General features: G+C 31.9%; 16 protein-coding genes across 17 annotated transcripts; 10 read left to right on the top strand and 6 right to left on the bottom strand.

Moving 5' to 3' along the window:
* Positions 1–38333: 38333 nt before the first annotated feature.
* LOC109601738 (uncharacterized) lies at positions 38334–39713 on the bottom strand. The gene is made up of 3 exons (XM_049966742.1): positions 39589–39713; positions 38737–39110; positions 38334–38677 (listed from the first exon to the last, which is right to left on the bottom strand). Exons 1-3 carry the CDS (start codon positions 39711–39713, stop codon positions 38388–38390), a joined length of 789 nt encoding a protein of 262 aa, XP_049822699.1. The 3' UTR covers positions 38334–38387.
* Positions 39714–43074: 3361 nt separating this feature from the next.
* On the bottom strand, positions 43075–51025 carry LOC109601749 (glycerophosphocholine phosphodiesterase GPCPD1). Its single transcript, XM_020018021.2, has 5 exons — positions 50769–51025; positions 49335–50657; positions 48279–48511; positions 47988–48225; positions 43075–43969 (listed from the first exon to the last, which is right to left on the bottom strand). Exons 1-5 carry the CDS (start codon positions 50790–50792, stop codon positions 43607–43609), a joined length of 2181 nt encoding a protein of 726 aa, XP_019873580.1. The 5' UTR covers positions 50793–51025; the 3' UTR covers positions 43075–43606.
* Positions 51026–51372: 347 nt separating this feature from the next.
* Positions 51373–58694, bottom strand: LOC109607946 (serine/threonine-protein phosphatase 1 regulatory subunit 10). Its single transcript, XM_049966675.1, has 5 exons — positions 58353–58694; positions 58003–58100; positions 57642–57916; positions 56544–57566; positions 51373–53341 (listed from the first exon to the last, which is right to left on the bottom strand). The coding sequence occupies exons 1-5, from the start codon at positions 58476–58478 to the stop codon at positions 51942–51944; spliced, it is 2922 nt and encodes a 973-aa protein (XP_049822632.1). The 5' UTR covers positions 58479–58694; the 3' UTR covers positions 51373–51941.
* Positions 58695–59157: 463 nt separating this feature from the next.
* LOC109607947 (28S ribosomal protein S18b, mitochondrial) lies at positions 59158–59743 on the top strand. Its single transcript, XM_020024403.2, has one exon. The coding sequence runs from the start codon at positions 59198–59200 to the stop codon at positions 59741–59743; it is 546 nt and encodes a 181-aa protein (XP_019879962.1). The 5' UTR covers positions 59158–59197.
* On the top strand, positions 59743–61186 carry LOC109607945 (pyridine nucleotide-disulfide oxidoreductase domain-containing protein 1). The gene has a single exon (XM_020024401.2). It carries the CDS (start codon positions 59743–59745, stop codon positions 61132–61134), a length of 1392 nt encoding a protein of 463 aa, XP_019879960.2. The 3' UTR covers positions 61135–61186.
* Positions 61187–61619: 433 nt separating this feature from the next.
* On the top strand, positions 61620–64084 carry LOC109601751 (kinesin-like protein KIF14). The gene is made up of 2 exons (XM_020018023.2): positions 61620–62939; positions 63001–64084. Exons 1-2 carry the CDS (start codon positions 61785–61787, stop codon positions 63931–63933), a joined length of 2088 nt encoding a protein of 695 aa, XP_019873582.2. The 5' UTR covers positions 61620–61784; the 3' UTR covers positions 63934–64084.
* Positions 64085–64139: 55 nt separating this feature from the next.
* LOC109601740 (probable histone-lysine N-methyltransferase CG1716) lies at positions 64140–73194 on the bottom strand. Its single transcript, XM_049966955.1, has 12 exons — positions 73138–73194; positions 72472–73006; positions 70329–72357; positions 70147–70275; positions 69770–70069; positions 69404–69713; positions 68402–69347; positions 65937–66176; positions 65662–65880; positions 65206–65603; positions 64803–65153; positions 64140–64751 (listed from the first exon to the last, which is right to left on the bottom strand). Exons 1-12 carry the CDS (start codon positions 73159–73161, stop codon positions 64584–64586), a joined length of 5649 nt encoding a protein of 1882 aa, XP_049822912.1. The 5' UTR covers positions 73162–73194; the 3' UTR covers positions 64140–64583.
* A 412-nt stretch (positions 73195–73606) lies between these two features.
* On the top strand, positions 73607–75197 carry LOC109601744 (dnaJ homolog shv). Its single transcript, XM_020018016.2, has 3 exons — positions 73607–74539; positions 74598–74808; positions 74866–75197. Exons 1-3 carry the CDS (start codon positions 73751–73753, stop codon positions 74928–74930), a joined length of 1065 nt encoding a protein of 354 aa, XP_019873575.1. The 5' UTR covers positions 73607–73750; the 3' UTR covers positions 74931–75197.
* A 198-nt stretch (positions 75198–75395) lies between these two features.
* Positions 75396–76513, top strand: LOC109601747 (uncharacterized). The gene is made up of 5 exons (XM_020018018.2): positions 75396–75479; positions 75615–75755; positions 75806–75982; positions 76041–76244; positions 76300–76513. The coding sequence occupies exons 1-5, from the start codon at positions 75473–75475 to the stop codon at positions 76425–76427; spliced, it is 657 nt and encodes a 218-aa protein (XP_019873577.1). The 5' UTR covers positions 75396–75472; the 3' UTR covers positions 76428–76513.
* Positions 76514–77775: 1262 nt separating this feature from the next.
* On the top strand, positions 77776–79736 carry LOC109601742 (cytochrome c1-like). The gene is made up of 4 exons (XM_049966509.1): positions 77776–77941; positions 78455–78544; positions 78627–78741; positions 78800–79736. The coding sequence occupies exons 1-4, from the start codon at positions 77885–77887 to the stop codon at positions 79150–79152; spliced, it is 615 nt and encodes a 204-aa protein (XP_049822466.1). The 5' UTR covers positions 77776–77884; the 3' UTR covers positions 79153–79736.
* Positions 79737–116064: 36328 nt separating this feature from the next.
* On the top strand, positions 116065–117855 carry LOC109601743 (luciferin 4-monooxygenase-like). Its single transcript, XM_020018015.2, has one exon. It carries the CDS (start codon positions 116159–116161, stop codon positions 117824–117826), a length of 1668 nt encoding a protein of 555 aa, XP_019873574.1. The 5' UTR covers positions 116065–116158; the 3' UTR covers positions 117827–117855.
* A 54-nt stretch (positions 117856–117909) lies between these two features.
* LOC109602892 (luciferin 4-monooxygenase) lies at positions 117910–119556 on the top strand. The gene has a single exon (XM_049966741.1). It carries the CDS (start codon positions 117910–117912, stop codon positions 119554–119556), a length of 1647 nt encoding a protein of 548 aa, XP_049822698.1.
* Positions 119557–119714: 158 nt separating this feature from the next.
* LOC109602893 (luciferin 4-monooxygenase-like) lies at positions 119715–121422 on the top strand. Its single transcript, XM_020019337.2, has one exon. The coding sequence runs from the start codon at positions 119724–119726 to the stop codon at positions 121371–121373; it is 1650 nt and encodes a 549-aa protein (XP_019874896.1). The 5' UTR covers positions 119715–119723; the 3' UTR covers positions 121374–121422.
* A 482-nt stretch (positions 121423–121904) lies between these two features.
* On the bottom strand, positions 121905–124206 carry LOC109602895 (uncharacterized). Of its 2 annotated transcripts, none has more exons than XM_020019339.2 (3): positions 124094–124206; positions 122635–122879; positions 121905–122531 (listed from the first exon to the last, which is right to left on the bottom strand). In XM_020019339.2, the coding sequence occupies exons 2-3, from the start codon at positions 122875–122877 to the stop codon at positions 122139–122141; spliced, it is 636 nt and encodes a 211-aa protein (XP_019874898.1). In that variant the 5' UTR covers positions 122878–122879; positions 124094–124206; the 3' UTR covers positions 121905–122138. The 2 variants fall into 2 exon arrangements, with proteins under 2 accessions (XP_019874898.1, XP_049822240.1); XM_049966283.1 differs by lacking the exon at positions 124094–124206 and adding an exon at positions 123596–123710.
* Positions 124207–139192: 14986 nt separating this feature from the next.
* LOC109602891 (probable very-long-chain enoyl-CoA reductase art-1) lies at positions 139193–140095 on the bottom strand. Its single transcript, XM_020019334.2, has one exon. The coding sequence runs from the start codon at positions 140093–140095 to the stop codon at positions 139193–139195; it is 903 nt and encodes a 300-aa protein (XP_019874893.1).
* A 2861-nt stretch (positions 140096–142956) lies between these two features.
* Positions 142957–143508, top strand: LOC109602890 (uncharacterized). The gene is made up of 3 exons (XM_020019333.2): positions 142957–143094; positions 143152–143269; positions 143326–143508. The coding sequence occupies exons 1-3, from the start codon at positions 142979–142981 to the stop codon at positions 143461–143463; spliced, it is 372 nt and encodes a 123-aa protein (XP_019874892.1). The 5' UTR covers positions 142957–142978; the 3' UTR covers positions 143464–143508.
* Positions 143509–144179: the final 671 nt, after the last annotated feature.

The following is a 144179-nucleotide window of genomic DNA, read 5'->3' as shown; positions in this document are numbered from 1 at the left end:
TATTAAAAAAATTATAAAATTTTTAGCAATACTAAAAACAATATAAAAATATCTAAGAAATTAAAATATGCCTAAAATATTAATAATTTAAGAATGTCTTATCTTATATATCTATATATAAATTTTAATCAATTTTTCATTTAATTTTGGTACTTAAAAAAGTAAAAAAAATTAAGAATTTTAAAAGTAATTTAAAAAAATATGAATATTAAAAATTTTAAAATCCAAGAAATTTAAAATATGGCTAAAATATCATAAATATTAAACTTTAATATCTTAATAATTAATAATTTTTTTACTACTGGGAGTAATTATATTAATTTTGAACAATTTTCATATACAAAATATTTTTGACTTATTAAATATTATTTAAAAAATTAAAATGCCACTAAAATATTAAAAATATTAATAAACTTAATAATAACAAATATTTTTTTAAACTACTGAGAGTAATTATACAATTTTTTAATTAATTTTTATACTTTTTGAAGTTAATCAAAAAATATAAAACTTGATAGAAAGATACGAAAATTAAAAATTTTTATTAAAAACGATATAAAATACTATCCAAGAAATTTAAAATATGACTAAAATATTATAAATTAATGTTTTAATAATGACTTATCTCAATAATTAACATTTTTTTACTACTACGAGTAATTATATAAATTTTAAACAATTTTTCAAATAATTTTGGCACTTATAATAGTAAAAATATTTAAGAATTTTAATAATTACTCAAAATTATTAAATTATTATTATTAAAAATATATAAGTAATATAAAAGTATTACCTAAAAATTTAAAATATGACTAAAATATTATAAATATTAATATTTTAATAATGTCCTATCTTAATAATTAATATTTTTTATTACTGGGAATAATTATATTAATTTTGGACAATTTTTCAAATAATTTTCGTACTTTAGTATTAAAATAAAAATATTTAATTATGTTTAAAGTTAAACAAAAAATATGAAAATTAAAAACTGTAAGCAATATTAAAAACAATATAAAAATATTATCTAAGAAATTAAAATATGGCTAAAATATCAGAAACATTAATAATTCAATAATGATTTAATAATTAATATATTTTTTAAAGTAGTAGGTTTAATTATATAAATTTTGAACAAATTTTCAAATAATTTTGATATTTATAAAAGTGATGATGATCTAAGAAATTCAAAAGGTGACTAATATATTATTGATATTAATATTTTATTAATATCTTGTAGTAATATTATTAATAGTTAATATATATATATATATATATATATATATATATATATATATATTTAATTACTGATATTCCAAAAAATATACATTCTAACTATAAAAATTTAATATTTTAAAATGTGTATATAATCATTATTTACTCATAAAACAGTTAAATCGACAATTTTTATGTTTTAATAGAAGTATAATCATTTTATTGTATTTGATGCATGTTTAAAATTGCCTTGAAAAATTCAATTATCACCGAGACCTGTTTAGTGGCGGCTTTTTCTCGGTAGCAAAGTATTTATGTATATTTGTAATGGGAACTGAAAACCAAGTTACGCCGCTAAGGTAATAGCCAATAAAATACAACTACTTTATAAATACGCTTTTAACTTTACAACATCTTGAAGTTATTTACATATATATTGGGTTCCATGTGCATCATCTTAAAATTGAAACGAAGATTGATATTGGAATTTTAATACCGCAACTTGTACAACACAAAGAGTACAAAACCCCCGGCACCGCATTAATTATTCGCACGATCCAAACCCCCCGGAAACGTCGAAATAAAAAAAACACACGGAACAGATTAAAAGGCGAACAAAAATCTCGATTTAAAACCGATCTCGGAAATACCTGCAGCGGATTATATCGCGCAAAACCCAAATTAATCCTGTCAGCGGCAGGAAAAAGCGTCGGAAAAACCACCCCCCGAATCATGATTTTATTAATAGATGGCGCGTTTGTCGAACATGGTCGATTTGTAAACGTGCATCCTCCAGACCGTCAGTTCCAGTTCCTCTCAATTTTTAAACTCACTTCAATTATTTTCCCTCCCTCTCATATCGGGAAAACAAAAGGATCCTGCGGGCAATCTTCCTTTTAATCGCCCCACGTCACTGATTCGGATGTTTTTGCGAATTTAACGTTTGCCAAATTGAAGTGGGGGAGTTGTTCGATTACCTCCAGCCGGCTTACATCTATTTTACAATACTTACAGGCGATTTTAATACAGTCGAACTTCGATAAGTCGAAGTAAATTGTTTGGCAAGGCTTCTGCTTCAAGAAATTAATGCACCAGACCAATAATAATTGGTTATTATTAATATTTTTATTTATAATTGTTACAAAAAATCTTAAAAAATATTTGTTATATAATAAAATAAATTGAAAATTGACGAACAAACAAAAGTTTTATTTTATTTATCTATTATTATCCCCTTGTTTCCTGTAATAGAGGGTACGGCTTACACATACAATAGAGCCATCTAGTGATTAATAGAAATATTTGTTATCATATGGCTTTTTTGAAAACACAAAAATTTCTCATTTTGGAAATAAGATATAATGTAATTTAGCTTCCAGAAAAGTTTCAAATATATTGAAAATTGACAAACACAAACTTATAGAAACTTTATTTAATTTATCTATTATTTTTCTTTTGCTTTCTGACTTGTTCTAAGCAGACTGTAATAGATGGCACTGCTTACACACACAATAGAGCCATCTAGTGATTAATAGAATTATTTGTTATCATATAACTTTTTCTAAAACACAAACATTTCTCATTTTGAAAATAAAAATTCCATGTCTAGATATAATGTAATTTAGTTTCCAGAAAAATTTCAAATAAATTAAAAATTGACAAACACAAACTTATAACAACTTTATTTTATTTATCTATTATTTTCCTTTTGCTTCCTGACTTGTTCTAAGCAGCCTGTAATAGATGGCACTGCTTACTCACACAGTAGAGTCATCTAGTGATTAATAGAGATATTTGTTATCATATAACATTTTCGAAAACACAAAAATTTCTCATTTTGGAAATAAGATATAATGTAATTTAGCTTTCAGAAAAGTTTCAAATATATTGAAAATTGACAAACACAAACTTATAGAAACTTTATTTAATTTAAATATTATTTTCCTTTTGCTTTCTGACTTGTTCTAAGCAGACTGTAATAGATGGCACTGCTTACACACACTATAGAGCCATCTAGTGATTAACAGAAATATTTGTTATCATATAACATTTTAGAAAACACAAAAATTTCTCATTTTCAAAATGAAAATTATATGTATAGATATAATGTAATTTAATTTCCAGAAAAGTTTCAAATAAATTGAAAATTGACAAACACAAACTTATAAAAGCTTTATTTAATTTATCTATTATTTTCCTTTTGCTTCCTGACTTGTTCTAAGCAGACTGTAATAGATGGCACTGCTTACACACACAATAGAGCCATCTAGTGATTAATAGAAATATTTGTTATCATGTAACATTTTCGAAAATATAAAAATTTCTCATTTTCAAAATAAAAATTATATGTATAGATATAGTGTAATTTAGTTTCCAGAAAAGTTTCAAATAAATTGAAAATTAACAAACACAAACTTATAACAACTTTATTTAATTTATCTATTATTTTTCTTTTGCTTCCTGACTTGTTCTAAGCAGACTGTAATAGATGGCACTGCTTACTCACACAATAGAGCCGTCTAGCGATTAATAGAATTATTTGTTATCATATAACATTTTGGAAAACACAAAAATTTCTCATTTTCAAAATGAAAATTATATGTATAGATATAATGTAATTTAGCTTCCAGAAAAGTTTCAAATAAATTGAAAATTGACAAACACAAACTTATAAAAACTTTATTTTATTTATCTATTCTTTTCCTTTTGCTTTCTGACTTGTTCTAAGCAGTCTGTAATAGATGGTACTGCTTACTCACACAATAGAGCCATCTAGCGATTAATAGAAATATTTGTTATCATATAACACTTTCGAAAACACAAAATTTCTCATTTTGAAAATAAAATTTATATGTATAGATATAATGTAATTTAACTTCCAGAAAAGTTTCAAATAAATTGAAAATTGACAAACACAAACTTATAAAAACTTTATTTTATTTATCTATTATTTTCCTTTTGCTTCCTGACTTGTTCTAAGCAGCCTGTGATAGATAGCACTGCTTACACATACAATAGAGCCATCTAATGATTAATAGAAATATTTGAGATCATATAACATTTTTGAAAACACAAAAATTTCTCATTTTGAAAATAAAAATTATATGTATAGATTTAACTTTCAGAAATGTTTCAAATAAATTGAAAATATACAAACACAAACTTATAAAAACTAAAAATTTTTAATTAGGACTAACGTACAGCCGGAGTTTTGATGTGATGGATATTTAGAGAAACGAAGAGGCGTAGACGAAAGGGATGTAAAAGATAATGGTGCTTGTGTCAGGGAAGAATAATCGTGTATAATAAATATTGTGCTAACCCAACCTACGGAGGTTTGATAATAATATAAATCACCGACATATATAACACACAACTAATTATTTATATCATTTTTCAAGAAAAAAAAACAAAACACACCCCGGTTCCGGACCATTGTCCGGAAATTTATGTGCACAACGGAAAAAATAATTTATTTCGGCCGACTTGGCGTTGAAGCGAAGGAGCGTTTTGAAAACACCGGGCCCGACCCTGCCCATCATTGTAGCTGCACAGTGTCCAGCATCTTGGGCGAAGTTTTATCACGGAGCTCGGCGAAATCCGTGAAACTTTGTTGTTTAGTTCGTCGTTCGTGGCACCGTGGGGGGCGACGGGGGGTGCGCGCCCCCGAGGCCGGCGAGCTCGCGAGTTCGAGAGAAAGGTAAATAGAAAGCGGCCGGGCGGACGAGAGAAAGAAAGGCTTGCGGACGAGATTCGGGTGGGCCCCCCCAACGCCGGAATCCGGGAGGCGCACCACTTGTCCTCTTAAATAATCCAGACGCGGACGTACGCCGCATATTCGCCGGAATCTTGAGATTCACCTCCAAGATTTGTTGCACACAATATATATTTTTTTAATTTATTTATCTAAAATTATTTTGGTGAAGTGGTCTCTTCGTTTCCTAAATCTAAGTTCATTAAATAAACAAATTGTTAATTTTTATAAAATACATTATTTTTAAATATTTTATTTATTCACTGGATTATTCATTCATATTAAATATCATTTATTTAATAAACAAAATTTATGAAAAATATTATTTTTTTAAATAAAAAATTTCATAATTAGGGTAATTTGTAAAAATTATTAAAATTGGTTTTAATTATTAAATTAAATACAAAAATGAAACTAATTATTTATTTATTTATTAATTTATTTTATTTAATATATTTTCTATACAAAATTTCATTAATTTACTGGATTTAATTACTTCATACATTTAAAATTTTGAAATGTTTAATATCATTCGTTTAATAAACGAAATTAATGAAAAATATTATTCTTTAATTTCTAAAAAAAATTAATTATTTTTGCTTCATACATTTAAAATCTTAAAATATTAAAAATCAATCATTTAATAAACAAAATTTGTGAAAAATATTATTTTTTATATAAAATATTTCGAAATTAAGATAATTTTTAAAAAATATTAAAATTTTATTCAATTATCATATTAAATACAAAAATTGAAACCAGTATTTTGTCAATTATATATATTATCATATATAAAATATTTCAAAATTAAGGTTATTTATAAACATTATAAAATTTTGTTATAATTATTAAATGAAATACAAAAATGAAACCAATATTTTATCAATTTATTTTATTTAATATATTTTCTGTTCCAAATTTCATTGATTCAGTGGATTTAATTGCTCCATACATTTAATCTTGAAGTATTAAATATCATTTATTTAATACACAAAATTTATGAAAAATATTATTTTTTATATAAATATTTCAAAAATAAGCTAATTTTTAAAAAATATTAAAATCTGATTCAATTTTTAAATTTAATACCAAAATTGAAACCAATATTTCATCTATTTATTTCATTTAATATAATTTTTATTCAATATTTCATTATTTCACAGGATTTAATTCCTTCATACATTTAAAATCTTAAAATATTAAATATCATTTATTTAATAAACAAAATTTATGAAAATGTTTGTTTTTTATATAAAATATTTCAAAATTAAGATAATTTTTAAGAAATATTAAAATCTGATTCGATTATTAAACTAAATACATACAAAAATTGAAAATTTCTGTTTTTTATATATAAAAAATAATTTCGATTCAAAATTTGATTGTTTTACTGGATTTAATTCCTTCATATATCTTAAACTATTAAATATAATTTATTTAATAAACAAAATTAATGAAAAATATTATTTTTTAAATAAAATACTATTATTAATATTATTAATATTAAATTAAGCTAATTTTTAAAATTATTAAAATTTGTTTCTCTTATTAAATTAAATACAAAAATGGATACCAATATTTTATCAATTTATTTTATTTAATATAATTTCTATTCAAAATTTCATTAATTCACTGGATTTAATTCCTTCATGCATTTAAAATCTTAAAATATTAAATATTATTTAATAAACAAAATTTATGAAAACTATTATTTTTTATATAAAATATTTCAAAATTAATGTAAATTTTAAAAATTATTAAAATTTGTTTTAATTAATTCCTTCGTACATTTAAAATCAAAAACCATCATTTAATTAATAAACAAAATTTGTGAAATGTATTATTTTTATAAATAAAATATTTCAAAATTAAGCTTAAATACAAAAATTGAAAACAATATTTTATCAGTTTCTTTTATTTAATATAATTTCGATTCAAAATTTGATTGATTCACTCGATTTAATTTCTTCATACATTTGAAATCCTAAAATATTAAATATCATTTATTTAACAAACAAAAGTTATGAAAAATATTTTTTATGTAAAATATTTCAAAACTAAGCTAATTTTTAAAAAATCTGATTCAATTATTAAATTAAATACAAAAATTGAAACCAGTATTTTATGAATTTGTTAAATTTAATATTATTTTGATTCAAAATTTGATTGGTTCACTGGATTTAATTCCTTCATACATTTATTGTAGAATCCTAAAATATTAAATATCATTTATTCAATAAACAAAATTTGTGAAAAATATTATTTTTTATACAAAATATTTCAAAATTAAACTAATTTTTTAAAAAATATTAATATGTGATTCCATTATCAAAAGTTTTATTCGTTTATACATTTAAAATCCTAAAATAATAAATATTATTTCATAATAATCAAATGTTGAAAATTATGATTTTATAAACAAAATTTTTAATTATCAAATAAATATAATATTTTATTTATATTCAGAATTCCGTTTTTTTTTTCATTGAATTTAATTCCTATGGTTATTTAAAATTCTAAAATATTAAAAATCATTGAAATCATGAAATAAACAAAATTTATGAAAATTATTGTTTTTTATATAAAATATTTCTAAATTAAACAAATTAGCAATTAAAACTTTAAACATATAATTTAAGATTTTATCAATTTATTTTATCTAATGTTGTATTCATTTGAAATAATTCATAAAAATTATGATTTTTTTTATATTTCAAAATAAAGCCAATTTTGAGAAACTATTCAAATCTAATCCAATCCAATATTATGTAGATGTTACAGATGTTTAAATAAAGAAACAAATAGTATTAAATGTTCAAATAATTGTTTTACTAAAATTTGATAAATTTAAGAACAACATTAATAAAAACTGAAATAGAAATAGTGTAATAGTTCTGAAATACAAGCATTTACTGTAATTTTTTTAAATTTTGTTTAATGCAACTTCTGAAGCGGTTTATTTAAATTAAATAATTGCCAGATTAATAATAAAAGTGATTTTACATACTGGAAATAATATTTTTAATCTTTTCAGTAAATTTTGACAATTTTTCAATAAAATATAGTTGTATATAACGTATTCTTCAACAGCAGACAAAAATTGATGTGCAGCCATAAAAATCCGGCCCTGCCCGTGGAGCACCCCGGAGCACGAGCCGAACCAGGGGGGGCGGCCGCCCGGCTCCCGTTCTCCTCACACGCTGGCCATCAGCGCGCTAAATTGAAATCTTTCAGATGTGCCGGCGGGCCCCGGCGTCGCCCGACTCCCCCAAGTAAATATCGTTCCTCTTCCGTAATGAGGTCCGGCGCTGTCCGGCGCTGGGCGCGCGCGCATCCCGCGACTTCCAGACGCAAAAATTCAATATTAATATCAACGGCGAAGCGGCGAAGAGATGCCGACCCGGGGCGTGGAGAAGACCTCCGCAATGCGCCAGGCTCGCCAATCGCGCGGGCCGGCCTTCGCCCGCGAACTATGATTATGATAGATTTATGGATGTAATAAGCGGCCCGGTGGCCATTGGCCCGGCTGCGGACGCGTCTCAGATTCATCTCGCCCCCTTCGACGCGGCCGCCGACCGAACGACCGAACGACCGCGTGTGCCGGTGCTGTGCGGCACAGGCACGCTGCGACGCAACCCTTCGCTCCGGCAGGACGGCCGTCCCGACGCACGGGGCCCGTTATGATTTCACGTTGAGTGTGTGTGTGTACGGCTCTCCAGTCCGGAACGCCATTTTTATCACGTCACGTGAAATCTGCTTCTTTACGTCTAACGTGTCAAGATTGGATGGGGTCAATTTCATTCTTCAGAACTATATAAATTTGTTCCATCACTGTATAATAACATAAATAAAAAAATATATAAATTTAATATTTAATTATGGTGAATGCGCCGGTTAAAGCAGTCATAACATATGTTATTAAAAAGAATGGAATAATAAAATTAGAAATGCTTATCACTATAATCATAATAATTATTAATAATCAATATTATCATCACAATTACCATGATTTTTATTAATATATACTATATATACTACTATTATTATCAGTACTCATAATTATCTCATATCCCATAATTGTCAATTTAATTATAACTATTAAAACCATTATAATCATTATAGTCATTATAGTCATTAGAGTCATTGTAGTGATTAGTCATTTTAAGCAATATAACCACTAAAATAACATGAAAAAAAAAAGGATATTAATTAAAATATACAAAATTATTATCGTTATTATTATTATTGTAATTATTATCACTTTTACAATTTATTATTATTCATAATATTCATTGTAATTCATTGCTACAAACATCATTATTAACATTATAAACATCATAATAATTATTATTATCAATATTTTATTAATATCATTATTTACATTCCACTATTACAAATATTGTAGTCATTATAATTTTTATTATCCATTTAATCATTATTATCATTATAATCTTTACAATTATTATCACTAATGTCGGTTTTATGACTATTACCACTATAATCACTCATAATTATCATAAAATTCTAATTAGTAACTTTACCATTCATAATTTTATTATCCTTGTTATCATATTAATAATAATTAATAATCATTGTAATCATTATTTCAATTGTATCATTTAAGTTATAATTTACCGTTACATATTTCCACTGTTATCACTCCTATATTTGTTATTATTATGTCTTTTATTATCCTCATTATCTCAAAATAATCTCTATAATTCTTCCCACTATCATTTTATTCATTTTTATCATTATAACCATAATAATAATTATAAATATTGTTATTGTTATAGTTGGATTATTATCTCTATAATTACTATAATCATCATTATCGCTATTATAATTTTTATAATAATTACTCTAATATTATTTATTCATTTATGATTTTTTTAATCAATATCGTTATTATCATTATTATCATTATTATCATTATTATTAATAAATATCGTCATTATAATCGTCATTATTATCGTCATTATTATCGTCATTATTATCGTTATTATCATGGTCACTATTATCGACATTATAATCGTCATTATATCGTCATTATCATCGTCACTATTATCGTCATTATTATCGTGATTATTATCGTGATTATTATCGTCATTATTATAGTCATTATTATGGTCATTATTATGGTCATTACTATCGTTATTATTATGGTCATTATTATCGTCATTATTATCGTCATTATTATCGTCATGATTATCGTCATTATTATCGCCATTATTATCGACATTATTATGGTCATTATTATCGTCATTATTACGGTCATTATTATCGTTATTATCATGATCATTATTATCGTCATTATAATAGTCATTATAATCGTCATTATTATCGTCATTATCATCGTCATTATTATCGTCATTATTATGGTCATTATTATAATCGTCATTATTATCGTCATTATCATCATTATTATCGTTATTATTATGGTCATTATTATCGTCATTATTATCATCATTAAAATCGTCATTATTATCGTCATTATCACCGTCATTATTATCGTCATTATTATCGTCATTATTATCGTCATTATTATCGTCATTATTATCGTCATTATTATCGTCATTATTATGATCATTATTCTGGTCATTATTAGTTATTATCACGGTCATTATTATCGTTATTATTATGGTCATTATTATCGTTATTATTGTGGTCATTATTATCGTCATTATAATCGTCATTATTATCGTCATTATTATCGCCATTATTATGATCATTATTCTGGTCATTATTAGTTATTATTATGGTCATTATTACCGTCATTATAATCATCATTATTCTCGTCATTATCATCGTCATTATTATCGTCATTAATATAGTCATTATTATGGTCATTATTATCGTTATTATTATAGTCATTATTATCGTCATTATAATCGTCATTATTATCGTCATTATAATCGTCACTATTGTCGTCATTATCATCGTCATTATTATCGTCATTATTATCATCATTATTATCGTCATTTTATCGTCATTATTATGGTCATTATTATCGTTATTATTATGGTCATTATTAATTATCACAATACATTATTATCGTCATTATCCCTGTTAACATTATTTATATTATGATTATTATTATTATTATAATATATATATATATATATATATATATATATATATATATATATATATATATATACCTAACATTATGATTAATAATTAATATATATAGTAATTGCAATTATGGCGAATACGCCGGTTTATTATATCTGAAATTTCTGCATTATTATAATAGATGTCTTTAAATAAATTCACTGTTTACTTTTCCTATTGTATGCGCTAAAAATGTTCCGTAACTACAATATTAATTACACAATTATTTAATTTGTATATTCCGTTCAATTTTGACTTAAGACCTTTGCCCAATCGCAAATTACCCACTCACTCTCGAAACTAATCGCCTCACCCAGTCCGACGAGAAACTGCGAGAGTCTGCCGCGCGATTTGCATGCCACCGTCTCCACCTGCGGCACACCGCGGCCACTTGACGGCGTCGCCGTCCCCTGCCACGGTCAAAGACGCCGCGACGCTCGCCCGTCCGGAAGTAAGGAACTCTCCGAGGCTGCTCGTTTTCCGCTTCGTCCGGCTCTTTCGACGTCATCTACATAAAGGCGCACCGTTGCCCAAACGTCCAACCTTAATTTTAACTGGCACTTTTTCTGACTTAAAGGGTTGGTTTTCCCTTGTTAATTATTGTTTTTGTGGTGTTTCAGTAATGATTGTTACTGTGACTGTGAATCGTAAGATGGCAGGCTTGTTTTAGTAACTTAGAATGGTTTAAAAAATGAAGCAGTTAAAGGTTAAAACCTCTAAACGGGGTGGAAAATTTAAGGGTGAAAAGGAAATGGTGTTTTGTTGCAACGGTGCGCCGAAACGATCAGCATACCACCGGTCTCTTGACGTTCCCTTTAATCAGGTTACCGGCGCTCCAATTGATAAACTTATGCGGAATTAGTCGGCCGGACCCCTTCTGATTATCCCCTTTTACCATATATTTGCTGACCGACGGCCATCTTAAACGACGGACGATGAGATGTAAAACGCCTTGAATTAATTAGGGACAAGGCGCTCTTTATTAAATACCGGGACCCGAATTGTAATTCAATCTGGGCGAAAGTTATTCGAGGAAAGGGACGTCCGTCAATGGTGGGTGGACGGACGGTGGTGGGGCGTGTTTTTGTTTGCGGTCGATAAAAAATGTATTATTTGATAAAATACGTGAATTGTAATTTCACTTTCACGTCGATCCGAAACGGTGACCTATATTTAAACGTGTTGGCATTAAAACAATTGCAGTCTCGTTTTGTTTTTGTTTTGATTGTATCGTTAAAATTGATGGTTTTATTTTGATGACCAATTCCACGTTGATACTCAATGAAAATAAAATAACTATTACAAATTTATTCGTTCAGTGACTGCATTACAGATTTTACACATGTCATGTTATAAAATGCTAAATTGGGGATTTAACTGACAATATGTCACTGAAATTATCTGATCAAAATTTATTAATATCATTAGAGAATTATATGAAATTGTGTCATTATCATACTCATTTACAATGTTTTTAATGAAATGTATTAAAAACGAATATTTTAATTATAATACATCTATTATTTTTTATATCATGATTATCAACCCCATCCCCCCATATTTCATATTGAGATGTAACAAAAAAATATATATCATATAATAATAAATTCGAAATCTTTACCATTCTTATTTATAATAAAATATTATTACCACTGATTTTCTTTTTTCCAATATTTCTATAATGAAATACGGAAAACGTATTTAAATAACTAAAATTTATATAATATTTATATTACTATTATTATTACTATTAATTTTTCACATACTGCATTTCAAATTAATTTACAATAAATTTTTGTATTATATTGTTACCACTATTGTTTTATATCTTTAATATTCTCAATTTCAACATTTTAATAATATATACAAAATAAATATTTAAATCATAATATATTTATAATTTATATTATATTTTATTTCCTTGTCATTCTCATTTACAATATTTTTACAATAGAATGACATAGAGAAAACATATATACATGATAATAAATTTATCTAGTATATTATTATTATTTTTATATCTTATTTTATTATACTGTTATCAACATTTTTTCCTAAAAAAATTTTTTTATAATAAAATATAGAAAGATATTTAAATGATAATTTATCATTATTATCATTATCTTTTTATATATTTATCACTATATATCTAAAAATGAAATATAGAAAAATATTTAAAAAGTAATAAATTTATATAAGTAGTATTATTTTTTATATTTTTATTAATATATTAAATTTATATATTATGTTCTTTAATTTATTTTTTATAATGAATACAAAAAAAATAGTTAAATAATAGTAAATTTATATAATTATCTTTATTTTTTATATTTTTACCATTCTGTTTTAATTTTTTTATAAATATAAAAAAATATATTTAAATCTTAATAAATTTATATTTTATATTATTTCCATTATTTTTTATATTTTTATTATTCTAATTTAATTTTTTTGTAATGAAATATAGAAAAAATAATTGAATAATAATAAATTTTTTATAATTATCATATTTTATATTTTTAGCATTTTCATTTTTTTACTATATAATGAAAATTTATATAATTATAATTATTTTTTATATTTTTATAATTTTGATTAATTTTTTATAATAAAATATAGAAAACATTGTTAAATAGTAATAAATCTATATAATTATCATTATTTTTTATATTTTTATCATTTTGATTTAATTTTTTATAACAAAATGTAGAAAAAATATTTAAATGTTAATAAATTTATATGTTATATTATACCATTCTTTCTTTATATTTTTATTATTCTAATTAATTTTTTTAAAATGAAATAAACAAACAAATGTTAAATAGTAATAAGTTTATGTAATTATCATTTTATTATATTTTTATCATTCTATTTATTTTTTTTTTTATATTTTATTTTTATTATGAAATATAGAAACAATATGTAACTGGTAATAAATTTATATATTATATTATTACCATTATTTTTATTATTCTAATTTAATTTTTTAATTATGAAATATAGAAAAAAAGTTAAATAATAATAAATTTATATAATTATAATTATTTTATATATTTTTATCATTTTGAATAATTTTTTATAATGAAATATAGAAAACATTGTTATATAATAATAAATTTATGTAATTGTCATTTTATTCAATATTTATTTTTTATATAATGAAATATAGAAAAAATATTTAAATAGTAATATATATTATATTATTTCAATTATTTTTTGATATTTTTATTATTCTAATTTAATTTGTTTATAATGAAATATAGAAAAAATTATGGCAATAAATTTATATATTATATTATTATCATTATATTTTTATTATTTTAATTAATTTTTTTTATAATGCTATATAGAAAAAATATTTAAATGGTAATAAATTTATATAATTATCATTATTTTATACATTTTTATCATTTTGATTTAATTTGTTTATAAGTAAATATAGAAAAATTAATTGAATAATAATAAATTTACAAAATTATCATCATTTTTAATATTTTTATCACTTTATTATTTATTTTTTTTTAATAATAAATTTAATGAAATTCAGACTAAATATTTAAAAAAATAATTTTATAGTTTATATTATTATCATCATTATTTTTATATATTATCGTTCTCATTATTTTTCAAATAAAATATTGAAAATAATAATATTTTTTTTATTTTTTATATCTTTATTATTCGAATTTTTTATTATGAAATATAGAAAAAATATTCGAATAATACTAAATTTATATTCTATATTATTATCATAATATAGTTTTTATATCTTTATCATAAATAAGATTCTTTAATCCTGCATATTTTTTAAAACAAGATTTTGCGTTATTTAAAACGACATTTTATTTTAAAATATTTGTAGTTCACCTCCTTTTGACATTTTGGTGAATGCGCCAGATTTACTAGATAATTCAATCTTATGGAACAAAATGCCATTTACGAACAGACGAGCAGTATTCAATTTAAAACTATTTCAATTTCAAACTACTCCATTACGGCCCTGTCGGTCCGTCGACGTGGGCGAATTCTCCTGTTGCATTATAAAGAATGAGAAATGCAATATCAACATCCTATCCCGGAGTCCATCTCGCCAGACAATTCCTTTGACTGGACATCGCATCTAAAGCGGTCCATTTTTCTCAGCTTTGTCAGCCGCCCCCACCGCCAGCCCCTTGGGGAACGGAAGGTGCTACTCCACGGCTCCGGGATGATAAGTGCTTTCGGCGCGTCCGCCCCGCATTATTTATCGCCACGTCATCCGCGACAAAAGGACCAACGCGATATTTTTCACGTTCCGCTGCCGCCGTTTCAATTAAGATTATTAAGGCCCCGACCCCGCGTACAGGTAGGACCGATCCCGCCAACGCGGGACCCGTGCTTAAGTGGCACGAAACCCCGTAGGTCCGCAACGGGCAAGGTAAACACAAAAGGATATATTGACAGTGAGGAGTTAGTTCTGTCTAAGACATTCAGTTTGAAGTTTGTTTGCGGCCTGCGACCGTGGCCGGAGGGGCCGGCCCCGCAGTGGCCGCTGCGAAACTTCCAAGTCCGGTCCGGACCGTCCACCCCTCTGTCCCGTGTGTCCGGCCGCGGGCGGGCGGCGGGGCGGCGGGCCGGGCCGCCGTCCGCCGCCGCTCGCCCCGCACATCGCGGGGAGATGCGTGTGTGCAATGCCAAGTGTTTCCTCAAAGATGTTATTGATTTTCGGGGGCAAGTTTGTGCGGCCGAGCACATATACAATTCCTCACTGCCCTACGAGACAGCGTAGTTGTTGTTATTGCGATATTATGCCCTCCCCGCGGCTCACCCTGCCCACGTTCCGTGCCGAGGTGCGATGGAGATTGGCCTTGCCCGGGAATAGACCGGGCGGGTGGGATTCTACTCTGTTTCAATCAATTGTCACCGCTAAATATCCGACGCCGACACTCATATGTTACACTACGTTAGATTGGATCATATCGAAAGTAGTAATTTTTTAAGAAAAACTGGATTTTACACTGAAGACCGTATTTATCTCCTTATTTATTTGAAAATTATATTATTTATTGTTTCTAATCCATCATGTGATTGTGGGATTTCTACTCTGTTTCAATCAATTGTCACCGCTAAATATCCGACGCCGACACTCATATGTTACACTACGTTAGATTGCGTCATGTCGAAAGTAGTAATTTTTTAAGAAAAACTAGATTTTACACTGAAGACTGTAGTTATCTCCTTATTTATTTGACAATTATATTATTTATTGTTTCCAATCCATCATTTAATGAATTATTTCAAAAATGGTGACATATTTTTATAGTATTTCAGTATAAAATTAGAAAATTCATTAACTGACTAAAAAAAAAAACAAACATAATCTACAATCTACTAAAAATATTAATAATTTAATTCCCAGGATCAACATACTATATCATAAATCAACATTTACTTTAATTTATATTTGAAATTCCTCCATTTTCAATCACTTTTAATTTGATTTGTTCTATAATATAATAATTTTAACAAATATTGTTTCGATCACACAAAATGTTTCCAATCATATTGTTTATTATTTTAATATTAATGAAATGTTTTTAATGTAATATAAAAATAGAAAATCCACTTATTGGCTAAAAAAATTAAAAATAATCTACAAATCTATATAAAAATTAATGACTTTAATTTAATTAAGTTAATTCAATAACAGGTTTGACATATTACACCATTAATAACAAACCAAAATTTATTTTAATTTATAATTGAAATTCCTCCATTTTCAATCACTTTTAATTAGATTAGAATTAAATATTTTACTAAATTATAATATTTTCAGCAAATATTAACAATAATCTTGTTCCATCATATAATAATTCTAATAAATATTGATTTTGATAAAAATAATAGATGTTTCGATCAGACAAAAATTGTTCAATCATTCATATTGTTTATTACTTTAAAATTAATAAAATGTTTTTATAATAGGTTCAATTTAAAAATGAAAAAAGACTTATCGGCTAAAAAAATTTAATTTATGATTCAAATTCCTTCATTTTCAATCATTTTTAATTAGATTGGAGTTAAATATTTTAATAAATTATAATATTTTCAGTAAATATCAGCAATATTCTTGTTCTACCATATAATAATTTCAATAAATATTGATTTTAATAAAAATTATTGGTGTTTCAATCACACAAATATTTTTTCAATCAAACATATTGTTTATTACTTCAAAATTAATAAAATGTTTATATATCAGGTACAATGTAAATTTGAAAAATCCACTTACTGGTTAAAAAATCAAAAATAATCTACAAATCCTTATAAATACTAATAATTAATAATAATTTAATTAAGTTAATTCAATCACATGTTTGACATATTACACCAATAATAAAAAAACAAGATTTATTTTAATTTTTAATTGAAATTTCTCCATTTTCAATCACTTTTAATTAAATTGAAGTTAAATATTTTAATAAATTATAATATTTTCAACAAATATTAACAATATTCTTGTTCCATCATATAATAATGTTAATAATTATTAATTATTTTAATAAAAATAATAATTGTTTCGATCACATAAAAATTTTTCAATCAATCATATTGTTTATTCCTTCAAAATTAATAAAATGTATTTATAGATTGTTTTCTTTAGATTCTTTAGATTCTTTAGATTCTTTAGATTCTTTAGATTCTTTAGATTCTTTAGATTCTTTTGATTCTTTAGATTCTTTAGATTCTTTAGATTCTTTACATTCTTTACATTCTTTACATTCTTTACATTCTTTACATTCTTTACATTCTTTACATTCTTTACATTCTTTACATTCTTTACATTCTTTACATTCTTTACATTCTTTACATTCTTTACATTCTTTACATTCTTTACATTCTTTACATTCTTTACATTCTTTACATTCTTTAAATTCTTTACATTCTTTACATTCTTTACATTCTTTACATTCTTTACATTCTTTACATTCTTTAGATACTTTAAATTCTTAAGGTTCAATATAAAAATAAAAAAAAACACTTATCGTCTAAAAAATCAAAAATAATCTACAGATCTTCATAAATATTAATAAATAACAATTTAATTAAATTAATTAATTCACAGGTTCGACATATTGCACCAATAATAATAAACCAAGATTTACTTTAATTTATAATTGAAATTCCTTCAAACACCAAATTTTGTTTCAATCAACAATATTGTTTATTACTTCAACATTAATAAAAAAAATTATACTATATAGAATATATAAATCAATATAAAAATGAAAAATTCACTTACCGGCTAAAATAGTGAAACAAAAAATTTACAAATCTTTAGAAATATTGATAACTAATAATTTAATTAAGGTAATTCAATCACAGCTTCTACATATTATACCAATAATAAAAAACCAAGATTTATTTTAATTTTAATTGAAATTTCTCCATTTTCAATCACATCGAATTAGAATGGAGTTAAATATTTTAATAAGTATAATATTTTCAGCAAATATCAAGAATATTCTTGTTCTATCAAATAATAATTTCAATAAGTATTGATTTTAATAAAAATAATAGTTGATTCGATCATACAAATATTTTTGCAATCAATCATACAGTTTATTACTTTAAAATTAACAAAATGTTTTTATTGTAAGTTCAATATAAAAATGGAAAATCCACTTACGGGCTAACATATATATAAATATTAATAACTAATAATTTAATTAAGTTAATTCAATAACAGGTTCAACATATGGCACATTAACCAATATTTATATTAATTTATAATTGAAATAAATACCCCCATTTTCAATAATTTTAAATTAATCTGGAGTTATGGTAAATATTTCAATAAATTATAATATTTTCAAAAATATAAAAAATAATTTCAATAAATATTGAATAATTTAACAAAAATAATAGTTGTTTCGATGACAAAAATTTTTTTTTTCATTAAATGATTACTTCAAAATTTATAAATTTTTTATAACAGGCTCAATAAAAAATCCAGTTATTGACTAAAAAATTATTTACAAATCTTTGTAAAAATTAATAATAGTTCGACATATTACACCAGTAATAATAAACCAGTATTTACTTCAATTTATACTTCCCATTTTCAACCATTTTTAATTATACTTTAGTCTTTTTAATGGGTTTGAAGTGAAATATTTTAATAAATCCTAATAAGTACCAAAAGTGTACGTGACTTGAATTCTTAAATATTGATTATAATAAATTTTATAAAAACATTAAGAAATATGAGAGCAGGAAAACAAAGGTGAAAAAAGACGCCGACGCAGACCCGCGAGACGGGCACGTGAACCGTCGTGGAAACGCGATGGCGAAAATTATGAAAAGCGTCGCCTCGCCCCACCAATCATAACTTGCACTTATGAAATATCATAAGCCGGATGCGATTGGTCGCGTCGGTGACCCCCGCGACGCCGGCCAATGGAGACGCAAAATATGAAATAATATCGCGCCGGGGTTGGTCGACGGTCGTCGAGAGCGTCGGCCGACGTCGCGCCACCGCCGATCGATAACCACGTGAGGAGATATCATATTCTATATCGTCATTGGACGGCGCTCATAACGACAATATTCTGCCACTTACCGGGCGACGATGTCGTTCTCGGCTGGGGTCGCGGGGACGGCTCGATGGCGGTGGTGGCACACACGGAACTATCGTGGATGCCACGCGACATTAGCATGTGGTGGCGAATCGATAGCGGGTGCCGCTGGAGCGGCAGCAGGACTCGCACGATCTGTGACGGTGGTCAGGCACGGCGGTGCGCTGACGATGGCTCGAACTCTTCGGTGACGGTTGCCAGATCTTGTTTCAATCCAATTATCGTCACAGTATCAACGTAAAGCAGAGTTCTGGGTCTAAAGTTTTATTAATAATATAAATACTATATAGTATATAATATAAATTAATAAAAAAACTACTTTTTATTATTTTTTATAGTAAAATTTAAAAAGAAGTATTTTTTATCTTTTTAAGAGAAAAATAAGTTATGAATTATAATCAATAATTTATTTTCTCTTGTGACTAAACTAACATTAAATATTCTTTATGACAATAAATTACAAAATACTATAAATATACTGACTGACTGACATATATACATAAAAATATTTTTTATTTAATATTCATTATCTAATTATTTTGTTATAATCAATTTTTTCTGATGATTGAACCGAAATTAATTATTCGTTAAGTCAACAAAATACAATATATACTGATAATATTAAAATATAAGCATAAAAATCCTTTTTATTTAATTTTTTGATTTTTAAACATCTAATTATTTTATTATAAACTATTTTTTCTTAGGACTGAACCAAAATTAATTATTTATTTTGACGTTAAAATTAATATTTTTTCAAAAAATTATATAATAAATTATAATCAATAATTTAAAATTATAATTTATTTTCTCTTACGTATAAATCGTAATATATAATATCTAATTATTTTATGATAATCTACTTTCTCTGATGATTGAACCAAAATTATTTTATTGACAATATTAATATACAAGCATAAAAAATACTTTTTATTTAATGTTCTGTAAAATATTTATTTTATTATAATATATTTTCTCTCATAACTGAACCAAAATTACTTATTTATTTTGATAAAAAATCTGAATATAATGACAATATTAATTATATTCTTAAAAAATAATGTTTTATTAAATTTTCTGCAAGATATTTAATATCTAATAGATGGTTATGTTGTGTTTTACATTAAAATAATATGTTTGTATAATTTTATTCCTCGAAGGTTTCCTTTCAAAACGATAATGCATAATTTAATTCAAATCTAATTAGATTTTTAATAATTTTAATGAATCACTTCAAAAATGAGAACAAATTTTTTATTGCTTTAATTTTTTGACCAGGATAAAAAATCAAAATATAATGACAATATTAATTATATTCTTAAAATAATGTTTTATTAAATTTTCTGTAAAATATTTAATATAAATCATCTAATAAATGGTTATATTGTGCTTTACATTAAAATAATATGTTTGTATAGTTAGTATAGTTTACTATATAATACATAATTTGATTCAAATCTAATTAGATTTTTAATAATTTTACTAAATCACTTCTAAAAGAAGAATAAATTTTTTATTGTTTTAATATTTTGATTAAGATATTCTTAAAATAATATTTTATTAAATTTTCAGTAAAATATTTAATATAAAACATCTAATAATAGTTATCTTCTTTTTTACAGTAAAATAATATGTTTGTATAATTTTATTCCTCAAAAGTGTCCTTTCAAAATCATATAATACATAATAATAAATCACTTCAAAAAGAAGAATAAATTTTTTATTATTTTAATATTTTGATTAAGATATTCTTAAAAATAATATTTTATTAAATTTTCAGTAAAATATTTAATATAAAACATCTTGGTTATCTTGTGTTTTACAGTAAAATAATATGTTTATATATAAAGAAATAGAAAGTTTCCTTTTAAAACCATAATACATAATTTAATTCAAATATAATTGGATTTTTAATAATTTTAATAAATCACTTCAAAAAGAAGAACAAATTTTTTATTGTTTTAATTTTTTGATCAGGATAAAATATCAAAATATAATGAGAATATTAATTATATTCTTAAAAATAATGTTTTTATAAATTTCCTGTAAAATATTTAATATGAAACATCTAATAAATGGTTATCTCGTGTTTTATAGTAAAATAATATGTTTGTATAGTTTATTCATCTAAAGTTTCCTTTCAAAACCATAATACATAATTTAATGCCCTTCAAAAAAAAGAACAATTTTTTTTATTATTGTTTTAAATTTTTAATTTTGAAAAAAAATCATAATAAAATGATAATATTAATTAAATACATAAAGGCAATGTTGTATTTTATTTTATGTAAAATATTTAATATAAAATATTTATAAAATCGGTATTTTGTATTTACAATAAAGTAATTTCTGTTTTTATAGTTTTATTCCTTGAAAATTTCAGAATCATTATACATAATTTAATTCAAGACTAATTAGAAATTTAATAATAATATTAATATCACTTCAAAAAGAAGAAGAATTTTATTATTATTATTTTAAATATTTGATTTTGATAAAATAGTCAGAATATATTGACAATATACATTATATACTTAAAAATAATGTATTATTTAATTTTCTATATAATATTTAATATAAAACTTGTAAAAAATGGGTATTTTGTGTTTTAAATCAAAATAATTTCTATTGGTATAGTTTCATTTCTTCAAACTATCTTTTCGAAACCTTAATGCATAATTTAATAGGATATTTAATAATAAAATTAATAAACTATTTCTAAAAAAGACAATTTTGTTATTATTATTGTGAGCTCTTATGTTTTCTTGATTTAGTTTTTTCCTTTAAGAATATTAATGGAAACAGGTTTTAATACTAAAAATATGTATTACCATTTTACCAGTACCATTACACCATTGTCAAACTTATCTACGTCAGTATTTTTTCTTTTCGATTAACACTAACAAAATATTTATAAAATTAAAAACTCCAAAACAAATTCAAAAAGTTCAAACCCAAAACTCCTATAAAACTGGATGGGCTGGGTATTTTTGAGCCCCATAATAAATTGATGTTTGCCCAAACCGTTTGCTAAAAACTGGCAATCCAAATTTATAGTCCGGCTGAGTTATTAAGGAAAATCGATGAATAATAAATTTTCGGTCGGCATTAAAGAGGGAACGTGGCCACGCAGAACTGATCGATTGACACTTGTTTCTGACCCTGAATAATCCTGAGGGAATAAAAAATGTCGCACGGCACTAACGTTAGCGCGACGTTGATAACGTGTCCTTTAACTTTTAAATAAGGACGGGCTCATTTTTTATTTACGACGATAAGCAATAAAATTGTATTTTATATGGCCGGGGATGGAATTTCGCCAAATACATACATGTGTGCCGTTGCATTTTTTATGGGCATTTTTTGGTCAGACGCACTTTTTCAACAAAATGGGATCGATCCCCGGAGATGAAAAATGTATGTGACCTAAAAATTGATTGAAACACAATGGTCGGTTTGCATAATTCAGAAACTTTCGTTTTTATTCAATTTGTGTTATGTATGGGTTGTCCACTTTTCTATTAACTCTCTATTTTTATACGAGTAAAAATAGTTATTTAGTCATAGGTAATCAAACATACAATAATAGAAATTTATAACTCATTTATTTTATTATAAATTAATTTTTATGTGGAGTATTTCAAAATTAGTTGATTTCGTTAATGTCTAATATTTTCACAGCAATTTGATAAAAACATATCCAAATCTGGATGTAAATCTCCTTTTAATATGACTTTTACAAGTAACATTTTTTGTATTTTTACATATATCTCCTTACAATTTCTTGATAAGTGTAACTTTTTTAATTTAAAATTAACTGTTATAGTAAATTAAAATATTTCATATCTTAATAATTAATAATTTTTTTGAAAATAACAGTGTCACAAATTTTTATGTGTATTTGAATATAAAATGTTTCTGAGTTAACAGTTGCGCCCTCTCTGTTTCAGAGGCGGAAATATTAATTATCTCGTGTTTCACTAGAAATATTATTATATCTTTGTTATGGATAATTTATTTATCAAAAATTATATAGATTCAATTTTATGCTACACTTATAGACAAGCTTAACTATGGTTTTTATTAACGTTAATTAAAGTTGACAAATTATCTCAACATTTTAAAGAATGAAAGAAAAATAACAAAAATATACGACTTATTTAACATATAACATTACAACAATTGACTAAAATATCACGTTATTTAATCTTGATAATGATTAGTAATCATGTCACATTTTTTGGATGAGAGTGTGTGAATATAAAATTTGGTTTCTAGAAAAATAAATAAAATAAATTATCATATATTACTATTTCAGAGGCAAAAATATAAATTATTTCGAAATTTTTAAATATATCTTTATATTTATTATATCAAAAATTATATATTTTGAAGAAATATAAATAAAATAAATTCATATATTTCAGAGGCAAAAACATAATTATCTCGAAATTTACCAAAAATATCTTTAAATTTTGACTGAAAATTTATTATATCAAAAACTATATAGGAGAATTCAATACAAGAAAAACTATATAGGATAAGAAATATAAATTATCTCGAAATTTACCAAAAATATCTTTATATTTTAACTGAATATTTATTATATCTAAAAAAAAATATGTGTTTGCAGTTTTTTAGGTATTTTAAAGTTAAATATAATTATAGATTCAATACAAGAAAAATTCACCAATTATCTCAATTTAATGTCTATGAAACATGAGGAAAATACAAATTTTCATAGTCGACTATGCCAAAGGTACCAAATATAATCTATACATATAAATAAAATTGGAGTGTTTGTTTGTAATATTGAAATAACCGTTTTTAGTAATTTTTTGGGAATCCAGGAAGAATTAGAATGATTTATTTTTACTTTTTTAATGATTTCAGGAAATTACTATAGTAAAAAAATAAAAATCCATAAAGTTATTAAAGTGAAACTATGTAATTTAATGAGTATGAATTTAATCGTATGGATTTTAATCCTATAGATTTTAATCGTATCCTATAGATTTTGATCGTATGGATTTTAATGGTATGGAAAATGATTGTATGGATTTTGCACGTATGGAAAATGATCGTATGGATTTTAATCGTATAGAAAATGATCGTATGGATTTTGATCATATTGAAAATGATCGTATAGAAAATGATCTTGTGGATTTTAATCGTATGGAAAATAATCGTATGGATTTTGATCATATGGAAAATGATCATATACAAAATGATCTTGTGGATTTTAATTGTATGGAAAATGATCGTATGGATTTTGATCGTATGGAATTTATTTTAATATAATTTATTAATTTCAGAAACAATAATATAAATTATTTCAAAATTTATAAAAATATCTTTATATTTTGACTGAAAATTTATTATATCAAAAATTATATATTTTGAAGTATTCTAATTTAAGAAATTTTCTATTTCTAGAAATATAAATAAAATAAATTATCATATGTTACAGTTTCGGAGGCAAAAATATGAATTATCTCGAAATTTATCATTTATATTTTGAGTGAAAATTGTTTTTTTAAATATAAGAACATATATACTTTACCAATTCCCTTAATATTAAAAAAATATAATTAACATATTTTTGAGAATTTACCTAATAAAAATAGTATTTTTAATTTGAGTATGTTTCAGCAACCAAATATACTATTATCAATCTGTTTTAATCATTGAAAATTTTATGAAAATTAATAATTATGACACACTTTTTACGTGAATGTGTATGAATTTAAAATTTGATTAATAAAAAAATAAATAAATAAAATAAATTAAGGGTTATGCACTCTTCTATTCCGAGGTAATAATATTAATTATCTCAAATTATATCTGCCAGAAATATCTCTAAATCTTGACTTTGATTTTTTATATCAAAAATTTTGGAAAGCTTAATTTTATAGGTACGCTTAAATATGGATATTATTATTATTTCATTTTTTTAAATACTACGTAAAAATGTGCCTGTAAAATATTTTTATCATTTGTCAAATATTAAATATTTTCTACATTTACCACATTTCAGTTTTTACAGACGATTTAAAAATTTGGGCTTAGAATACTTGAGTCAATTTTTTATTATATGATCTGCCAGTACTCCCAACAGTCATATTTTAAATTACATATGCTTTACCGTTATTTTAGAAATTAATTGCAGTTTTTAAGCCTGTGCACGAAGAATTTTTTCAACCTTAAATCAACAACACTGTGTGCACTCCTTCCTCCTTTCAGCCGAATATCGGGAACGCGAACGGGAACGATAGACGTAATTGGCGAATTTTTTTTTGGCTGAAATAACATGTGAGATAATGGATAGGAACAATCGCGTTGTAGCGGCGGCGGGCCCGAATATAAAAGTGGATGTCAGCGGAAGGCCAGGGGCTGCAATCAGCATCAACATCAGCAGCAGCAGCAGCAGCGGCAGCGGCGGCATCAGCCATCAGCCAGATCAGGCAGGCAGGCGGGCAGACGGGCAACGAGCGAAAATTGATGTATAGAGAACAAGTTGTAGAAATGAGCGAAATGAAAACCCCTGGCTAGATTGTGTAATTCTGGGCGATGGAACGTAATTCTGTTGGAAAATTGGCAGCCGCACGCACGTGCAAATTCCGAAGGGATTGAACGAAACCGCGCAACTGGAAATTATATTAAAGTGTTTCCATCCTACGTGTTATATTCTAACTGCGAATCATCTCCCGCCGGTTTGCTGCACAAAACAAAGTTACATTTCGTCGGCACAAATTAAATTTTAACTGAACGTAATTGAACGCCGCTGAATGGCGCTTTATAACGTTCCCTGCATTCCACTTATTTTCAGCTTAATACAGTAACCGCAAATGAATAGGCCCGTCATGTTCGACTAACAACAAATTCATACCTACCTAACCTAACCGATGCCGATTACGGATGCGATTACTTAATCCATCACACAACACAACTCTCACATTCTACGCTCAGCCACTCCGCCTACTGCGACCGTGTTTCCCTAACTCTCTTTAACATTGCAACACTATTTCATGCTGTCGCAAACATACCTCAAATCCTCTAATATGATTAGAGAACAACTCTATTCAAACATTTATCATTTTACGGCCAATAATTAATCGCGGTTCGACTGATTGTCTCTCTGCAAACTAACCACTAATACGTATGTGTATATTCAGTTTCCATATTATTAACTGATTTTAATAATACACAACAAATTACAAATGTTGAAACCAGGTTTGTGTATAACATAAATAAAAATAATTTATTCAAATTTTTAGCTCTTTACCACAAATGGTTTTTAGAAGTCAAAATTAATGCACATCAATTTTCTTCTCAAATATGAAATCAATTTCAAGTGGATAGTCTATTTTTAAAGACAGATAGAAAACTGAAATAATTTTTTTAAACTCGTTCTAAAAATGTTTTTCAGACACAATAAAAAAGGTATAATTGGCAACAATTTCACAGTTTTAAATATAATTTTTTTTATATAATATTTGTTTTTTTTAACAGTAGATATCTGAATGTTCCAATAGATGACGCTAGCGAGTACTAGCTGAGTTAAAGCTAACCTTAATGAACTTATAAAGACAATAAAAAAAGTATAAATCAAAATGAAATTTTCTAAATATTTGTATGTGTAAGTAGTGTATTTTTAGTTGAAAAAAATTTTCTATATAGTTCTCTACCGGCACTTGGCCCGTTAGACAAGAAATTTTGAAGAAAAAATAATTTTTATTTGTTCATAATGTTCGACCACTTAAGAAAAAATAAAAAATTTTACAGAGGTTTAAAAATATTTTCTGACAATTTTTTTTTTAAAAAACCCGGTCTTACAAATTTTGCAATCGGTTGTCCAGTTGAGATTTACAAAGTATTTTTTTTTTAATTCTACTTCTAAGCTTTGGGGAAAAATTGCTATTCATTAATGAGGACTTTTACTATTGAAAAAATAGATAGCCAGTAGATGGCGCTGGCGAGTACTAGCTGAGTTAAAGCTACCCTTAATGAATTTCAAAAGATAATAAATAAAATAGAAATCAAAATGAAATTTTTTAAATATTTCTGTAAGTGGTGTATTTTTATTTTAATAATTATTTTCTATATGTCTCTAATAGCATCTAGTCCATTTGAACAAAAAAATTTAAAAATAAAATGATTTTTATTATTTAAGTTCCATTATTTAAAAAAAAAAAAATTAAAAAAATCTTGAGTGTAGATGGCCAGTAGATGGCGCCAACAAGTACTAGCTGAGCTAAAGCTACCAAATTTCTAAATACAGTAAAAAAATAGAAATAAAATTGATCTTTTCTAAATATTCTCATGGCTTAGTTATGTATTTTTAGTTGACAAATTCTTTTCACCTGCTTCGTTTAAAACAAAATTTTGAAAAAAAAAATAGTTTTTAATTTAATTATAATATTCCACCATTTTTAAAAAAAAGGAAATATACCTGAGTGTAAAGAGGTTCAAAAAAAATTTTTCTAACAAAATTGAACTGTGTACAATTTATAAAAAATGCGGTCAAAAATTAAAAGTATTTTTTTAAGGCTAACTTCTAAAACTCTAAAATCACCATTCATTAATTTTAACTTTTACTGTTGAAAAAAAATAAATAAAATCAATGAAATTTATTTTATCAATTTTCAATTTCACATTTATTTCTTCAATTTGTTTGTACCACATTAGGGAGGGATTAATCAAAATTTAATAACCTATATTTAAAATAACTTTTTAGAAACTATTATATAGTTTTTGAATATCTAATTATTATAATAAATTAATAAATTTTATTTCTTAAAGAAAGTAAGGTCTTTTAAATATTACTTTAATTTCAGCAATTACAAATTCAAAAATAACTAAAATTGAAATTTTGAAAAATTTTTATTCATATAATACATTAAAATCAGATCTGTCAATGAAATATTTCTGTAAAATTTTTAAATTTCACTTTAGCTATTTTTAATTATTTAAAGTATTTTAAAATATAATTATTATTTATTTAGATTTATTAAAAATTTGTAGATAATTTTTAAATTTTATTTTTTAAATACTTCTCTCAATATTCAATTTGTGAAAAGTAACGAAAAGTGTTGTGTACTACAATATTTTAATAATATTGATATATTACAAAATAAAATTAATTCCTAAACAATTCTATTAAATAATCTTAATGTAACATACTCAAAATTTTTTCAAATTTTCGTAAATTCGGGGTTAAAATCACATAATTTGGACAGAAAAAACCTAAAAATATAAACCACCCCGTAACAAAATATTTTAAAATATGAAATTATATTTAAGCACTTTAATTAGTATAAATTACCTAATTTTTATTTAAATTTAGTATTAATTAATATATAATATATACTTGAATATTAACTTAAAACAGAAAAATATTATTTATCGGTGTAACATTATTGAAATGCTTCGCAAACAACAAAAATCGGAAATTTTCCCCTTCTTCTTTACAAAACAGCAATTCTGAGAAATAACAATTGAACACACCGACCACACAAATATGCACAGCTCACTTTACTGGCGCATCCGCCAATTGCTACTTCCGTCCTTCTCAAACATTCATGAACATGTATTTATTTCTCTTTCACTCTTGCAGGAACAAATGCAAACTTCGAATTTTGATTGAAATAGAATCTAGACAATTCTGTCTCCGTACATAATTAAATATACATATTTACAAATATAAAAATCATAAGATCTATAAAAATATTTTTAAATAAATTTAAATGAATAAAGTGAAACATGTATTTAGAACAATAGTAAATATTTCGATGTGTCTTATTCTGAAATTAATATCTATCTAAGCTAAAAATAATTTCAATAAAACATAGTGAAAATATCTAAATATCCGTAAATTTTTTCATTAAAATGACACATATCAGTCAAAACAAACATAGGACATGTTTACAAATTTACCACAATTAACAATATGTGAAAAATTATGATTTTTATTTATATATTGGAGAGAGATACTTGAAACAATTGTAAATATATCGATGTGTCTCAAAATGAAATTAATTCCTACATTAACCTAAAATTATTATTATTTTTATTAAATCATATCCAAAATTTCTACAAAAATCATAAAAAGAAAAGAGCAACCACATACCCAAGATTCTTTTGAAATTTCATAAAATCTTTACAAATACATAGAAAACAGAACATCACAACATACTATTTTATAAATATCGATAATCTGAGCAATGTCAGAGGACACGTCTTATTCTAAACAAAATCAAAAACCTTTTAAACTAGAAATATTGTTTTGTAGACCGTCAACCAATAGAAATGCGGAATAAACCGGTTCTTGCGATTCCTGGAAACGATATGTGCACCTGTGACTTATTTTGTTATTTTGAACCATGTTAGTAAAAATTATAATTTAAATTTGGATTTATTAAATTTGTTGAATATATTCTTAAATATCTTAAATAATTTTTGACTTGTTAGTAAAAAATTTTTATAGACGAATTTTAAAATATGAGGTTATAAAAGCAATTTAGATAATATGTTTAAATGATAATAATGTAAGTGTTGTTTTGTATAACAATATTATAATAATATTAATGTGTCCCAAAATAAAATTAATTTCTAGACAAGTGTAAATAAACAATCTCTATATAACATACCCAAAATTTCTTCAAATTTTTATAAATCTGAGATTAAAGTCACCCAATTTGAACAGAGGAAACCTGGAACAATGCAAAACAAATTCGAACAACATTAAAAAAATATATATTTTAAATATTAAATGATCTATTAGTCTAAATTAATTAATTTTTGTTTAAATTTAATATTAATATACATACCTACTTAATACATACTTGAATATTAAATGAAACTGAAGATAATAAATGTCGCTGCAAACCTTCCAAACGCTTCTCAAATATCAAAATACGCAAATTTTCCCCTTCTCTCTAAAACTGCAATTCTAAGAAATAACAATTGAACACGCCTACCACATAAAAATGCACAGCTCACTTAGGTGGCGCATCCGCCGATTGCTACTTCCGTCCTTCTCAAACACTCGTGAACACGTATTTCTTTCTCTTTCACTCTTACAGGGGTAAATGCAAACTTCGAATTTTGATTGATATAGAATCTAGTCAATTCTGTCTCCGTACATAATTAAATATACTTATTTACAAATATAAAAATCATAAGATCTATAAAAATATTTTTAAATAAATTTTATACCTACTTAATACATACTTGAATTTTAAATGAAGAAGAAATTAATAATTGTCGCTGCAAACCTTCCAAACGATTCTCAAATATCAAAATACGCAAATTTTCCCCTTCTCTTTAAAACTGCAATTCTAAGAAATAACAATTGAACACGCCGACAACATAAAAATGCACAGCCCTCTTAGGTGGCGCATCCGCCAATTACTAATTTCGTCTTTGTCGGACACTCACGAAGACGTATTTCTTTATCTCTCACCCTTGCGGGGACAAATGCAAAATTCGAATTTTGGTTGGAACAAAATCTAGAAAATTATCGGTAGATATAGAGTAAAAATTACTTAAAATAAATATAAAATTTGATGATTTCAAATTTTCATTTTTGTTTTATTCATTGTAGATGAATTTAGATATATTTATATGATTAAAAATAAGAAAATATTTAGAACAAATGTAATTATATCAGTATGTCTCAAAACAAAATTAATTTCTATTCTAATCTAAAATCCTTCGTTCACACAAAAATCACTCTTAAGACACATAGAACACCACAACACACATATACAAAGTTACCTCGAAGAATAATTTGTGAAAAATTGTTGAAAAACTCAGGAATATCAGAGGATGCGTCTGATTACGACCAAAATCAACAATCGTTTAAATGCACCTATGACCTATTTTATTTATTTCCTGTTTTTTGAACTATATTGGTAAAAATTACAATTTAAAATATAAAATTATATTTAAGGTTATTTTCATTAGTCCAAATTAATTTAAAATTTTTGTTTGAATATTTTATGGTAAAATATAATTTCGTTTTTGTTTCTCTGTTGTCTACAATACAAATTCGTAGTCAAATTAAAAAAATTTAATTAATAATAGTAATTATTATTTTAGCATTATTTTGTAAAATATTCATAATATCGATACATATACCAAATCAAATTTAATAACATTCAATTTATTTACAATAAATTTTGAGTAAATTAATAAAAACTATATTTTAAATTATGAAATTATATTTAACTACATTAATTAATTTTAGATGCTGCATATTTAATTTATTTGCTTTTAATCCATATTATAAAAGTCACAATTCTATTTTAAAATGTAAATTTAAATTTTTAGTTTATATTCATGAATCTAAAATAATTTTAAATTATTATAAAGAATATAATTTGTCACTTTCTCTGTTGTTAGTAAAACAAATTTATAGGTAAATTTTAAAATACATGTTATAAAAGTAAATTTAAATTTTACTTAATACATTTAAGTAATATGTTTAAAGGATAATAAAGTAATTGTTGTTTTGTACAACAATATTATAATAATATTGATGTATCCCAAACTTAATTCCTAAACAAATCTAAATAAACAATCTCTATACAACATACCCAAAATTTCTTCAAATTTTCATAAATCCTAAGGTAAAATCACACAATTTGAACTGAAGAAATCTAAAACAATGCAAAATAAATTTGTACAACATTAAAAATATATATTCTTTAAAAGTATAAGTTAATTAATTTTTGTTTACATTTAATATTAATAGACATAAATACTACTAATACACACCTGAAGTTAAATGAAACTAAATGAATTAAAAATTGTCGCTGTAAACCTTCTAAAAGCTTCTCAAATATCAAAATCGCAACTTTTCCCCTTCTCCTCTCTAAAACTGCAATTCTAAGAAATAACACTTAAACACGTCGGCCACACAAAAATGCACAGCTTACTTAGGTGGCGCATCCGCCAATTACTATTTTCGTCTTTGTCAGACACTCACGGCGACGTATTTCTTTCTCTCTCACTCTTGCGGGGACTAATGCAAAATAGAAAAATGTCGAAAATCCATGTAAATAGAGAGCACACGTCTTATTCTAACCAAAGTCAAAAATTCGTTCGTTCACTGTCGACCAATAGAAATGCGGAGTAAACCGGTTATTGCGAATCTTGAAAATAATGGATGCACCTGTGACCAATAGGTCAATAATAAAATATTATTATTTTGAACTATGTTAGCAGAAATTATAATTTAAAATATAAAATTAAATTTACGTATGGATTCATTTGGCAAAATAATTTAATATTTTTATTTGAATATATGGTTAAATAATTTATAATTTTTGGCTCTCTCAGTTATTGACCAAATGTTTTTGTACAACAATATTCTAATATTATTGATGTGTCCCAAACTAAAATTATGTTATAAACAAGTGTATATAAACAATCTCTACATAAAATATCTAACATTAAAAAATATATTTTAAAATACTAAATAGTTTATTAGCCAGAATTAATTAATTTTTGTTTACATTTAATAATAATATACACACATGAATTTTAAATAAAAATAAATGAGAAAAATTTTATATTTTTTAATGCAAAATAATTATATATTATTATAAATAATATTATTTTCAACTTTTTCAATTGTCAGCAAAACAAATTTATAACTAAGTTTTAAAATATTAGTTTATAAAAGTAACTTTAAATTTTATTTGATATATTTAGATATTATGTTTAAAGGATAATAAAGTAAGTGTTGTTTTGTAAAACAATAATATCATTTATATGTGTATAAATATCAAAACCAAATTAATTTCTAAACAATTCCAACAAAAAATTATAGTAAAACATACCCAAATTATGAAATTATATTGATTATTCTAATAAATATTTATATTCTTAAATTTAAAATCGGAACAAAATAATATTTACTGCAAACCTTATTAAAATGATGCACAAACAACAAAAATCGAAAAATTTCCCCTTTTCCACTCTAAAAGTGCAATTCTTAGAATTAATAATTGAATCGCGAGCCACACAAATTTGCACAGCTTACTTTGGGACACATCCACCGAAAGCTACTTTCATCCTTCTCTAACACTTATGAATATATATTTCTTTCTCTTTCACTCTTATGAGGACAAATGCAAAATTCGAATTTTGATTGAAACAAAATCTAGTAAATTATGTTAATTAAATATTATATAAGTAAAAATATAAATATATAAAAACTGTTTAAATAAATTTAAAAATATATGATTTCCAATTTTCATTTTCCTTTTATTGATTAGAGTCGTATTTAAATATATTTAAATGATTAAAAAGTAAAGAGGAGACACATACCCAAGATTCTTTTAAAATCTCATAAAATCCTTTGTTAAAAAGACAAAAATCAAGAAACAGAACATCATACACACATTTACAAAGTTATCACAACATACAATTTTGGAAAACTATCGAAAAACTGAGTAAAGTCAGAGAAAACGTCTTATTCCAACTAAAATCGAAAACCGTTTAAGTTAGAAATATTGTTTTGTACACCGTCGACCAATAGAAATGCGGAATTAACCAGTTATTGCGATTCCTGGAAACGATACATGCACCTGTGACCTATTTTATTATTTTGAACCATGTTAGTATAAATTATATTTTAAAATATAAAATTTATGTGTTTATGAATATTTTATTGTGCAATTTATAATTTTTGGCTTTCTCAGTTGTTAGCAAAACAAATTTAAATATGAAATTATAAAAGTCAGTTTAGATAAAATATTTAAAGGATAATATAGTAGTTGTTTTGTAATACAATATTATAATAATATAAATTGATGTAGCCCAAACTCATATTAAATTTTAAACATCAAAATAAACAATATCTATATAACATACCCAAAATTCCGTCAAATTTTCATAAATCCGAGGTTAAAATCACACAATTTCGACAGAAGAAACCTGGAACAAGATAAAATAAATTTAAACAACATTTAAAATAATTAAATAATTTTAAAATATTAAATGATTTATTAGCCTAAACTAATTAATTTTTGATTAGATTTAATATTAATATACATACTACTAATACAAAGTTGAATTTTAAATGAAACTAAATGAGAAAAATAATAATTGTCGGAGGCAAACCTTCCAAATGCTTTTCAAACAACAATAACGCGATTTTTACCCCTTCTCCACTCTAAAACTGCAATTCTAAGAAATAACAATTGAACAAGCCGATCACACAAATGTGCACAGCTCACTTAAGTGGCGTATCCGCCGATTACTAATTTCGTCTTTGTCGGACACTCACGGAGATGTATTTCTTTCTCTTTCACTCTTACGGGAACAAATGCAAATTAGAAAAATGTCGAAAAGTCAGCGGACACGTCTTATTCTAACCAAAATCAGAAATTCGTTTGTTCATTGTCGGCCAATATAAACGCGGATATTATGAAAGCGATATATCCAGGTATGATCTTAAAAAAGTACGTACATTAGTATAAATTAATTCAAATAAATATAGTTATTAATATATGATAGAAAGAAGGAAGAAGGAAAATGTTTGCCTATTAAAAGTGTATAGAAGGATTTTTGATACAGAATTAATTTAATTTGACCATACACAGATATTAAAAACTCGTTATGTTATAAGAATTGAAACACTGGTTTAACTAATAAAATTTCAACTGATTTTAATCAAATTGTTCTTTTTAAAACAATTTATCTTATATACAGTGTGGACCATTTGAAAGACATAAAATTTATATTTCTTGTCCGATTTTAACAAACTTATTTTCGATTTTAAAACATGAAAATATGTACGAATAGACAAAATGTGACGTATTTTAGCCTAAAACAAAAACCTACTGGGTAATTTTTAGTCATAAAAATTGAAAAAATGTCACCAGCCAATTTTTTATATAACAAACATCACTTAATTATGCACTCTCTGAAATAGGTATATACCAAATATTATAAAAAAACTTATGTATATTCATAGATGGAAAAATTAAAACATAAATTTTGGTTTATGGTAGAATTAATAAATTATTTGCCCCAATTACTCCAGAACAATTGAGAAAGATAATCAACAACTTATAAGAAATATAATAAATGCATTAAATAGATCAGTAGATTGATGGAAGTAAAACTATTAATATAAGTTTAGTAGGATTTATATAATATTCCATTATTTTTAAAAAATAAGATAATTCGTGTTATTTTTGAGAATATATTTTGTAGATTACATTAAAAATCTAATGAAAGAAAAGAAAAGAAAAATAATGATTACTTTTTAAATTTGATGTATTTCCATTTCAGGGTGTATTTAATCCAGTAATACAAATAAATTTTCTATAAAAAATTCATGACTAAGAAATTACTCTTTAGGTTTTGGTTTAGGGCCAAAATAAGTAACATTTTGTCTATCAGTACATATTTTCATGCTTTATAATTGACAAAGTTTGTCAAAATCAAATAAAAAATGGGCCACATTGTATCAAATAAAAAGAAGAAAGATTAATATTATAAACAATATTAACTATTTATTTTCTTATAAAACACAAAAAAAAAAAACTAAAAATAATATAATTTTGAATACAAGTACATATCTTTATATAGATTAACATATAATTGCACTGGATACACTTTAGTAACCATTAAAGATAATGTCTAAACGTCCCCGTGTATATTCATGACAATGGTCAAAATTCGGGACGGCCTCCCCCGCAGGGCTAATTTAAAATACATGGGAAATTTATACATGGAAATGTAATTTAGGGTATTCATTATAAAGGTTACAATGTTAGCATTTTCTTGGAGTGGCCATCAACTAAATGAATGGTCTTCGGACATAAGGGCGGATAATGGTCTAAATTAGATTATGTAAGGGACAGTGGCCGGGAAATACAGATCACCAATAAGTCTCCCGAACGGTACCTATGAGAAATTTAGACGGTCATATATTTGAATCAGGATAATTGGACATGATGTTCTTTTACTAATCAATGTCCGTACACCATTATACGATGAGTAATTAAACATAAATGATTTTATCTTAAAATTGTCCATTTTGTATGGTCCCATTGTGGTGTTCTTGTTAAACAGAACATTATGCAACAATTAACAGTTTTATGGTAATAATAAATAATTACAGCTGCAGTCTGCAATGCCCAGTGCAGTTTAGTACTGTAAATGCCTCGAATTTAGCATAATTAATAAGTATGTCTGCTTGGATTATCATAATTAACATAAATTTTATTAACAAATTATTACTGCTGGCGCACGCAATGATGCTGTTTATTTATTGGACCGTATGAGTAATTAAATGATTCTAATTGTTAATGCATGATATTTTCTAATTAATTAGAAACTAATTCAGTGAACAATTAAACCACAGCAAATATAGACCTATGTTCCACTTCAAAAAAAAAACACCTAAACAATTCTTTAACTAAACTTTATTGATTAAACACCTAAAAATTGATTTACTATGCTAAAATTGACTAATCATTACAAAGTCAAACTGTCGGAACGTACGAATAGTGCCCGTAAGGGCTCGAAGGTGCGTACGTCAACAACTCATACTCATAACCCATTCTGTCGTGTTCCTCCTCCTGTGTTTCATACGTGGGCAACGTGTGTACCTTAATGGTGGGGCCTTCCTCTTGGTACTTTGGTTCTCGATGCTCGAAAATCTTCCTCAAGGCCACCCCTGCAACGATCAACATGGCAGCATTGCTGGCCAGCAGTGCTTTAGCTGCTATTACTGCTAACGCCTTTATGGTCAAAGGAACGGTCAGTCCAAATATGCCCAGTAAGACCAAGAACGTGTTCTTCAAACCTTTGTGTGACTTCTTCCTCGTGAACCTCTTCTTGATCTTGTTCATCATGTTGGATATAAGGCCACCACCTTTGTTGTCCTTGTCCTTGTTTTTGTTTTTATTTCCGCCTCCTTCGGAGTAACCATCACTTCCCATACTGGAAGAGGAACTAAACTCGTCGGCCATGTCCTCCATGTACGTCCCTCCACCACCTCCAGGCTTCTTTTGCCTTGCCGCCCTGGCCTCTTCGTCAAACAGGTCGATGGATATGGAATGGGACTTCCAGAAGTTGGCTATTGCAGCGTAGAAACGATTTATGCCACTGGTCGGATATGGCTCCGAAAAACTGATCTTGGAACGATTCCTCACAAACCTGATGCCGCTCATTATGCGAACGTCTTTGTTCATCGATCGCTCCACAACAGAAGCAGCCCGCTCAATGTAGCACTGAAACCTGAAAAACAAAGGATGAAGCCACCAAGTTTGGTCACCTTAAAGTGTTACCTTGCTTTTGAATCTGCACATCCCAAAAATATGTTGTCGATGACCGTATCTCCATTGTCAGAACAAGAAACTGCGCCACAAAACACTAACAACAATAAAAACCGACACCAACACTGCATCTCGATATGTAAATGAACGGAGATCTAGGAGCATTATGCAGTTCCATATGAACAGCAATCTTTTATAACATATGTCAGTTAACCGACCATGTAAACTGTGTTCTATCAGGTCCAGTGCATATTGATAACAAAATCGAGATGAAATATACTGGTTAATGGGTATGTAGTTCTTTACTAAAAACCTGTGCTGAACTAACAATAATTTTATTTCGTATAAATAAATAAATTAATTAATTAAGTAATACATTAGTTATCATAGGGTGTTGTTCAGTTGTTTGCCGTTCCTGGCGTAATGGCTGTAAGAGGAGTATGGATTGTAGGAAGTGATGTAGTTGTAGCCCATACGATCGTGACTGTCGTGGTCGTAGCTAGGGATGGTATGGACCTTCACTGAAGTCTTCTCGTGGTGGTCGTTGTGCTCGAAGATCTTCTTCAAGGCTACACCACCAACAATCAACAGGGCGGCCTTACTAGCCAGCAGGGCCTGGCCAGCTATCAACGCCAAGGTCTTCATCACCAAAGGACCAGTCAAACCAAAGATACCTACAAACGATATACATCATGAAATCACTGGACTGTAGTTCAAATTTGAGGAAGATTACCCAGGAGGACCATGAAGGCGTATCTCATATACTTGGCTTCTTTCTTGATGGCCTTCCTGTTGATTCCCAAAGATCCCAAACCAGTCAGTCCTCCTCCACCCGGCCTTCTTTTGCCGCCACCACCACCGTACCCATCACGAGCAGCCCTCGACGACTCAACTTCAGCCTCGTCATCCCAACCAACCGCCAAGGAATGGGAGTTGACAAAATTCGTCACCGCCGTGGTAAAACGATCGAACCCTTGCATCGATCTTGCCTCGGTTTCGTTCAGTTTTTCGTCGTTTCTTTTGAATTTCAATCCGTCAAATATTGGAATATCCCAGTTCATTGAACGTTCCACTGCCAGAGCCGCCTTCTCGGCCAAGCATGAGTACCTGGAGTTTAATTAGTGTTGTTTTAATTAACTAAGCGGGTATTATATTGGTGTGGCGGAATATTTGATGTTGGATCGATGGGGATCGCTTAATGTGTGCTTACATGTTAATTACATAGTTTACATTGCATATGTTTCGGTGCTTTAGCAACTAATGAGTGTGGAATGATATAAAGGCTTACGATTTGTTTCTTACTTTATTCAGTGATAATTTAAAGGAGAATTTATGTTTTAAATGTTATAGATAATTATTCTGAAACAGTGGAGTGTATATTATAATTTGAAAATTTTTAAATTTAAGTCTGAATCGTCTTGAAGCTGAACAAGTTATTGAGTTGTTAAATTTCACCTTATAACTTTCTTCAAAAGGGTAAACTCTTAAAACTTTCTTATTCCAAAGAGCTAAAGGTCACTTCCACACTCAAACTTCAAAAATTCACATTAAGCAACACCATTATCCACACTTCTTGTCATCGTACCTATCTTTGGACTTGACACACTCCTCGAAAACGTCCGCGACAATTTCGAACTCCCTGTCCCTTTGGTACACAGCACAGTTAACCGTAACTAAAGAACCAAACACCAAACTCATCCACCACCACATCCTGATATTGTGCCTTGGTCCAAGTGCAACTTAATAATGTGCGCAAAAATTATGAACGAAAAGGTTTTATAGAGTCATGTGCATGTATTGGAGTTAAGCCGTGCATGCACGTAAAAATAAATGGGCTTGCCTGGCACGCATCCGCTAATTTACTTCTCACTTATGCTAACGACGACCCATTTTCTTACTTCTAGCGCCAGGCAGGTGATATGGGATTTACCATCGGACACGTTATGGTTATCACTGACCGAGAAAATGTTTAGAGATTTTTGATTTGTATCAGGAATACCTCGATGGTTCCAGGTCAGTTACACTAAAACTCTTTTTGTTTTTTGAATATATACTTTCGTTTTCTTTATTTACCTCACTATTAATTTTTGTAGCCAATTCCTAAAATGGTCACATAGATATTAAGACCCCAGCAGATATTTGTAAGTATTTTAAAGGTACAGTAGTGGACATAATTACAGGAATTAAAAAGTATTATATGTTAGCCTTAACTCTTTTATTTAATGTGAACTGTTAAAATAGTATTAATTAATTATTATTGTTTTATACTGTATTATAAAAACTACTATATTCTTGTAGTATAAAATGTTACATATATTTTTCTGAATTGTGCTGGACATAAATACAGCAAATTTAATTTTGAAAGAAATTTTTAAAGATTATATCTATGTTATTTAATTTAACATTCACTCTTTATATAATATCATTTGTTTTATAATTTTGGCCCTTCAAACTTCTTGAATTGCTGTGATGTACATTCAAATTTGAAAAATTTAAAATCACAACTACAAACACATTTATTAAAAGCATCATTTCTTCAATATATGGAAGAAAATTGTTGTTTAATATATTCCTGTACATAAATCAGTTGTGTGTGTGTGTAGTTTATCCTTGTAGGATGTTTAACATAAGTAGATCCATCATTTTTTTATAAATTAAGTTTAGATTCGTCATTAAAAACTACTCGACCTCACTGTTCAATGAATGTGATCCTAAGTCAAAATTGGACATTTAGTTTTTAGAAAAAATCAGGGTTTTTCTTGTAGGTATGGGATCACAGTCACCAATTTCAGAAAGTCTCATTTCCTCCAAGTTGGCTTTAAAATCAGTTTTTGATAAGATTGGAGTGATTTTTAACATTCGAATTAACCACCAGTTATATATTGTCTTTCAAGTTTTTCGAACTCAGACAAATTTTTTTGTAACTACCACTTACCCAGTTTCCCTAAAAATGTTTAATAATACGAAAAATGTTTGACTTATTTAGCTGTAAATTCTACTACCAGTAAATAATCGATTTAAATTCTCAAAGAGTAATGAAAGACCATAAAGTAAAATGTTACTATAATTATAGCCACTAATGTATATTTAAGTTTTCAGATTTTTTTAAAAACCGTCTAAAATTTGTTAGTTGACTAATATCATCACTTATTTATTGCTCCAAGTTGTTTTAATATTATAATTTGTATTTTATTCATAATAAATAAAAGTCCATTATACTGATAAATAATAGTTACTTTGAAATGATGCATGAAGAACTGAGATTATAAACGAGAGCTTTCAAACAACCTGTATCATAGATTATTTTACATTAATGGATGATTTAAGACTGAATCTTAATTTTTCCAATAAAAATATAATTAATCTAAATAGTTCCAACTCGAACAGAGTTAAACGTTAATTTTCTAGCCCATTTTTACTTTCCTTTAACCAAGTATGCGTTACCGAATCAATCCGCATACAGACAATGATAAGTGATCCGTATTCGTTTAACATACTTGCCTGGCTATTTTCACCGGACAAAACTAGGCGATCTGGAAAACCTGCCACCGATATTAAAAATGCATTCATAATAAGTCAAGCAATTAGCATCAGTAGGCTAACGGTCATGGTCGTATTGACTTCAAATGAAGAAGGGAAAAAAATCACACTCGCGTTTATCTCGCTTGTTGTGCAAAGAAAAATTGCGAGCGTGATTTTATTAATTGCGATGTGTGTTTTTGCCCGGATGTTGTTGGTGGATTTCGGTTAATTGGGTGCAAGTGTCGGTGGTAATGAATGAGCGTAGCTATTTCTAAAGCTTATTATAATAATAAAAATAAAGATATTTGAAGTTTTAAATAATATTCTGCACTAAAAAAATTCCATTTGTTTAGTGCAGAATAGTACACTAAAAAAATTCCATAGTTTTACTTCCACTTTAAGATTGAATTATGTTCTTTATTAATTATTATTATTAAATAATAAAAACATAAATAATTTAAAGAAACAAGGAAAAACAAACAAAATAAATACCTTTTAATTTACTCTATCATTAATTTTAAATTAATATTCCATTTCCTTAATTATAATTTAATTAATTTAATTTTTATATTATACAAGAATATTCAAAAATAAGTAAACAAGGGAAATCTTCTTTAGAAATTTGGAAACTTGTACCAATAGGTCACAGGTGGCGCTGATGTCATATCTTGAAAATTTAAAAATATTTAAAATAATAAGTTTAAAGAAATTATTCATAATTTATCGCTCATCAAACTTAAACAAAGTTATAAATTAATAAAACAGTTAAAAAAAATAAAGTAACTGTGTATTGTAAGAGCTTTACATGTCTTAATAAAAATATATTTCTTTAAATTTCCAATTATAATTTCGCTGATTTTTATACCAATTATTAAAATATAATTTACTTTTTTTAAAGGAATATATTTTACAAAAATAATTGAGATTTAAAAATATATCTGATGAACAATTATTGTGGAGATCATAAAAATATCAGATAAATTTGAAGATGTTATCTATAAATCATTTACATGAAATGTGCAAAATAATTTAACTAGTGGGTATTGATAATATACAAATTAATTAACAATAAATATTCCTTATATCTATCTATTCGTTACCCTGAAGTATCTAAATATTTGAGTATTTAAAAAACAAATTCCAATCACAACAAAATCTACCCCTCAGTCTCTTAAAATCTATTTAATTTTTTATTCTAATATCCAGTTTTAGTTTGAATTACCAAAGATATTTTCTATGTAACCACCACAAGTATGTTACAATTAGTTTAAAGCATCAATACATATCTACTACTTATCACAATTAAAGGTCATGTTTTATGACTGGAAGCATTAATTTCATAAACATCTTATTCTCAGGCAAATAATAAATATATTTTATTATTTTAGCCCAATACCTAAGTCATTATTATCATTACAACAAGTTAATGATAATTTCTGAGCTATCCTAGAACTATTTTATATTATTTTGCAAAGATGTGCTTTTGAAGTGCAACTAAAAATAAATATTTCCGTTACTAATCATCCAAACAAATAACAAAACAACAAAATAAAATAAAAATTATTTATTAAATAGACAAAATTTTAATTGAGAGTATAATCAATGAAAAAAATGAGTAAATAAATAATTTTAAGGCACGTAATATTGTCGTCCAAAACAATTACGTAATAAAATTAATTTATATTTTATTTTAAAAAAAATTGAATTTAAAACCAGATGATTTAATACACACCAATTACAAAATTACATTATCACAAACGCCCGAATTTTACTATTATATAATTAAAAAAAAATAAAACAATGGGTGCGTACTTGAAATCCCAGCATTTGTCCTGAAAACTTGGATTTGACTGGCAAACATGTTTATTGCTATGTAGATAAGTAAAGTACATAATACAGACTAGATAATCTATTTTAAACTAATCTTAGGCCTAAGGCTCGAGGACTTTCGAAACAAACAATCAAATGTTACTGGGACTTTCAGTACGGCCGCAAAAATATTCCCACACTTTCACTATCAGAACGGCACCGACCAAATGGCCGATGAACTTCCTGAACACACCGCCCCAGCTCCACGTCGGCTAGCTGGTGCGATAGTCGCCGATCTGGGTCTCCAAACTTTCCAGCGACGTGGCCGTCGACAGGTTTTGCACCATGTTCTTGCGTGCCGAGTCCACGTCCAATATGATGTCCTTGAACGTGTGCTGGGGCGGGATTGACTGCGTTTCGGCCGAGGCGGCCACCATCCTGATCAGGTCCTTCTGCGATTCGCGCGCCTCCACCATGAAGACGCTCTCCTTCACGTCCTTGCTGGAGTACTGGTAGATCTTGTCGAATATTACGCCGTGCACGCCGAGCTGTTTTAGGTATTTGATGGTGGCCGGGTCCGCGTTGGCGTCGCCCCAGCAGAAAATGACTAGATTCGATTCGTGGGCGTATTTTATCTGAAAATTTAAGGGTTACGTTATAATTATTGTCAAACTACTTGTTGTTTAAGACGACGACGATAATAGTTAAATTGCTTGTAAATTGAATAGCTTATCTAGAAATACATTTCAAAACAATTAAAAAATATATAAAGGCTAATTACTACTCTAATTACAACAATAAAATATGATAACTAACTAACTAGTATTTTTTAGTTTATGTGGTCGCAGTATTTATTGATATCATTAATATTAAATATATTAAGTTACGAAAACTAAGATAGTTTTAAGAAATATGAAATATTATTTACGATAATTAGAGTAATCTCTCTTTACTACTTTACGTAATTCTATTATTGATAATATACTATATTAAATGTAGTTCTCTTAAAACTAAGCTAGTTTTAAGAATTATAAACTTTTACTAGTATTAATTAGAATTATTTCTCTTTATTAGTTTATGTAGTTAAATTATTACTAATGTAACTATATTAAATATAGTTCTTATTAAAATTAAGAGTATTTAATCTGAAAATTAAAAAAAGACTAAGCTAGATTTAAAAAATATAAAATATTATTAGTGATAATTAGAATTATTTCTATTTACTAGTTTATGTAGTTGAATTATTAATAATATACAATATTAAATGTGAAGCTTAATAAAAATTAAGAATATTTAATCGGAAAATTCACAAAAACTAAGCTAGATTTAATAAATATGAAGTACTGCTAGTGATAATTAGAATTATTTCTCTTTGTAGTTTATGTAGTTGAATTATTACTAATATACTATATTAAATGTAAATTTTATTAGAATTAAGAATATCTAATATGAAAATTGAGAAAAATTAAGCTAAAGTTAAGAAATATGAAGTACTATTAGTGATAATTAGAATTATTTCTCTTTCTAGTTTATGTAGTTGAATTATTACTAATATACTATATTAAATGTAAAACTTATTAAAATTAATATTTAATCTGAAAATTCACAAAAACTAAGCTAGAGTTAAGAAATATGAAGTACTACTAGTGATAATTAGAATTATTTCTCTTTGTAGTTTATGTAGTTGAATTATTACTAATATACTATATTAAATGTAAAGCTGATTAAAATTAAGAATATTTAATCTGAAAATTCACAAAAACTAAGCTAGAGTTAAGAAATGTGAAGTACTACTAGTGATAATTAGAATTATTTCTCTTTCTAGTTTATGCAGTTGAATTATTACTAATATACTATATTAAATGTAAAGTTTATTAGAATAAAGAATATTTAATCTGAAAATTCACAAAGATTAAGCTACAGTTAAGAAATATGAAGTACTACTAGTGATAATTAGAATTATTTCTCTTTCTAGTTTATGCAGTTGAATTATTACTAACATACTATATTAAATGTAAAGTTTATTAGAATAAAGAATATTTAATCTGAAAATTCACAAAAGTTAGATTTAAGAAATATAAAGTATTATTTGTGTTAATCAGAATTATTTTTCTTTGCTAATTTATACGGTTGATATATTACTAGAATACTATATTAAAAGTAATGCTTATTAAAATTAAGAAAAATTCATCTGAATATTCACAAATACTAAGCTAGATTTGAAAAATATAAATAAATTATTTTAATTAGAATTATTTCTCTTTGATAGTTTATGCAGTTCAATTATTATTAATATACTATATTAAATGTAATGCTTATTAAAATTAAGAATATTTAATCTCAAAATTCACAAAATCTAAGCTAGATTTAAGAAATATAAAGTATTATTGGTGTTAATTAGATTTATTTATCTTTACTAGTTTATGTAGCTGAATTATTGATAATATACTATATTAAATGAAGTGATTATTAAAATTAAGAATATTTAATGTGAAAATTCACGATAACTAAGCTAAATTTAAGACATATGGAGTATTAATACTAATAATTAGAATTATTTCTGTTTACTAGTTTATTGATAATAATGATTACTAGATTATTGATAATACACTATATTAAATGTGAAGCTTATTTAAATTAAGAATATTTAATGTGAAAATTCACAAAAACTAAGCTAGACTTAAGAAATATGAAGTATTACTAGTGACAATGAGAATTATTTCTCTTTACTAGTTTACATAGTTGAATTATTGATAATATATTATATTAAATGCGGAACTTAATAAAATTAAAAATATTTAATCTGAAAATTCACAAAAACTAAGCTAGATATAAGAAATATGAAGTATTACTAGTGCTAATTAGAATTATTTCTCTTTACTAATTTATGTAGTTGAATTGTTGATAAATATACTATATTAAATGTGAAGCTTAATAAAAATTAAGAATATTTAATATGAAAATTCACAAAAACTAAGCTAGATTTAAGAAATATGAAGTATTACTAGTGATCATTATAATTAAATTACAATTATTTCTATTTACTACTTTATGTAGTTGAATTATCAATAATATACTATATTAAATGTGAAGCTTACTAAAATAAAGAATATTTAATCTGAAAATTCACAAAACTAAGCAAAATGTAAGAAATATAAGGTATTACTAGTGTTAATTAGGATTATTTCTCTTTACTAGTTTCTGTAGTTGAATTATTACTAACACATTATATTTAATATGAAGATTACTAAAATTAAGAATATTTAATCTGAAAATTCTCAAAAACTAAGCTAGATTTAAGAAATATCAAGTAATTACCACTGATAATATACTACATAATCTGCAAATTCACAAAATCTAAACAAAATTTAAGATATATGAAGTATTACCAAGTGAAATAGTTGAATCATTGATGTAATAATATTAATAATTTAATTATAGTGATTAAACTAAACACAAATTTTGAGTAATTTAAAAACAGTGATTACGTAAATATTTAATTTACAAATTTGCAAAAATTAAGTAAGTTTTAAAAGTGAATAAGTAAATACTTTAATGGAAATTCACTTGAAAACAATAAAAAATATTAAAGTTAATTACTAGTTTGGACTATAATTATCTGGTAAGATACTTAAACCTGTTTTTTTTGTTTTTATTTTATTTAAATGAATTATAATAATGTATATTATTAATATGAATAATGTACTAGATGCTTATTACCAATGTGATGGATTTAATACGTGTATGAATTATTAAAACCCAGCAAATTTGCATTGCGAAAATATTTAATTTGCAAATCCACAGAAACTAGTTTAATTGGCTAATTATTTGATGAGTCGACTTTTCTGAACATTTAATTACTTTTTATCATAAAGTTCATTAATGTTTATGGCTGTTTTGAAATTATTTTCAACTCTTAACTACACAACGACATAAACCTGTAATTATATAAAAAACCTTGAGAAATAAATCAATAGACGCATCCCAACACGAATGCTCTCGTGACTGATGACCGAATCGTAACACTTGCGATAATTATTATCGTCGGTTTTAATAAGTTCAAATCAATTGTTCCGCAGATATCACCCCCATTGTTGTTGAAGTATCCAAGCACTTGAGACAAAGAGGATATGAGTATTTAGCCTATATTTTCCTCCATCCTGTTCATGGTACACGTGTTCGATTTGAAAACACTCCACTATATAATTAATTATTATTATCGTATGCAGTTTTTATAATTTAATCTGTAATATTAATAATAGATATTGTTGCTAAGTAACGAATATTGATATATTTCATATTTCAAAATCAGTATTAAATTTTGGAAGTCTAAATTGGTCTGCAGTTAGAAAATTACTAAGGAAAATGTTCCTGATACCCTCAGACAGTGCCGAATCGATCGTGGAGCTGAGACGCTCACCGAAAAAAGTGTGTCTCGCCATAAACACAAAATTACAAGGACCCAACAGCGAAATGTCGGAAATCGGACGAATTCTCAGAGAACGAAACAACAGGCAGCTCAAGCCGAGGCTGTGGGTGTGTTTTATCCTAACAACTTTTTTGTTCTTTTTCTTCCTGGCCGTGTTGAAATTCATTATATAATCGTTCAATTATATTGTGTGCAAAAAACCCTTGTTTTATTTAATCCCTTACCAGCGAGGCGTCGCGTAGCAAGTCCTCGGTGTGCACGTTAATGCCCAGCAGTTCACTCATGATCGAGTACTGGGCGGCCGATTTGATTGACCAGCAACGCGGATCGGCGTACTTGTCATAGATCTCACTCTCGCCCACCGTCAAGAACACCACCGGATATTTGTTCTGCTTCAGCCTGATCACCTGACATATGTCAGGGTTAAAGCAACTGAAGACTATTCTTCGGCTCTTGCCGTACCTAAAAAAATACGACCATTATCACAACATAAATGGAACGTTGGAGGGTGTTACCTGAGCACCACTTCCAGGATCGTGTCCAAGTAGAGGTTGAGGTCGTACGGGTGGTACAGCTCGTACGTGCCGTCCGCCATTTGCATGGTCCATTTGATTTCGATGTTGAAGCCCACGTGGGGGTTGAGCACCTCCAACGCCTGTTGCAGGGTGGGGAAAGGTTGGTGCTCCTCCTGTTCGTCCTGGTTGAAGTACCGGGGATTCATCGATTTCCCCTCGGACAGATGGTAAACCTGGACTCATAAAAAACTAATTATCTACTGTAGTACTACCAGTTTTTGAATCAAATTACATTGTTTATGTGTGTTGTGTCGTCGTATCACGAATTTGGGAGTAACGCCCCCGCATGTAATAATATTTATTGTACAAATAACAAATTACTTTACAAATATGTAGTTGCCGATAAGTTGAACAAATAATAGGAATAAATAACAACTTGAAAATAAATACAACATAGAACAAAGCTTTGCCAACTGAGTATACCAAAAATAACGTGAAACCAAAGCCAAAGTTCACGCGTGAGGCAAATCAAAATGTTTATGGCTGGCAGAAATATTTTTGTTGGAAAGGCGTAAATATGTTTGGTCGACCAGCCAAGTAGAATACACAGCTGTTTATTTTCTACCCGAAGCGATACCTTGAAATTATAGGTCGACTTTCTCTGTTTATTTACCGTATGTCGTAACTATGTAGAAGAATTTATTTATCAACGTTGGTGTTGACGTTGATTGATTTTGGGTTCCCCATAAAATTAAGACAATTATAAAGATAATTTAATACGTCTGCCACTGATTTAGTTGATCAATTTTAATCTCATTAAACTTGAACTGAAAACGACTGAACCGTGCGTTAATTGTTGTAACGAAATGAGACACTCAATTGGATTAAAACGATCCGCCTCTGAATTTGCCCTTTTACTAATTAGAAAACGACATCCTGCACGTGTCGTAATTTGGCCTGCGTCGATATTTGTTTCATTACAAGGTTCGTCGATTTGATCAATAAACATATTGTTGTGTTTTATTTATCGCAAGAATATTCATTCATTAATCTCACCTTGAGAAGCCTCAGTTGGTCGTAGGTGAGTTCCTTGACTGGTATCTCGAGCATGTCCCCGTCGATTAGGTCCTTCTTCTTTTTCATTGAAATACAGATGTGGAAATCGTGGTAGATAATAGGAACTAAATCTTTGCTCAACTGGACGTCGAACTCGACGAAGTCGGCGCCGTGGTTGATGGCGTTCCTCAAGCTGGCGATCGTATTCTCCCTAACTTCGGCGCAATTCTTCGTCTCCACCTTAAAACTAGACCCTGATCCTCGATGTCCCACGTCCAACGACTGACGACCCTTCTTCCAGTGTCTCTCGTAGGTCACGCTCATATCACATTTGAAGTTGGTCATTGGACTGATCACCAGGTACTCCAAAGTGATCTGGCCCAACGGCCTGTGCTTTGTACTGGTAACTGGTAGTGTGACTTTGCCCTCAGACCCTTGCAAAACTGTGGGCAACAAGTAACTGAACCCTGCATGATATGGTGGTTCACCTTCATGGGCTGATGAACTGTACACATACAAATCAATGAGGTAGGCTGTGTTTGAGGGGAACAAGACTGATGACTGGAATATTAGCAAGTCATCGCTCTTGTACTCGTGACCAAATTGATTTTGCGGCTTGAATATTGGATCTTCACTGATTAAACTGGCAACTTCCGTGTACGCGTGCTTTGGATTTTCAAGTTGGTCTTGCGTTTCGGCACTTAGGGATTCTTCTAAGGCCTCTGACATGGTCTTTGGTATGTTAGTATTGTGCTTTAATAAATTAACTGGGGTTACTTTAATAAATATTGCTCTGTTGTTATACTTTGGTTTAAATAGAGTTAGAGGTGAGTTGCATAGCTTCAGTTGTACCATTGTTTCCTTTATTAACCAACCTCTATCTATCTGGTAGATGTCTTCATATTGCCCATAAAGAGATGGCTCATCCTTGTTAGTTGGGACAGTGTCTGACTGTAGGATAACTCGAGGTTTGACGCCAGCTTCCCAGTTCCTCACAATTACTTGCATGCCTTTCTCAATGACCACAACAACACAGTACCTATATTCAATTCTAGAGATCAAAGGTACCTGAACTGTTGATGACCATACGTCCGAGTCGTCCTCCCTTTCTAAGAGATAACCCTTCTCTGGGTTCCATCTGCCCAACTCGATGATGTTTCCGACCACGCACAAAGCCTCGTCCGGTTTCAATTCTGGCGCCCTTACGCGGAAAAGCCATTTTCTGGGATCGTACACGCTGGAGCCCTCTGAGCTGCTCACAGTATCCTTCAGTTTATTTTTCCTACACACCTCGTTGCCGGGATCCTCCACGAAGAACCACTCCTGCATGATTCGTTACAAATTTATAATATACAATACGATTTATCAGTGATGATTTTTATTGATGCCAAACTTAAATAAAGTTATGTCTATGTCACATTTGATGGGACTCACCCGTGAATTGTCACTGGAACTCATGGTCGGATTTTAAGGATGTCACCTCACGAAACGGACGCAGATTTTATACATGGTAACGACAGTTCAAAACGCACGAAAAAAAAAACAAAGACGGGCCTCGCAGCTCCGAACCTAACGCACCACAGCCAGACGTAAACTAAAATCCATTGAAATCAAAACGATTACAACGGAATGCGTGCGCAGCCTGTGCCAAAATACCGGGGGTATATCAAAAATGTTTCTGCCTCGTGCCGGACCTTTCCGGTATTTTGGTATCTTTAAATTTTATTGTTGAAATTTGATGGCTTTTTAATTTTGGACTTTGTTCGGGGATCCGTTAAAAAAATCACGTTTACGAGGGACCGTCTAAATGTTGAACAAAAGCGGTTTATAATTGTTTATGTATTAAATCATTTTTTCATTGGAATACTGTTAGTTTTTTTTATTAAATTCAGAGCAAATGTACTGTAATTGTAATTAAATCTTGTTCACTTTTATTAAACGACGTTGCTGGTTAAGCATACCAAAAATTATGCAAATAGTAGTAAATATCTTTATTTAATAAATAAACAGTAAATACTTATAAATTTTATTTATATACATAAATTATTGAACCACTTAAATAAAAAATAAAGCTTTCTCTGATGCTTACAAATTTAGTTACTACCAACTTAAAAATACTAAATAACCTATAATTCCGCTAGCTTTTCTTAAAAAGTAGGACACGCATTCGGTTACATCAAAATGCACAAAGAAAAATAAAACCAAAATTGTCGTTTGTACAAAATATATTGTTATAAATTAAAAAATTGTACTCCTTAAAAAATTAAATGCTAGAAAGTTCTTTTTACAATATTAACATCTTAATAAAGTTATAAAAAGGTGTAACAAAATGTACAAAACAGAAATATATGTCAATTCTTACAAAATAGTCTTTGTACAAATATATATACACCTAAATAAATATCATTCATCACTTAACTGCCAGTTAAATATCACAATAAACATAGAGATTAACATCGTACCTAGTAAAATCAAATTAGATTCGATTTGTACTATTTACAGCAGTGGTCAACACTAAAAATTTCTCCGTCTTAAAAATTATTATCACAATTTCCACAGTTTAATATAAACTGTACCACGGGTCGCAAATTAATCAGAACGTTAGGTTTAATGTATGAACGGGCAGTTATCAATGTTCCGGCAGTAGCCGTGATTCTTAACGTTTTTACACATCCTGCCGCCCCTGTGTCCACCGCCCCCGCCCCTGTTCCAATTGCCCCCAGGCATGTTCATCCTCACCCACGGTCCGTTACCGGGACCGCCCCTGCCCCTGAATCCGCCCCTCATCCCGTTGCCCCGCATGTTAAAGTTATTCGGCGGGAACATGTTGGGTTGATTAAAAGGCATACCGAAGTTGGGATTGTCATTTTGATTGAAACCGTCCGGGCCGTGTCCCGGCCCGAACATGTTCGGGTTCATCGGTCCCTGGTTCATCATGTCGGGCGGCGGTCCCATGTTGGGCGGCCCCATCATGTTGCCGTTCGGCATCATGTTGGGCGGCATGAAGTTGTTCGGACCCGGGCCACCAGGTCCGGGGAAGCGGGGAGGCATGCCCGGGAAGCCGGGCGGCGGCATTTGGGGGAAGTTGTTGGGATTGAAGCCGCCCGGCATGTTGGGGAACATGCCCTGCGGCATCGGCGGGTTGTCGACATGCGGCGGCGAGCCCTTCGGCTCCGGCCACGGCGTGTTGCGCAGATCGGTCTCGGTGCCGTCCGGATCGTCCAGCGGAATGATGACCGGATCCTTCATCTGATGGTGCTCGGGATCGGGTTCGTACGGCGTGTCCGGTATCCGGCGCTTGTCGAAGTACTGGGCGGGCAGCACGCTCTTCTCCCTGGCGAACTGGATGTCCTTCTCCAGGCTCTTGGAGCCGGGCACGGCCAACGGATCGGGCAGATCGACGACGATCGGCGGCCGCCACATGGTCTGCTCGCCCATTATGTCCTCGCTGGTCAGCTTCCTGGACCTCATCACCGCCTCCCTTTCGCCGCACATTTCCATCTTGGCCATGTCCATGAAGGTCTTGGTGACGTTCACGCGTTCGGTTTCGTCCAGTTCGAAGTAGCGCACCTCGACCAGGTCGTCGTCCGAGCGCCACCTGATCGACCGTTTCGGACCTTTCCTCTTGGTGTAGCACAACACACCCTTGAGTCCGTCCTCGCTGATCTTCACGCGTTTCACATCGCCCTCCTCGTCGTCACCTTCTTGGGTCGGCGTGCCCGAACCGTCGTCCTCCTTGTTGTCGCCGTCTTCGTTCTCGTTCTCGTTGGTCTCGGTACTCAACGTGTCCTGATAGAAGTTAATCGGCGCGATGTTCTTGAAGCCCAACGCTGTTGAAACCGGCGAGCTGGGAACGTTCGACTGGTCACCGCTGGTGGCGCCCACCGTCGGCGAGCTGGGCGTCTCTTTGGAGAGGCTGGGGCGCCTCTTGCGTTTCTTCACCTCCTTCTTCGTCGTTGCGGCGGTGAGGGCGTCCATGAATATGTCGCTTTCTTGTAGTACAGTCGCTGCAAAGAAAATTATTATGTAATTTACGTTCGGACTTATCGATTTGGTTTAAAAATTTTATTGTGCGGTCGTAATTCGTCAGTTCCTACAAACAAAATATCCGGGATGATGCAATTTGTTGATCAAATATGTGACTTGACCAATTTCAACCAGATTTTATGCTGAAATTAAGTTAAATATATAAAATTTGTCTGTTATCCGTTATGTACCTTCAAGACAAGAACTGCATTTAAGGATTTTAATATATAATTTATATTTTTCGACCACTCTTATATTAAAAATTACGACATGCAATTTCCAAACAAAAATAACGTTTCATGTTTGATCTCAATCATCTCGTTAGCAAGTAAAATTGCACTAATCAAACAGACAAACTGTCTGTGGTAAACATATCAACTGATAATGTTTCTCGGAATTTCCGTCATAGATTCATACATATCCTATTTCATAAGAGCGATAGATTGGACCACTTTTCATTTTGATACTGAAATTAATATATATTTAATTTTTTGTTGCCCCACTTTGTTTAAACAGCTTTTGACAGCATTTTTGTTCGCACTATTTTTATGTGCAATAAATACTGAAAAAAAGTTCATATGCAAAAAATAGGGTTATTTTTACTTGATTTTAGTAAAAAATTATCTTGTATTTGTTTTAATCAGCAACCGACCCGGTGTTTCCACAAACAAGCACAGACTCCCATTTTATATTAAATCGCTAGAAAATTTGAGAAATTGCTTTTCCATCCTCACCTCAATAGATTATTTTATAAATTTAAATTTTCCACAAACAAGCACAGACTCCCATTTTATATTAAATCACTAGAAAATTTGAGAAATTGTTTTTCCATCCTCACCTCAATAGATAATTTTATAAATTTAAATTGTAAATCACTGTTTTTTAAAGTCAAATTGGCATTCGCACAACACGCAATTGATTTTCAATGTGACTTGTCATTGTCGTCAATAGTACTCTTGTCAAAATCATTTTTTTCGTTGCCATGGATATTTACAAAGCCTTCTAACAAAACAAAATTATTGTTAACGACAAATTACAGCTAAATAATTGTTATGGTGACAAATTTATCACAAATTCAACTATTTATTACTTAAATTTACTTGATTTTTATTATTTGCATGTATAAATTAGTAGATTAAATATTTTTCTTTTTTAAATGTATTTTAAATTATTGTAATGATGTCAATTAATGAAAATATTCAATACTCAATAAATTAGTAGATTAAATATTTTTCTTTTTTAAATGTATTTTAAATTATTGTAATGATGTCAATTAATGAAAATATTCAATACTCAATATTTTTTCTTTAGTACATGCCTTTTTTAATTTGTTACCATGCCCTTGTTTTAAATTTTCTAATGGTAAATTAATTTTACTGGCAAGTTTCGGCAATATTAAGATTTTAAACTCATTAATAATTTTCTTTATCCGCTCTACAAAACTAAAAAAAATTGAACATGCTGTACAACTTTACGTAAACCGTATTAAAAAAATATATATTATAGGGTGTAAGCATCAATTGTAGGGAGTGGAAGCAATCATCTCGATTTTATTAATCAAGAAATAATAATAATAATAATTAGGGAGTATACCTGTTTACTGTTGTTTAGCGAGAAAAAATGCGGAAACACAGGGTCATATTATCCAAAAAACACTAGCCCAACAAATCCGCGTACACTATAATAACTGGTTACTCTGAAATAAAAATGGTTAGTCACGGGATGAAGTAGAGAAAAATAAAAAAATACAGCAAATTATGCGGACGTCGCGACGTTGCGTGTAATTTTGGATTTGTTGCGCCAATGAAACTGCATCGCTTTAATCAGTGCCTCGACTGAAACATAAAAAAATTCATGAAACGTTTTCTGCTGATATTTCACACTAATTTTTTGCTTGGATTTAAATTGTAAGAACTTAATTTTTGGGCTTTCAGAAAAGAAAATTATTTAACTGAACATAAAATATATAAAAAATATTTAAATTAATAATTTTTTTGGTAAAAGCTTCAGGAAAACTCCATTTTCTTTGTTTTTAGGTTCATCAATGTGCTAATAAACATAATTTACTGTGTAAATAGGAGTTTAACGTTTTTCTTTGTTTAACATTAAATTTTGCCTTTTCTAAATCAATAAAACTTTTCAATTTCAAGTTCATCCATTTATTTTGCATACACAAAACTTATGGACATATTTTTTATCTTAATTAATGCACCCTAGAAAAAATAAATTGATAATGGGATGGATGTTTCAATGAGCCATATCTCTGGGAATTTATTGTCCAAACACATCTGTATTGAGAGGCGCCAATTTTGAATAATAATCGATGTTTTTATTGATCTGTTGTTTATATAATGATCATGAATTAATCATGGGTTGGTGCACTTAGTGTTTGTGGTTTAATCAAATGAAAAATATCGCGTGACGAGGTGTTTGATTGTTGACCTTTGGAACGTGTGACGCTTGACAGAAGTGACACTGGCTTAGTTATTTTTATCGGGAATCGTCAAACATTTTATGTAATCACGCGTTAGAAATATAGAGGAGGGGTCATTTTTTATATAGTTTGTTGATTTTAACTCTCTTTTATTGAATATTAGGAATTTACAGGCAGTTACAGCGATCAATAACTTACCAATTGGTTACCTAACGTATTCTAAATATGAAAATATATATAAATAAAATCGAATTTGCACTTAATATGACACCTCATCAATTTTCTGTCACTATCACTCTATGCTCTAAAATCACAGCTATCTTTAATTGAATTTACAAAAAGACTAGGAAATCGAAAAAAATGCACAAAACAAAAATGCGCTTATTATTTTCCAAAGGGACTACCTCTGCAAAAAACATTATCATTATATTTGTTAACCCGTACTCGAAATCAAAACTCGCCGTATTTTTACCGATATGTTTGACACGTTCTATTAGTTTATAACGTGCCAAACATGCCAAACAAAACCACCGCCAGTTTCCATTGTCGAGTCTCCCGTTATTGTTTTTAAGAAATTTCATGATCATTTTATGAGAGGAACTGACGAACACATTGAACGACAGTCAGCAAAGAAGGTAGCACAATCCCAGGCCAAAGCATGGTCGATTTCTCATTTTTCAATCTCTTCCGCCGACACCGGCCACCTGTAAAACAAAACAATATTGAGTACGGGTATTGATCCAACTTACGTTTGGGTTTGGGTGGTATCAGTTTGATGGCGCCCGGCCTATCGATCTTGTCCGTTATGTCGAGCTTCAGCTTCTTCTCGGGCGGCGTGGATATCACGTCCTTGGGCGGGGAGGGACGTTTCGACGGAATGGTGGGCAGCTGGACCGAGGGCTTCTTGGTGGGTCGCGGCGGCGGCGGCTTCACCTCTTCCTCGAGGCCAGTCGAACGCATTTTCGAATTGAAAATCTTGACGGTCTTAGGCCGGTCCTCTCTGTTCTTGCGCACCTCTATCGACATTGTGGGCTTCTTTTTCACGTCCTTCTCGTCCTTGTCGGACTTCTTGGGTATCTTGCCCACCTTGTCCAGGCTCTGGGGCTTCAGTTTGGCCAACGTGTCTTTGTCCTTTTCCGCCTGCTTGGACTTATCTTTCTCTTTGTCCTTGTCCTTGTCTTTGTCTTTGTCTCTGTGTCGGTCTTTGTCCTTGCTGCTTCTCCTCTCTTTGCTGCTGCTTGAGCTTCTGCTACTGCTGCTGTGCCTGGATGAGCCATTGCTCCTATGCTTGTCCTTGTCCTTTCTGTCTTTGTCCCTACTTTTGTCTCTGCTACTGCTGCTACTACTGCTGCTGCTGCTCTTTGAACTGCTGGACGACCTCTTCTTGTCCTTGCTGCTGGAGCTGCTCCGCGAGCTGCTACTGGACTTTTTCTCTGCAGTCTTGTCCTCTGAGCTTTCTGTAGGCACTTTAGCGTCTTCTTTCTCCGTCGTGTTGGCGACGTTTTCTTTCTCCGCCTCTGCGGCATCTTTGTTAGTGTTCTCCCCGGCTGCGACAACACCGTCCGTTTCGTTTTTGATCTCCGTCTCCGTGCCCAAAGCTATCTCAGCCTTCACGTCAACTGTGGTCAGTTGATTTTGCACTTCTTTACTTTCTGAATCTGCAGACTCTGCTTCAGTGGCTGAAGTGGATGAAATGTTTTGAACCTGGAGGTTATTAGTTTTCACAAGCACCAACCAATTGTCTACTAGTGTTGAGGCCAACTTTTGGACTTCTGTTGAAACAAGTGACATATTATTAAATAAACAAAAACTGTATTAGTGATGAATGAAATGAATTTAATATTTACCTGGCATGTCCTCTTTCCGGGACAACATTTTCACTAGTTTAGGAATGTTGTTGAGCTTGAGTCTTTCTACATCAACTGGGGTGACTATCAGTAGTCCAAGGATTTCTTTGACTAAATCCCAGTTTGACACATGAATTGCATCTTGGAGCCAAGTTTGCACCAATACCCAGCCACCTTCGGCCATGAAAATATCAACCAAGTCTTTCTCTGTCACTTTCAGTATTAGCACATAAACGCACTTACTGACCAGTTTCTTAGAAAACTTTGTCATTAAGCTGGAATAAAGAAAACAGGGGCGGTTGTAGTAGTTGTTTGGATTTAAGGCAAGTGGTTAAATAAAATAATATAAGTTGAAGCTTACTTTACCACCCTGGGTACCTCTTCTTTGGACAAAATGCCTCCTGTTGGCGTCAGAAGGACCGACAGGCATTTTAATAATTGCAATGGATCAATACGCGGCTATAAAAAAAGGAAGAAAAGAATTATTCAAATATTCGCGCCCAAATGTGTCGATTCAAATTTGGCGCTACGTTTTGTGAACGTACGCATCACGTGACGTCACTGCTGACGTCACGAATAAAGATTATTAAAAATTGATGAAATATGTCCAAAAAATGTGTGTTACAATATTACTTTTGCCTTTGTCTATCAAAACACATAGTAAATTCTAACCATTTTATTATATTACAAAGAAATCTGTTAGCACCTTACCATTTTCATTAAAATTCCTAATGTCGCACTTAAAGAGGTACGTTCACTTAATATTGAACTGAATTCTCTTGAGAATTGGAATTTGTGATTCCACAAGTCTTTAATTGAACCAGACAAACTAAACATCTATCCTTTTGATTATAGGCGTCGGCCTGGCCTCCATATTACGTTGCATAACGAAAAACGAATTTTATATCTTACGACAATGTAAAATTTACTATTTAATTACTTAAAATAAAAACTGCGCAAAATATATTCTAAAATTTGGATATACAACGACCAAAAAATAAATAAATTATTACAAAATTACACGCAAGATACGCTATGAACAACCTTCGACCATTTTTCAGACGGAAATGAATCAATACGCTGGCTATAATAGGGGACAAAAGAGAAAGGCGGATATCGTCAGTGCGCATGTATACATGTACCTCATCGGCGTCGCACAATTTAAATGTGTGCGGAGCCCCTTTCTGAACTATATAATGTTTTTTATAGTTTGCGGTACCTGTTGCAAATCTATACCTAACATAAAATTATATTAGAATATTTACTATTAACTGTTATTGGTATACCTAATAATATTTTGAAATATGGGGTTATTTTGTAAATTCCCTTAAGTTTCTCAGTTTTTGGTAATTATTAGAATCCTAACGCAATAAATAATTAATACAGTAGGACACTAATAAAAATCTAATTAATACATTTAAAATAAATAATATTTAATAAATAAGGCAAACCCAACAAATTAAAACACCCCAAAAACAATGTCATTTTTCTGGTAACATTTCATTGTTCCGTCGAAATACGTTGGCAACGATTTTCTTTTAGGTTAAATCAAGAAAATGTTTTCCTTGGCCAATTTAAGGAACCTCGTCACGAAACCACAGTGGTCGAAAACCATCCACACGTCCTCCCTCCTGCGAAACGTAACCGGCAACGGTCAACCCGAGGTCGAATACCGCGAAATAACCAAAGACCGCACCAAGGAGATTCCGGTAGAAACGAGCATCAAATACTTGAACAGCACCGCGTACGCCCGCACGTACGAGGGACAGCCGGTGTGGGTGCCGTACCGGAGGAACCACAAGGGTGCTATCGCGCCCAGGAAGACGCGCAAAACTTGCATAAGAGGCGGACAAATCGCCACAGGGAATCCGTGTCCGATTTGCAGGGATGAATACTTGGTGCTGCACGAACAGAACACTCAACTGTTGAAGCAATTCATCTGTCCACATACTGGTGGTGTATTGAGTTATACAAAAACTGGGCTGTGTCAGAAACAGCATCTGAAACTGGAGATTGCTATTAAAAGGGCTTACGATAGGGGACTGATTACTTTTGATGTGCCTTTCAGAAAGTATGATTATTCTGAGTACTACAAGCAATAATGGAGGCCACATTTTTGATTGTTGGGGGAGGAATTGCTGGTGTTACTTGTGTAGAGACTTTAGCATTTTTGGAGCCCGATAAATCAATAATATTATTAAGTGAATCATCACTAATTAAAACTGTTACTAATTTATATGCAATCACCAAAACAATCACACATTTTGATGTGGAGGAAAAAGAAGCCCAAACTCTGGCAGATAAATACACAAATGTTACTGTAATTCATGACACTCTAACTGAGATAAATGATGAAGAAAAATACATCAAAACCAAAAACAACAAAACAATAAACTACCAGTTTATGTGCTTGTGCTTAGGGGCTGAACCCAAACTAATACCACAAGCACAACATTTTCCACAAGTTCTAGGAATCAGAGACACAGACTCTGTGGAAGAACTTGAGAAAAAGCTGAGCACTGCAAAGAAAATAGCAATTATTGGTAATGGAGGCATTGCTTCAGAACTGGTTTATAAAGTCCAGGATATTGAAGTCCACTGGATCATCAAAGATAAGCACATTTCAGCAACGTTTGTTGATCCTGGTGCTGCAGAATTCTTCCAGTCATCTCTTACTAAATCAAAACAACCAGAAACAGTTTCAAAAAGGATGAGGTACAGTGAGGAGGAGTTTAGGAAGTCTGGGGCTGCTTTGGGGCCTGACTGGTACAAAAATCTGGTCATAAAGGGATCCAAACAACATGAAAACTTGCCCAGCACCATCAAAATCCACTATGAAACTGAAATCAGTAATATTCAGGCTGTAACTAATTCTGAACATGTACTACAACTCACATTGACAAATGGGGAAATTATTGACTGTGATTTGGTTGTGTCTGCCACAGGAGTCGCACCCAGAGTTAATTATTTAACAAAAAACAAACTGGAATTGTCGGAGGATGGTGGAATATTAGTAAATGAGCACATGCAAACAAATCTAAATCAGATTTATGCAGCTGGTGACGTTTGTACAGTTAATTGGCCTATTGCAAAGCACTGGTTTCAAATGAAGCTGTGGACTCAAGCCAGACAAATGGGTTGTTATGCTGCCAAATGCATGGCTGGTCATTTAAACAAGGAGGAGGTGTTGCAGGACTTCTGTTTCGAGCTGTTCTCTCATTCAACCAAGTTGTTTGGATACAAAGTCATTCTTCTTGGGCTTTACAATGGCCAAAAGCTGGGGACAAACTATGAAATATTACTGAGAATGACCAAAGAACAAGAGTATGTAAAATTTGTTTTGGAGGATAATAAACTGCAGGGAGTTGTTTTGATTGGTGACACTGATTTGGAGGAAACTTGTGAAAACTTGATTTTGAACCAGTTGGACTTGTCTCCTTATGGTGATGATATACTTAATCCTGATATTGATATAGAGGACTATTTTGATTGATTGTTTTTAAAAATATTTGTACAGAATATATAATAAAATTATTATTAGTTAATGACGTTGTTTCACTTCAGTTTTTGAATACTTATATATTTTATAAACAATATTTTATTGAAAATTATCAGATTTTATATTGATATTAAAAATGTTTATAATATGCATATTTGTCTATTTTGCGTCCAAATATATAGTTTAAAATTATCTACATTTTAATGACAAGACTATGATTGAATTACAATCTAATCATGCATTTACCTTATTGTTTTTAAGATATTTTTGATTGTTTTAATTAAAACATGTCGCTTAAGGTGGCTTTAAATACTATAATCAAATAAGTAAATAAAACGATAGGAAATATATAAATTTCAAAATAAAAGCATTTCACTAAAATAATAAATATGCCAATGTAATATATTTCACGTTTAAGTTTCACCTATAGTGGCCCAAAAACTCCATTAGTAAATTTACCCAATCCCAAAATTTGTGTTAACTCCCGCTAAAACCATTGCGCAAACGCCGAATGCAGCTGTCAGTTCAAATTCGAAAACACCAAACGGTCATTCGACGTGACAGTCCTTTAAGCGCAACGAAAATGATGATTTTAAAACCAACTCATAAAATAAGTTGACGTGTGTTTTGGCGAATAAAGGACCATGTCGACCCCCAGGAATTTTGTGACTCCCCGCAAAGGTCCGAAAACTCCGGCACTGAGCGAAAACAATTTCACAACGCCCCGCATGAACTATGTTACCCCCAAGAGAGGTGTTAAACAACCACCACCATCTGACACACCGGAATGTTTCAGTCAAGTAACGATGGAAACACCGAAGGTGAGCACGAAACGTCGCAGCAGCAGAGAGGTATGTGATCAGGAAAGTAATCTTACGGTGGCTGTTAGGATACGGCCCATGAACAGCAGGGAACTGGCTATTGTGGGTTCGACGAACATCGTGAACGTGAAAGACAAAGATTTGATCATAACTGCGGGGAACAATGGGATGAGTTTCGATCACATCTTCCAATATGATCATGTCTTTTGGTCGTGTGACGAAAACAGTCCAGTTTATTCCACACAGGATGATGTCTTTATGACAATAGGCAAACCTTTGTTGAACAGCGCATTTAGGGGGTATAATGCTTGCCTGTTCGCTTATGGACAGACTGGATCAGGTAAAAGTTTCAGCATGATGGGACGTAACACTTGTGAAATTGTTGACATAGATTCAGAAGAATTCTCTGGTATCACACCCAGATTCTGCAGAGATTTGTTTGAAAGAATTCAAACATTGCCTGTGTGTACTTCAGCCAGTGTGGAAGTGAGTTACTTTGAAATTTATAATGAAAAAATACATGATTTACTGGCAGAACAAACTGGGCTCAACAGGACACCATTAAAAGTCAGAGAGCACCCAGTTTGGGGACCTTATGTGGTGGGCTTAAGTGTGCACACAGTTGCATCTTACAAGGAACTAAGAAATTGGCTTCTGTTGGGAAACAAAAATAGGGCCACAGCTGCTACTACAATGAATGAAAAGTCATCTAGGTCCCATGCCATTTTCACCATAGAACTTAGCTTATTGGACAGTTCCTCAGAGACTGATGGATGCAGGAGAAGTAGAGTCAGTTTGGTGGATCTGGCGGGTAGTGAAAGGCTCGGCAATTCGCACAATACTGAGGAGAAAATTCGACAGGGGGTTTCAATTAATAAATCACTGTTGACATTAGGAAAAGTCATTTCATCATTGGCTGATCAAAAAAGAAATTTATTTGTACCTTACAGAGACTCTGTACTTACTTGGCTGTTGAGGGTAAGAAGTTTTTTAAATACATCCATTTCTTGACAATGAATGATGTAAAATTGTTTTTCAGGAGAGTTTGGGTGGAAACTCCTTGACTTCAATGTTGGCTACCATAACCCCAGCCAGTACACATTTAGATGAAACCTTGGCAACATTAAGGTATGCCTGTCAAGCTAGATCCATAGTAAACAGAGCTAGGATCAATGAAAATCCACATGACAAGCTGATTAGGGAGTTGAGATGTGAAGTTGAAAGGCTGAAAGCTCTAAGGCAAGACTATGAAAGAACTTCTCTGTCATCATCATCTTTAATCCAACTCAGTGACAGCAATAGTGATGAATTGGAACAGCTAAGGTTACAATTAAAGGAAACTGAAAAGCAGTTGGCTCAGGCACAAGAGAGTTGGCAGCAAAGATTCATGGAAACCAGAGAGAACCAAATGAAAGAACTGGCTGAAGCTGAGAAGTACAAGATTGAATTGGAATCTAAAGTTAGGATAATGAAGACTGCTGACACAAACATTAATTTATCACCATTTAGGTCTAACTTCCTCACAGAACTGGAAGGTGTGTTGACTGAAGAGCATGTAGAAGACAATTCAAACAATCAAATGTTAGATAATGTAATGGAGTGGTGCAGCCAAAATGATTTAATTTGTAGCTGCACTGGAAATTCTTTAATTATCACAAATCCTAATGCAAGAAAACAGGCCACAGCATCACTGAGTGAAATTTGTGATTTGAATGGGCATGAGAATATTAATGATTTTGTAAATAGTTTGCTTTGGGTGGAAATTAAAAAAAATAAGAAGCTTTCAAAGGTGGATGTTAGGTCTTCCATTAATCAAATGTACGAAATTTTATCCAGTCTTCAGCCACCAGAGCAAGATAATCACCTAAATTTATTGTATGCCAAAGTCAACAAAACATTGCAAAGTTTTGAAGCTGCACTACTTAATAGTATAGGAAAGAATAACCCAAAGTCAGTCACTTTTAATATGTAGTCGTTTTTGTTACTTGTATATATACTTATCTTATTTCCTTATTTATTTACAATTTGTTTACATCAATTTATACGATTTTATTTTGTAATATATCATGTATATTGTGCCGACGTTAACTGTATAGTGAGAACAAAATAAATTGTGACACAAATTTTTGTTTTATTACCCTAAAAATTTATATCTTGTTATAAAACGTAGTTAACAAATAATTAATCAATTACGTATTTATTCAAATCAAGATATAATACTTAATAAAAATTACATCATTTAATTAACTCTACAATAGCACAATAAGGTACGTCTAATAACAGTTTTGTACAAACAAATTCTGTGATAAACTCACAATATGCTAAACAGTATTATTTAATAGTCTCTACTGTATATAAAAGGTTTGCAGTCATTAATATAAAGATTTAAAACAATTTGTCATATTTGCACTATTTATAAAACACGACAGGTTTATAACTTATAACTATTACTTGTCTTGAATATTTACAGCATGTTTAAGACAATTACAAAAATAAATCATTTTTAAATTGATACTTACAAACAATATTAGACCCTATTTACAAATTACACATAAATATTATAAAATATAGTTAAAATGATTAATAATGAGTCCAAACTAACTCCAAAGGATCAATTAGACGTCAGTCCTTGAAGTCAGGCTCATCGGCTCTCTTCTGGTACGTCTCTCCAAATTTACTCATATATTTCCTGATATATTCTCGAGCTTTTGACTTTACATTGTCCGTACACGTCAAATCTTCAATCCTCGCAATATGCTTCATCTCTTTCAACATTACAAAATGAGTGAGCTGAAAAAAGAAATCCAAAACAACTGTGTATTTAATAATTTGACGCATTACCTTTCTTGCCAAGTGCTTGAAATCATCGGTGTTAGTGATTTGAGCCTTCTTACAGTCCGGTTTCCTGTAAGCGTTCAGCACACTCACAACTGTCGTCGCCATATTCGACCGGAACGACTCTTTAATCTTCTTCGCAACTTCGGCAGCTTCACTATTTAAGTCCGTCATTTCCTTAATCCTCGCCTTAACCGTCGACCTCAACTTCTTCTCCCTCTTCTTTGGTTCCCCTTCTCGGGCTTGTTTCTTCGATTGCAATAAAACTTGCTCCCGCTCCCGTTTCAGCTTCTCCTTGTTGTGCTTGTATCGCTTCAAATCCTCCTTGAACTGCAGGCGATCCTCTTCAGTCCGAGGCTGTAACAAAACGATTAAATAGGGGAATCAGCAAGGATGTTAGGACACTTACACTGATGATTATCTCCTGCACAAGCCCCACGCGTCGCTTCTTAGTCGGCGGCACCTTATCCTCCTTCAGGAAGTCGAACTGCTCCTTCAACCTGATGTCGATGGACGTCAGCCCCGACTCGTCCAACTCCTGGGGAGGCTCCTCGTCCAATTGTTCCTCGCCCTCGTCGTCGGAACCTTGCACCTTCTCTTCGGGACTGAACGTCGGACTGTCGACGGCCGGTGCCGGAACGGGGGACGTCGGCGTCGTCGGTTCGGTTTTAATTGACTGCTCCATCTGCTTGCGCACCTGCAGCAGCAACTTGGTGTCGTCGATCTCGTCGTCGCTGTCGCTCCCGTCCGAACTGCCGTCCGAGCTGCCGCTACTCGATTCCGACGTCGACGTCGACACCTCGGAAGCTATGATAAATAGACAATTTATTCAACCACAAAGAATAATTAGGCTTCGGATACGTACATTCCTCCTCTTCGTCATAGTCTAATGGAGGTGGTTCCCACTGGCTCTTTCTAATGACGACGTGATAGTAGTACGGCCGGCCGTACTTGTCCTTGGCGCATCTCCACTTCGTAGGTAGCTTAGCCGGCGGTGGAATCGGACCTAAGAACTTGACGGTCCCCAGCATAGTGACCTCAACCTCCTCCGTAGGAGTCGAATATCCTTCCATCGAACACGACGCTAAAATTGTTAACAAAACATTACATTGCCCCTCAAAACTCCACAAGAATACAAACGTTGTTGGTAAGATTGTCCCGGTGAAGGTTGATACGGCAACGAGGACGGAGACTGTTGGACGGGACCCGGCGTGCCAGGGGCCTGTTGCTTCCCCTGGTAGGGCATCGGTGGTGGTCCGAGCGGCTGGATCCCGAAGGACGGATAATTGTTCGCCGACTTCGACAATTGGGGCGGCGGCACGCTCAGATCTGGCAGTGGTTGATTCAGATTCGGCTGCATGGTCGGCGGGATGTTTTGACCTGTCCAAATGTTAAGTAAATAAGACGTTCGTCGTTTCGGTGTAGTTTAATTTGTTTTTTTTTTTCTTGAATTAAAACTTACCAAAATTTATACGAATCATTCTATATATTTAAAAAGCATCAAAACTACAGAAGTCTTAATGAAACAGATAATTGTTTTTGGTCAACGAGACTACTCGATTAAGAGAAATAAACTAATTTTTTGTCCAGAACAGGAGACTTAATAATATAGAGGAAAAGAAGGCGATAAATATACTAAAGATTGATTTTCATTACATGCCCAACGAGATTATTCAATTAAAAAACTTTCATCCACAACTGAAGTCTTAATAAAACAGGTGAAGAATACATAATATATCAAAATTGATAATTGCTGTTCATTTCATGGCCTACTTGATTATTCAGTTTATTCAGTTATTAAAAAATGAATCTACTTCGATTTCATTCAAAACAGAATAAATTTTTCAAAACTAATAACTATAAATAATAATTAACATCACTTATTATTATTCAGTTAAGAAGTACATTCACTTTGTATTTGGCCAGAACAGAAAACAGAGATGAAGAGGGCGACATGTCAAAAAATAGAAATTGTTTACATTCCATGGTAAACTAAATTATTCAGTTAAGAAATAAATCTGCTCTTGTTTAAAACAAAAAACATAATAAAACAAAGAAAAAGATATAATATCAAAAATTATATTTTTAATTTTTTCTCCAAATTTCTGAAATTGTATTATTTGAAGATGACAATTGAGGATGCGCAAATTACTACAGCGCAGTCAACTATGATAAACATATTTACTGTCAAACAAGATGCTTCTTTCTATTCAAATTATTTGAACATTCAATGAAGGTTGTTTTGTTTTGAAAATTATTTTACATAATACCAGTGGCGGTTACTCAGATGAGGCAGGTGAGTCAAATACATTTTTTACGTTTTTATTCCTTAAAATAAAATATAACTTAATATTTAAACAATAGAAGGGGAATATGATGAAAAATGAATAAATAAACAAGCAATAACAGTTTTAACATTTATAAATGTGCCTCTTAGCTCCAAATCGTTTCATAAGTAAATTTTGAATATTTCTTTTCGGTTCCAACATTCGCGCATGCGCTTTAAGATTGGGCTATTGTTTCAATGGTAAGAATGCTGAGGCGTGCCTCTAACCAATGAGTTTTACTCCAAACACCGACTTAAACCAAATTTTTGAACTTTGCCTATTTTTCGGTTTCAAAAACACTGTGTGTGTGTTTGGTGGATTCAGTTGTGGATAGGTTTTTAATACTGCATCTCTTTATTGTGATATGGTGGTTTTTTAAATTAAATAAATGTGTTTTCCAGTTTAAATTACTATGGAAAAGTGTTTATTGCTAAAGAATTAAACCGTCCAATTTCTAATTTGAATATTCTAATAAATGCGAGGAAAAAAATCGTGAATTTACTATATTTTTGTATAATAAATTTAATTTTTAATACTGCATCTCTTTATTGTGATATGGTGGTTTTTTAATTAAATAAATGTGTTTTTTAGTTTAAATTACTATGGAAAAGTGCTTATTACTAAAGAATTAAACTGTCCAATTTCTAATTTGAATATTCTAATAAATACGAGAAAAAAAATCGTGGATTTACTATATTTTGGTACGATAAATTTGATTTTTTAATACTGCATCTCTTTATTGTGATATGGTGGTTTTTTAATTAAATAAATGTGTTTGCCAGATTAAATTACTATGGAAAAGTGTTTATTGCTAAAGAATTAAACCGCCCAATTTCTAATTTGAATATTCTAATAAATACATGAAAAAAAAATCATGGATTTACTATATTTTGGTACGATAAATTTGATTGGGTAATGGGGTACAGTACAGAAACGAATAAATTATTTAATTATAAAATAGGTTTTTAGGATTTGAAAAGTCTATCTTGCGGACTAAAATTTACATGACAAAAGCACTCATCATTCAAATTGTATATTGGTAATTAGACGTAAATAAAAAATATTTTTTTGTTTTTTCTGTTTTCTCCGCTTCACCAGACTTAAACCTCAGGAGCCCCCACTTCTAGGAAAAAATTCTTTAACTTTAAACAGTACCCTTTTAAAACTTTAGTTTTAAAATTCTTTTATTTTAATACTATACTGAAAAATGAACCTTATGGAATTCATAGAAAAATTCCAGTTTTATTAAAAATAACGAAACCAGTCTTTGGAACTTACCACGGAACTCATTGTCGGCAGGTATAGGTATGTTTTGCCATTGTCCCAACGACTGGTTCCACACATACTGGAACCCGCGGCTGGGATCGAAGGGCGCCGTGAACCGCGGATCGGCGCCTATCAATAGACAATTTTTCTCGTGTTCTCTCCACATCTCTCGCTGCTTCCTCCTGCGCTCCTCCTCTTTGAGCTGTTCCTGAAGCGCGAACAATTTACGCCTCTCCTGCTTCGTGATCTTGTACATCGAGAGGGCCCGATCCCGTTCGTCCAGTTTCGCACGTCTCTTCTTGTAGTCGTCCTTGTCGTATTTGTTGCCCCACCTGTCCCTCGATCTGCCGGACAGTCGATTGTCGTGTTCGGCGTTCAGCATGTACTTCTTGTTCGCCTCCCGTTCGTGCTCCTTCATCTGTTCGATACGTTCCTTCTTCGGTATCCTGAAGACCTCCTTCAGGTTGGACCACTCCTCCAGCAGTTTGGTGGCCAAACTAACGATTTCTTCTTCGCAGCTAGTTTTGTCCGCTTCGTTGTCCGGCTCATTGTCTTTGGCGGACGTGTCTTGGTCTTTGGGCGAGTTGCTGTCCGAGTCCGGCGAAGTGACGGATTTGCCGGTGGACCAGTTCTCTACAGTGCTCAACACTTTGCTGTCCTGTAACATGGTCTTGTTAGGAATGGGAAGCATGGCTAGGGTTTGCAGCAACTCTAATCGGCACTGCTCGTACTTCTTTTCGGGTCTTTGGGCATCAATCATGTAGCCGTGCATTAGTCTTAGACCATGATAGTCTAAGAACAATCTACGGCAAGGCAATTCGCCTCTTCGCAGGACCCGTAGCAATTTCGCCCTTTGGCTCATCTCTTTCGCGCGGACCATGAATCTGCTCAGTTTTAACGTGTGCGCCTGGTTCTTCAGTCCAGTTTCCACCAGTAAGTCGATGTCTTCATCCAGAGACTGAAATAATTTAGCTTTAGTACTAAGAATTTTAATTCTGAATTAGTAATATATACATCCATGTCCTCCAGTAGGTCTTTCCTAGGTTTCCGCCTGGCTGTTTTCTTTTCGCTAGCAGGACTTGTCTCCGTTTTAGAAACATCCTGCAACGATTCATTCATGGAATCGGAATGCTCATCGGGTTCTTCTAAGGATTTGTCTTTAATGTCAACACCAGTTTCCATCTTAACTGTGTCTTTTTTAGACTCTGTTTGTCCATCTTCGTCCTCCTCCTCTTCCTCGTCTTCCTCATCAGATGAATCCGGTCTTTCGCCGAGCCATCCGCGGCACAGGGCCGATTCACAGTAGCATTTCTGAGCCTCTTTGCTGTTGAAACACAAACATCAACATTCTTGAATCTCACTGTACGGACATTAACTAACCCATATCGTTGGAACCGGTAATCGAACGTGATCTCTTCGCCGGCCAAAATGGTTCTTGTGCTGAAAAATCCGATACGCAGCTCTCCATTGACGGTCCATTTTTGCGTCTCCGCATTTGGGTCGCAGGAGTGATTAATGAATCGTGAGATGTTGCCTTTCATGGTGGCATCGATGATGGCGTCGGCTCGCAAAGACATGAAGTAATAGTGGATGTTTTTGTCGACGGAGTAGTGCTCTGCACGTTTATCGAACTCGTCCGAGTCCAGTACTTCACCTACGTACTCCAAGATGAATTCACCGCTGAAATTTGATTCATATATTATTTACCTTAAGAATTTTAATATAAAACCTTGCTTGTCTGTTCTGCGTGCACTTACTATGCAATATTCGCGGCCGCCCTCAAACCTAAACCTTTCTTTTCCGTGTTGAACACCTCCACAGGTGCAAATTGCCCTTTTTGAAACCGTTTGTTAGTGCATCTGTCGCCCACTTGGCACAAATTACCGCTAATAACAAAGTCAAATTAAAATCAAATGAATTAAATCAAATCTACTCTCACCATTCGATCATGAGGAGACGATTTAGACAATCATCTCCACATCCGTACTCGTCGGCGGCGATCTCTTCTTCGGTCAAAAAGCAGTCGCAAGCCATTTTCTTCGCTTCCTTACAAGTCATCCGGTCCGTGAGATACATGTTTTCCTTCAAGTGCACAAACTGTTTGAGCCTCATCTCGACTTCTTTGTCCTGTGTCAGTTTCGGCTTCGCATTAAACAGCTTGATGTCCATTTGGACCTTGGCCACGTTGGCTTGAACGTCCTTCGACAGATTGTCGGCAGATTTCCGAGATTTGGCGAACGGCTTCTCCCTGGGCATTGGCGAAGCGACCGGCGTGCTCTTTTCAGAGTCCGTGAATCCGGAGTTGCTGTTCTCCGAGTTTTCCCCTTCATTCAAAGTTGTGTCGGATTTCGATTTAACCAGACCGTGACCTTTCGTTTTCCTCTTCAAGTGACTGATCGACTTGATACGACTCGACCGTCGGATCTCATTGTTTTCCTCATCTTCGTCGTCTTTCTTTTTGGTCGGATCCATTTCTTTTTTCTCCGCTTTCTTTTTGGTTGGCTTTTTCGGTTTGGGTTCTTTTGCTTTGGTTTCTTTCGGTGGTTTAATTTCGGATTGTGCTTTCTTCTCTTTAACAGGTTTTGCTTTGGGTTTTGGTTCTTTATTGGCAGTTTTCGTGGGTTTATCAGTTTTTTTCACTTTTGGTGCTTTTGGTTTGGGCTCCGCCTTCTTTAAGGGGGGCGTTTTTGGTGCTTTTTTCGGGGATTTTTTCTTTGGACTTGGCTTGTCCATTTTAGCGATTTCAGCTTCAAATGCGTTCTTTTCTTCCAGTACAACGGTTTCTGGTTTTTGTTCTGGAGGAATTGTTTGCGTTTCCTCCTTTACGTCATTGTCTTTTACGTCCTTTTCATTTGTTTCAGTCTTCAGATCTAATTTACCTGTAAGTCTAGCAATTGCTTTGGCAATTTTACTTGTCTCTTCTTCTATTAAACTGGTTTCTTCTTGAATTTTACTAATATCTTTTTCAAATGCTTTGGTGTCGGCGCTTTCAGGCTCCTCTTTTACTGGGGGTTCTTCAACTTGCATAACTTCTTCTTTTTCCTCAACTTTCTCCACCTTTGGTACAACTGGTTCTTTTATCAATAATTTTGCTTTTAATCCATCTTTAATTTTCTGTATTGAAATTTGATCCAATTGAGATATAAGTTGTTTTGTTTCATCTTCCACTGATTTTGGTTTAGACTCAACTTCTTTCATTGTTTCATCCTGATCTTTGTCCTCAAACTGTTGAAGCTGATATTCTATTGATTCAAAATGTTGTTTTCTTTCCTCAGTCAGTTCCACATTATCTGTATGTTCAGTTTGACACTTATTTTGAGTTTCTAAAACTTCATTTGGTTTTTCTTGAACAATACTGGCTTGTGGGGGTGGATCAATTAATATTTTTTCAGTATCAGCTGTGATCTCTCTAATACTAGCTTCCACACTATCTTCTGCTTCTAATCCTGTTTCCACCACAGTTGTAGAAGTATCATTAAGATAAGTGGAATCTTTATCTTGTATACTAGTATGAATTTCAGTTTCTTCATCTTCACATCCAAATATCTGTTCTTCTACACTCTGTATAACTTGTTCTTGAGACACACACAAACCAGCCACCTCTTCATCCTCCATGCAACTCTCTTGTGAGTTTTCTTCTTGAACTTCTTGTAAATATTCATCAACTTTTTCTGGTTCAGATTGTATAACTTCTTTATTATACTCTTCATTAATGACATTTTCTGTGTGACTTGGATCTTCAACATAATTCTGACTGCTTTCAAACACTGGTTTGTCACTGGTTTGTGAAGATCCAGATAAAAGATTGCTGTCTTCTTCAATGAATACCTCCTCCACAACATCCTCAACTGGCTCCTGAATAACAACCTCACTATTAACAAAATCTGGTTCTACATACTCTGTATCCTTGGATTCAAGCTCAACAATCTCTGTGGTTTGACAACCAGGTATACTACTTGAACTGTCATCTGTAATTACTTTCATATCAGTAACATGATCTATCACAAGTGTTTCAATAGTTGTGTTGTCTTTTGACTCAGATTCAGAGTCTTCTGATATAATAAATTGATAAGATACATTACCTTTCCTGACTAGTATTGAATTGGGATCTTCTACTGAATCACTAGGACTAGATTCTTCATCTGGCTCACTTTTGGACACACTGAATTCACTACTGTCCAATGAAGTAACATCTTCAGTCACACATTCTATAGTCACATTTTGTTGATCGACTGCCTCTAATATTATTTCACTGTTGTCTTGGCTTGATTCTTCTTCTCTGGATTTGCCTTCTGAGTCTTCCTCGTCTTCCACATCACTGTCTTGGTCACACCACTCTTCTAGTAACTCCTTAACCATTTGCTGTGCTTCTCCTGATGATGGCATAGTGAAATCTTCGGAAGAAGGCTCGTCTATTTCAATTTCTATCTCATTCCTCCTGCGTTTACCACTTTTCGACGGCTTCTTCGACTGTTTGACTCCATTCCTGGCCGATTTCCTCGTTTTCGCATTTAGCTTCGGAATATCAATGTTGACGACGCTCTGCCGTCTCGTAGAGCGTGTAGACACAGTTCCAACTACAATCGGTGTAGTTGCAGCTCGTTTCTTTGGCGGCATCTTAACAAATAGAAATTCGAGTGTAAGATAAAAATACTTTAAATAAACCCGGTTTAAGGTTATGAATGTGGGTTTATCATGATTTATGAGGTTTCCTGAATGTTTGCTAATTACTGAAAACGGATACTGACCGAAAGGGCCACCGCTCGATTCATAAGCTGCTCATATTCGCAAATAACCAAATGACATGTTTTTATTTATTTATGAAAATCGAATTCTAGGTTTTGACAATATCGCTTCGAGTAACAGCCCACAGATGGACCAAGTCTCACGCCTGGTGCTTGTTTTAATTAAGGAAGATGTGAAACAATTAAAAACATTTGTAATTTTGATGTGAAATATTGTGGTTTACTGTTCTTGTTTTTAAAAAAAGTCCTTAATTCTATGAGGCGTCAACTTAAAGTTTCTTATTTTAAAATGTGCTGTGGCATGTTTTCCGAGTCTTTCCTGACATCAATTTTTTAAACGTCAAGTTTATTATTAATTTAAAGAAGCCAATTTAATATATTCTGTTATTAAGAGAATCCACATTGTTGTTGTTGAGTTGGACAAATGCATCATTGTTTAGTGTAATTAGAGTTGCATAATTAGTTTGACTGAACGATTTCGACCAATGGGAGCCATCCACATGTTTTGGAGTTGCGTGTTTGGCAGCGAGTTGTAATCTGCTTGCCGCTGTAATAAATTAAATTCACTGTTAAAGTTAAATACTGTGATATGTGTGGTGTGTAAAATCGGGTCGAAATGCAAGCGTTCAGTTTATTGATTTTAATTTTCGTCAGTTTGGCCGGCGTTACGTTGGCGGGCAGAGACTTTTATAAAATTTTAGGAATATCGAAATCGGCCAGTTTGCATGATGTGAAGAAGGCCTATCGAAAGCTCGCCAAAGAACTGCATCCCGATAAGAACAAGGACGATCCTGAGGCGTCCCAGAAGTTCCAGGACTTGGGGGCCGCTTATGAGGTGCTGTCAGATGAGGACAAACGCAAGAAGTATGACAGGTGCGGCGAAGACTGTTTGCAGAAGGACGGTATGATGGACGGTGGTATGGATCCGTTTGCCAGTTTCTTCGGCGATTTCGGCTTCAACTTTGGCGGCAACGACAAACATGAAACACCCAAAGGGGCTGATCTGAAGATGGACATTTACGTCACTCTTGAAGATCTGTACACAGGAACTTTCATTGAAATTACAAGAAACAAGCCAGTTATGAAGGCTGCAAGTGGTACAAGAAAATGTAACTGCAGGCAGGAAATGATAACTAGAAATTTGGGGCCAGGCCGATTCCAAATGATGCAACAAACTGTGTGTGATGAATGTCCTAATGTCAAATTGGTGAATGAAGAAAGAGTTTTGGAAATGGAAGTTGAACCTGGCATGGTTGATGGACAAGAAACAAGATTTGTGGCTGAAGGTGAACCACATTTAGATGGTGATCCAGGTGATTTAATTCTGAAGATCAAAACGCAACCTCATGCAGTATTTGAAAGGAGAGGAGATGACTTATACACTAATATTACAATATCATTACAAGTAAGCAATGTCAACAAACAAGTAATTATGACAATAGAGTAATTTTTGTTTGTTTTAGGATGCTCTGACTGGCTTCTCTATGGAACTTAAGCATTTGGATGGTCACATGGTCTCTATTGTTAGGGACAAGATAACTTGGCCTGGTGCTAGAATCCGTAAGAAGGGTGAAGGCATGCCCAACTACGAAAACAATAATTTGCATGGCATCTTGTATGTTACATTTGATGTGGAATTTCCTAAACAAGAATTGTCTGAAGAACAAAAAGAAGGTAATTTTGATATTTATATATTTATACTTAAATAGTAATATATATTATTTTTTTTAGAAATCAAGAAGATTTTGAACCAAAGCTCAAATAATAAAGTCTATAATGGACTTAGGGGGTATTAATGTACACTAGTGAACTAGATAATGTTTTGTAAATATTCTGAAAAAAGACTCTCATTATAAGTTTGTATATTTATTTAAATATTTATTATTTGCCCAATTATGTAAGGAAATATGTCCAGGCACCGCCTGTAAAATTGTAAAATATCCATACTGAAAAAACAGTGTTTTTTAGCATTTTTTATTTGTGATAATTTGAATATTTGTAACCATGCACGGTTTTCTAAATGAATTTGTTTACCATGACTGTATATTAAAAATTAAAATATTTGTCGTTTTTTATTTACAAGTCGACTTGCTTAGTTAGGTATGTAGTAAGCAATTTGTTAATGACCTATTTAAAGTGATAAACAAATAATGTCAATATTTTAAAATTATGAGACTCCAGTTGTGATCACTAGAGGGCGCCGCACTCTAATAAAGCTTCCTTTGATCAAATATGACAGTAATTTTATCAACTGTCACCAGGTGGATTTGAAAGCATCAAAGTTGTTAACGGCTTTTAAATTTGAATTTGTTGAGGTTAAGGCTTTTATTGTGAAAATATGAATTGTAGGTTTTTATGTTTTTTCTTGCAATAATGATATAAATGTTGGCTCTTAATAGAATATTTTCGTAGGAACAAACAGAGCTAATCAAATTCGCATAATTTAAATTAATTTGTTGAATTATCTGACGTTTTTTCAGCCTCAGGGAGTAGCGACACTTCTAGTATGAGAGACATGTCTTTCGATGCGGAATTGCAGCAGCATGGAAAAATCAACTACAGAAACATTCAAAGCTTGCACGCCATGTCAACAGAAATTATTAAAAATATATCGCGGCAAAGTAATATCAACTAAACCATCATAATATTGTACTAATTGGACTGTTTATAGATACCAAAAGTAAAATGCAATTCAAAAAGGAAATCCCTGTGTCTGTGGAGGAATTAGAAAAACAAAAGCATGAATTAAGGATACTCATTCTTGAGAACAGGAAGTACAGAGAAAACATCTCAAAACTTCAGGGTAATATTGGTGAATTGGACAAAACTATATTAAAGAGACAGGAGGGTATGGGTTTAATTTATTTACAGTAAAGTAAATTGTAAATTTAATAATTTTTATTTAGATGAAAAAGAGATGTGCGAAAACCAAAAAGCATGGAATGAAGCTTACACAAAAGCCAAACAAACATATGAAGAAGCCTTCAACATTGGAGTTGAAATTCAGGATTACACTGATAAAAAGTGTTTTGGTATTGTTATTATTAAGCACAATGGAGGGGCCTATCCAGTTGCAATAAATTATGACAGAGAAACAAATAAAGTTACAAGTAATAATTAACATAAAATTTAATTTAGTACATTTTATAAACACTGTTGTTTCAGGTTTTGAAGCAAATTTCTTAGAGCCAAGTGTAAAGAAGGAATTGCTGGAAAAGTATGTTGATAAATGTTCATTTTCACCCTTGTTTGTACACTTAAGGAATAATATTTTAAATAAGACAAATGGATAAATTTCAGTTAGTCAGTACAAGATATCAATTTATTGGACTGACTGAAATAATGCAATTTTGTACATATGTAAAGAAAATATATTTATTTGAACGAAAGTTAAATATTTTTTTTAAACTAATATATATTTATGGATATAATACAAATAATGTTTTATTTAAACTTAATATTTGCTAGGGTTTTTGTCATGTAAATTTAGTCTGAAATATAGATTCTTCAAACCCTTTTATACCAAGTATCTTCACCACCCTTTGAAAATAAAAGACAGTCAGCAAAATAATTTATTCATTACTGTACTTCCGTTAGCCAATCAAATTTATCGTACCAAGATATAGGAAATCTGCCGTTTTATGTCCCGTATTTGTTAAAGTATTCAAATTAGGAATAATAATATAAATAAATTATTTCTTGTTGTTTATTGATTGACACAATATCATAATAAAAAAGTGCTGCAGTACTAGAAACCTTTTCACAACAGAATCTACCAGACATACACGGTTAAGTAGTTTTTGAACCTGAAAAATCGGGAACTTTGTTTGTGTTGGTATTTGGAGTTATCTCATTGGCAATAACCCAATAGAATCAATAGAAATATTTAAGATCTATTTACGAAACGAATTGTCGCGAAGAGGCACATTTAAAAGTGCCTCTGGAGAACACGCACACAAAATATTCATTGAAATTTAACATAAAACTGTTATTGCTTGCTTAATTGTTCGTTTCACAACATATTACCTTTCTATCTTTATTTAAATATTTATCTATATTCTATTTTAAACACATAAATGTATTTTTTAATATTAATGTTATGTCAATAAAATCAATTTCATAGATGAGGCACTGCTTCATCTGAATAATCGTGACTGGCCATAATTGTAATTACATGTAATATTTGGTAAAACTGTTTTTTTAATAATGAATAAAATTTAAAAATATATCTTGTGTACATAACAGTAGTATTGAATTTCTTAGATAAAGATTGAAAACTAGTTTAAAAGAAAAGGAAATTTAATACATGTTTGTTTTTATCACGCACAGTAGATTAAGGCCGAGCATTTTAAGATATAATAAGTATGAGATCGTCAGTGTAAGTTTGAAGAGCTTAGTAATGAGGAAATCAAAATACAGAATTGTAAGTACTCAAATTTCTAAATTGAACGTGCTTGAAGTACAAAATTGAACCGGATTATTTATTTTTTTAAACGCAGAACGCAATTTCCGTTCCGACAGGCATTAAAACGCAAACATTCGAATATTTCCAATTCGAAATTGGTCATATTGTAGTTCGAGGATAGGCCGCTTAGCGCCCTATTTCAAACACGGCGTTATTTATCTGTCGAAGCAGCTCGGTCACATGACCCACGCTCGCCGCCATTTCTTCGTATAAACAACGGCCGGGACGTTATCGTGTGTTTCTCGATCATTATCCGCGGTGTAATTGTGCAGTGACGATTGAAAAATGTCCGAAGTCGAAGCAGTAAACACGAATAATTCTGTGTCCGAGGAGAACGTACAGGTTGGTGGTGAATTCCGTTGTTCTAGCCGCGTTTTCGTTGCCAAACAACTTTGGGCCAATGTGCACGTAATAGAGCGGCCGCTTAGAATGTGACATAGGACGGTTAAACCCCTGCGAAGCGACGCGCGTCCGTTTCGGATGGCGTGTAACATCACAGTCTGACCGTACCGATAAATGAATACCGATTTTATTGTGAAAATCACGAAATTTACGCGAAACTACGCCTCGCAATCGTCAACAAACGCATCTGTGATGTATCATCTGCCGTTCCAGTGTCCGTGTGTCGGGCCAAAGACGGAAAATTGCTGTTAAAAATGCATTTAAAAGAATGTACGCCGTTCGACGCGTAGCTACGACGTACGTTCGGCTTCGCGGGGCCTTCTTTAAATGATCGAATATCGTACGTCACGTCGTTGAGCTCGCCGCACCGTTGTTTGTGTTTTGGAGGGAAAATTTAACTGCACCATTTCACTGGTTGTGCATTGTTTGTTATTGTGTTGTTTTTGTTTGTAGAATGATAAGGTCACCAAGGGCAAAAAGACGAAGTCTCCGAGACTTTCGACCGCCGACAGGACCAGGGAGGAGGGCGAAGCCATCGCAAAGGTTTGTTCGACCACCCCTTACACAAATCCAATTTACTAAAACATAACAAAACATTGAGTTGCTAATTGGAACGTTTATTTAGAGCTTGGGACCTGAGGTGGAGGGCAGACGCCGGACGCGTTCGGCAGCCAAAGGAGTAGCAGCGACGCCGCCGCCACCCGCAAAGAAAGAACGAAAGAGCACGAGCGGGACAAGAGGTAAGCCACCGGTACCGGGTCCAATTGGATGCCAATCTAACACAAACAAATTTGTTAGGTGGGAGAGGCAGACCGAAGAAGGGCGTGGAGGAGACAGACTCGCAAGACGAGACTAAGGATGAGACCACGACGGTGACGACGGAGGCCGAGGAACCAGCCAAAAATAACGACGAGGCGAAGAGCGAGACGGACGCGACGGAGAGCAATTCACACGAGGAGAAAGAGGAGCCGGCCAACAACAACGCGGAGGCCGCCAAAGAGCCGGAGGCGACCGAGAACGGTGCCAAAGAGGACAGTGTCGACGAACCCGCCGCCGCCGCCGCCGACGAGGCGGACAAAAAGGAGGAGACCGCCAAGAGCAACGCGGAGGAGACGGCAAGTCCCGCGACAGCCGACACCCCCGCCGAGTAAATTATTATCTGCGTTTGAATTTTTTTATAAAGTAGGTTAATAAACAATTAAAGAAAAATTTTGTAACTGAGAGAGTTATTTGAAAGAACCTGTTGTAATAATTTATTTGTATAATCATTTTTTTTATTGCGTTGTACAATATGCAATTTCACGATAATCACTGTAACTGGTTCCATTATGTGTAGGTTTAGTTATAGAGGCCATTTTTTTGTATATTTTTGACTAGTGGTGGTTATCCGGAAAATGCGATTTTATTTACAAAGTAATATTTAAGCAGATAATGTAGGAAAGTACATATGTACGTATGTACCTGAATCTCCATCTCGTGGATTTTTTTATCATCACCTACACTTCTCTTATATCAATATGTGAAGGATTTTATTTAAACATTCTATCATTCTAATTTCGAATCATCACATGCAACTCAACCATCTCATTTATATAACTCATGACTTATTTGTATTTTTATAGAATTGTAGTAATATATTGTTTTCTGATTAAAATAAAACTTATCTGTTTTGATTTTATATTTATGTATCTAAACTGTATCGGTTTAATAAGAAATAAATTCACATTAGACAATTTACCAGATTTTTAGTTTAATGATTGAACCCAGTTATGCATATTAGTTTTCCTAGTTTTGAATTAAAATCCTCACAAATTGTTCATTGTCTTGTAATGTGTAAATATGCGAGTATTGTAAATATGTTTTTCAAAAATAAGCCAAAAATTATCTATATTTATTAGTAGATTGGACTGGTGTGATTGTTGATTTTTACTGGATATTCAAAATCTGACAAATAAGTATTTTTTATATAAATATGAAATTATAACAAACAACTGCCGAAAAAAAAACTATTTGATAAACATACAAAACACTATAAAATTCACTTTTTTCTAACAAAACTAGGCACAACATGTAATATCATTAACACACTAGGAATTAGACGTAAATTAGAAATGTAAATGATCGTAGATTTCTCGTGAATATTTAGGCAACTTATACAGATTGCGTACTTAGTATTTAATGTACTTTTCTATGTTTTGTAATATAGGAATGCTTTTGTGGTTATATGAATAAGTTCATTTTTAGTTTTATGTAATGTGTTAATATAATTTGTATTATTTTTAGTTTATATGTGTATGACTGATTATTACTTAATAAAATGTGTTTATATGATTCAATTTGTAATTTTAATTCGATTTCAATGTTTCATTAAAAGCTTTTTTATTAATTCGTATTAAATATTGAAATCTTGAACGTGTTTTATTTGCCTTTACCAATTTAAATAAATTTGAATGTTTTTTTTTGGTATGATAAATAAGAATTAAAGGCCATTTTAAGGTCGATATCCATAATTTTAGTGTTGCATGCTTTACAAATTTTGATAACCCTTTGATTATATTAAAACTGGCGAATTCACCATTTTTTATAACATTTAATTGAAAGCTTTTTTCTTCAGTGTTAAATCCTGAAGTTCTGTGGACATTTTAAGATACTTTTTCCTTTGCCATTTTATATAAATATGAACGTTTTGTTTTTAGTATGGCAAATAAAATATAAAAGGTAATTTTAAGGTCTTAAATTTTATTGTTTCAAGGCTAAATTTCTATAGACCCCTTGATAATAATAAAACTGGCGAAGTCACCATTTTTATAACATGTTTAATTGAAAGTCTTTATTATTCAGTGTTAAATATTGAAATTTTGAACTTCTGTGGTCACTTTAAGATATATTTTCCTTTGCTACTTTGGAGAAATTTGGATACTTTGTTTTTGGTTTGTCAAATAAAAAATAAAAGGCAATTTTAAGGTCCAAATTTTAGTATTTGAATGCTTTACAAATTTTGATAACTCTTTGATTATAATAAATCTTGCGCATCTACCACTTCTGCAACATCTTAAAATACAAAATTGGCAATTTGGAAGTTCATTCTTAAAATCAATTGTTAAATAACAATTAATTCTTAAGAAAATGTTACAAACAAGGGTCGTAAGAGGAGTTAATTATAAATAGGGCTGCTAAAACATTAAGTTGGGGAACAAAACATCCGATTTTTACTCAAAAAATGGAACAAAAACCCGATGAATTAATTAAAACCAGAACAAACCGGGCAAAGCTTTATATTTAATTAGATAGAAGACAGATAATGGATAATTTCACCTATTGTATTAGAAATTATAAGCGACACAATAGATTTTTATATAATGGCGGTTTGATTGAAACAAACAGCGCTATTATTAAAATGGCATTCATAGCCACAATAACAAATATAACATAAAAGGACACGTAACAATAGTTTATGGTCCGCTATTGTTCTGTTCTAATTCATATTTTTTTAGTTTCGAAAATACGTCTATTAAAAGTGGAGTCCATCTGATCATCCGCGCACCGCAAGGTTAATATTGGTTTTGTTTAAGCAAATCAAAAAACCGCACGCACAATACGTAACGTTGATTTAGCGTTGCACTCTCCGATTAGTTTCTGTCCCCATCAAAACCCGGTGACTAATTGAAACGGCACCGGGAATTGCACGACTTCGGCGACGTGTGCGTGTTTCCCCGAAGGCGTAGACGATCCACGGGCACCGACACAATGGCCATTCTCCGTTTAATCGCGCCAACCTGTATTGTGGTAGAGGCCGGCATAAAACATTCCGGGCCATCGATATCGGCCACCGGATCGGACCAGACAATGCGCCGAACATAATAATAAACTTTTAATCCGGCCGCGAGCAGCATTACTCCGACAATGGACTGTTTTATTGCTTTTTGTCTTGCGGGAGACGCACCTTTACACCTATACACGGGGCTACTGGGTTCACGCAAAAGGCTATGTTTTATGGATCGTAAATGTTATTGGTGTCGGGCTATTTTTTGAATTGTTTCTTTCCACGGTTTTAATATATTGTTTAGGTTATTATAGTAATAAAATTGTACGAGTGGATTCAATAAAAATTTACCAAAAAAGTGAGTGTATATATTAAGATATATTTATACAAAATGCTCCCCTCAATTATATGTCACTTTGAAGAAAATAATAAAGTCATAAACACCATAAAACGAGAAGTAAGTAGTGGCAGAGTAAAGGATCGAATAAGGTATTTAAAAATGTTACTAAATAACTTATGAAGGATATACTTATATACAATTTCTCCAATTAGATGTTTCATTTTTTGGAAAAAAAATAAGAAGGACATATTTCTATAAAACACTGTTTCCAATTAGATGTTTCATTTTCTAGAAGAGTAGAAAAAAAAATTAAATACTAACAAGTCATACAACACAATAAAATGAGAAGGAGGTATTATTAAAGTAGAAGATCCAAAAAGGTTTAAAAATATTTCTAAATAACTTATGAAGGATATATTTCTCTAAAACACTGTCCCCTATTAAATGTTCTATTTTGTAGAAGAAAAGAGAGAATTGTAAAATCTTTAACAAGGCGTACAACATCATAAAATGAGAAGTAAGTAATGATAGTGTAGAAGATCCAATAAGGAACTATATTTAAAAATCTTTCTAAATAACTCATGAAGGACATATTTCTATAAAACTCTTTTCCCAATTATAGGTTCCATTTTCTAGAAGAGTAGAAAAAAATTTGAACACTAACAAGTCATACAACACCATAAAATGAGAAGGAGGTAATGTTAAAGTAGGCTATTCAAAAAAGTACTGTATTTAAAAATATTTCTAAATAACTTATGAGGGACATATTTCTCTAAAACACTGTCTCCAATTAGATGTTCTATTTAGTAGAAGAAAAGAGAGAATTGTAAAAACTTTATCAAGTCATACAACATCATGAAATGAGAAGTAAGTAATGACAGAGTAGAAGATCCAGTAAGGAACTGTATTTAAAAATCTTTTTAAATGATTTATGAAGGATATATCCTACAAGTCCTACAACACTATAAAATGTGTAAGTAGTGGTAGAGTAGAAGATCTACTAAAGAACTGTATTTTATCTTTCTAAATAAATTATGAAGGACATACTTTTATAAAACGCTTTTTCTAATTAGGTGTTCCATTTTGTAGAAGGAAAGAAAGAATTTTAAACATCTTAACAAGTCATACAACACCATAAAATGAGAAGTAAGTAATGACAGGGTAGAAGATCCAATAAGGAACTGTATTTAAAAATCTTTCTAAATAACTTATGAAGGACATATTTCTATAAAACTTTTTTCCCAATTTGATGTTCCATTTTCTAGAAGAGTAGAAAAAAATTTAAACACTATAACTCATACAACACCATAAAAAGAGAAAGAAGTAATGTTAATGTAGAATATTCAAAAAGGTACTATATTTAAAAATAATACTAAATAACTTATGAAAGACATATTTCTCTATAACACTGTCTCCAATTATATGTTATATTTTGAAGAAGAAACGAGAGAATTGTAAACACTTTAACAAGTCATACAACACCATAAAATGAGAAGTAAATAATGACAGAGTAGAAGATCCAATAAAGTGTTATATTTTAAAATCTATTTAAATAACCTTTGAAGGACATTTTTCTATAAAACACTTTCTCTAATTAGATGATCCATTTTGTAGAAGAAAAGAAAGAATTTTAAACACTTTAACAAGATATACAATACCATAAAATGAGAAGTAAGTAGTGGTAGAGTAGAAGATCCAATAAGAAACTGCATTTAAAAATCTTTCTAAATACTTTATGAAGAACATATTTTTATAAAACACTTTTCACCAATTAGATGTTCCATTTTATAGAAGAAAAGAAAGAATTTTAAACACTCTATCAAGTCATACAACATCATAAAATGAGAAGTAAATAGTGTAGAGTAAAAGATCCTATAAGGAACTGTATTTAAAAATCATTCTAAGTAACTTATGGAGGACAAACTATATAACACTTATATATCTCTTATATCTATATAACACTTTCTCCAATATGATGCTCAATTTGGTAGAAAAAGGGGGGAATTTTAAAAACTTTAACCAGGCATACAACACCATAAAATGAGAAGTGAATAATGGCAGAGGAGAAGAACCATAAGGAACTGTACTTAAAAGTCTTAATAAATAATTTTTGTAGATTTATTTCTAAAATTAAATTTTTGATTTTTTTTCTTCTATTATAATTTTGCCTTTATATAAACAAGTCTTCTAAAAACTTCAACCAAAATATAAAATAAAAGGAGTACTTATTAACAGAGGAAAGGATCCAATAAAAAACTACAAACAAAATTTTTGTAAATAACTAACTCAAGATATATTTGTTTAGAAAATGATATAGAAAAAGAGAAAGACCCCGTTACATTGCGTAAATATGGGTAACTTTATCTTCAACAAATTAACCCAATCATAACCCATTCAATCGCAACAATCGACAATAAACAGAATCAATCAAAATTCGATAGAGATTTTCGCTTAGAATTTTTTTTTTTATTATTTTTGGGTGCCGGGAAATGCAGCAGCGGGTCGGGAAAAAAGGGGCGCGTGCGCCGGGTGCCCCGCGACTACACAATTGTCCGCTGATATTGTTGTCTTGATTTTGATTCAGTAAGCTGCGAACGTTGATAGCGTGGGGTTCCGTTCGGGCCTTCCGACGCGCCACTGCCATGCTTTCGGACCCGCCGGGATCCACAGACAACGCGCGACTGTTTCGCCGCTCGCACAATTTTTTTTTCTACGTCGGCCCGCCGTCTCCTGTGTGCGTGTGTGATGGTGTGGTTTTTGAAATTAATTGATGTGTGTTGCACTCTATAAACTTGGATTACTAATGTCGCACTGGATTACGGATTGTTCGATGCAAGTATGTCAGGATATGGCACTTTTTTTTTCGCCGTTTTATTTGCACTTTTTGGTTATGAAGTTTAGTCGCTTTTGTACACTTAAAATTAACAGTTTTTATCTTCTTAATGTCTTCAAATATTATTAATTTAACATAGAATTTAAAATGTTCAAATTAATATTGTCGGTTGTTGTACTTTTAAATTAATTTAATATCGAAGAAAAAAAAGAAAAATGGGAGTACCCCGTATAGGTAAACATAAAATTTAATTACAAACTTCCGATAAAAAGTCCAATTGTAAAAGTTGCTTATTTCATGAATGTGGTGCCGAACACAATACCCCAAAGGTGTTGAATAGTTACTCGTAATTGTTGGGATTCTATTGTTACATTGTTCGAAATGATTGACATCTTTTGTGATTGAAGATGTGTTTAGTGAAAATTCTGTTTTCCTTTAGCCACCACCTCCATTGTGTCGGATCTGTTTTTCGAACTAAAAAAAAAACTTTTCCTTTATTAAGGGGTTTTAATTTGGTGAACTCAACAATAAAAACGTGTGCCAGCGAATGGGGGGCATGTTTAATGAAATACGTGGGACACTCCATGCTGCCAGCCCCTTAATTAATGTAAACAGTAATGCCAACGATTGATTTTGGACTTTGATGACAGGTGAAGTTGATTCAAAAACACTTGGTTGAACAATGAAGATCAAAACACACATCACAAAAACTGGAACCACAAGTTTTGGTGAGAAGATCTTAGCTTCTCTTGTAAGAAGAAGGAAAACATTCAAGAGTGGATGGCAATTGAAAGCTAGAAGGGAAAAAAGAGGTGGAGATTGTAAAATCAGTGTCCTAAAATTAAAATTACTGAGTTGCAAGGAATCAATCAAAATATCAAATATCAAATATCCCTTCCCAGTTGAAACTAAAAATACATAATTAGAAGAGAAGGGACAGAAACTAAAGAATGAAATCAAAAAAAAAAAAAAAAAATGTACTTTAATAGGTCCAAGAGATATATTTTTTTCAATGAATGAATATATGGTTAATAAAGAGAAAGGATCTTTTGAAATAACATTAATTAGTTTCCTTTTATGATGGTTATGTATGGCAAAAAAGTAATCATTAAAAAATCTTAGTGGTTTATTAGTAATGATATTCTAATTAAGGTTAAGATTCATAAACCTTTTAGAGGAGGAGTAATTAATAGGAACAGCAAAACTGGTAAAAATGTCATAAAGCTATTTATCAAAATTAAAATTCATCAATTTTTCCAAAGAGACTTACTTGACACAGGAAGAAAAGCAAAGAAATGTTCAAGAACTAAAACTGCTTGGTGTTTTAAGTTCTAGAGATTTTCCTATTCCAAAAGTGATTTTTAGAAAGAGTATGATTGGCAAAAATGTCATAAAGATATTCAACAAAATCAAGATTCATCAATTTTACCAAAAGGAGTCACTTGACACAGGAAGAAAAGCAAAGAAATGTTCAAGAACTAAAACTGCTTGGTGTTTTAAGTTCTAGAGATATTCCTCTTCCAAAAGTGATTTTTAGAAAGAGTATGATTGGCAAAAATGTCATAAAGATATTCAACAAAATTAAGATTCATCAATTTTTCCAAATGGAGTCACTTGACGCAGGAAGAAAAACAAAAAAATGTTCAAGAACTAAAACTGCTTAGTGTTCTAAGTTTTAGAGATTTTCCTCGTCCAAAAGTGATTTTTAGAAAGAGTAGGATTGCAAAAATGTCATAAAGATATTCAACAAAATTAAGATTCATAACCTCTTCCAAAGAGTCACATTTGACACGAAGAAAAACAAAGACATGTTCAAGAACTCAAAACTGCTTAGTGTTCTAAGTTCTAGAGATTTTGCTCTTCCAACAGTGATTATTACGAAATGTGGGATTGACAAAAATGTCATAAAGCTATTCAACAATATTCATCAATTTTTCCAAAGAGTCTCATTTGGCACAGGAAGAAAAACAAAGAAATGTTCAAGAACTAAAACTGCTTGGTGTTTTAAGTTCTAGAGATTTTCCTCTTCCAAAAGTGATTTTTAGAAAGATTATGATTGGCAAAAATGTCATAAAGATATTCAACAAAATTAAGATTCATCAATGTTTCCAAATGGAGTCACTTGACACAGGAAGAAAAACAAAGAAATGTTCAAGAACTAAAACTGCTTAGTGTTTTAAGTTTTAGAGATTTTCCTCGTCCAAAAGTGATTTTTAGAAAGAGTAGGATTGCAAAAATGTCATAAAGATATTCAACAAAATTAAGATTTATAAATTCTTCCAAAGAGTCACACTTGACACGAAGAAAAACAAAGAAATGTTCAAGAACTCAAAACTGCTTAGTGTTCTAAGTTCTAGAGAATTTCCTCTTCCAAAAGTGATTATTACGAAGAGTGGGATTGACAAAAATGTCATAAAGCTATCCAACAAAATTAAGATTTATCAATTTTTCCAAAGAGACTTACTTGACACAGGAAGGAAAGCAAAGAAATGTTCAAGAACTAAAACTGTTTATTGTTCTAAGTTCTAGAGATTTTCCTCTTCCAAAAGTGATTTTTAGGAAGAGTAGGTTTGGCAAAAATGTCATAAAGATATTCGACAAAATTAAGATACATAAATTTTTCCAAAGAGACCCACTTGACAGAGGAAGAAAAACAAAGAAATGTTTAAGAAGTAAACTGCTTAGTGTTCTATGTTCTAGAAAATTTCCTTTTCGAAAAGTGATTATTAGGAAGAGTAGGATTGGCAAAAATGTCATAAAGCTGTTCAACCAAAATTAAGATTCATCAATTTTTCTAAGAGTGTCACTTGGCACAGGAAGAAAAACAACGGGATGTTCAATAACTAAAACTGCTTAGTGTTCCAAGTTTTAGAGATTTTTCTCTTCCAAAAGTGATTTTTAGGAAGAGTAGGATTGGTAAAAATGTCATAAAGATATTCAACAAAATTAAGATTAATCAATTTTGCCAAAGAGACTTACCTTGACACAGGAAGAAAAACAAAGAAATGTTCAAGAACTAAAACTGCTTGGTGTTCTAAGTTCTAAAGATTTTCCTCTTTCAAAAGCGATTAATAGAAAGAGAAGTACTGGCAAAAACGTCTTAACGTATTGGCAATCCTCCGATAAAATGCATATGTTGTCCATTAATTAACTGCCATTGAAAATAGCTTTGTATGAAATGTTCCTTTGTACGAATCGGGCAGCAATTGAAGTAGGTATTCATTATAAACCTGGGGAGTTGTCCGGGCGCCGTTAATTATTTTCCCGGTCCATTGAGGAGGCCATTTCAATACATCAAATTCCAGATATCATAATATATTGATAAGAGACCGTGGATGGGGGGGATCGCAGAACGAAGGGGGGTCAGTTATAGTCATCGTTGACCGGTCCAGACGCGACCTCCGCCACAATGGCTTATGAAAATGGTCGAGCGGTCTCTTTGTTAACGGCCATTGTCGTATGAGCCATTACAGGAGTCGTCTTTGCGCTGCATCAGGAGCCCGGGACCGGTCGTCGTAGAATGGCCAAGAATGAGCGTCGCATTGTCGAAACGTTGTCATGGATAAAAATCATCATTTTCGAAGCGACGTGCACTGAAATGTAACGGGTGGATGGGGGCGTTCGCACAATTTAACGGGGAGGGCACACACTTTGAAACGACGCTTTTTCATCCAACCCATATTTTCCAGCGATTGTTTATTACACCGCCGTCCCATCTCGAACAAACGCACACGGTTTCCTACCGATATTCCATTTTCCTTTCCTTAATTGCCGACAATTGTAAATGAATCCTGGACCGGTCGTGGATGTGTGGACCAGTGGCTCTTGTACGGATTCAATTGTTGGTGAAATTGTATTCGTGTTTATTGGTTTTTGGGTGCTTATTAAAACTGGGGGGACGCAGCCGCACGATTTATGAGTGCACTGTTATATATTTATATTTCAATTTATCGTCGTGTCATGCTGACCTCAACAATGAGCGCGTATGGAAATGGTGGCACTGGAAACGTATAACAAGCTTGTTTCTTCGATTATTTCGAACAATACAAAATGTTTTTTTTCGTGGCCATCTGTAAACATTCTCATGGCACAATGGAGGGAGATTTGCTGTTCATACTTTTGGAGTTTTGATTTTGATGTCCTCGAGATCTGTTTATCTCGTTTATGTTGACTTACAATTTGGTCAGTATTAGCTCATCTGGCAAATGGTTTTGAGATATAATTTCCTTTCCTGTGCCGTAATCCAGCATTTCAACCCTTAAAAACTGTTGGAGTTATTAAAAGAAAATGAACCAGACCTTCTTGGTGAAAAATTATTGAGGTTTTCTTGTAAACACTTTTCAGAGAAAGGAAAAAGTAAAGAGGAGGAAATTCTATAATCTGTGTCCAAAAAATAAAGATTACTGAGTTGCAGTGAGTCAATTAAAGTGCCAAAAATTAGATCTTGTAGATCAATTCTGAATTGAGAAAAAATTTAATTAGAATGGAAGAGGCAAAAACACAAGAGGGAAGTTAAAGAACACTGCAGAAGAATTAAACAAACAAGTCCTACTTCACTAAGACTAAGAGATGGTTTGCCAGCAATGGTATTCTATAATTATTAATCAGAATTAAGTCATCAGTCTTTTAGAAGAGAGGAGTTGAACTATACAATTTCTAGTTTTCTAGTTGATAACTAACTTTCCTTCAAAAGTTAGTTATCAATCATTTAGAAGAGAAGAGTTGGAGGTAGAGGAAGAAAATATAAGATTATCAGAACTAAACTAACCAATTTCTAGTTTTCTAACTAGAGATTCTTTCCTTCAAAAGTATGTTTGGCAGAAGTAACAATTAAAAATCTCAGTGGTTTACTAGCCATGATGTTCTAAAGTTATGAATCAGGATTAAAATTTATCAATCTTTTAGAAAAGAAGAATTGGAGGTAGAGAAAGAAAATATAAGATTTTCAGAACTAAACTAATCAATTTATAGTTTTCTAATTAGAGATTGTTTCCTTTAAAAGCAAAAGTAACAATTAAAAATCTCAGTGGTTTACTAGCCATGATGTTCTAAATTTATGAATCAGAATTAAAATTTATCAATCATTTAGAAGAGAAAAATTGAAGGTAGAGGAAGAAAATATAAGATTTTCAGAACTAAACTACCCAATTTCTAGTTTCCTAACTAGAGATTGTTTCCTTTAAAAGTATGTTTGGCAAAAGTAACAATTAAAAATCTCAGTGGTTTACTAGCCATGATGTTCTAAAGTTACGAATCAAAATTAAAATTTATCAATCATTTAGAAGAGAAGAATTGGAGGTAGAGGAAGAAAATATAAGATTTTCAGAACTAAACTACCCAATTTCTAGTTTTCTAACTAGAGATTCTTTATTTCAAAAACATGTTTGGCAAAAGTGACAATTAAAAATCTCAGTGGTTTACTAGCCATGATATTCTAAAGTTATGAATCAGAATTAAAATTTATCAAACTTTTAGAAGAAAAGAATTGGAGGCAGATGAAGAAAATATAAGATTTTTAGAACTAAACTAATCAATTTCTAGTTTTTTAACTAGAGATTCTTTTCTTTAAAAGTACGTTTGGCAAAAGTAACAATTAAAAATCTCAGTGAATTACTAGCCATGATGTACTAAAGTTATGAATTAAAATTAACATTTATCAATCTTTTAGAAGAGAAGAATCGGAGGTAGAGGAAGAAAATATAAGATTATTAGAACTAAACTAACCAATTTCTAGTTTTCTAACTAAAGATTCTAGCGTTCAAAAGCATGTTTGGCAAAAGTAACAATTAGAAATCTCAGTGGTTTATAGCCATGATGTTTTAAAGTTATGAATCAGAATTAAAATTTATCTTAAATCTTTAAGAAGGGGGTAGTTGGAGGTAGAGGAAGAAAGTATAAGATTATCAGAACTAAACTAGTCAATATGTAAATAGTTTTCTAACTAGAGCTTTTTTCCTTCAAAAATATGATTAGCAAAAGTAACAACTAGAAATTTCAGTGGTTTACTAGCCATGATGTCCTAAAGTTAAGAATCTGGTTTAAAGTTCATCAATCTTTAAGAAAGGAAGTATTGGAGGCAGATGAAGAAAGAACTAAACTAGCCAATTAGTTTTCAAACTTCAATAATAAAGATAGTCTAAGATTATCACTCTTTTAGATGGGAAGAGATGGAGGGAGGGGGAGAAAGTCAAAGATTATAAGAACTAATCTAGTTAATTTCTAGTTTCCTAACTATAGAATTTTTCCCTTTCAAGATTATCAACCTAAGGGATTTGGAAAACAATTTCCTTTCCTGAATCCTTTAATCAAGGTGGAGACCATATTGGAGTTTTTAATCATTTGAATATTCATGAATCATGTTGATTTTAAGTTGATGACCACTTGATTATTTATGAAATATGATGAGATACATTAGTGATCTATTTAAGTATATGAAATAAGAGTTTTGAGATCTGTTTATCTTATTTAAGTTGATTTACAATTCGATCAGTATCAGCTCATCTACCAAATGATTTTGAAATACAATGTCCGTTCTTGGATCCTTTCTTAATCCTGCATATTATGAGGTAGATTTATGATCTGAGTAAGGGTTGTGAGTTCTGTTCATCTCAATTATCATTTGAATATTTATAATGTGGTAGATTTATGATTTGAATAAGGGCTTCGAAATCTGTTCATCTCGTTTATATTGACGTACAATTCGATCAGTATTAGCTCACCTACCAAGACAACTTGGGGGCACTGTTGGTATATTTTCAGACGTGTCATGCTGACCTCAACAATAAGTACGTATGGAAATGATGGCACAAGCTTGTTTCTTAGATTGTTTCGAACAATACAAAACGTTTTTTTCTTAGTTGCCATCTGCAAAGGTTCTCATGGCACAATGGAGACAGATTTGCAATTTATACTTTCGGAGTTTTGATTTTGATGTTCTAGCGGTTAAAGAACATGTAAACATTGTTCAAACGTCTTTATTCCATTGTTTGTAAATAGTGAATTGATTGTGTCTTGTTCAGAGCTAACGATGTATATGAGTGAAATAAAACAACAAACGGAGCACGGAGAACAATTGTCTGAAGTGGTGGCTGGTGTAAAAATGCGTAATGGATGTAATTAGAACGTCTTACGGCAACAAAGGCGGGTAAATGGCTGTGAGCCGGTATTGAATGGGAACGGCAGGCCCGGTTAGAAGAGACTAGAAGATGTAAATAATAATTTGATTGGATCCGTTGTGTATGTGTCGCAGCACAAGCCTGTTAAAAGTATCAATAGCAGTGGAGATAACTCGCGATGTGGCGCTTTTGTGAACAGATGAATATTATAAAGGGACAAAGATTCTACAATACAACATACAATGAATACAATAGTGTTGTATTCAGTATTGTATACATATAATAGAACTATAGAAGCAAGCTTAATGCCATTTCAAACTCGCTGTTATCAGTAGCGGCAATGGAAAGCGTGGGAGGAGGGGAACTGGGTCCCGGGAAACAAGAGGTGGAGAAGAGTTGGCGCCACATGTGCTCACAGACACAGCCACACCGCTAATTGCTCAGACTCTCCACCCCCTTTTTACACCTGTCCGCCACTTTCCGATACCCTTCCGTATCGTTTTCTCACATTCACAACGCAATTTGTTCGCTTCAACCTGAAGACTTCTTCGGCAATATGTGCCGCCACAATGGATTTTAATTTATCGCGAGCAACAGAGAGAAAAAAAAATGTCGCAGTAGACAATTTGCCGGAGCGCACCCGCACAATAGCACCGCTAAGAGCATTCAAATGGGGGAGACCCGAAGCGCCCGGAGGGAAAGTGCAAAGGTGAGGCGGCGAAGAGTGGCGGTATCCGAGCCAGTGGTCCCGTACAATGTACAATCGGCATGAGCCGCTGCCGCGAGTTATGTGTCCTATAAATCTCAGTGTCTTACTTTGAATATAAAGAGGTGGGGAAAAAATAAAAAGACGACGTCTGTTCCATTAAGGCGATCCGGCGGTTATGAGACGGGGGGGCATGATGATATGCTTTCAGCGTAATGCCGGCGCCGCGACGTCCCGCTCGCACCTGGCCCACGAACCCACGCGACGCTCCACTATCGCAATAACATATTATCCTACCTGGTGAATTATGTCGGGATTTATTATCGTTTTATCGCTGCACAGGTTTAATAAGATCGCGCGGTTGATGCATCAATCTCTGTGGGACATTGTTCTGGTCTTACTGTTGCGGGATGATTTAAAAAGGTTGCCACGGGCGAGAAGAATCTTGCTTGCTGAATAAAACACTGTTTCATGTTGGTGTTGGAGACAAGAATTAAAAAACTCCTCTTTTCTGGAAGTGATTCCTTGTCGAATGATCACTTATGGAGGATAGAATTATGTATCAGTATCTTAAATGAGACATTTGAGATTTGTTTATCTTGTTTAAGTTGACTTAGAATTTAATCTACATCAGCTTATCCACAAATTGTTTTGGGTGATAAGGTAGTTTAATAATTTATTTCATTATCTTAAATAAGAGTTTTGAGATATATTTATCTTGTTTAAGTTAACTTTCAAATTGCTTATCCATCAAATTGTTTTGTCTCTTCTCTTCTCTTTGTTCATTTTCAATGAATGAATGAATATTTATGAAACATGTTGAGTTAGATTAATGATTTATTTAAGTATCTTAAATAATGTTTTGAGATCTGTTTATCTTGTTTAAGTTGACTTACAATTTGATCAGTATCAGCTCATCTGCCAAATGGTTTTAGAATACAATTTCATTTATTGTGTCCTCCAAAAATTCTCCTTCATTAAATATTTTTTTTCCAATGATCACTTGAATATTTATGGAATATGATGAGATACATTAGTGATTTATTTAAGTATCTGAAATAAGTGTTTTGAGATCTGTTTATCTTGTTTAAGTTGACTTACAATTTGATCAGTATCAGCTCTCTACCAAATAGTTTTAGAATACATTTTCCTGTCTTGTGTCCTTCAAAAGTTCTCCTTTCTTTAAATGATTCGTTTCCAATGATCATTTTAATATTTATGAAATATGATGAGATATATTAGTGATTTATTTAAGAATCTGAAATAAGAGTTATGAGATCCATTTATCTTGTTTAAGTTGACTTACAATTTGATAAGTATCAGCTCATCTACCAAATGGTTTTAGAATACACTTTCATTTCTTGTTTCCTCCAAAAATTCTTTCTTTAAATGATTTGTTTCCAATGATCACTTGAATATTTATGGAACATGATGAGATACATTAGTGATTTATTTAAGTATCTGAAATAAGAGTTTTGAGATCTGTTTATCTTCTTTAAGTTGGCTTACAATTTGATCAGTATCAGCTCTCTACCAAATAGTTTTAGAATACACTTTCCTGTCTTGTGTCCTTCAAAAGTTCTCCTTTCTTTAAATGATTCGTTTCCAATGTTCATTTTAATATTTATGAAATATGATGAGATATATTAGTGATTTATTTAAGAATCTGAAATAAGAGTTATGAGATCCATTTATCTTGTTTAAGTTGACTTACAATTTGATAAGTATCAGCTCATCTACCAAATGGTTTTAGAATACACTTTCATTTCTTGTTTCCTCCAAAAATTCTCCTTTCTTTAAATGATTTGTTTCCAATGATCACTTGAATATTTATGGAATATGATGAGATACATTAGTGATTTATTTAAGTATCTGAAATAAGAGTTTTGAGATCTGTTTATCTTGTTTAAGTTGACTTACAATTTGATCAGTATCAGCTCATCTATCAAATGGTTTTAGAATACAATTTCCTATCTTGTGTTCTCCAAAAGTTCTCCCTTCTTTAAATAATTCATTTCCAATGATCATTTGAATATTTATGAAACATGATGAGGTAAATTAATGGTTTATTTAAGTATCTTAAAGAGGAGTTATGAGATCTGTTTATCTTGTTTAAGTTGACTTTCAATTTGATCAGTATCATCACATCTACCAAATAATATTAGAACACAATCTCCTGTTTTGTGTCCTCCAAAGTTCTCATTCCTTTAAATAATTCATTTCCAATGATCACTTGAATATTTATGACACAAGTTGAGATAGATGAATGATTTATTTATTTTAAATAGGAGTTTTGAGTATCAGCTCATCTACCAAATGGTTTTAGAATACAATTAACTTTCTTGTGTCAGCCAAATCACCTAATAATGATGAGGTAGATTTTTAGTTTCTTCGCCTTCGATATTTTGCATTTTATACATCATTTATTTGTAACTAATTCAGTCCAATCATGCCACTAATCATTCTCTGAAGCTCAACCCCACAATTCCACAATATGTCTCGCGTGAACAACCCAACCTCTCACCCCAACCACATAACAATCGTTCCGGTCAGATAGCGTACAAATTAAAAATTACATTACCAGGTAAGAGGGAAAGGCCAGTTCCAGTCCATTATGCCCTAATGGAACGTATTGGACGACATGTGTTTACATTCGAGTGTTTGGGGAGTGTGTCTGCGGTGCGCGCAATTATATTCGGCTTGTCAACAGCTGCGGTGACTACAGGAATTGACACTTTCGCCCCTCGAGTGCCTTGCGTAAGTGCCGCGAACTTACACCTACGCGTAGGTGTCGGGTTACGCACGTCCGATGCGATCGACAGTTTGCGGGTCAATTATTTAATTTAAATTGGAATCACATTTTGAACGCACTACAAAAGCCGGATTTATTCATTACGTCGAAATTGATTTCGTGGTCGTGTTTAAATAAATAAGCATGGCTGTCATAACAATAATTTTGTATTAACATAAAGAACCTCTTAGCGCTATAACAGTGAGAAGCCCGCATTATTCACGGTATTGTTCAACAACAAAGCGGTTTAGTTGTGGTTTTGAATTGTACAATTCTTCTGAATTAATGTATATAATATAAACTGGATTTCAATTAAACAGATAAACAATGGGGCTGTGTGTTTTGTTGAATTTACTTTTGGTACCAAATTCCATTTTGGGTGCTGAGGAGCGAGGAACGGTATAACAGTAACTATGATGATTCGAGTCTCATGAATGTGAAGTTAAAACACCTGAAGACATTTTAAAGTTTCTAATTTTTTGTTCTATTTTTTATATTATATAAACCTACATATCCCTTCCTCTATCCCCCAAGTAAGAAGTTTAAAATGTGTTTATTTCAACATCAGACATTTAATTAAAAATGAAGAAGTTTGAAGATAATGTTAAGTCTTAAATTCTAAAACACAGCTTAAAATAATTACATCTTGATAAATCTTCTTCTAATGTTTGTGGTGTTCTAACTGGTTCCATGAATAGAAAATTGAAGGAACTTTTCAGTTGATACTGTTCATCGAACCACATAGATAATTTTAAAGCTTAAGCTATAAAGACATGCCTTAATAATAATCACATTATCTTGATAAATCTTCATCAGATGTGTGTGATGATCTAACTGTCTCAGAAACAGAAAATTGAAGGAATTGAAGGAATCTCAAAGATTTTCTTTTTAATTTTTAGTTAATTTTTATATTACATGAACTTACATCTTGTTTATTCTTCTTTACTTCATTCAAAAAGTTCAAAATATGCTCCGTTCATGGTCAGACCTCTACAGCACTTCTCTTTCAGTTTAACCATAAGAAATCAGTGTAAAATTTGAAATGTAGCAGTTAACCGGATAATTTTCAGTTGATACTGTTCTTTGAACCACATAGATAATTTTAAGGCTTAAGCTAGAAAGACATGCCTTAATAATAATCACATTATTTTGATGAATCTTCATCAGATGTGTGTGATGATCTATCTAACTGGTCTCAGAAACAGAAAATTGAAGGAATTGAAGGAATTTCAAAGATTTTCTTCTTAATTTTTAGTTAATTTTTATATTACATAAATTTACATCTTGTTTATTCTTCATTACTCCATTCAAGAAGTTCAAAATATGCTCCGTTCAAGGTCAGACTTTTTCAGTACTTCCCTTCCAGTTTAACCATAAGTAATGAGTGTAAAATTTGAAATGTAACAGTTAACCAGGAGAATTTTTAGTTGATACTGTTCTTTGAACCACATAGATAATTTTAAAACTTAAGCTAGAAAGACATTCCTTAAAAATAATGACATTATCTTGATAAATCTTCTTCAGATATTTGTGGCGATCTAACTGGACCCATAAACAGAAAATTGAAGGAATTGAGGGAATTTCAAAGATTTTCTTCTTAATTTACAGTTAATTTTTATATTACATGAACTTACATCTTGTTTATTCTTCTTTAGTCCATTCAAGAAGTTCAAAATATGCTCTGTTCCAGTTCAGACTTCCACAGTACTTCCCTTCCAGTTTAACCATAAGTAAAGAGTGTAAAATTTGAAATGTAGCAGTTAACCAGGAGAATTTTCAGTTAATACTGTTCTTTGAACCACATAGATAATTTTAAGGCTTAAGCTAGAAAGACATGCCTTAAAAATAATGACATTATCTTGATAAATCTTCTTCAGATATTTGTGGCGATCTAACTGGACCCATAAACAGAAAATTGAAGGAATTGAGGGAATTTCAAAGATTTTCTTCTTAATTTACAGTTAATTTTTATATTACATGAACTTACATCTTGTTTATTCTTCTTTAGTCCATTCAAGAAGTTCAAAATATGCTCTGTTCCAGTTCAGACTTCCACAGTACTTCCCTTCCAGTTTAACCATAAGTAAAGAGTGTAAAATTTGAAATGTAGCAGTTAACCAGGAGAATTTTCAGTTAATACTGTTCTTTGAACCACATAGATAATTTTAAGGCTTAAGCTAGAAAGACATGCCTTAAAATAATTATATTATCTTGATAAATATTCTTCAGATGTTTGTGGTGATCTAACTGGTCCCATTAATACAAAATTGAGGGAATTTCAGTTGATTTCAAACATTTATTTCTTTATTTAAACTTAAATTTTGTATTGTATAAACTATATCTTGTTTTTTCTTCTTTATTCCATTCAAGAAGTTTAAAATATACTTTTTCAGGCTCTGACATTTATAGCACTTCCATCCCAGGTTGTCCATAAAAAAGTGTGTTAAACTTGAAATGTAACGGTTAATCATGAGAATTTTTAGTTGATACTGTTATCTTAAACACATAGATAATTATAAGGCATTAATTCCCAAGATAATTATTTGACTTGACTTTTAATAAGACATTTATCTTGGAAAATCTTCTACAAATGATGACTCATGAACAGTTAAAAGGACTGAAAATATTCTTTCTTTTTCAATTACAAATTCCAATTATTAATTATATATCTTTTCTCCTATAGCTTATTCATCAAAGTACATTTCTTCAAAGGTCATATATTTACCCTACTCCTTTTCTTGCTTAACATATCGTAATTTGAAATATTAGAATCAAGAGTTAGAGGTAGAATAATGGCTTGATGGCTTTTGCAGATGTTTGTGGTGATCTAACTGTCATGAATAGAAAACTAAAGGAACTGAAGGCTTCCTTCTTCATAAGGTTTCTTTACTTCATTTTCTGTTTACCCGTAAGTAAAGAATGAAAAATTTGTAACATGACAATTAATAATGAGAACCAATGAAATTTAAACTCACAGATAATTGTAATTGTGTGTTTATTGTTGCTACCAAATACCATTTTGAGTGCTGCATTTATTTACAAATACGTGTCCCGCAACGGGGTGGCGTGATGGCAAAATTATAAATAAGGCCGTGACAAATAGACGGGGTGGTTCCCGGAAGTAATTCAGCGTGCAAAATAAAATTACATTGAAGCGGGAACGTCGGGCAAGGCCGTGAGTATTTGACATTTTCCTGCATTACATAACAATCGACGCTGTAAGACGTTTAAACAATGGCCATTCTACTCCCACCTAGCGGAAACAAAAAAACATTGAACAAAGAGCGCGGTTTCAATTGTCACTATTCAACTCCTTGCAAAATAAAAGAGTGAGCCGTTGGAATCATAAAGGAGGAGAGTCGGTCGTGTATTTGAGAATGATAAAAGCTGCTGGAACAAACATACAATGAGAATCAAGAGTCCTTTTGTCTGATAAATGACGTCACGGCTCGTCTTGGACATCGAATCGATGTGTAATCCGTTTTGTGTACACATGTTAACCTGATGCGCGACGCGCACCGAAGAGTTATTGCGACGCGTGCATTAATGAAACCGCAGACAATGGCAACGCCAAGGAGTCAATGGAGCCGTTACATCAGCCCGTGAATTTCTTTGCGAACTCACACACTGCAACAAGCTCCACTTTACGACAATTAATCATTGGACGTTTTTATTTTTTTTTTCGGTCTACTTTTGCAGGAATTACGTTTCGTATTGTTGCCGTGCAAGTAACTCATTTCGCAAGAATATTACAAAACAATTCATTAATAAGTTTATTGTGTCGCTTTTAGCGGGAACGCGATGCCGGAGCGAAAGAGCCGGCCTTATTCTTTGGAAGTGTTCTTTTTCGTCGGTGAATAGCCCGGGCCGTCATTGTTTGTTGCTTAGACAAAAGACATATTGTAACGAAGTAAAGATATAAAACGCGAATTAATTGTAAAAGCCTCCACACTCCTGAGGTAATTGTAATTCATTTTATATACACATCTTGGAAACAATGGGGGAGTAATCCTGACTGGCGAGGCCTCAATATCCTGTTTTCTCTATTCCAATTTCTAATTAGCAGGAATATGAAATTAGCCAGCAGCAGACAAAAGGTATAACTATGTAGCGTCGGTATATTGCTTGATAATAGAAGCCGAACCGGTTGTTTCCGTTCTTCATTTGTTTCTGTGCGATGAGCACAAACAATCGCATGACACTGGCTCATTGTAGCTCCAACAATGGTGCCGCTGTAAAGATGGCCGCCTGTTTGTGTGGTCAGTATTGTTTCGCCATTGTAATAAGACAAAACGATGTTACATTGATGCAAGATACACTGCCACCTCTTCCACTTCCTCCTGACCCCCCATCACTAAATTTAACTAATATATTTTTTGTCTTTGGCCCCCTTCTGCCTATTCAATCTGGTCATTTGGTTTTTGCGTTTACGTTGATCTTTAATTAAATTAACATACGCTCAGATACCCCCACATGGATTAAATCATAAAACGCAATTGGAAGGCTAACATCGAATAAAAAACGAGGGGGAGTGTGAAAGTAACTACGAGTATGATCTAACTAGGTCTCGTAAATGGGAAGTTAAAATAGTTAAAGGTATTTTATAAAAGATATATCTTATTCATTATTAACTTTTATCTTTTATATTATATCTACATCTTATCTGTTTACTTGTACTCCAGGCAAGAAATTTTAAATACATACCTTAGAATGACTGTGTGGTGATCTAACTGTGGTGATTTTTTTTATTTAACTACCCTCTTGATTTTCTTTCTTTACTCCTTTCAAGAAGTTCAAAATATGCTACTTTCAACGTCAGACTTTTACAGTACTTCCTTCCCTGTGTACCTATAAGTAAAAAGTGTAAAATTTGAAATGTATTAGTGAATAATAGAATTTTCAGTAAATATTTCTTTGAACCATATAGACAGTTTTAAGGCTTAAGTTATAATGACATGCTTTAAAATAATGACGTTATATTGATAAATCTTCTTCAGATGTTTGTGGTGATCTAACTGGTCCAATGAATAGAAAATTGAAGAAATTGAAGAGATTTCAAAGATTTTTTTCTTCATTTAAAAGTAATTTTTATTTTGTTATATATATTTTGTTTTTCCTTCTCTACTTCATTCAAGAAGTTCACAATATGCTTCCTTCAAGGCCAAACTTCTACAGTACTTCCCTTCCAGTTTAATCATAAGTAAAGAGTATAAAAATTCAAATATAGCAGTTAACCACAAGAATTTTCAGTTGATATTTGTTCTTTGAACCACATAGATAATTTTAAGGCATAAGTTAGAAAGACATGCCTTAAAAATAATGACATTATCCTGATAAATCTTCTTCAGATGTTTGTGGCGATCTAATTGACCTCATGAATAAAAAATTGAAGGAATTGAAGAGATTTTAAGGAAATTATTCTTCATTTAAAGTTAATTTTTATGTTGTATGAACTTATATCTTATTTTTATTTTTTACTCCATTTAAGATGTTCTAAATATGATTCTTTCAAGTTCAGACTTTTACAGTACTTCCTTCCCTGTGTACCTATAAGTAAAAAGTGTAAAATTTGAAATGTATTAGTGAATAATAGAATTTTCAGTAAATATTTCTTTGAACCATATAGACAGTTTTAAGGCTTAAGTTATAATGACATGCTTTAAAATAATGACGTTATATTGATAAATCTTCTTCAGATGTTTGTGGTGATCTAACTGGTCCAATGAATAGAAAATTGAAGAAATTGAAGAGATTTCAAAGATTTTCTTCTTCATTTAAAAGTAATTTTTATTTTGTTATATATATTTTGTTTTTCCTTCTCTACTTCATTCAAGAAGTTCACAATATGCTTCCTTCAAGGCCAAACTTCTACAGTACTTCCCTTCCAGTTTAATCATAAGTAAAGAGTATAAAAATTCAAATATAGCAGTTAACCACAAGAATTTTCAGTTGATATTTGTTCTTTGAACCACATAGATAATTTTAAGGCATAAGTTAGAAAGACATGCCTTAAAAATAATGACATTATCCTGATAAATCTTCTTCAGATGTTTGTGGCGGTCTAATTGACCTCATGAATAAAAAATTGAAGGAATTGAAGAGATTTTAAGGAAATTATTCTTCATTTAAAGTTAATTTTTATGTTGTATGAACTTATATCTTATTTTTATTTTTTACTCCATTTAAGATGTTCTAAATATGATTCTTTCAAGTTCAGAGTTTTGCAGTAATTTCTCTCCATCTAACCCATAAGCAAAGGGTGTAAAATTTGAAAAGTAGCAGTTAACCAGAAGAATTTTCAGTTGATATTGCTTCTTTGAACCACTTAGATAATTTTAATGCTTAAGTTATAAAGACATGCCTTAAAATAATGGCATTACCTTGATAAATCTTTTTCAGATGTTTTTGGTGATCTAATTGGTTCCATGAATAGAAAATTGAAGGAATTGAAGAGTTTTTGAAGAAATTCTTCTTCATTTAAAGTTAATTTTTCTATTGTATGAATTTATATCTTGTTCCTTCTTCTTTACTCTATTCAATAAGTTCTATATAAATACTTCTTTCTTTAAACTACATAGATAATGTTAATGCTTAAGTTATAAAGACAGGCCTTAAAAATAATGACATGATCTTGATAAATCTTCTTCAGATGTTTGTGGTGATCTAATCTTCATTTAAAGTTAATTTTTCTATTGGATGAACTTATATCTTGTTTCTTCTTCTTTACTCCATTCAAGAAGTTCAAAATATACTTCTTTCTTTGAACCACACAGATAATTTTAATGCTTAAGTTATACAGACATGTCTTAAAAATAATGACATTATTTTGATAAATCTTCTTCAGATGTTTGTGGCGATCTAATTGACCTCATTAATAGAAAATTGAAGGAATTGAAGAGATTTTAAGGAAATTATTCTTCATTTAAAGTTAATTTTCATATTGCATGAACTTATATTTTGTTTCATCTTCTGTACTCCATTTAAGAAGTTCAAATATATAAAGGACTGAAAAAATTTATTCTTTTTCTATTATAAATTCTATTTCTTTATTATATGATCTAAATTTTACCTCTTTCCTTCCAAGGAACAGAGTATAATTTGAAATATATGAATGAACCCTGAGAATTGACAGTCACAGATAATTCTAAGGCATCAGTTCTAGAAAATTGTCTTGACTTGACTTTCAATGATAACAGATGACATGATTAATTTTCTACAGATGTTTAAGAAACAATAATGACAGTATCATTATAAACAGAAAATTAAAGAAACTGAAGAGTTTTTAAAGAATTTCTTCTTCATTCATTTTTCATATTATATGAACTTAAACGTTTTTCCTTCTTCACTCCATTTAATAAGATTAATATATACTTCTTTCAGAGTCAGCCATTTACACAACTCCTTTTCCATCCCATCCGTAAGTAAAGAGCGTAAAGAGTTAAACACGACCAGTTTGAGTTAATCAAACAGATAATTCAGAGGCAACGGGACCGAAGATTATATTTTTACAATTTTCGTCCCCATTCAATCTGGTCATCCGTTTTATTTGCGTTTACATCGATCTTTAATTAAATTAACACCCGCTCAGATGCACCCAAACGGATTAAGTCATAAAACATAATTGGAAGGCAAACAGCGGTGGTGTGTATTAACCGAATGGAAAAAAAAACCCACAGAGAGTGAAGTATAACAGCGAGGCAACACGCACAGGACGGGCAACGGGCGTGATACCACCGACCTTAACAATGGCAAATGCGATGAAAAACAAGAATCAAACAATAGGTGTCGGGTCATTAGTTCGGCATAGTGTCCCTATCGCGTGGACCCCACGATGACACTGCTAGAATTTATGAAGAAAATCCCGGAAGCCGGGCGCGAATGGACGCCGCCGGGCTGTAATTGATAAAATGGAATAATTGCTGATCGAACGTCGATACCGGCGTCCCATTTCAGTTGGATCATTTCCCTTTACACGTTAACGTGGGGGGGTGCTTTAATAATTCCCCACTCGGTGAAAGCGTTCCCACCACGTCCCGATTAACGGATCATTTTTGCCGGTAATTCAAGGTGAAGAAACAAAATATGGTCAGCAATAAACCCATTAAACATTAACCAATCGCCGGCACAAAAACGGGGACGGCACAATGTACAATCAGAACCTGTTGAAGTGCGAATTTGCATACGTCACCCTTTTCCCCATACACATCCCAGTCCGATGAAAGCAAGCAAGAGCAGGAGGCATCGTGAAATTTACTTTTTGATATTTCCCTCGCACTCTATTCGAAATTAACGCTATATTCAAGAGGATTTTCAAAGACGTCATTGTGGCTACAATTTAGTCTTATTCATAACATTTTCTAAAGGAGCCAGTTTGCCAAGAGAAGTCGAAATATTTTGAGAGCATGCATAAGAGTTGTGTGTATAGGCGGCACAATGCGGCGCGAAATCCGGTCCATTGTACCTGTTTTCAGTAAACTGAAAGCCGTAATTCAATGAACGACGGACCGGTGATAAAGAAACTAACACCGGTTTTATTGGGGGGGCGCCAAGACGTTGGGCCGCCCGAGCGCATTTCACTCGTGTTACTAACATCCGTGTTTATTAAGTCAATTATCCGGCTCTTTGAATCACGCGGATAATTCTAAAGGCAACAGTTCTAAAGATAATTGTAGCGACTTGATTTCCAATGTTTACTGTTGCCATGACAAACCTTCCACTCATGTTTATGATTATCTAAGTCTGACGAATGGAAAATTAAAGTGGCTGAAGAGGTTCTTTTCTACATTCTTAACTTTTATTTTTTACGTTAATTGAAGCTTATCATATCTATTTTCCTATACTTCAGACAAGAAGGTATATATATATGTAGTTCTTTTAATAACGCAGATATTTCAAAGCCTTTTTTGTAAAGACCTAACCTATCTTAACATAGCATAACATAACTTAACCTAACCTAACCTAACCTAACATAACTTAACCTAACCTAACCTAACTTTCTATAGATGTTTGCAGTGATCTAACTGGTTTCAAGAAAATTAAATGAACTGGAAATATATGAGATTTATTCTTTTAATTTTTATATAATATGAACATTTTTTTTCTTCACTTCTTTCAAGAAGTACAAATTGTTTCTTTCAGGGTCGAAATAATACAGCATTTTTTTTCTACTTAATATATATTTATATATATACTTCAAACAAGAAGTTTAAAATATTTATCTTTCAAAATCGGACATCACCATTTAATACAAAGAGTTGAAGAAGTTGGATTTATATTAATAAAGTCTTGTTTGTAAAGACCGAACTTAACATAACCTAACCTCACCTAACATAACCTAACCTAACCTAACATAACCTAACCTAACCTAACCTAACTTTCTACAGATGTTTGTAGTGATTTAACCGGTCACATGAATAGAAAATTAAATGAACTGGAAATATATTAGATTTATTTTTTTAATTTCTATATAATACGAAAATTTTTTCTTCACTTCATTAAAGAAGTACAACTTGTTTCTTCCAGGGTCGAAGTAATACAGAATTTTTTCATACTTAATATTTATTCCTCCATACTTTAAACAAGAAGTTTAAAATATTTTTCTTTTAAAATCGGACATCACCAATTAATACAAAGAGTTGAAGAAGTTAGACTTAACACTTGGACACTTAACCTAACCTAACCTAACTTTATACAAATGTTTGTAGTGATCTAACCGGTCGCATGAATAGAAAATTAAATGAACTGGAAATATATTAGATTTATTCTTTTAATTTTTATATAATATGAACATTTTTCTTCACTTCATTCAAGAAGTACAGATTGTTTCTTTCAAGGTCGAACTAATACAAAATTTTTTCATACTTAATATCTATTCCCCTATACTTCAGACAAGAAGTTTAAAATATATCTCTTTCAAAATCGGACATCGACATTTAATACAAAGAGTTGAATAAGTTGGATTTATATAAATAGGTCTTTAACGACTCAGAGATCTCAAAGTCTTGTTTGCAAAGACCTAACCTAATCTAGCATAACTTGACTTAACCTAACCTAACCTAACTTAAAGAATTAAATGAACTGGAAATATATTAGATTTATTCTTTTATTTTTTATATATTTTTCTTCTCTTCATTCGAGAAGTACAAATTGCATTAATGCCCAAAGATAATTGTTTCGACTTATCATATATATTTATTGAGAAAATTCTAATAATGTTTTAATTTAATTTAATGGTGATGAAACATGTCTCATGTAAAGAGAGTTAGAAGAACCGCAAATGTAAGTGTAAATTCCTTTTCTTCTTATGTTATATAAATATATATCTTGTTTTTCCTTCTTTGCTCCATATAAGATGATCAAAATTAGTCTCTTTCATGGTCATATATCAATAATATTTGATTGAATGAGTTAATCTTCAGATTTCATTTTATTTCATTTTATTTAGTGCTTCATTTCTAAAGATTATTATTTTGACTTAACTTTCAATGTGGTAATTACTTTAAAGAACCTTCTGAAGATGTTCATAGTGATCAAACTTGTTTCATGAACATGAAGTTAAAAGCATTGAAGATATTTTTTTCTTTTACCATTATATATTCCATTTTATCTTATATAATTACACATCTTGTCCTTCCTTAACCTCTCCATACAAGGTCAGAAAGAAGAGTGAATCTTCAGAGGTTTGATTTTATGTGGTTCTTGGAACAGACAATTGTAGTGATTCATTTTTTAAAGATTATTGTCTTGACGTACCATTCAATGTGGCAATTACTTTGAAGAACCTTCTAAAGATGTTTAGAGTGATCCAGCTTATATTCTATAATTGTACATCTTGTCTTTCCTTATCTTCTCCATACAAGATGATCAAAGTATGTGGTAGTTACTTTGAAGAACATAATGTTAAAAGAAGTGAAGATATTTTTTTCCTTCACTGTTATACATTCCATTTCTTCTTATATTATATAAATGTATATCTTTAGCTGCTTCATACAAGATGATTAGAATATATTTCTTTCATGGTCAGTTATTTGAAAGAATTTGATTTAATATGATTCTGGAAACTATACAGACAATTCTTGTTCTTCATTTCTGAAGATTGCAGTTACACCTAAAGATGTTTATAGTGATCAAAATTGTCTCATGAACATGAAGTTAAAAGGAGTGAAGACTTCATTTTCGTCACTTAAACAAGATGATCAAAATGTTTCTTTCATGAGCAGGAAGTTACAGGAACTGATAAAATTTCTTTCTTCCTTTGCAATTTTAAAATCCAACTTGAAAAGTTGGTTTTGGTACAGCGAATAAGTTAAGATCCGGAAGCTGCAGTTCCAATTTTTCTTCAGCAGGAAAAAGGTCGTCGGCAATTGGAGCGTCTTAAGCAGTTGTCCGAACAGAAACGTTCACGTATTAGTGACCGCAAACGGACGGCCGAGACGGACGTGCAAAGTTGCAGCGTAGGCCCGTTTTGCATGGCATTTGAAAAGCATATCCTTTATTTACACAATTATATAGAAGTGACTTCTTTTATGCCGCGCATTCACGGACGTTGCATTCGGCTATTCTTTCAGCCCTATTGTGAGTACCACACGAGCATTGTGTATTGTTGCCAGCTTCCTATTCCTCCTTTCCCGTCTACCCCCCGGCCCGTCCCCCCCTTCAGATCTCACTCAATGCGATGACTTTTTGTGTTCATTTCCATTATACTTTGTATATGTGAAGGCTATTGTCTCTGCAATTCTTTAGATTTTTAAAGGACCTTTACTTGATTTCTTATTGTTTGCACGTTTTACATGCTTTTGTTTCATTGTAATTTTTCTGATAACTGGAACTGGCGCTTTCTCGGCACTCGGTCCTCCTTTTTTTTTCAGCTCGAGTTATGTTCGTCGCCTTCTTTCAGGCGTTCTCTCCTAGTTGACCCATTATCAGCGACGCTTTTGTGCGACTTCAATGCCGTAAATTAAATAGGGTCGACGTTGTTACACCGGCAGATTCGACAATCCATTATTCCATCAATTATTCAACATATTGTTTTTTCTGTAAAAAAAAATCGAAATATCACAATTGTTGATTGATCACCTGCACAACCTGTTCATTGTGGACTAATTCCATCCATAGAATTACGTCCAAGACAGTTTTATTGTTATCGCAAAACGCCGCAAATCGAATCCCATCCGGCCGTCGAACAATCGAGACCGCACAGGGACAGTGGGGACGACGTTGAGCGTTGAAAATTGAATTTCAACAACGAAAATAACCCAACATGTATATATAATTGAAGTGTGGACCGGGGGAGGAGTGTAAAGATCCTCGATCGCATTGTCTTGGATATTTCGGGATAGTCGTTCAATGCAGGTTAATTGACATGGACACAAAGCGCCGCCGAATAACAAAGCATTCTCCCTGTGCCGCCATTGTTTATTAATTTGAGTACGCGATGACATATAGAGGCTTCCCGCTAAACAATACACCGCCACAGCAAATGAATATCGATAATGATTTTTCAGTTCGAACAATCACTCGTTTTTTGTTGATCGATTATTAGGAAGCTAGGAGTTTTTTTCTGTCCCTCGCATTTATGGGGTTTATTATTCCGTGTCTGAATCGTGTATCGAGGGTGTTTTGTCTGTTTTTTTTTTTTTTTTTTTTAGCCAGAAACGCAATTCGAAAAGGGCCAATACATTCATTCCATTCCAGACTGTAACTATTTTAATATGCAATGAAGCCATAAAAAATATATAATCCCCGAATGCTTGATATATTCCTGCGGAAGAAAAGTTGGAACTGCTGTTATCGCAGCCTCCGGTACTCTTCTTGTTTAATGTACCAAGACCGACTTCTCAGGATTTACTTTTACACATCAGATTCTTTTTTTATGATTGAAGATGTGGGGTTCATATATTAATAAAAATATGAATTTCTTCATTCTTCAGTTCCTGCCCATGAAAGAAATATATTATGATTATCTTGTATAATGTGACGAAAAAGAAGTCTTAATCCATTTTTTCATAAGACAAGTTTGATCATTACAAAGATCTTTAGAAGATGTTTCAAAGTAACTGCCACATTGAAAGTTAAGTCAAGTTAACAATCTTCAGAAATGAAGAACAAGAATAGCTTATATAGTTTCAAGAATCATATTCAAACTTTTTTAATCAAATAAAAAATTTGACTATGAAAGAAACATATTCTGATCATCTGTATGGAGTAGAGACGGAAAAGCAAGATATACATTTACATAATTTAAGAAGAAATGGAATATATAATAGTGAAACAAATAAAATATCTTCACTCCTTTTAACTTCATGTTCATGGGATAAATTTGATCATCATAAACACCTTTAGAAAGATTTTCAAGATATGTTAACTGCCACATTGAAAGTTAAGCCAAGACAACAATCTTTAGAAATGAAACACTAAAATTATCCGTGTAGTACCAAGAACCATATTAAATCAAACTACAGAAGATTAACTCTTTTAATCAAAAATTAATATCTGACCATGAAAATATACTCTGATCATCTTGTATGGAGAACATACGGAAAGACAAGATGCACAATTATAGAATATAAGAGGAAAGGAAATGTATAATGATAAAAGAAAAATATCTTCACTTCTTTTAACTTCATGTTCATGAGACAAGCTGGATCACTCTAAACATCTTTAGAAGGTTCTTCAAAGTAATTGCCACATTGAATGGTAAGTAGAGACAACAATCTTTAGAAATGAAACACTAGAATTGTCCGTATAGTACCAATAACCATATTAAACCAAACTACTGAAGATTAACTCTTTTAATCAAATATTAATATCTGACCATGAAAGAAACATACTCTGATCATCTTGTATGGAGAAGATAAGAAAAAACAAGATGTACAATTATAGAATATAAGAGGAAATGAAATGAATAATGGTAAAAGAAAAAATATCTTCACTTCTTTTAACTTCATGTTCATGAGACAAGCTGGATTACTATAAACAGATTTAGAAGGTTTTTCAAAGTAATTCCCACATTGAATGGTAAGTTAAGACAACAATCTTTAGAAATGAAACACTAGAATTATCTGAGTAGTTCTAAGAACCATGATAAATCAAAATTCAGAAGATTATTTCTTTTAATTAAATATTAATACCTGACCATGAGAGACACATATTCTAATCATCTTATATGGAGAAGATAAGGAAGCGTAGAAGGTATTCAATTATATAAGAGAAAATGAAATATATAATGATAAAACAAAAACATATCTTCACTTATTTTAACTTCATATTTATGAGACAAGTTTGATCACTATGAACATTTTTAGAAGGTTTTTCAAAGTAACTGCCATATTGAAAATTACTAGAATTGTCTGTGTAGTTCCAAGAACCATATAAAATCTTCTGAAAATTAACTCTTTTAATTAAATATTAATATCTGACTATGAAAGAAACACACTCTGATCATGTTGTTGAAGAAAATAAGGAAAAGCAAGATGTATATTTATATAGTACAAGAAGAAATGGAATGTATAATGGTTCAAGAAGAAAATGTATATAATATTAATATCTGACCATTAAAGAAACATATTCTGATCATCTTGTATGAAGAAAATAAGAAAAGGCAAGATGTACATTTGTACAATATAAGAAGAAATGTAATTTATAATGGTACGGAAAAAAAAAAATATCTTCACTCCTTTTAACTTCATGTATGTGACACAAGTTTGATCACCATAAACATCTTTAGGTTTTTCAAAATAACTGTTACATTGGAAGTTATGTCAAGACAATCTTTAGAAATGAAGCACAAGAATTGTCTGTGTTGTTCCAAAAACCATATAAAATCAAACTTTTGAAAATTAACTCTTTTAATTAAATTTTAATATCTGACCATGAAACATATTTTGATCATCTTGTATGGAATCTAAAAACTTAATTGGAAAGGACTAATAAATTGTTTTTTGTGTGTAATTTTTATTTTTAGGACATTTTATATAAATTTAAAACAACAATATAATATATTTCTAATATCTACTACAAATTAACATTCAAAATAATTCTAATTTACCTATTTTGTTTCTTTCATTCCTGTCCGAGTGAATCTGTTAGCAAGATGACCAAATGACACAACCATTTCAACTACAATAAAACACAAAAGTGGGATGAAATTCGATTATTATCAAAAATGATTAATGCGTGGTGGTGTATGTTCTCTGTCAAGCTGCACGCATCCCTTCATCCCGCGCGGCTCGAGCACGTGTAGCTGGCCGCAAGGGGGAACGGTAAACAATAAACGTCGCGACGCCCGAGGCGCCGGCTGAAAAGGAAGCGTTGCAACGGGCGCGGATGCACCGGGGGTGCGGTTAATGGTCGGGGGGTGGGTGGTTAGTACATGTTTAAAGTTGTTTTTACGCCGCCGACTTACGCTTGGGGTGGAAGTTCATGAAGAGGATTGACTGCTTAATCGGGTTTGAGTTACTTACTCGATTTGGAGGGTTAATTTATGGGCAATATGGGGTTGTCGGATTTGGGCTGTCGACAATGGAATTTCATCCAACGTATTTATTAACTATAGTTATATAAATTTATTTAATACATTATTTATTTATGTTGTATTATTTATTATTTATTTATGTTGTATTATTTATTATTTATAGTTTTGTAAAAAAATTGGGCAATGACAAAAAACTTATTCTATATTTTGTTACTTATACTTTTCTGAATTGAGATGTACATAAATATGGCAACTTTAATTTTGAAAGGGATTTTTACTGATTAAATCTGTGTTATTTAATTTAACATTAACACCTTTTATAACATTCTTTTTGTTTTATAATTTTGGACCTTCTTCGTGGCATAAACTCGTCTATCAACAGTCTTTAAAGCTTTTTGAATTGTATGATGTTATGTCGAATTTGGTTAAAAACGTGATCTCCCATATTTTCTATAGGGTTGATGTCTGGAGATTGAGAAGACAAGACAAAGCATCGATGCTTTCGTCCTTTAACTAATCAGAGACAATTTTGGATTTGTGTTTGGAATCGTTTTCATATTGAACACATTAATTAAGACCATCATTTCTTCAATATAACCATCTTCTCACATTCCTTGAACTAATCTCAGCAAGTCCCATTTCCTCCAGCTTAGACTAAGTTGCAAAATAGATACAACAATAACAGAAAAAAACAATAAGTATTTAATTTAAGCGGTACAGCTCATATTTTTAATATATTTTAATATGTTACTATACTTATGTCCACAACTATACATAATTTCTTGTGGAATTATGGTGGATGCGCCAGTTTTATTATTAATTTATTTGTTTTGTTGCAGAGTGACGTTCCAGTGCAGAAACTCAGGGTTTTGGTGAGTAACAATTTATATTATTTCAATAAAACAAACTGTTATTTTTTATGATATGCGTCGGAAATTTATATATTTCAAATTTGTATTGATGCAGAGGTTGTCAATGTTATTTTTTTTTATTAAAATATATATATATATAAAAATATAAAAAGCGAAGTTCATATATGTGTATATAAATTATTCGTATAAAACAATTAGATTTGTTTCATATAAACATTAATAAAATAAAATTTTTATTCAGCTGCAAATACATTTTATATTTCAATTCGGTATTGTTATTTAATGGAAATATAAAAAATCTATTTATATGAATTTCTATTGTTCCGTCGTCATTGTTTCATGGAAAACTACACAATTACTTTTATTTATTAGAAATTTCTCTACACATACATTATGTGATCCATACTAGTTTAATAGTACAATAGTTATTTTCCGGCCTTTCATGCGTAAACAAAGCGATTTTTTCAAATAAATGCAGCAACTAATAAAATTACCCTTGTCTAGAAACAATTGAGCGCAAAATCAGCCACAACAATAACACTAACTATTCAACAATTGTTCTTCAGGCTTATTAAATGCACGTAATTAGTGTATGAATAAGGAAACCCCGTCAAGATACTCCAATGGTAGTATAATAGAACAGGTCAAATTTTATCTAGGTACGTACAATGGATGTAGGTTTGCTGACTCCAACGTTTGTTGTTGTATCGTTAATCATTGTGTTTCAAAAATCGATGCCTTCAGCCTCCGGTGTCCATTATAAAATTAAGTTAAAGACAATAATTTCGGGATTATCCCGGCAAATGTGGATATGAAATTTGCGGACGGGTTAATAAAAGAGGCATCGCCGAATAAAGAAGTCCCCCGCTCAAGGTAATATATTTTCAGTAGATTTACTGTCGTGGACTGGCGCATTGAGGGAATGCGGCTTGGCAAAAAAGTTCTGATTGAAACTTGTGTCAAACATTGTCCAGTGCTGAAAGGAGACTAAAATGACTTCTTTGCATGTCACCATTGACAACAAAAGTTGTCTATTGTTTAGCTAAACAAAGCCATCATATCTCCTTGGTGATGAAAGGTTTCCATCCCTGTCGGACCGCGTGTTCGGTCTGTCGCTCTGTCCTTCCCATTATCATAGTCTCTTTATGTATGGCTCGATGCGGCATTCACAATATAACAATGGGAAATGCGCTGACATTTTTATCGTGTGTACATAGAGGATGGAAACTCACTGCCGCTGGATTTATACATTTTAGATTTTCAAGACGCGCCGATTCGCCCCCACACCCGCGACTATCATAAACGTACGTTTATGTCGCCGTAATAAATAGGCGATTTTATTTTTATTTCGATACAAATTTGCACCGACCAGTCGGATCTTAATGGCGTGCCACTGGTCAAAACACGTTCCCAGTGTCCAAGACGGTTGAATTAACATGCAACGTCAATAGTGACCAAAGCTAGGTGACTTGAAAAGCTTTATTGTACATCAGGAATTGATTTCAAATGTCTGGAATACTGAACTGTGTGCAAAAATACTCAAACATTGTCTGTGCACCATTGTGCTGATTGTGGCAGGAAATATTTTAATTTAGATAACAATTCTCTCAAGTGCGGTCCTGATTAGTTCCGTTTTGCCGGAATGGGAAGTCATCTCGGTTAAACATAACTCATTGTTTTGAATGTTGGTCATTGTTGACCAGTTATCGGTTCAAAATTATATGAGTATTTCGGTAAGAATTGATTGGTTGAAACACCGGCGCATCCGCCATTTTAAAAACTGGATCATTTCAAATATTATTACTATTGAAATCTCCTTCATAAATTAAACCAAACTGCATCAACAACAGATTTTTTAATAATTATTATTTTGTTAATTTCCCTTTTTTTCATTTAAATTAAATATTTTTTTATTATTATATTTAAATTTATTATTTTTAGAATTTAAAATACATATATTATTATTTTTTATTATTACATTCATTTTAAAAAATATACAATAGTTTAAATTTAAAAAAATGAAATGAAAATAACTTTTTTAATTTTACTTAATTCTTCTTTTTCTAATTTAAATTAAATATTTTAATTTATTTTAAAAATTAAATTAAATATTTTTTTTTAATTTAAATTAACTTTTTTTTTTAATTTAATTAATTTATATATTACTACAATTAAATTGAAAAATATATAATATTTAATTGAAATAAAAAAGAAATTAAATAAAATGAAATATCTTAATTTTTAATTATATTTAAATATTGTATTTATTTATTTTTTTAATATAAATTAATACTTTTAAATTTTAAATTAAGTATTCCATTTTATTTTTTAATTTAAATTCAATATTTTATTATTTTTTTAATATAAATTGTTTATTTTACTATTTTTTATTATTATATATAAATTAAAAATATAATATTATTATTATTATCATATTTAAATAAAAATATTAAGAGAAGTAATATATTTAATTTAATACTAAATTTGAATTAAATATTTTATTTTTAAAATTTAAAATACATATCTTATAAATTTTTATTATTAAATTTATATTAAAAATGTTAAATTAAATTTAATTTAAATTTAAAAAAATGAAATGAAATAACTCTTTTAATTTTATTTAATACTTTTTTAATTTAAATTAAATATTTAATTTTTTTAAATTCAAATTATTTTATTTATTTAAATTATATAATTTATTTTTTTTATTATTATATTTAAATTTTAAAAAATATAATATTTAATTTAAGTAAAAAAAAATTATGAAATTAAATTCTAATAAATATTTTATTTATTTTTTTAATTTAATTTAAACATGTTAAATACTTTTTAATTTTAAATTAAATATTTTAATATTTTTATTTAAATTAAATATTTCTAATTTAAATTATATATTTTACTATGTTGTATTATTTAATTTAAATTAAAAATTAATATATTTATTTTAAAACTAAATTTGCATTAAAGATTTAATTTTTATAATTTAAAATATTATTTACATATTTAATGTAAATTAAAAAAAAATGAAATGAAATGAAAATATCTTATTTTTATAAATTTTTATTTTATTTTTTTAATTTAATTTAAATATTTTAATATATTTTTTAATTTTAAATTAAAGATTTTATTTTATTTTTTAATTTACATTAAATATTTTATTTTATTTTTTAATTTAAATTGATTATTTTATTATTTTTTTAATTTAAATTATGAATTTAATTTATTTATTTAATTATATTTAACTTAAAAAAATTGTAATATTTAATTTAAATTAAAAAAAGTAATGTGTTTAATTTGAAACTAAATTTGAATAAAATGTTTTATTATTTATATAATTTAAAATACTTATTTTATTATTTTTAATTATTATATTTATACTGAAAAATATAAAATATTTAATTTAAATTAAAAAAGAAATTAAATGAAATATCTTTTTTGAATTTTATTTAATTATTTTTATTTTTAATTTAAATTAAATATTTTAATAATATGAAATAATTTTTTAATAAATTAATTTCAAATTTCTAAATAATTAATAATTAACCATTTTTTATTATTATATTTAAATTAAAAAATATAAATTAAATAATAAAAAAATGAAATGAAATACCTTTTTTTATTTGACTTAAATATTTTATTTTTTTAATTTAAATTTAATATTCTAGTATAATTTTTAATATTAGATTAAATTTATATTTTTTAACTTAATAATTTAAATGTAAATTAAAAGTATATAATATTTAATTTAAACTATATTGTTTTAATTGAAATTATATATTTTATCATTTTTTATTATTATATTTATATTAAAAAATATATATTTAATTTAAATTAAATATGTTATTATTATAATTTTTTCTTGTTCTCGAACAAAATGTGTTCAAATACACAAAATACATTTTTAGAAATTAAAAATTTTGCAAGAAATGGAATATTATTTATTTTCATGTCCATTAAATATATAAAAAGTAAAATAAATTTAAAATACTGATCATCTAGACCTGTAAATAATCAAACATTACTGATTAAAATAAAACATATTGAAATTATTTTATCTAAGATTATTGAAATTATCAAAAGTTAGTGATGTTAAAACTGGCGCATTCACCATTTTTAGTAATTGTACGTCCGGATTATAACTAACCTAAAAATAAAACATCTGTCACTTACATCAAAATGTTTATTTCACGGTAACTTATTAAAATTTCAGTTTCAATCATTCTTAACATTACCACAACCTTGATACAATCCTTACGTTCTATCCAATGGCCCATTACTTGAGTACAGGCAAAAAAAAGACAGGGGAAAAGAGTCGTTACGCCATCAACATGTCCGACTTGGGCACCTTTAAATTGATCAACGGCCTCGGCCAACGGTACTTCGACGTGCTCTCCCAAAACCTTGACGACATTCACCAACTGGACACGACGTCGGGCGAGATGGAATCGAACGGTACCGTACTGAACAGATCGATCCAATTAGCAGAGTCGCTGACGAAGCGGGGCGTCAAAGAGGGCGACATAGTGGTGATAAGCAGCAGGTCTCACAGCGACGAGACCATCGTGATCCTGGCGTGTCTGTTCATCGGCGCCATCTTGGCGCCCATCGACATGGACGCGGTGTACAACGACTGGATCGCCCTGATCGGCAAACTCCGACCCAAAATAGGCTTCTGCGATCTCCGTGCCGTCAGTCAACTGGACCGATCGCTGATCCTGTTCGGCCTCAGCGGCGAGATCGTGGTCTTCGGCGACCTGAACATCGGCAACAAAACGTTGTTCTCCACCATGTTCCTTGATCCACCCAATCAGCAGTTCACGCCTGTGGACATAGCCGATCCGTCCAACCAAATTGCCTTCATTTTGCCCACGCAGGGCACGGCGGGACCCATGAAGCTGGTCTGTCTGTCCCACCTCAACGTCCTGGTACGCACGATGTTGCTGATCGAGGTGATGGGCCGACCGCAGCGCCTCCTCTCCTACTACACCCTGCCGTACGGGATGCAGTGCATGGTGATTTGTGCGTCGTTCGAAAGCAACATCACCAGGTTCATGCCGGGGGCGTTCAACGAAAGGAACTGCTGTAAAATTATCCACGACCTGCACATAGACCTGATGATCTTGAACACCCAGTACTGCAGGTTGCTTTGTCGTAACGTCGCGATAAAGGACTTCGATTTGTCGTCTTTAAAGAAGGTGATAATCGGCGGAACGTACACGGGCAAAGAAGACTTGGTCCACTTCAACGGTACTTTGCCCACGGTGCAGTTCATTCAGGTTTACAACTTGCAAGAGACTGGCATTATAGCTGCGACGCCGATAAGAGAGTACCAGGATTCTATGAAGAAGCTCATGTCTTGCGGCAAAATCCTTCCGTTTTCCAAAGTTAAAATCGTTGACATCAACACCGGTGAGGAACTGGGACCCAGACACATGGGCCACATATATTTTAGTGGGGAAAGTCTGATGCTGGGTTACCTGACGAAGAGGACGTCCATCAATTTCATGAAGCAAGACTATTTCATGACCGAAGATGTGGGGAAGTTCGACGAACAGGGTTGGTTGTACCAAGAAGGTAGGCTTGAGGATGTGGTTACGGGGCTGGATAATTCAGGTTATAGGTTTACTGTAAGGGAAGTGGAGGGAATTATTAAAGGGTACGCCATTGTCCTTGATGCAGTTGTTATTGGTAACGAAACCGACATTGTGTGCTGTGTTGTAAAAAGACCGGACTCAAACTTACAGATTGATAAGCTGAAGACCTTCGTCGACGCCCGATTGCCACCATACAAAAGGCCCAGCAAATATTTGATTTACGATTCATTTCCTATGACTTCTTTGGGGAAAATTAAGCGGTACATTTTGCGTGAGGAGGTGTTCCATATAAAATTATGTGTGGTGGACAGTTTGGCGGAGATATACATTCCAATGTAAATTTTTGACATTTCTAAACATAACCAAACAATTTTGACTGGACAAGGTTTCTAGTTTGTCTGAATTAAATTGACACTTACACGATGCAGAAAATCACTGATGTGATGACTATTGAAGACAAACCTATGGGAATATTATCGTTGATTCGACATGGTTTAGGCCATAGATTTTACCAAACTTTAGGAAAATACAGGGATCAAATTTATCAAGTGTGTACTTTGACCGGAAGAACGGAATCTTGCGGTACAGTTCGTGCCAAAGCAGTCGAATTATGCCTTACTCTACAACAAATGGGTGTACCTCAAGACGCCATAATAGTGATTAGTAGTAGACCTCACGCAGAAGAAACCATTGTGATATTGGCCTGTTTATTTCTTTCCATCACCATAGCTCCGATCGATTTTTTATTTGGCCGCTGCGAATGGATGGATCTGGTGAGGAAGCTGAAGCCAGTGTTATTGTTTTGTGATCCTGAGGTGGTTGAACGTGTCAAAGACTTACTGGATACAAGGACCTTGAACAATAAAATTGTTGTGTTTGGGAATAAACAATATCATGGAACTACCTCCTTCTCTTCTCTGCTGACGTTTTGCGTACCATTCAGGGAAGACACTTATTTTCACCCAATTAGTACCGACCCTCTGAACACCATAGCATTTATTGTACCCACTATGGGTATTACAAGCCCATTGAAACTTATTTGTTTGTCTCATTTAAATATAATGACCAGGATTGTACAATTTCTACATATTAGTAGAGCTTCTCGAAGGATATTGTCATACTTATATCTTCCATTCGGACTACAGTTGATGAGTGTTTGTGCAGGCTTCGAATGTAAATACACTCGAATATTAAGTGGTGACTTTTCAGTGATACAGTGTTTGCATTTGATCCAAAACTTCCGAGTTGATACTTTGATATTACAACCAAAAGATGTCAAAAAAATATTTTGTCGTAAGGAACGCAAGCACTATAATATAACTAGTCTTAGAAAAGTTATATTCAGATTTTCATACACACAAGCCGATACAGTGGCATACTTTTATGAGAAATTCCCCAATATTCACTTCATCCAAACTTACTCCCACCGCCAGACCGGAATCATTGCTTCCACACCAATCGATGAGTACGATGAAGCTAGAAGAAGGCCAGATGCGTGTGGTAAAATGCCTGTTTTCACAAAAGTTAAAATAATGGACAAAGAATTTAAATCGACAGTACGCAAACCCAAAATTGGCAACATAGTTTTAAAAAGTAACTCAGTAATGATGGGATACTACGACTCAGCAAACAGAGATTTCATGGTCGGACACTATTACAAGACATCAGATATTGGAAGATTCGAGGCGAACGGCTGGTTCTATTGTTCCGGACGGGAGGAAGACGTAATATTAGAAAGTGAAAATCCTTATAAATATTTCTCCACGTGGGAAATCGAGTTTGTGGTCAGACAACATCCGGCTATTCAGCACGTCGTGGTGTTGCACACCACTTTGGAACTGGTGTGTTGCTATCAGGTCAAACCTAATGTAATGTTAACGACTCGTGCACTCAAGACGTTCGTGAATTTCCGTCTGTTGGGCTTGAAAAGACCCAAAAGATATATGCAGTTCGACTCCTTCCCTCGAAATCCTTACGGTGACGTTCACAGGTATTTGGTCAGAGAAAAAGTCTTCTCTGGTAGGCAATCGGAAGATAAAGACAGTCCTCGTAAAGTAACAATAAAATAATTGCGTGAGGAGACGTTCCATACAAAATTATGTGTGGTGGACGATTTGGCTGAGACATACATGCCAACGTAAATTTTTGACGTTTTAAACATAACCCCACAGTTTTGACTGCACAAGGTTTTTGTGTTGTTTGTGTATTTTGTCTGAGTTAAATTAATAATTACACGATGCAGAAAACCACTGATGTGATGACCATTCAAGACAAACCTATGGAATCATTATCGTTGATTCGATTCGGCTTAGGCAGTAGATTTTACGAAATTTTAGGTAAATTCAAGGACAACATTTATCAAGTGTGCACTTTGACAGGAAGAACCGAATCTTGCGGCACCATTCGTGCCAAAGCAGTCCAATTATGTCTTGCCCTAAAACGAATGGGTGTACCTCAAGATGGCATAATAGTGATTAGTAGTAGACCTCACGCAGAAGAAACCATTGTGGTATTGGCCTGTTTGTTTCTTTCCATAACTCTAGCTCCAATCGATTTTCTATTTGGCTGCTGCGAATGGATGGATCTGATGAATAAACTGAAGCCAGCGTTGATGTTTTGTGATCCTGATGTGGTTGAACACGTTAAAGGCTCACTGCATACAAAAACGTTAAAGAAAAAAGTTATTGTGTTTGGAGATAAGCAATATTATGAGACCATTAATTTCTCTTCATTGCTGACGTTCCGTGCACCATTCAAGGAAGATCCGTATTTTTCTCCAAAAATTGTCGACCCAGTAAACACTGTAGCCTTCATTGTACCCACCATGGGTATTACGAGCCCGATTCAACTCATTTGTCTGTCTCACTTAAACATGATGGCCAGGATTGTACAGTTTCTTCATATTTGTGAAGTGTCTCGAAGGATAATGTCGTACTATTACCTGCCATTCGGACTACAGTTGATGAGTGTTTGTGCAGGCTTCGAATGTAAATTCACTCGCATTTTAATCGGTGAATTTTCAGTGATACAATGTCTGAAATTGATACAAAACTTCCGAGTTGATACTTTGATATTACACACAAAAGATGTCAAACAAATATTTTGCTCCACAGAACTGGAGCAATACAATTTGACCAGCCTTAAAAACGTTATATTTAGATTTTCATACACACAAGCTGATACAGTGGCTTACTATTATGAGACATTCCCGGACATTCACTTCATCCAAACTTACTCCCACCGCCAGACCGGAATCATTGCTTCAACACCAATCGATGAGTACGATGAAGCCAGAAAAAGACCAGATGCATGTGGTAAAATGCCTTATTTTTCAAGAGTTAAAATAATGGACAAAGAATTTAAATCTACCCTACCCAAAACCAAAATTGGCAACATAGTTCTAAAAAGTGACTCGGTAATGATGGGATATTACGGCTCAGCAAACAGAGATTTCATGGTGGGACGCTACTACAAGACATCGGACGTCGGAAGATTCGAGGCGAACGAGTGGTTCTATTGTTCCGGACGAGAGGAAGACGTAATATTAGAAAGTGAGGTTCCCTATAAATTTTTCTCCACGTGGGAAGTCGAGTCTGTGGTCAAGCAACATCCGGCCGTCCAACAGGCCGTGGTGTTGCACTCCAACTTGCTGCTGGTGTGCTGCTATCAGGTTAAACCGAATGAAACGTTAACTGCTCGTGTACTCAAGAAGTTCGTAAATTTCCGTCTGTTGGGCTTGAAAAGACCCAAAAAATACATACAATTCGACTCCTTCCCCCGAAATCCTTACGGCGACGTTAAAAGGTATTTGGTTAGAGAGAAAGTCTTCTCCGGTAGGCAATCGGAAAGTAGACCCAGTAGTGCACGTAGAGTAACAATAAAATAATATAAACTTAGTAAATTGTAGTCCTGAAATATACGGTGTATATGAACAACTTATAGTTTTTATCGGTCGCCTCGTATAATAATCCTCTTTTAGAGCGGAGCAATCGCTGGTCAATTCACAAACAAAACGAGCACAAGCGAATTTTTTTTATATAGGCCGAGAGCAGCGTTTTGCGGTGCAGGAACAATGAAAGAGAACAATGGCCACAGATTCAAATGCGGTGCAGTCGAAGAAGACGACAACATAAAATACACTCTTCACTTTATCTACAAATGCTTCTCGAATTTTATTATTCCCTCGGATAAAGCCGATTCAGACAAATTTCAATATAGGTTATTGCACAATGGGAACGATGATAAGTTTTAATTAATAGATGGAAACGACGAGTAAAATAATGGCGGGATTAGTGTAATGAAATTCAAATCCAATTTGCCTGATAATGGCTTCCTTGGTGAATTGTTTTCTTTTTATTGTTGTTTTATATGTGCGGGTTTTATTAAAATCAAACTGGGATGGAATAATACGAGTCAGTCAAGCCTTAATCACGTATATTTGATCACATTTGTCAGTCATCAGGCAGATATAATAAATACGCAATGTATTTATATAACATTAAAAACATTTTATAAAAATCTCATAAAATTCCAACAATTCTATAAACCGAAATACATACATAACATTGTTTCCAACACAGTTGTATAGAGAATAAATAAAATATAGTCACACTTATAACACGTACAAAATTTGTCAAATTTGTAAATTCACTTAGTAATAGTGAGGTTCAAAAAAATCACAGTCTTTACATCTAACTAGATCATGGGGTGGCGCCATTACGCCGTCCAATCGAGATAATTGAGATCTATTGTCGAAAAAGTTGTTGATACCTGACTGCAAAATGGCGTATTGAAAACACCAGCTTCCATTCAAATTGGCCGCCAAATCAAGTATGTCCCTTCCCTGATAAATAACCTTCGTCACAAGCACTTCTTGCACCTTTTCTTGCTCCTCTTCTTGCACCTCGTCTCTTTGTTCCTCTTCCTGCTTCGCTTCCTCATCCGTGCCCTCCTCTTTCCTTAAATCAGTGCCTTCTGCGGCTATTTCTGCTTCAGTTTCTTCAGGTATCGTCTCGTCTGCAGTCTTTGTGTCTGTAACAACATTCTGCAACAAAATTTCCATTGTATTAACATCTGAATTAGTTATGTGATGTCATTTGTTGAAAGATAAGATAATCATCTTGTGTTGTGCTACCGCTAAAACTTACACTAACGTCATCAATTAAACATAAACCATCGAAGAACTCGAGAAATCGCTGATTTGAGTCGATGAAATCGTCGCCGCAGACGATTCCGCTGTCCTGTGAGGACGATCTTGAGGTACTGCGTGACGCTGGCGAGCTGTCGCATTGCACTACTTTTGAGCCCTGGTCGAAAATAGTCTTCAGGCCCGGCTCGGCGAAATCGTCGACGTCCAAGCCTGAGAGGGCCAATGCGACTGATAAGGCCATTTCTAAAAAAAAATATTTATTGATGTAAACATGTTCAAAGTACGCATTAATTTAATGTATTAAATCCAATTGTCCATAATTGTCGATGAGATAATGATAGATTCAATAACAGTTTAATATCAATATAATCTTAATCTTATCCATTCAAAAAATATTAATCCTTAGTTTAAAATATTTTTCTCTAAGAAATTAACTTATTTTGACACTTTTTATAAAGACAAATATTAAATATTTGAGTTTAGATAATACTACAAGGAAAACAAACAAATTCTGTTTACGATTTTGAAAATGTGCAACTAATTTATTACTATAATAAAACTAAGTTTTAAAAAGGAGGTTGTGTTTTATAATAATTAAATATATATTTTAATTTTACTAATATTTTTATATATCTATCTACATCATAATTACGTGATTTAATAAATTGTAAATATATGATAAGATTATATTATTTGTTTTTTATTTCATCATTTGCAAAATATTACTCATGATTTAAATTAAATTGCTCTTTTTCTACGTAGGTATAAAATTTAACAGTAATTACAATTAAATTTTAATTTACAATTACTTTTATTATGCTAAATATTTTAATAACTAAAAGTTAGGTTTATATTTAAATAAATTACTGTTTTACTAAAACTTATTTAATTTATTAAATATGTAACATTTTATGATATTTTAATGGTAAATATTAATTTGTTAAATGTTTTGTACTGACCGCTATTTTCCCCCATCTTTGTAAAAATCGTCTTGTAAATGGGATAAAAAGTTGGAAATCCTTGGAAAACTTAAGAGTTCTTAAATCTGACACTTACAAACACTCAGATGCCATTTTATCAAAATTTTAACTGGTTTTTATGTTTTCTAAACACAACAGAGACACACTGTCTAACGAAAATCTCAAAACTAACTGATTGATAAAAGATTTAACTGATAATATATTTTATATCAGCTTATCTGTGATAACTTTAACAGGCATATTTGAATGGCGTTTTAAAATTTTCTTATCTTATTAAATATTATTATTATTATTATTATTATTATTATTATTATTATTATTATTATTATTACAGAACATAATTAGGATTTGCGTTTTAGTGTGTTAATTATGTGTTAATTATGATTTGAATTTGTACTTGTACTAATTTTTATTGTTTAAAACATACCGAGGTCAAAATACATTAAAAAAGCTTGAAGTTCCCAATAATATACTCACTATTTAATTTGGGACACACACACACGCACACACAAAAATTTACAAAAATTGACTGATTTCATTACACGTGTTCCTTTTTTTCGTGCAAAAATGCGCTAAAAAATTCAAAAAACTATTTAGTGGTTTAAGTATTTTACAACAGATGGCAGCAAAAAGAGCGTGATAAATTGTAATTTTCTGCAACGCCATGTTTGAATCTTGTAGAAAACTGTAGACTTCATCACAGTTACAGTTTTCTGCAATGTTGTGTTTGGGTTGTGCCTCGGCTGAATTTGGTTGGAGTCTCCACTAGACTTGTTGTGGTTCGGCCACCATCTCCGGGATGGCGCTGCAATGCCGCTCCCGTTTTTGTTCTTGAAATTCTATTAGAGATTTAGGGTATATCTCCGCATTTATACTTTCGCCTCATTCGACACAACTTATTAATTCTCGAACATGTTCCGAGACACACGTGTTAAATAAATCGATCGGCACAAAAAGAAAAACGTAGTTTTTGATGGTCGTGATTGGTTGAAAATGGGGTAGGCGTGCACGGTCAACAGACTGGCTTTGATTTATGGGCTCGGGCAAATGAACGCTTCTACTCTGTCTCAGTTCTCAATGGCTAATGACTGCGTGATTTACAATGACCGTGGAAAGGGGTTAAGCAAAATGATCAATTTTAATAACAACCCCGCATTTTTTTGCGGCCCGGATATTTGTACCGCGCAAATTCTCTTCCCTTTCCTTGTTTCCTCGTGAACCCTCAAAAAATCAAATCACAAAAAGCAAGTTTGTATTGCCGAAGGTTCGAATTAATTGACGTACGCGAAACAATGGGGTCAAAACTGTGAGCCGGGGCAATGTTAGTGTTACCCCGGGAATTAATTAACAATCTTAATTAAACATGCACGTCGCAGCGACGGGAACGGGCGCAACACAAGAACGGGTGCCGTTGCGTTTCGCCACGTACACATAAATCTGATTGCAAACGAGCCGGGAGGAAACATCCAGTGGCATATCGCATGTCTTCCGAAATTAATTCGGGCCGAGTGTGCTCATTCGATTATTTATTTCATCATCGCCATCAAGACACCCCCGGGGCCATTCATCTCGCGTTACTAATCGCGATTTGACATGCCACGTCTATTTTAATTCAGCCCCCGCGTACGAGCCGTTTCGATTCCACTTACCGCCTCGTCTGCACTCTTCCCGGGTACGGGGATGTTGTTTTTATTGCGGCGGGTCGAGTGTCCTCCGGGAGGTGTTTAAGATTCATTGTCTGGTAATTGTGTGTCATGAATGTGAGCTTCGGACGACCGCAAGGGAGGGATGTCAACGAAAACACGTGTTAGATCCAATGATAGATGGGACAAAACACACATGAAAATCAATTTAACTTTTATCAACTTTCAGGACTGACACACGTCTTTCATAATTTTTATATTGTTTTCTGTCTTCTATACAAACATTTTACTAACTGTTCCACTGTTACAAGATTGTACTGGCTATTTAATTTGTTGTTCTTGAATTAAGTAGTTAAAATAGAATCTTGTTAGTATTAAATGGTGTGAACAAAATCTATTATGTCTTCTAGAAGAGTGTACTGTCTTCTATAAAAAGATTTTACTAAGTATGACTGCTAGAAATGAGCAAAAATAATAAATTTTAAGATATACACAAATAGTTATTGAATATTATTAATTTCAATTTTTCTATTTTTGGCTATTTAATTTGTTGTTCTTGAATTAAGTAGTTAAAATAGGATCTTGTTAGTATTAAATGGTGTGGCCAAAATATATTATGTCTTCTCGAAGGGTGTACTGTCTTCTATAAAAATATTTTACTAACTATTGCTGCTAGAAATGAGCAAAAATTATAAATTTTAAGATATACACAAATAGTTATTGAATATTATTATCAAATTTTCTATTTTTGGCTATTTAATTTGTTGTTCTTGAATTAAGTAGTTAAAATAGGATCTTGTTAGTATTAAATGGTGTGTACAAAATATATTGTCTTGTAGAAGAGTGTACTGTCTTCTATAAAAAGATTTTACTAAGTATTGCTGCTAGAAATGAGCAAAAATAATAAATTTTAAGATCTACACAAATAGTTATTGAATATTATTAATATCAAATTTTCTATTTTTGGCTATTTAATTTGTTGTTCTTGAATTAAGTAGTTAAAATAGGATCTTGTTAGTATTAAATGGTGTGGACAAAATATATTGTCTTCTAGAAGAGTGTACTGTCTTCTATAAAAAGATTTTACTAAGTATTGCTGCTAGAAATGAGCAAAAATAATAAATTTTAAGAGCTACACAAATAGTTATTGAATATTATTAATAACAAATTTTCTATTTTTGGCTATTTAATTTGTTGTTCTTGAATTAAGTAGTTAAAATAGGATCTTGTTAGTATTAAATGGTGTGGACAAAATACATTATGTCTTCTCGAAGAGTGTACTGTCTTCTATAAAAAGATTTTACTAACTATTGCTGCTAGAAATGAGCAAAAATAATAAATTTTAAGACATACATAAATAGTTATTGAATATTATTAATTTAAATTTTTCTATTTTTGGCTATTTAATTTGTTGTTCTTGAATTAAGTAGTTAAAATAGGATCTTGTTAGTATTAAATGGTGTGGACAAAATATATTATCTCTTCTAGAAGAGTGTACTGTCTTCCATAAAAAGATTTTACTAAGTATTGCTGCTAGAAATGACAAAAATAATAAATTTTAAGATATACACAGTTATTGAATATTATTAATATCATGTTTTCTATTTTTGGCTATTTAATTTGTTGTTCTTGAATTAAGTAGTTAAAATAGGATCTTGTTAATATTAAATGGTATGGACAAAATATATTATGTCTTCTAGAAGAGTGTACTGTTTTCTCTAAAAAGATTTTACTAAGTATTGCTGGTAGAAATGAGTAAAAATAATGAATTTTAAGATATACACAAATAGTTATTGAATACTATTAATATCAAATTTGTTATTCAATTTAGTAGTTAAAATAGAATCTTGTTGGTATTAAATGATGAGCCCAAAACCTATTATGGCTTCTAGAAGAGTGTCCTGTCTTCTATAAAAAGATTTTACATAGTATTTCGATTATAAATGAGCAAAAATAATAAATTTTAAGATATACACAAACAATAAATGAATAATATTATTAACATTAATTTTTTTATTTTTGTCTATTTTATTAGTTGTTCTTTAATTTAGTAGTTAAATAGGATATTGTTGGTATTAAATGATGAGCCCAAAACCTATTATGTCTTTTAGAAGATTGTACTGTCTTCTATAAAAAGATTTTACTAAGTATTTAGGCTAGAAATGAGTAAAAATAATAAATTTAAGCATATAGTTTTTCTCCGTTTGGCTATTAAATTTGTTATTCTTTAATTTACCAAATAAAATATTAGATTGTTATTATCAAATATTAAACCAAGTGACTGGAAGAGTGTGTATCATTTATGAAGAAATTTTACTAACCAGAAATAGTTATTGTAAGTATTCAACTGGTAGCTAATCTGAGGTAAATAAATAAACAAAAAATGAGCAACAGTGGCGTGTGCAATCAATAAACCATTAGAGAGTGGAAGTGCGAATTGAAAAATGCCATTGACGGTGACGGCGCCCCCAAGATCGAACTTGTTCTGCGGCATTGTCCGCATCTTTTCAGTCCGGGATCGCGCTTTCCCTTGCATCAGTGGCGTAGGTCATGAACTTAACAATCAATGATATGTTAACAATAGTCGTTACGTCACTGTATTGAAGATGTATTTGCATACATGGCTCCCCGAAACGGTTGTCGACGTCGAAGCGACGCACCGTGGAGCCGAAACGTCGTCCATCAATCGTGGAAGATCGCCTAGCAATTAAAGCAATACTTTGATTTTTTGGGGAAGTTTGTATTTGCATCCAGGGAAACCCCGCGCCCAAATTGGGAGCAACGTCTCCGTGACACACAGAGATTGAAACACCGCGGGCACCTCGGGGGGCTCCACGGTGCGTGGTGGAGCGGCATTTTTGCCAATCGCGCTCGTTCCACGGTTTCTTGGGTGCCGCACACCGGCGCAAATCGACCCAATGGGAGAGGCCTAATGGCCGCGCTCGCCCCCTCTGGCGGAGGGTGTCGGCGACAACGTAGCCGCCGTTCGTACGCGACGACGTAACGCCGGCTAATCAAAGGCGGCCGTCGTCGCAGCGGATTTCCACGTTGCCCGCAGGAATGCAACAGATTTTTTCCACGCCGTCCCCGACCGACGTTCGAATCCGGCAGGATAATAGTCTGATAGTGGCTCCGCTGTTTTATTTTCCCACTTTCCTGCAGGATTGGCACCGAAATATTTACGTTCGTAAGTGCGCAAGGAGGCACGTGGATGCTGCATAAAATGACAACGAACATTTTTATGGCGGTGGATTCGTGGAAGGCGTCTTATTCATCCAGGTGTCAACTTGACTGATTACCACCCGCTTGACTTCCTCTCAGCTTGTGGGGATGTTTGAATGCGAGTAGTATTTGCAAGTTACTGCCTTTTCTGGCACAATAAAGATGTGGGATTTAATGGACGTTTTACAACGTTTGGTTCTTGTCATTGAAGACTAAAAGTGTTTTCGAAGAAAGATACATATTTAAAACCTGATTAAGAGATTTACTCTTCACTTGTACTATCTAAAAACAAAATTAAAGTGGTAATTAACATTTGAAAGCGTATTTATTCTTTCTAGCTACAGCTTATCAGTCTATAAATAAAAATATGATAAATTGTCCAAAAATATTTGCCTGAATATTAAACTTATTTGTTTTCTTTTTGCGGTTGGCAAACATGGCTTAAGCAGGGAAAACCCCCGTTGTCTCCAGCTACAAAAATTGTTGTAGCCCTCGGTGAGGCATCTGGAGCGACGTCGGAGGGCGGCCGGAGGTGTCCGCAATCGTGTCGCGTTTCTTTTCCAATTTCCACATCGGGGGCCCCCAAGCCGGGGGCCAATACGTATCGCAGCGGGAGCGGCGTATCGGCATTCGGCCGCGGCTTCGCATTTTTAGCCGCAGGATCCGTCCCGGCGTCGTCCCCCCATTGCAAAGCCCCGCACGGTTCAATATTAAAATGTAATATGGTGATGTAATATCGTCGTGGCAGTGCCGGAGATGTTAACAATGGCGGTTCCGGACAGCGGCGACAGGGCGCGCCACCCGCTCAATATTGATTTTGCCTTTCACATGCCTTCGCTGAAAAGCGACCGACCGACCAGCTGGTGGGTCCATTGTGGATGTCTCTACTCGCGCTTCGGGCCCGAAACCCAAAAAAACTCCCATCTCGCCCCGACACGCCGACGGAACTCTGCCCCTTCGTGGATTGCGAAAATTCCGAGAGGATTCGCGGCACACTCGCACCCGCACTCGCACAACCCCCGGAAAGCCCTCGCGGATTTTCTACGTCACAAACAAATATCGCTGGAATTATGCCGAAACTTTGTGCCTTACCTGTAGTTGTTCTGTCTAAATTCGGAACTGTTGTCAAGTCGTGTAATTACTTTTCTACTTCCTTCGATTCAAAATTTAAGAACGTATTTATTTGTTGACGTGCCTCCCCAACTTATTTATATTATAGAGCTGCTCAAAGAGAATTTGATCATCACTATAATTCAAAAAGGAAGTGATCAAACTTTCTATGTTTATCTTAAGAAGCTAAGAATTCAATCATATATTGAATATATGATTGAATTCTTAGCTTCTTAAGATAATCTCTTCATTTTTTTAAGTGTAGTTTAGTTTTAAGAGTTCAATTATATTTCAATTTTTAGATTTCTTCTGCTTTTTTGACTCTACTTTTATAAACTTTAATTGACTTCTTCTAACTTGACACCAGATCAATTATTTTCATTAGGTTTTTGCAGCATAAAATCTATAACGCAAAAAATATGGTAAAAACATCTTATAAGAATTTGATGATCAATGTAAATCAAAAAGAAGAATATTTGATGATTCAGTTTTTTCTTCTATTCTTGTGTGATACCAATTTTAGAAGCTAAGAGTTCAATTATATTTTCAATTTTTAGATTTCTTCTGCTTTTTTGACTCTACTTTTAGAAACTTTAATTGACTGCTTCTAACTTGATACCAGATCAATTATTTTCTTTAGCTTCTTTGCAACATAAAGTCTATAACGCAAGAAACATGATAATAACATCCTGTAAGAATTTGGTGATCAATGTAAATTAAAGAGAAGAGTATTTGATGATTCAGTTTTTTTTATATTCTTGTGTGATAACAATTTTAGAAGATAAGAGTTCAATTATATTTTCAATTTCTAGATTTCTTCTGCTTTTTTGACTCTACTATTAGTCTCTTTAATTAACTTCTTCTAACTTGACACCAGATCAATTATTTTCTTTAGATTTTTGCAGCATAAAGAAACATGGTAATAACATCTTATAAGAATTTGGTGATCAATGTAAATCAAAGAGAAGAATATTTGATGACTCAGTTTTTTCTTATATTCTTGTGTGATAACAATTTTAGAAGCTAAGAGTTTAAATTATATTTTCAATTTCTAGATTTCTTCTGCTTCTTTTACTCTAGTTTTAGAAACTTTAATTGACTTCTTCTAACTTGACATCAGATCAATTATTTTGTTTAGCTTCTTTGCACATAAAGTCTTATAAGAATTTAATGATCAATGTAAATCAAAGAGAAGAATATTTGGTGATTCAGTTTTTTATAATATTGTGTGGTAACAATTTTAGAAGCTAAGAGTTCAATTATATTTTCAATTTCTAGATCTATTCTGCTTTATTGACTCTATTTTTAGAAAGTTTAATTGACTTCTTCTAACTTGGCACCAGATCAATTATTTATCTTTAGCTCTTTTGCAACATAAAGTCTATAACACAGAAGAAACATAGCAATAAAATTTTATAAGAATTTGGTGATCAATGTATGTGAAATCAAGGAGAAGAATATTTGTTGATTCAGTTTTTTAAATTTTTGTGTGATAGTATCTTCAGAAGTTTAGAATTCAATCATATTTTCAATTTCCAGATTTTTTTGCTTTTTTGACTCTAATTTTAGAATCTTTAATTGAGTTCTTCTAATTTTGAAGAATATTTGGTAATACAGTTTTTTATATTCTTGTATGAAAACAATTTTAGAAGCTTAGAGTTGAAATATATTTTCAATTTCTTGAACTCTTTTGCTTATTTGACTCCAGTTTTAGAATTAGTTGACTTCTTCTAACTTGACACCAGATCAATTGTTACCTTCAGCTTCTTTGTAAAATAACATAGGGAACATATAACACAGGAAACATGACAGTAAATCTGATCTTATAAAAATTTGGTGATTAATGTAAATCAAAGAAAAGAATATTTGGAGATACAGTTTTCTTGTGTGATAACATCTTTAGAAATTAACAGTTCAATTATATTTTCAATTTCTTGATTTCTTTTGCTTTTTGGCTCTAGTTTTAGAAACTTTAATGAACTTCTTCTAACTTGGCTCCAGAACAATTAATGTCTTTAACTTCTTAGCAAAATATGTCTATAATTATGTTTTTGTGTGAAAACTTTAAAAGAGAGTTCAATCATATCCTTTATTCCTTGTTTTATTTTCCTTTTCTGACTGTAGTAATAAAAACTTTAATCAACTGCTTCTAACTTGTCATCAGATTAATTGTTGTTTTTGGCCCCGTCACTAAATAGAGTCTGCAAGGCAACAAAAACGTAAAAAGCGCAAGGGTTAATTGAGATACTCATTATCCTCGAGGAATCGCATCAGTGAAATATTCTATCAATTTGTTTTCAGAATTAGCACCGATGATGTTTCTCCGGGCTTTGAGAGTGCGGAATGAATGGCGGCTGGCATAAAATGCGAGTAGCGGGAGCATCTCCGCATCATTAAAATCCCGTATTAATCTTCCGCCGTTCAATTGTCAGGGAGTCCGAGAATCAATCAATTAAATTCACACCCTTAAACCATGGAGCGCGGATCGCGAATAAAAGTCAACGGTGAAAAGGGCCGGGATAATGTTGCCGTGAGACTCTAATTACTTTTGCCCCGGCGGACGTACACATACATTTTTTTATTCGTTAAATTTCACAGTTTTTTATTTTGTTTAAGAGGTTTTCGCCGATGGGGTCGATATCGAAAACCGATGGAATTAGAAGACAATGGGGGGCGACTGCATCGCATCATCGTTGTTGCTTTTTAATGGATTCCAAAAATGCAGCATAACGTAAATCTAGTTTGTTGGAAAAAACAAATGAGCCAGGAGTAGCTTATTACACAAATCCGAACAAGAACGCTCGTCCATTTATCACTTTTATGATCTTCCCATTTTAGTTTTGGAACAACACCAGATGATCCATTACTTCCATCCCCCGTCCGAGCGGTGACACTTGGCAAAAAAAAAAAAAATTATTACGAGTGCGACACACAAAATCCCGGGGGACTGATTTAATGGACGGCGGGCCCATTCACGCTCACCTGAGGAATGCCATTCGAAACTTTCGACCGGTGCTACTCAACGAAAATTTTTGATGTGCGACCGGTATTTATTTGTGTTTCTTCCTAGAAACGCCGGTCGCGGTGATTTACGTCCGTGCCGGGGGGATTCTCCGCTTTTAAACCGGGTAGTTAAAATGAATTTATCGGTGCCGTTTCCTGTTCTCATCTGGGAGGTGCACTTCCAATATACAGTCAAGGGGGAAACTATTAATTGGATGTTAAATAGTGCTAATGACACATTTCGTTCTTCTTCACACACTTTTATTGCATTATTGGTACTCCCTAAATCTGAATTAGGGGAAAATTTGATCATCACAACCCTTCCACTGAGACTCAGTGGTAGGTTACTGATTGTTTAATACCGTTTCATTTATAAAATGTAATTTTAGATGAAATACTTCTAAATGTGGGTCAAACAGGTGCACCTCTGAAGTACCAATCTTCTTGGATAAAGCAGGAATTCTTTTAAAAAACCCTAAATATTTTTGTATTTGTTTAAAAATTGCATTAAATTTGTTCTGCTGTTATAGGAAGTTCTCATAACAGATGGTAGTTACTGATAAGTACCAAAAATTTTGAATAATGAGTGGAATTTTGTTAATTAATCAGTAGTTTGAATGATATGGATTAGAGAGAGTACTATATAATTTAAATTGTCACAGTTCTTCTTCCAAATTTCTCCATATATCTCTTATTTTTCTTCTGTAGCTATTGCTAATCCATATGAGGGCTGGTACTAACTGATAAGTAACTTCCTGAAGTTTTGAATAATGATTTTGGAACTTTGAATGAAATGGTAGTCCACTGATTAAGATTTAAAGCGAGTACTAAGTATTTTAAAATATCATAATTTATTATTCCAAGTTCACATCAGGGATAGTACTAACTAATAAGTATCTTCTAGAAGTTTTAAATAATTGTTGGAATTTTGATAAATAATCAGTAGTTTTTTGAAGAATTGATTAATATGGATTAGAGAGAGTTCTAAGTAATATAAATTATCATAGTTCTTCTTCCAGATTACTCCACATATCCTTTATTTTTCTTCTGTAGCGTTAGCAAATCCACATAAGGGCTGGTACCAACTGAGAAGTATCTTCCAGAAGTTTTGAATAATTAATGTAATATTGTTAGTTAATTACAAGATTTTTGGAACTTTGAACAGCATGTTAGTCCATTGATTAAGATTAGAGAGAGTACTAAATATTTTAAATTATCAGAGTTTTTCTTCCATGAATCTCCGATTATTTCTTATCTTTCTTCTGCTGCTATGCCAGGTTTACATAAGGGATATCATTAACTAATAAGTACCTTCCAGAAGTTTTAAATAATTGGTGGAATTTTGATAAATAATCAGTAGTTTTTTGAAGAATTGATTAATGTGGATTAGAGAGAGTTCTAAGTAATATAAATTATCATAGTTCTTCCAGATTTCTCCACATATCCTTTATTTTTCTTCTGTAGCTTTGGCAAATCCACATGAGGGCTGGTACCAACTGATAAGTATCTTCCAGAAGTTTGGAATAATTAATGTTAAATTGTTAGTTAATTACTAGATTTTTGGAACTTTGAACGGCATGTTAGTCCATTGATTAAGATTAGAGAGAGTACTAAATATTTTAAATTATCACAGTTTTTCTTCCATGTGTCGCTGATTATTTCTTATCTTTCTTCTGTTGCTATGCCAAGTTTACATAAGGGATATCACTAATTAATAAGTACCTTTCAGAAGATTTGAATAATTGGTGAAATTTTGCTAATTAATCAGTAATTTTTTAATGAATTGATTAATGTGGACCAGAGAGAGCTCTAAGTAATTTAAATTATCATAGTTCTTCTTCCCGATTTCTCCACATATCTTTTATTTTTCTACTGTAGCTGTAGCAAATTTACATGAGGGATGGTACTAACTAATAAGTACCTTCCTAAAGTTTTAAATAATGAATGTAATTTTGTTAATTAATTACAAGATTTATGAAACTTTGAACGAAACTGTAGTCCACTGATTAAGGTTAGAGAGAGTACCAAATATTTTAAATTATCACAATTCTTCTTCCATATATCTCCGCTTATTTCTTATTGTTTTCTGCTGCTATGCCAAGTTCACATAATGGATAGTACTAACTAACAAGTACCTTCCTGAAGGTTTGAATAATTGATGGAATTTTGCTAATTAATCAGTAGTTTTCTGAAGAATTGATTAATGTCGATCAGAGAATGTTCTAAGTAATTTAAATTATCATAATTTTTCTTTCGATTTCTCCACATAAGTTTTATCTTTCTTCTGTAACAATAGCAAATCCACGTGAGGGCTGGTACTAACTGATAAGTACCTTCTTGAAGTTTTGAATAATGAATGTAATTTTGTTAATTATGAGATTTTTGAACTTATTAAGATTAGAGAGAGTACTAAATATTTTAAGTTATCATAGTTTTTCTACCATATTCTCCGCTTCACACAAGTTCACATAAGGGATAGTACTGACTTATAAGTATCTTCCTGAATAATTAGTGGAATTTTACTAATTAATCAGTAGTTTTTTTGAATTATTGAATGTGTGGATTAGAGAGAGTACCAAATAAATTAAATTACTACTTTTCTTCCACATAGCTATAGCAAATTTATATGAGAAATGGTATTAACTTATAAGTACCATCCAGAAGTTTTAAATAGTATTTTGAATTATTGAATTAAATTGACTAGAAATTCTCTCTCCAGTCTACATCATGCTTAAAAGCTTTGAGCTTTGATACGAAAAACAATCTCTGTCATCGCCGTGCAATAAATCACCGAAACCAATAATTAAGCACCGAAGCTTCTTCATCCATAAACAAACCGATGGGTAGTTCCAGGTGCGTATTTGTGAAAAATTGCGCGGGCGTCCCAGAAACTGCCAGGTGCAACGGAAAATCGACTACCTGGAAGCCCATTGTGTCAAAAATCGACCCGTGCCATCGCGACGGGGGGTTGGGCCCATCAACTGCGCCAAAATATATGCCCTTTACCCGGAATGCTGCACGACACAACAACCGAGTGACACTTCTCATTTATTGCTCGTAAAATCACGCCGCGTCACAATTGCCAAAAGTAACACCTTGCCCCGGTATTAATCTTCGACCGCTGACATTGACTTCGATTTCTACCATTCAGGATTTTGAATTTTATTGATCGTTTTTCGCCTCTTCACTGTTTCCTCTGGCGAAACATTAATAACAAGTTTTATTGTGACGTTTTTATGAAATTACCGAAAAATGGTCGATTCAAAGACAAGGGAAAATTCGGAGTCGCCATCGGAATGGAAAACCGAGGAACAAACCACGCTCAATATAATATTACAAATCGTACGGATCGATATTTGCCTTATTTACTTTAATCCAGCAACTGGTGTATTTTCATTTCCTTTAACGATGCTGATCTACCGGAGATCTCGACTTCATTAAAACACATTTAAGAGTTCTCTCTCTTCGCCCGGGGTTTAATTGAAAGATGGGATTTGGACATTGTGAAAAGACGCCACAATGGCAGTATTTCAGCTTGAATGGCAAGGAGCCGTGGACAAAGCCTGGATTAGGAGGATGCCAAGATGAAAATGGACCCCACTCTCATCCAATGTGTGGATGTATGTCGCCAAGAGACACAAGTTATTAATATAAATGTACAGGACACACCAAAAAAACTGTTATTGTCTATGCAACAAGTCATGAATAACAAAAAAAACTGATCTGTGTTAAATAAAACTGCGTAACATTCATGTGACCATTTTATTAAACATGTATAAAATTTACATCAACAAACATTGGCAGTAAAATTCTCTTGTACAATTTAGTGTTCTCAGGTTTAATTTGACAAAAAATTAGGCTCAATTTAATTTACAAGATTTATGGAAGAATCGCTTTCTTGTTTTTTGGGTATTTGGGCAATATTCTGTGTAGTTTCCTCTATTTGACCAAAGCCCAGTTGGCCATTTGCCACAGTCTGAGTGCGGCGAAGATGCCTGCTGGTAAGCAACTGGTCATCACAGCCAATCCAACCCAGGTGATGAATTCGTAGGTGTAGTTGGGAGAGGACATCACGTGGTATAGTTTGGTGAAGGGGTTCTCGTTGGGGTTCGGTACTTCGCAGATGTTCTTGCGTGATCTTCGGAAGTCACGTTTCAGGAAGTGGATGCTCAGGTTCCCAACTTCTCCTGTGAGGAAGACGAGGAAGCCTACTAATTAGACCAAAACTGGAGGAGGTGTTCAACAAGTCATGAATAACAAAAAAAAACTGATTTGTGTTAAATAAAACTGCGTAACATTCATGTGACCTTTTTATTAAACATGCATAAAATTTACATCAACAAACATTGGAAGTAAAATTCTCTTTCCGCTTGCACAATTTAGTGTTCTCAGGTTTAATTTGACAAAAAATTAGGCTCAATTTAATTTACAAGAGGTATGGAAGAATCGCTTTTCTGTTTTTGGGGTATTTGGGCAATGTTCTGCGTAGTTTCCTCTGTTTGGCCAAAGGTGCGACAAAGATGACTGCCGGTAGGCAACTGGTGATCACAGCAAATCCAACCTAGGTGATGAATTCGTAGGTGTAGTTGGGAGAGGACACCACGTGGTATAGTTTGGTGAAGGGGTTCTCGTTGGGGTTCGGTACTTCGCAGATGTTCTTGCGTGATCTTCGGAAGTCACGTTTCAGGAAGTGGATGCTCAGGTTCCCAACTTCTCCTGTGAGGAAGACGAGGAAGCCTACTAATTGGACCAAAACTGGAGGAGGTGTTCAACAAGTCATGAATAACAAAAAAAAACTGATTTGTGTTAAATAAAACTGCGTAACATTCATGTGACCTTTTTATTAAACATGCATAAAATTTACATCAACAAACATTGGAAGTACAATTCTCTTTCCGCTTGTACAATTTAGTGTTCTCAGGTTTAATTTGACAAAAAATTAGGCTCAATTTAATTTACAAGATTTATGGAAGAATCGCTTTCTTGTTTTTGGGGTATTTGGGCAATGTTCTGCGTAGTTTCCTCTGTTTGGCCAAAGCCCTATTGGCCATTTGCCACAGTCTGAGTGCGACAAAGATGACTGCCGGTAGGCAACTGGTGATCACAGCAAATCCAACCTAGGTGATGAATTCGTAGGTGTAGTTGGGAGAGGACACCACGTGGTATAGTTTGGTGAAGGGGTTCTCGTTGGGGTTCGGTACTTCGCAGATGTTCTTGCGTGACCTTCGGAAGTCACGTTTCAGGAAGTGGATGCTCAGGTTCCCAACTTCTCCTGTGAGGAAGACGAGGAAGCCTACTAATTGGACCAAAACTGGAGGAGGTGTTCAACAAGTCATGAATAACAAAAAAAAACTGATTTGTGTTAAATAAAACTGCGTAACATTCATGTGACATTTTTATTAAACATGCATAAAATTTACATCAACAAACATTGGAAGTAAAATTCTCTTTCCGCTTGTACAATTTAGTGTTCTCAGGTTTAATTTGACAAAAAATTAGGCTCAATTTAATTTACAAGATTTATGGAAGAATCGCTTTCTTGTTTTTGGGGTATTTGGGCAATGTTCTGCGTAGTTTCCTCTGTTTGGCCAAAGGTGCGACAAAGATGACTGCCGGTAGGCAACTGGTGATCACAGCAAATCCAACCTAGGTGATGAATTCGTAGGTGTAGTTGGGAGAGGACACCACGTGGTATAGTTTGGTGAAGGGGTTCTCGTTGGGGTTCGGTACTTCGCAGATGTTCTTGCGTGACCTTCGGAAGTCACGTTTCAGGAAGTGGATGCTCAGGTTCCCAACTTCTCCTGTGAGGAAGACGAGGAAGCCTACTAATTGGACCAAAACTGGAGGAGGTGTTCAACAAGTCATGAATAACAAAAAAAAAACTGATTTGTGTTAAATAAAACTGCGTAACATTCATGTGACCTTTTTATTAAACATGCATAAAATTTACATCAACAAACATTGGAAGTAAAATTCTCTTTCCGCTTGCACAATTTAGTGTTCTCAGGTTTAATTTGACAAAAAATTAGGCTCAATTTAATTTACAAGATTTATGGAAGAATCGCTTTCTTGTTTTTTGGGTATTTGGGCAATGTTCTGCGTAGTTTCCTCTGTTTGGCCAAAGCCCAGTTTGGCCATTCGCCACAGTCTGAGTGCGGCAAAGATGCCTGCCGGTAGGCAACTGGTCATCACAGCAAATCCAACCCAGGTGATGAATTCGTAGGTGAGGTTGGGAGAGGACACCACGTGGTATAGTTTGATGAAGGGGTTCTCGTTGGGGTTCGGTACTTCGCAGATGTTCTTGCGTGACCTCCGCAAGTCACGTTTCAGGAAGTGGATGCTCAGGTTCCCGACTTCTCCAGTGAGGAAGACGAGGAAGCCCACTAATTGGACCAAAACTGGAGGAGGTGTGCAGCAAATCATGAATAACAAAAAAAAACTGATTTGTGGTAAATAAAATTGCGTAACATTCATCTGACCATTTTATTAAACATGCATAAAATTTACATCAACAAACATTGGCAGTAAAATTCTCTTTCCGCTTGCACAATTCAGTGTTCTCAGGTTTAATTTGACAAATAATTAGGCTCGATTTAATTTACAAAATGTATGGAAGAATCGCTTTCCTGTTTTTGGGGTATTTGGGCAATATTCTGCGTAGTTTCCTCTGTTTGGCCAAAGCCCAGTTGGCCATTTGCCACAGTCTGAGTGCGGCGAAGATGCCTGCCGGTAGGCAACTGGTCATCACAGCAAATCCGACCCAGGTGATGAATTCGTAGGTGTAGTTGGGAGAGGACACCACGTGGTACAGTTTGGTGAAGGGGTTCTCGTTGGGATTTGGTACTTCGCGGATGTTCTTGCGTGACCTCCGAAAGTCACGTTGCAGGAAGTGGATGCTCAGGTTCCCAACTTCTCCAGTGAGGAAGACGAGGAAGCCTACCAATTGGACCAAAACTGGAGGAGGTGTGTAGTACGGATGGCTGATGTGGTAAGCCACGTAGAAGGTCAATATCCAGAGGTAGGGGCAGTACGCGAACAAGTACTTAATGTGAATGGTTTTGGAGAAAAACTTGTAGAGGAAGGCAGTCTCCCACATCTTCTTGATAAAATGCAGACTCCAACAGATTAAAGCCACAAGGGTTGACAAGGTTAAGCTCGTGCTGCTATCCCAGTTGTGGAAAATGATGTCGGGTTTCAGAATGACGCAGGCGAAAATATACAACGAACCGGCGTGTTGATAATTGAACAAGGTGCTCATCTTCACTTGCGGTCCCAAATCCTTGACGAATATCTTCTTGTTCTCCATCAAGTTGGCCTGAACGGTGGTCAAGGAGTCCTTTAGGTCAATCCCGTTCCTGGTCGCCTTCAAAGCCTGTCGGTGCACTGACAGGTTGGTCAGTTCGGCGATCTTCCATTTTATCGACCTTACCCTGCTGGTAGCTTCGACTGAAATTTCGCCCAGATGGTTCCTTTTAATGTCGTAAACTTGCAAGTTGAACATTTTATCTGGATGTTACGTACAGTTTTGGCACGAAAATAATTGTCAATTTAATTGAAACATCAAAATTCCCCCGGTAACCGAAGGTAATAAAACAGAAAAACGCCGTTGCCACGGCGTGAGGTCAGATCCTAATTTAATTTGTCGCCTGGTAGCGGAGTCGGTTGTGCTGGAGGGTCCAATTAGTATGCCAACCTGTGCCAGTAGCAAATTAAGAGTTGTTTATGGGCTTTTCATCGCCGGTTTCGCACACCTTTCCCAGTTTTTGTCCGCGATGTCAGAAAGGCGACTCACCCACCCACCTAACCCACCTCCACACCGAAACATTTTTACGTTAAATAATTAATTTTCAATATTGCGGAATTTCTTGAGTGCTGAATAATTCGAACCACAATTTTTTGCTCATTTGCGGATGCGTTCGCGATGAGTGGATGCCACGTTTATCCACGGCATATTAATTATGATGTGGAAGCACTCATTAACGAAGCGTCTAAATGCTCTCCGAATTTTAATTTGATCTCCGTTAATGCCTCCTCCGTGTGTGTATGTGTTTTTTTTCTATTCAATTAAATTAAACACGTCTAATATTGACTGAACTAATGCGAGTATTTAAATTATCTGTCTTAGCTGAATCCTCTTTATGTGTTTGTTGTTAAGATTTCCAAAAATACTTTGTTGTAGCATTATTTAAATAAACAGATACGTAAGTAAATTACTTATGGGTGTATTAACAAGCTTATCATTTAATGTAAAGGTGAAGGTTAAATTTAATGATGTTTAAACACGTTCATTTATTCCTTCCTTGTTGAATCTTTGATCAATTTTTAAGTATTTTAGAAACAATTTTAAAGATTTGCGTAGTATTTCATATATAATTCTATTGTATTTTCTAATAATAATAGAATAATAGAAACTTAGGCTTTTGTCTAGGAATTAATCCTAATGTCGTCAATTAAAAGATGCAGTTTGTTTATCGTATCACCATTTTATTATAAATACGAGGCATTTGCCTCTAGATGCAAGATGTCCATCAAATTAAGTCTTTAATTGTTATTTTATATTGATCTTTTTGGAACTGTCAACAATTAATAGACGATCTAATTCAATTTTATGGAGGAGTATCCAAATAAATTTTATACACTATTTATTAAATTATTCTATTATATTTAGTATTCTGATATTATAAGGTTATATTTGTATATTTTCTTTGTAAATTATTTTAGACAAAGTTAACAAAATATCTCAACTATTCAAGCCTTGTTTAAATAAATATTTGTATAAAAGATTGTCTCAGTTCTTGGCTAAGTTTTTACTAGTACCAATGTTGATATCAATTCCGTTTATCAATGTTGCAAACGAATAAATTTCTTAAGATCTCAGAAATTCAAACTAATTAACCAACTAATTAGATTAATTGTTCGAATTTTTCACAAACATTCTGAACGAATTGTTGATAATTAAATTTCGGCGAATTGTTCTTCTAATGTGTTTTGGGTTTGTTTAAAAATAATATTGCATACTTCAGGCATTTAATTTTATAAAAATAATGAGTTGACAGAAAATAATATTTCTATTTTCTTTGTAAACCATTTTTAAATGATGTTAAAAGATATTGGAAGACATTACACATTCAACATGATTGTATTTAAGTCTTTAATTGTCTTGTAAGTTCTCCTGGATTGGACTTTTTGAAACTATCAATAAAAAACGATGTAATTCAACTTTGTGGACGAATATCTAAATAAATTTTACACACTAATTATTAAACTATTCTTTTATATTTAGTACTCTGATGATTTAAGGTTATGACTGTTGAAGTAAAATTATTGGAACCTGTTTTATTTGTAAACTATTTTATACAAAGTTAACAAGATATCCCAACTATCTTGTTTAAATAAATATTTGTATAAAATATTGTCTCAGTTCTTGTTTAAGTTTTTGGTAGTACCAATGTTGATATCAATCCCATTTATTAATGTTGAAAACGAATAAATTTCTTAAGATCTTAGAAATTCAAACTATTTCAGATAATGTTAAAAAGGTATCTTAACTATTGAAGACTTGTTTAAATAAATATTTATATAAAATATTCAATATTTGATTGGTGAAAAAAGTGAATGTGCCTCAATTATTGTTCTCCTGGATTGAACTTTTTAAAACTGTCAACAAAAGACGATGTAATTCAACTTTGTGGAGGAATATCTAAATAAATTTTACACACTATTTATAAACTACTCTTTTATATTTAGTACTCTGATATTTTAAGGTTATTACTGTAGAAGTAAAATTATTGGAACCTGACACACAGTGACATTTGTGTTCTCTTTGTAAACTATACATATATACCTCAACGAATGAAGTCTTGTTTAAATAAATATTTGTATAAAAGATTCAATTGGTGACTCAATTCTTGTGTAAAGTTTTGGTAGTACCAATGTTGATATCACTTTCACTTACCAACTTAAAAATGAATAAATTTTTCAAGATCTTAGAAGGCATATTCAACATGATTCGATTTAAGTCTTTAATTGTTTTCTAAGTCTTCTTAGATTATCTGGAAGTGTTTCCAAACGACGATTTGATTCAACTATCTGAAGGAACATTCAAGTAAATTTTTCACCCTATTAAACTATTTTATATATATATATATATATATATATATATATATATATATATATATATATATATATATATTTAGTACTACTTAAAAAATTAGTGGGATTTTGGTACATAAAATACAACAAGTACATTGTTTACCACATTTAAAGTGAATCGTTAAATTGTATAAACAGCTGTAATAAATTACTGGAATAAGCTTAATCTCATTAAATACATAAAAAAAATGTATAAATAGCAACATTTGCTAATAAAAATTATGCATTCAACATGATGGGATTCAAAAGTTTAATTATCTTCTCAGTACTTCTGATTTCTTGTTTTGGAGCAGTCTCCAAACAGAGATCTGATGTACACAACATTCAACTTTGTGTGGAATCACCCACGTAAGTTTTTCAATCTATTACGTAATACATTGTTTGATTACATAATGTAATTTTTAGCAAACTGGCATATCAAATAGTTGTAACAGAACAAGGAAAATTGATGTCAACTCTTTCAAAAACCATTGCCTGGCCTAACGGAGGAAACGTAAACTCGGATGAAATTAAGTGTATTTACGTAAGTTTCTCTAAAATTTTGTTTGCAATTTTTGTTTTAACTCATGTGTGTGACAGGTCGAAGACTTGATCGCCAACGGAAACGGCGGTTATCCAACAGTCACGTCAGGAGGTGTGGGCCAGAAATCCGTCACCATCCTGCTGCAGTCGCAATGGATGAAAGGAATGAGCTTCAGAATTTCCATTTACACATAAGAAATTTGTAAAGTTACACCAATAAAACAGTTATTCACACATAAATTTGCGTATTCACATAAAATAAATTGCAAGCAAAACACATCGCCTTGACGTAATACATCATAGAGGCGAATATCCAGCGTAACGGGGTGTAGGCAGTATCAACGTCGTTTTGCGACGAGGGGGGTTCGCGAGCGAGCACAGAATGCGATGGGGGCGCAGGAGGGGACCGAGCCTCCACTTTGTCTTAGCGCTCCAGTTTCCTGCGAGTAACTTGGGCAATTCATCTCCCGCCCCGAAGATGCTTCCTCTAACCCAGCTTCTTAGTACAAATGTCTTCCGAACTAGATTTGCTGCCACTAAACACCGACCGATATGTTTGTGTTGCCGAACTAAAGGGATGCGAATTGTGTGTTTTGCGCAATAGCTAATATTTATGGGCTGCCGCACAAACTTCGTGGGCCCCGTCCATTATTCAACGCACACTGTTGCTCCTCCAGCCTCGGCCCGGACGAAAAAAATTGTCTGCATATTTCATAGTTTTAAGATAAATCGACCGCGAAACGGCTCAAGTTGATTGAACGTACGTTCGAGCATTTTCATGTCTCACCCCTTTTCTCTAGCCCGACTCCATAAATCACATATCTCGCATTCTAAAGTCGTCATAAAGTGATAAGCGGTCGCACGACGTTAGTTCTATTTTTTCTCGTACGCCTATTAAACCGTTTAAGGGG

The sequence above is a fragment of the Aethina tumida genome, chromosome 4 (assembly GCF_024364675.1).
Source record: "Aethina tumida isolate Nest 87 chromosome 4, icAetTumi1.1, whole genome shotgun sequence".
Classification (NCBI taxonomy): Eukaryota; Metazoa; Arthropoda; class Insecta; order Coleoptera; family Nitidulidae; genus Aethina; species Aethina tumida.
This window is presented reverse-complemented; position numbering and strand designations above follow the sequence as displayed.

Excerpts from the sequence above, each read along its gene's own strand:
- LOC109601738 (XM_049966742.1), bottom strand. The coding sequence starts at position 39,713 with ATGTGGTGGTGGATGAGTTTGGTGTTTGGTTCTTTAGTTACGGTTAAC. Across the intron at positions 39,111-39,588 it reads TGTGTCAAGTCCAAAGATAG|GTACTCATGCTTGGCCGAGA; the intron begins GTACGATGACAA and ends ATTAAACTCCAG. Across the intron at positions 38,678-38,736 it reads CGCCTTCATGGTCCTCCTGG|GTATCTTTGGTTTGACTGGT; the intron begins GTAATCTTCCTC and ends TATCGTTTGTAG.
- LOC109601749 (XM_020018021.2), bottom strand. The coding sequence starts at position 50,792 with ATGAGTTCCAGTGACAATTCACGG. Across the intron at positions 48,512-49,334 it reads ACCAACTGAGGCTTCTCAAG|GTTTACCATCTGTCCGAGGG; the intron begins GTGAGATTAATG and ends TTATGAGTCCAG. Across the intron at positions 48,226-48,278 it reads ATCCTGGAAGTGGTGCTCAG|GTACGGCAAGAGCCGAAGAA; the intron begins GTAACACCCTCC and ends GTATTTTTTTAG.
- LOC109607946 (XM_049966675.1), bottom strand. The coding sequence starts at position 58,478 with ATGTTTAGTTTGTCTGGTTCAATTAAAGACTTGTGGAATCACAAATTC. Across the intron at positions 57,917-58,002 it reads GAGGTACCCAGGGTGGTAAA|CTTAATGACAAAGTTTTCTA; the intron begins GTAAGCTTCAAC and ends TCTTTATTCCAG. Across the intron at positions 53,342-56,543 it reads GATACCACCCAAACCCAAAC|CGACTGTACTACAAGAAAGC; the intron begins GTAAGTTGGATC and ends TTTTCTTTGCAG.
- LOC109607947 (XM_020024403.2), top strand. The coding sequence starts at position 59,198 with ATGTTTTCCTTGGCCAATTTAAGGAACCTCGTCACGAAACCACAGTGG.
- LOC109607945 (XM_020024401.2), top strand. The coding sequence starts at position 59,743 with ATGGAGGCCACATTTTTGATTGTTGGGGGAGGAATTGCTGGTGTTACT.
- LOC109601751 (XM_020018023.2), top strand. The coding sequence starts at position 61,785 with ATGTCGACCCCCAGGAATTTTGTGACTCCCCGCAAAGGTCCGAAAACT. Across the intron at positions 62,940-63,000 it reads TACTTACTTGGCTGTTGAGG|GAGAGTTTGGGTGGAAACTC; the intron begins GTAAGAAGTTTT and ends ATTGTTTTTCAG.
- LOC109601740 (XM_049966955.1), bottom strand. The coding sequence starts at position 73,161 with ATGAATCGAGCGGTGGCCCTTTCG. Across the intron at positions 69,714-69,769 it reads TACCGGTTCCAACGATATGG|CAAAGAGGCTCAGAAATGCT; the intron begins GTTAGTTAATGT and ends GTGTTTCAACAG. Across the intron at positions 64,752-64,802 it reads TCAAGCACTTGGCAAGAAAG|CTCACTCATTTTGTAATGTT; the intron begins GTAATGCGTCAA and ends TTCTTTTTTCAG.
- LOC109601744 (XM_020018016.2), top strand. The coding sequence starts at position 73,751 with ATGCAAGCGTTCAGTTTATTGATTTTAATTTTCGTCAGTTTGGCCGGC. Across the intron at positions 74,540-74,597 it reads ATATTACAATATCATTACAA|GATGCTCTGACTGGCTTCTC; the intron begins GTAAGCAATGTC and ends TGTTTGTTTTAG. Across the intron at positions 74,809-74,865 it reads GTCTGAAGAACAAAAAGAAG|AAATCAAGAAGATTTTGAAC; the intron begins GTAATTTTGATA and ends TATTTTTTTTAG.
- LOC109601747 (XM_020018018.2), top strand. Across the intron at positions 75,756-75,805 it reads TAAAAATATATCGCGGCAAA|ATACCAAAAGTAAAATGCAA; the intron begins GTAATATCAACT and ends GACTGTTTATAG. Across the intron at positions 75,983-76,040 it reads TATATTAAAGAGACAGGAGG|ATGAAAAAGAGATGTGCGAA; the intron begins GTATGGGTTTAA and ends ATTTTTATTTAG.
- LOC109601742 (XM_049966509.1), top strand. The coding sequence starts at position 77,885 with ATGTCCGAAGTCGAAGCAGTAAACACGAATAATTCTGTGTCCGAGGAG. Across the intron at positions 78,545-78,626 it reads AGGGCGAAGCCATCGCAAAG|AGCTTGGGACCTGAGGTGGA; the intron begins GTTTGTTCGACC and ends ACGTTTATTTAG. Across the intron at positions 78,742-78,799 it reads GAGCACGAGCGGGACAAGAG|GTGGGAGAGGCAGACCGAAG; the intron begins GTAAGCCACCGG and ends CAAATTTGTTAG.
- LOC109601743 (XM_020018015.2), top strand. The coding sequence starts at position 116,159 with ATGGCCCATTACTTGAGTACAGGCAAAAAAAAGACAGGGGAAAAGAGT.
- LOC109602892 (XM_049966741.1), top strand. The coding sequence starts at position 117,910 with ATGCAGAAAATCACTGATGTGATGACTATTGAAGACAAACCTATGGGA.
- LOC109602893 (XM_020019337.2), top strand. The coding sequence starts at position 119,724 with ATGCAGAAAACCACTGATGTGATGACCATTCAAGACAAACCTATGGAA.
- LOC109602895 (XM_049966283.1), bottom strand. Across the intron at positions 122,532-122,634 it reads GTTTAATTGATGACGTTAGT|AATGTTGTTACAGACACAAA; the intron begins GTAAGTTTTAGC and ends ATTTTGTTGCAG.
- LOC109602891 (XM_020019334.2), bottom strand. The coding sequence starts at position 140,095 with ATGTTCAACTTGCAAGTTTACGACATTAAAAGGAACCATCTGGGCGAA.
- LOC109602890 (XM_020019333.2), top strand. The coding sequence starts at position 142,979 with ATGATGGGATTCAAAAGTTTAATTATCTTCTCAGTACTTCTGATTTCT. Across the intron at positions 143,095-143,151 it reads CTTTGTGTGGAATCACCCAC|CAAACTGGCATATCAAATAG; the intron begins GTAAGTTTTTCA and ends TGTAATTTTTAG. Across the intron at positions 143,270-143,325 it reads ATGAAATTAAGTGTATTTAC|GTCGAAGACTTGATCGCCAA; the intron begins GTAAGTTTCTCT and ends TGTGTGTGACAG.